Raw genomic sequence first — 144,179 nt, 5'->3', positions numbered from 1 at the left:
ACCTTGTCGCGATCTTCGACGACATTGAAAGCATTCACCGGAAGGACCTATACCCCGTGCGGTATCCTAAATAACTTGAAGGTTGAACTGGGGGGAAAACAGTAGAAATAGATGTTGAAGTCATCGATGGGAATCTTGACTACAACATCCTACTTGGAAGACCATGGATATATGCCATGGAAGCTGTAGTGTCGACTTATTTTAGGAAGATCGCATTCCCTTTTCAAGGAGGGATTACGATCGTCGACCAACAAGACTTCCTCCCTAATGGTTCACAAGTTACAGGAAGCATTCCCATGATCCATGGGAGCAACCATTCGCTTCAAGATATTGGAGTAGGCCTACTGAAAGACCCCACATTAATGGGAACTTTCGCACTTCCACCTCCAATCTATATAGGAGAAGTAGCGTTGGTAAGAGCCTGCAACATGATATCTTCCACGAAGATCTCAGAAGACGATATCAACATGGATCATGAAATGGTTTTGCCCCCAAGCCCTATAGAAATATTGTAGCAATCAATGTTTCGGGCATGGGAGGCGAACCCACATCAACGCTCATCAAGCGTTTGGGTAGATAGGTCTAGAGAATATGGTACCCCATTAGATCCTTGGTCGAGAATGCATGGAACCGACGAAGGAATCCTACAATCAATGTTGATTGAGGGGGCACCATGGAATGATTGCCACCATCGTTCCCTTCTTCCGGATTATGAAGAAGATACTCAACATGACCTTTACCACCCTTCAGTTTTTGAATTCCTATCAAACACTATAAATACGGTGGATTCTGAGCGAAACTTATCCAATATTGAAGAGACTATAGCCATAAATATCTCGACTAAAACAAATGTTGTAGAGAATATTTATGTTGGCAAAGGATGTTCTCCTTCAGAACTAGAAATATATAACGCTCTTTTTCGCGAGTTCAGAGATGTCTTTGCTTGGTCATATGATGAAATGCCAGGCATTGACTCGAGTATCGTTGAACACGAAATTAAGATGTATCCTGATGTCAAACCAGTAAGACAATGGCTTCGGCAGGTGCACCCCAAGAAAGCCGCTGCCATTAAAGTAGAAGTTGAAAAGCTTCTCCATGCTGGTTTTATCTACCCGGTTCCTCTAACCGATTGGGTATCGAATATTGTCCCTGTTATGAAGAAACAAGGGACAATTAGAGTGTGTGTCGATTATAGGGATGTAAACCAAGCTTGTCCGAAAGACAACTACCCTACACCCTTCATCGACCAGATAATTGATGAATGCACCGGATGTGAAATCTTTTCATTCATGGATGGATTTTCCGGGTATAATCAAATAAATATCCGCCCACAGGACCAGTCAAAGACTGCATTCATTTGTCCGTGGGGCACATTCGCTTATCGAAAATTACCCTTTGGTTTAAAGAACCCAGGGGCGACGTTTCAGAGGGCAATGAATTATGCCTTCCATGACATCAAGAACATCGTTCAACCATATCTCGAGGACCTTCCGGCTCATTCGCGAAAGCGGACTGATCATCCGCAGCATTTAAGAGCGATATTTCTACGTTGCTGACACTACAAGATAAGACTCAATCCACACAAATGTGTATTTTGCGTCGGTTCTGGTCGTTTACTTGGCTTTGTAGTCTCTAAGGATGGGATTCGTCTCAACCCTTGCAAGGTTCAGGCGATCATTAATTTGCCTCCACCTTCAAATTTGCTTCAGATTCAGAAACTCCAAGGGAAAGCAAACTTTTTGAGGAGGTTCATTCCCAATTACGCAGAACTTGCTAAAGGTTATACTCGTCTTTTGAAAAAGGATGTACCTTTTGTCTGGGATCAGGTGGCGCAAGCCTCTTTTGACGCTCTGAAAGATTCTCTAGTAAAAGCATCATTAATGTATGCCCCAGACTATCAAAGAGATTTTAACCTGTATCTGGCTGCAGCGGATACGACCATTGCAATGGTTTTAGTTCAAGAAGTCGATGGAATTGAACATCCTATATATTATTTAAGTAAAAACTTGAATGATACAGAAAGCAAATATTCTTACGTTGAAAATCTAGCACTCGCTGCTGTTCAAGCGATTCAAAGATTTCGACATTATGTCCTCTTTCGGAAAACTACCATTTGATCAGATTGCAACCCCATGAATTATATATTGTCGCGACAGTTGCTGGGGGGAAAATATTCAAAATGGATAGCGATCCTTCAAGAGTTTGATCTGGAATTTGTAAAATCCAAATCAAAGAAAGCTTTAGTTTTCGCAGAATTATTGTGCGATCTCCCATCGTCATCCAACGATGAAACATCCGAAGAATAAATTGTGGACGAGAATTTGTTTCTGATATCTGCAAGCAATGAGTGGTATGGAGATATAATAATTTATCTCCAAACCCAATAATTCAGGCCTAACACCTCTCACTCAGAACAGAAACGTATACGATACCAAGCAAAAGACTACATGATCGTCGGTGATACGCTTTACCGTCGTGGTATCGATACAGTTCTGAGAAGGTGCCTCACCCATGATGAGGCCGAAAAAGCCCTGAATGAGTGTCATTCAGGCGCGTGTGGGGGGCATCAATCTGGATATGCTACAGCACAGAAAATCTTACGAGTAGGATACTTCTGGCCAACCATGTTCAAAGATTGCATAACCGCAGTCAGAAGTTGCCATGCTTGTCAAATTTTTGATAGCAAAACCAGAAGACCACCCGCACCTTTACAGCCAATATTTGCTATTGGGCCTTTCGCCAAATGGGGCATCGATTTCATGACATGTAACCCCACCTCGACCGGGGGGCATGGGTATATTATAGTCGCCGTTGACTATTTTACCAAATGGGCCGAGGCGATGCCTACATTAGATAACACTGGTGAAACAACTGCCCTTTTCTTTTTCAATCATGTAGTCACCAGGTTCGACGTACCACAGGCTATAGTTACAGATCATGGATCGCATTTTCGCAATCACATGATGGTTGAATTAGCTGCCAAGCTAGGGCTATCTCACGACAGCTCTACCTCGTATTATCCACAAGCCAACGGACAAGTTGAAGCGATCAACAAGGTCCTGAAGCGTATGTTGCAAAGGATGATCGGAGTTCACAAAAGGAGGTGGCACCTAATCCTGTACTCAGTCTTGTGGGCTTACCGAACATCGGTAAGGAATGCGACCGGGTTCACACCTTTCCAACTAGTGTATGGCCTGGAAGCAGTCTTACCAATCAAGTGTGAAATCTCGTCTCTTAAACTCGCAATTGATCTCCTCCCCTGAACTTCGGAAGAAGAGGCCCATTTCTTGGAATTAATCCAATTGGATGAAACCCGTCGTGTTGCCGCTTTGGCTAACGAAGCCCATAAGAAACGAGTCAAGGCGCAGTTCGACAAAAATGTCAAACCCCGTGTCTTCTCAGAAGGTGACTTGGTCCTGCTTTATGACCAAGAATCCGATAAATTGGGAGCAGGTAAATTTAATTCTTTATGGATGGGCCCCTATATTGTTAAACGAGTGTTAGCAAAAGGAGCCTACGAGTTAATGGATTATGACGGAATTCCACTGGCGCAACCCCGTAATGGGTTGTACCTCAAGCGTTACTATGCTTAAATAGTAACCTGTATGCTTTTGTTGTATTTTGTTTTCGCTAAAGTGTTTGTTTTGGTCGAGTAATCCACCTTTTTACATTTATTGCAGATGTCAAACCTTCTGGAGACATGTGTTGGATATGCCGACGGAGCGAGTCGTAGTTCGCGGAACCTGTCCTCCGCAGCCTGGGCCATTTTTGATCCAAGCGGCGAGTTAGTAAGTTTCAGAGGTGTATGTATCGGGCAATCAACGAATAACATCGCTGAGTATAGCGCGTTGATAGAACTACTCTCTGATGCCATCACCCATGGTATACGCCGACTAATCATCAGGCTAGACTCACAACTCATAATACTACAACTCAATGGTATATATTCCGTCCGCAACCCAGCTATTTATCGCATGTTCCTAAGGGTTAAGATTTTGGAAAGACAATTTGATTTAATTCAATACCAACATATTTCCAGAAACTTAAACACATTAACCGACTCATTAGCAAACTATGTGTTAGATAGACATTTGCGACATTTATAAAAAGAGACACATCATCAATGTTGTACATATGGATCATATAACTCAACCAGAATAAACCCCGAAAATCAAAATATATATATATATATATATATATATATATATAAGCTGTTTATCGTTTATACATGATGTTCTGTAACCAAGACAAAAATCGGTCGCATGACCCAAAAACTCAAAATGCTAGGGGGCACCCTAGCCTAGTGATGCTCATGATAGCACGTCACGACCTGTGCAATCATGCGTAAGAGACGAGTCCATCGTCTAGGCACACCAGTAGTATGCCGCTACAACTGTAGAGGTAACTCGTCGATCCTCACATCCGGAATGCCAAGAGTAAGGCTCTCAACCTGCTCCTGCATAGCTGTAAGGGTCTCGGCCACATCAAGGTCACGAAGAATAACCCTCCCAGCAGTCTCCCCTGCTGGGGCAGCAACTGGCGCTCTCGGGCGAACTGCTGGACGAACAGGACCAACATCTGCATGCACACATGAGTTTGATTAAAGTCTTGATAGAATAAAGCACAAGGACATTATAAATAAAAACAGTAAACAGTGATATGGTCGAAGATTTTACCAATAGCGCCCCACTGTTCGCCATCCGGCAGTACCAAGTCCGGATCACCTCGGAAATCCATGCCAACATATGGATACTCGGAATAGACCATCTCCTGACGCTCGAACCACCTGAAGAAGGTATCAGTGAAAGAAATCTGAGATTGACTAGCATGCCTAGACATGTGATCAACCCATCTCTGCATGCGTGGCTCGGTAGGAGAAGGCAAGTCGAGTGCGATATACTAAGGTTGCATCAGTGGTATCTTCTCCAAGGCAAAGGCAGTCAAAATAGAACCAAATCCAAAGTTCTTCAGCTTCCCGTCCTTTACCTTGGTCAACTGACTTTTCATCTGAAGAAGTACTGCATCACACCAGTTGAATATTTTCGGTTGGAGGCACTCCAAGGTGTGCTGCACATAGGATCTGTTGGCAACATGAAGAGATGCACTACCGGCCATCCTACCAATAGTATACAGAATGGACCTGAGAGACCTGTCAGCAATCTCACGGATAACGACCTTGCCGTCTCTACTCGGCTGAGATCCTTCCCTGCAATACTGGCGGACATAATCTCTCACAGAGTCATTCCCTCGGGCCGAACCTGACAAAGAAATGGGGTCACCCCGCCTCGACAAGCCAGTCAAGAAGTAAATGTCTACCACGGTCAAGGGGATAGATTTTCCCCTAATCTGAAATACTTGGTTGATAGGATCCCAAGCATTAATCATATACTGCAGTAGGGAGATCTGTGCTCTCATACTAGAGATACGGAAGAACTTCAGCAGACCACAGTTCCGCAGCATGTTCACCGTGACAGGATCATGGAGGGAAATCATGTCCTCTTCTTCATGTTCTCGTTCTCGCCATGTAAGGGTCATTTTGCTCCAATAATCTCTGAAAAACAAACATGAGAGGAGTTAGATCCTGGATTTGATGAGAAACTGGCAAAATTTTCATCAAAAACTGTGCAGTGTTCCACCTGCGTTGAAGGTCAAACTGCCTTCATGCAGCTTGACATTCAGCGCAGGTTTCGAGTGAACCAGGTGCGCTGATGGCAGAGCGCCCTAACAAAACCCCAGGGGCTCAGGGAAACAGGAAAACATGCACAGAATGGAAAAAGGAAACCATGAAAAGAAAGAGCTAGGGTTTAGCTCCTACGTGGTCCAGACGGCGCCGAAAATCGTCTGCAGAATCTCCCGGAATCAGCTGATGAAAATCAAGGGGGAAGAGGCACCTCCAAAGCTCCAACAAACCAAGTTCAAATGAAATGGTAAAATGAGAGGTAAAAACACTTTTTAATTGCTTTTTACGTAATTCAAAGCGAAATATTAGGGTTTTAATCTCGTTTTTCAAGCAAATGTTATTCATTTCTAACTAGTTTGATGCAACAATTGAGGATACAGTACGATATTTGAAAAGGGCAAAGCTAGTTATGGTAAAAAATCAAAATTTGACCATATAAATCGAGCAGTTTTAGCACACAGTTCATGCTCGTTAAAAAATAAACGCAAGATCCGAGCAGTTTTATTGTATAGTTCATGCTCGTTAAAAAATAAACATAAGATCGAGCAAGTGTTTCCACCCGCGTTTAAGCTCGTTAAAAAATGAACTATTCCGGTAAATAACCGCAGTGAATGTAATATCATCAGCCATTAAAGCCTTGGTCGTGTTTGCACCGTCACCTCCACTTTTCCATTGGCCGATCGTTCACCCCCATATGTTTGTTTACCCATTTTGAGGAACAGCTGCGAAGAGTGATTTCACTAGCCATCCTTGTGACAGTGCCGTGATTGGAAAATTCCAACCTGTACCTGGAATCAGCTGCTAACCCGTTTTGTCACTCGTTCCTCAAAAGACGAGTCTTCTTTAAGCTCTTTTCATCTGACTCGTAAAATATGAAAAGATTGCCGATTCCTTAGCCTTCCAGCTCGTTAAAGGGACAGGAAGTGCTATCCCTCCTCTAGATTTTAATCTTTTTGGACCTGAGGGATTATTGCACAAAAAGATCGAGCGCTTGTTTTATTCGGCTCGTTAAAACTATCGAAAACTCATCCCTTCTGTATTGTTTTATACTTTTTCAGACTTAAGGGATTAGATGACGAAAAAGGACTTTTGGAGTTAACTTTATGTACCTTTTCAGACTCTCTAAAAATGAAAAGGATCGAGTTATCTTTGTCGTTAGACTCGTTAAAATCATTAAATAGCGACAAACTTGTCTTTAGACAAGAACGAGTTTCACTATCGCTAGGCTCGTTAAAACATAGTGATGGGCTTGCCCGAAGGGCAGGTTATAAAACAAGCATATGTTATCCTCCTCAAGCTTGACAAAAATAAAGAGGTACTGGTCAGCAATGACTGGGGAAAATTGGGAGAAACTCAAGAAAACTTTGATGGTAGCAAGTCGCTCTTGAACATGACACTTTTCCTTCGTACCACAATCGGGTTGGGTTGTTTCATTCACCGGTCACATCACCATGGTCTCGCCATACCATCCATATTTGGGGTAATGCTACCGATCCATCGAATCAGTGTCGCCATATGTTCAAGAGAAGTCGTTCAGAAAAGTCAACCGTGTCCTATCCACTGCCGTACATTATCCTTCATCCTTTCATGACCGCCACCCTGAATCATATGTCACAGATCGTTTTCACCTCCATCAAAATCATTAGCTCCGTTCCGTGTCATTGATGTGGGATTCATTAAGGCCCTCCTTTGACGGATCGCTTCTTGTTGACATCAGCTCATTATCCAAGAAGTTGATCTAGGAACAACCCCTTCAGTACTTTGAAGCTTTCATGCCTCAATGGCAAGTTTCTCACTTCCGGCGACAGGTATACATCAATGACCTTCGACCGAAAGATTTTGCGTGGTGTTCGACGCCAAGTCCCTTATTCACACCACGTGAATTGTACTGCAGTACCTTGAGGGTCATTATCATTATCGGTGATTCCTCTCGCGCTTGTTAATGGTTTACCTCATTGACCGGTAATCAAGCGATGTGTTTCCATGTTCGACTTCAGAACATTTCTCACATGGATCGACTTGTACTTAGAGTGAAGATCGAACGAGTTTGAAGACCCCGGATCTAGTTTCATCCATCCGGGCTGCGATATATATTCAGGAAAGATAAAGACATTGACATGTACATCATTGCAACAGATAATCATCCTACCCAAAGGATGATAATTTCATCAAAATTATCAGTCTACCATCAGACGATTGTCTGTTCTATGTACAGAAAAATGAATTTATAAAGCTGAGCATGGGAATGCCCGCCTCAGCTAGATCATGAAAGCAGTACGAAAAATAATGTATTGTATTGTATCTTATTACAGGTCTCCTCCCAGCATTGGATGAACTTCGGATCCTCCTGATAAAGCATTTCACTCGATAAATGGCCTCATACTTTAGGGGGCAACTGTTATAGACATTTTTGTGCCTCACAACATTCAGCCTGAAATGTCCATAATCTAAGGGATCCAAAGTCCCTAAACATGTTGTTCCTACCCCTAGAGGAACAAGGCTAACAAACCACAGCAATTCACAGAAGTTCTCCACCAGAAACTACTCAAAAACAGGTCAATTCAGGATCAATTCAGTGGCTCCACTAGCTGTCTGCGCTGAATGTCAAAGTCAACACTGGCTACCTGCACTACAACGCAGGTAGAAGCACTACCAGGGTGCGCTGAGCGAGAGTTGACAAATGGAAAGTTCATTCCAAGAGGTGTCAAGACCCAGGAAGCTTCCAGAATCTTCCTCAATGACACTTGCCTCAGTGAATTCGACTAGTGATGAGTAAGAGGTTCCCAATCTCCAAGTGGAAGCAAGAACCTCCAAGTGGAATCAAGAACTGACAGAGGGAGAGGACACTAGTCAAATCTCAAGCTGACTCATCCTCTCTCCAAACATCTATATATGGATCTCTCCTCCATGAGATCTGGAGGCTGGAATTTTGTTATTGCAAAGAATTGCTGTTGGTTTGAGATTGGAATCATTGGGTGCTTAATGCTTTGAAGGGGGTGAAGATAGGAATTCCATTTGCTGGGAAGGAGATGCTGGATTGGAGCCCACTGGGTTATATCTCTTCCTGAACCTTGTTATTCATCAATAAAGCTATCTTGGTTTCTCCTATATACTGATGTATCTTTGATGTATGATTGCATTAGTATGTTTAGTTTATTTCTAATCCTGAACTAGTTATGAATATGAATCTCTGTCTTTGTGTAGTGTTCTCTTCTTGTGATCTTGCAGAAACCTCTTGAAGCTGGGCGAGCGAGAAGGCAAGTAGCTGGGAACTCTCAAAGAGAAGGGAAACTGGATCGAGGGACAAACGGAAGACACCGGTTAGTCCATCCATCTCTCTTCATTCTTAATTCATAAAGGAAGAATACTAGAATAGTTGTCTCTGTTTGTTGCTAAGGCACTGTCACACCTTAGGTGGATAGGATCGTCCTGCATAGGTATTTTTCCCCACAACACTACTATGGGTACAGAGCCGCTTGGTAATGGGGAGTAATCAGGGGTGAAAAAGGACAGCTGGTCCACTGTAACTACCTTTCCATCCAATGGAAATAAGATGATGCAAAATACAGTAGATACAATGGCCATCATGGCATACATCCAACTGCGACCTAGTAAGAGATTATAGTTGAGCTTTTTATCTATGAATTCTATGTTCACCATTACTGTTTTCCCATACAAAGTGATGGGGTAGCTAGATAGGTAACCTTTTGGGATGAAAGTGTGGCTGTTGCAGTACTTTAGATTATATGTTATATACAGACATAACACCAGTGAAGCCGGTAGGATATGCAAGTCAAGTCGCAGCTCTTGGGGCTGTAGATCGGGGGACATCATCATCTTAGTAGGGTCCTGATGGTACTACCTCGCTTGTTGATTTGCATCGTAAGTTTGATGTACTCTTGACCAAGGATTCAGAGTACGAATGGCATGAATTAGAGGACTAATACATAGATGAGTGCACTGGTCTTCCCTTAGAGTGGCAAGGTATTGTGTGCCACGTGGCGATGGTCGGTCAGGTAGTACATGATCTACGTTTAGGTGGAGCAGAGCCTTTGGCAGGAGATCCACTGGACAGTGACTAGATGTAGGGACATGTGGGTCCCTTTGATTGTGATTTTTGTAAAATTCTATAGGCATGTCAGATGTATTTAGAGCTATGGCTCCAAACACTTTTATGATACATAATATGATTATGGATTTTATATGACGATGATGGTTCGTCATTTGTTTTTTTTATGGTTGTCTTCTGTGGTATACATGTGATAAATTCCAATTTAGAATGTTGTTTGCAATGGTATCTACATAATGATTTTGGGGTCTAAGAACATGACTGAAAGTAATGGTTTCAAATTCACATACCAATAGCTTCACTCATAGATATTTTCTAAATAGGACTTAGTTATGCACATGATACACACCATTCAATTGCATGACAAGTGGTAAGGAATTTAAACGAACATGAAGATGAAGGATGCGACGAGCGAGGGAATCGACTAAAAAACCTATAACTACATCATATTCGGCTTGATTATTGGTGGCAGATCCAATGCACACATCATTTGAAAGGACTAACGTATGCAAGGGGGTAAAAATGCCCCAGGCTGTCGAGGCTAGATTCTGGGAGAAGTGACTTGCACCATTTGCATGACCAATTATGGTGTGGATAATGGAACCATCTGAAAGGTGAAAAAGACAACTGATGAGATGATGCAATCTACCTAACTTTATGGTAGAAATAAAGACACACAAATCAAAGGGATGTGCAATGATAAAAATTTCTTGAGGTTGAGAGCATTGGGAGAATTAAGAAGGTAATGGCCCCTAAAATCCTTTGAAGAAATGCCCCCTTACTCAAGGGTAGGGGTAATTAGGGCTAAACATAGCTTCCATGGTGTCCTCATCAAGCTAGGAGATGGGCGGATGGGAGGAAGACTGACTACATGATGTGGAGGCATTACCTGGTGCATCAACCTGAGAAATCGAGTTCACATATGCATCATTTGGAATGGTAGACGACAGACTGGTAGATGGAGGATCTACTAATGTTGAGACCTCGGATTCTATTGAAGGAGGTTTGGTAGAGGGATCAAAATAGTGGGGCCATAGTCTCCCTGTTCTGGTTGACTTGTGGTACCAGAATCCACAGGTAGAGGAGTAGAGGCTCTACTACAAGTGGCCTCGTATTCGCGAATCGCCCCAAGGCAATCACAAAATTCATCAAGATGAGGGAAATAATGGGAATAGTGACCATGAAGATCACACAGGGCACAAGGGTGGTTTGTGCATAGCATTTTGAGTTTCTTAGGTGGAATCAGTAAGTTAACATGGACTTCTGGAATATTTGACTCAGGGAACGCTTCATGATCTAAAGCTTTAAGTTGAGGAAGTTTAGGACAATTGTTTGTGATGTGCCCAACAACTTGACACAAAGCGCATGGGGGTGTTGGCTTTGGGGATTATGGGCTGGAGGAGCTTGGGGAGCCTTTTCCTTCAAATATTTCCTTTTGGCTTTGCCCCCCGAGCCAGATGCCTTCGTAACATGAGTTGGTTCCTATTGAGGTTGTAATGGAACTGAAGCGGTGGCAAGGGTCATGGGGACAGGTTGAATCGAGGTCAAAGCGTGATATGATCTTGGATGACTAGGTGAAATATTTGCAAGGGGATCGATATACCATACTGGGATCCCCAGAGTCATGTTAGGAAGGACCAACAAAGCCATGACAGGTACAAAAAAATTCTCAGAGGGGGCAATAAGAAAGATATCTGGTCGACGGGATAATGTCCTGGTAGAATAGCTCCTGGATGGTTAAGACCTGGCAGAACAGTTCCTAGTGGGAACATAGGAGAGGCACCCATGAATGGAGGAGGTCCTGGGGGAGTGGGTCCAGAGGGTTCAGCTAGAAGAGAAACAGAAGGGTGCTAAGGAGTTGGTTGTTGAACATATGTATCGGACTGCTTAAGGGCAACCCATGATGCTTGTAACATGCAAACACTTATGGAAATAGGTTTAGAAATGGGAGGGGGAGGACCAGGGAAGGCACCCAATTATGAGTAATCCTTATCGACTCCGGGTGAGACACTGGTGCAAGGAGTTGAAGACTGGTTGTCAGAAATCAATGAGATAATGGACTTGGGAGAGGCCATAGATGTCGGCTCATAGTAAGTCAACTGATCAATGGTAACGATCTTCCCTTCATGAGGGAAGCACATCTTGCAAAAGACCGCAGACGTGACAGGTGACATGGCATATGTGTAATTACGACCTAAGAGAATATTGTAATCTAAAGGGGCATCAATGACTTTGATATCGACATGGACAATATTACCTGCAAGGGTCACTGGACAATTGTGGTACATGCCAAGGGGTTGGGAGGGGTGTCCATCCCAAGCACACAAAGTGATGGTGGGGGGGACAACTCAGGTGACTTAAGATATTTCCAAACAACAGTGTACATCACACATGTTGATGCACCTTCATCAATAATGCATCTGGAGATGATGGCATTACGGACTCTAACTGGTATCTGGAAAGCAACAGATGAAGGCAATGGGGGATGCTTTGACGTATCAACCGGAAAGACAATCAAACGATCGTCAAAAGGATCCACTACACCCAAGGTAGTTAGTAGAGATTTCTTTTTGGAAGGGCATGACTGGAGGACTTCCAGTGTCAACATGGCGACAGGTGATTGCGCTAAGTCATCTACTATACTGTATGTATGGCTAAATCTGTTAGAAGCCACATTACAGTGTAATGGTCCCTTTGGGATCTTGGGAATGGAATCAACTTTAGGTTGAGGGATTTATAAAGGACCATTTGGTGTCATAAGAGGCTCAACGGATATTTTGGTTTTGGATTCGTTAGCTGACAAAGTGGAGGGCTTGTCATATTGACGCGACCGAGTTTATAGGTTGATATTGGAGGGTTTAACCTCATCAGAGTTCATCATAAGGATTGGGTAGTCATTGGGACCAGAAAGTTGGGGGAGGTGGGCTACTTTACTTGGCTGGGGTTGAGCAGTAACAAATCCTTATTGAGGGAAAGGATTTGTGAGCATTGTCAGTTGAGGTGGCATAGGATTCTAAGGCGATTGCTAACCCCAAGACGATGCTTGAGTTTCCCACATTTGGCACATTTGGGGAAAAAGATGATACTCATGTGTATAATGCCCATTTACACCACAACATGCACAAGGCTTATTCATACAAATAACCTTGTTCTACTTGGTTTTTCCTCCCTATTGCTGGTTGTTGGTGTTAGGTTGGTTCCCTTGGGGTTCACTAGGATGGTTACCTTAGTTACCTTGGTTACCCTTGTTACCCTTCCCCTTATTCTTTGTCTTTGAATTTTGGGGATTGGTAGTACTCTGTTGTGCAAATACTTGACCCTAAGGAGGCCATGGCTAGTGGGGATGAGGATGCATGGGAGGCTACAGTGCTAATTCTTGAGGGGCTGGAGTGCTCGGCTATGCATAAGGAGGAGCAGCAGTTTGGTAGATGGGTTGGGGTCCAGGAAACATGTTGCTAGCAAGAGGGGCATAAGTGTTGGAGGAACTAGTGTCCCCCTGCAGGTGCCATAACTCTGCTGAGTATATGGGGAAGAGTGTGAAAGGGATCCAACGATACCATAGGTGGGGTGAGATGCCCCTGTGCATTGACACTTCCAAGACAAGGGAGGTTTGGAATGACGGTATAGACATAGCTAGATTTTTCATAAATCAGATCATATCTTAAAGTGGTCTGGAGTGCTTCTTCCTCAGTCTGAGGAAAATGGGATGCAACAACTTTCCCAATGGGGGATAAAAGGCTCTTAAGAAACCAATGTAGATAGACAAGGTCTTCAAAAGGTGGGGCATGACATGTGATCCTCCTTCGACACCACTCTTGAACATGGTTAGAAAGGAAAGTGACAGAGGACTGATGGAATGTGGTCAATAGCTCTGTACCAGTGTCGTACTGGAGAGGTAATTAGAAATATGAAAGGAATGCTTTAGAAAGCATTATGAAAACGGAATGAGATGCGGAGGGCTAGTCTACATACCATTTTGTAGCATCTCTAGTGAGTGTTCATTGGAAGAGCCGAAGATGAGTGGAGTCATCGGTTATGGAGTTGGAAAAACGCCACATGTGGAACAATCGAACATGGTTGGTAGGACCTTCTCTAGCAATACCCTCAAACTTTGGGATGTCTGAGCGAAGCTTAGTCATCATAGAGGGCCAAAGAGCATCATGGTGTATGGGGTCGTTTATTAACTGGTTAAGATCTGGTAGACTTAACCCAGCCATAGAGGGGAACATGGGGGCTACTAGAATGGTTCCTAAGACTGTTCTGCTTGATGTGACCATTGGTATAGAACCGGAGCCAACGCCAGGTTGGGTTCCTACACCAGATGTGGGTCTAGACATGGTGGCGGTATGTGGTGAAGGAGGCTCAGAATCAGATGAGGAATCAAAAGAACCAGGAGAAGAGTTGGTATAGGGACTTGGAGGGATATGAACTCAAACTCAAAGGGGAGGAGTAATATGCCCAAGCAGAAATTGGGGATGAAGGCCAAATAGCCTCCGCGACACACGCCTTCGTGGCGCAATGGTGATAGGACACATGGAACATAGAAATGGTGAAGGGAGATTAGCAATATATCTTTGTCTCGATGCAGGGAGATAAATTTATTATGTTAAGTCTTGGCTTGGCAGTGTAAACCAAGTGCCCTTCGTTTAAGGTGTGCTTGTGTGTGCAAGTGTATTAATTGATTAAGCCCAAATCATGTTTGTAAAAAAGAAAAAATCTTGCTGAAAATAAACTAAAATAAATAACAGAAAATGAACAACAGAAGAATTAACTAAACCTTCCCCAAACTGGGTTTGCAAAAACTGTACTGCTTGGTGGCTAAACCGATGGAAAATACACTAAAACGGTCAAGATATCTAAATGTCATTGTGACTGGGATCTAGTAACACTAAGCTACTGGAAAGTGATGTAGCAACAACAAAAAACAAGAAGGGAAGATCGCTGCAAAAAGTTAGGGAGATGGGTGAAACACTTAGGGCAATCGATGGGACCCTAAGGAAAATGACCAAACAAGTTTAAATGTGAAACTATGGATGGTAACAACCTATATTAATAGATCTGAAACAAAAGGGTATAGATAAGGAAAATGTGGTTGAAAGCGCTATAGAAACTCAGACTACTCACTCAGCTAAACTCATCCTAGAAAGGTGGAAGTGTACTAGAAGCCCTAAGGGAGGCTAAATTTGACTTCAACGAGTAAAACAGAGTGGATCAAGGCCTAAGCAGGATGATACATAGTTCATACACCCAACAGAAAACTCTCTACATGATCTAATATTCACTCTATGAGTATCATCAGTTAAAGATAAACTAAAGGTATTACATACACATGTGTTGGTGTGTGTGTTCTATGTTATTAAAACAATGGATCAGTCAGATTTCCAATACATAGAAAATGAATGGAAAGACAACAGAGAAATACAGTAAGCAACACAAAGACACAAACAGTTTTAATAATTAGTTCACCCCTATTCTCTAGGGCTACGTCTCTGGTCCAACTTCAGTGGTGGCCTTATTTTATTGTGTCTTTCATCAGAGAAATTACAATACAGGGACTCAATATGAGTTCTCCTGAAGCAGATTTTGCTTGGCAAGGTGGAACTTGGATTCCCCAAGCCACTTGGCGTACACAGACTCTTCTTCTTCCTACCAGCTCTGTGACCCTTGGTCTACAGTGGAGAGAGCCAAATTTGATGCTCAATCTAGACAGATTCCTCTATGGGAAGGCTTGAATCTTCAAGCTCTCTAGTGCTCGACACTGCCTATGGTTAGCTCGGCCCTCTGTCTCCTCTACGTGGCTTTACTGTTCTCTGTGTTTAGTCCTCCTCTCAGGGTTCACTATTCACTGTCTCTCCTGGTCACTTGGATTCTCCTCAATTCGGATTTCCGAATTTGAATAATTCCTCTATCTCTGTTCATGGCTTTAGCCATTCGATCCCTATGCCCGTTCAGTTCCTCTTCCACCTATGTCGATTCACCTTCTACACCTATGCTTGGAGTTCCTGCGTTCGGCGTCATCATGAACGCTCAAGGAGTGGCCACTTGTCCTCCTCTAATTAGTGCCAGCACGCTTCATCAGTTCATTTCTTCAGTTACACCGTGGATGCATTCTTCCTCCACCGTGGCGGTCAAACATATTCCAAATCCCTTTAGGACTTGGCTTAATTCCCTGTTGATTCCACCTCTTTCCATCAGGCACAATCTCAGCCGTCCGATCTGGGCCCTCTAGATCCGATGCCATATGCATGTCTCGCGCGGTTGACTTGCACAACCGATAGCACGCGATCAACGGCGGTTTTCTCTCACCTCTACCTGCCATGCGTCAATCGGTGTATGCAATCGCTCCGCTCCTGTCCAAAACCTCTTACCATTCAAGGGCGCCCCGATCAAAACCGCCAGTTTCCAGAGTGCAGGTCCCACCTTTGTGCTTTATTGTTTTTACCTTTTTTCGCCTGCGGTCCTCCGGTTCCCCCATGCGACCGAGTGCTCGGGCTTTCCCATTTTGGCCGTGTCCACTTAGTGATGCGCAAATCATGCATCAAAAACCTCTCCCTTCTTCCATTTCGGGGCTCCCAGGGGCTACTTTAGCCTCCTGCGCGGTCTCCATGGGCCTCAGTCAGCGCGCTTTGACCGAGGTCCTCATCGTTCCACGTTAGTTGCCATGGCCACTGGTTGTAGGGTGTTTTTGATACTGTTTTGGATTTCTTTTTGATATTTGTTTGACCTAATTCAGTCACGGTTCTTGACAATCTTCCTATAGATTCAATTCAGATCACTGCAAAACCTAGAAACAGATCTGAGAAAAACCCTAAAACCTAGAAATCACAGGTACTGACTTGTTTCTCTATAGGGATCACACCTTTTGGGCTGAAAGGTGCATTTTGAAGCCCAGATACCACTTTTTGGGCTAAAAGTTGTGATTTATGTTCTGTGGATCTCAGTCGGAAAATCTCAGAAAAAAGTGTTGCCTTTGTCGCGGCTGGTTCCTGTGACCTGCAAAAATGACCAAAACGCTTGAGAAGTAAGAAATTTATTAGATGTAGGGTAAAAAAAAATAGAAAACATTAAGAGAATTGAAAAAATAAGAAACCCTAAGTTGAAAACCAAAGGTCACCCAAGTTAAAGGATCTGAAGTATAAGACCCAGTGGAGTCACCAATTTTGTTGTAGTGTTTTCTTCTCAAAGATGTACGAAAAGAACCCACTTAAAATTGTGCATGACAAACAATCTCAACAATATAAATGGCTACTAAACATTGTATATCTACAGCAACTGATAGAAAGAAAACTTGCCAAAGTTCGGATCTATGCCACAATCATAGTTAAACAACAAAAACAAAGAGTAATAACTCCAATCATCCAATGGAAACTAGATATGTAAAGAATAATTTTATTATAACACCTGTGAAGAGAACAGATAAATGTTATGAGTCCCCCTCTATGGGATGGGTTCTTGGCTATCCTCAAATGTCTTTATCTTATATAGAGTCTCTCTCCTCTATAATGCATAAATCCAACAAAAACATGGTGTGCAACAATGAAAATAATCAAAGTTACAAGAGTGAGTACAACAATGAAAATAATCAAAAGTGAATAATGAATGGAAAACCCTTCTATTTATAACAAAATATTGAGTTATCGTCGAATAATGAGCAATAATAAAATATTATTGATCCCATTCTTGGAATAACCACCTAGAATATTTTATTATATTTGTTTAGGAGGGAAAAAGTATTTAAAGTTTTATTTAGAAATGATAAATAAATAAATGATTTATTTATCACTTGAAGGAAATAGTTAAGGAATAACAAACAAATAAGTATTTATTTAATTATTCCTAAGGGATTTAGTCAAATTGAACAAAGAATAATAATCAGTTAGTGATTAATTAATTATTCTTAGAGAAATATAAGATAAATAATGATTTATTTGTTTATTTTTCATGATTTGGTCAAATTTGACAAGGAATAATAATAAAACAATGGTTTAATTAATTATTCCTAGAAGAAAATCAATTAAATACTAATTTATTTAATTATTTTTCATGAGTTTAACTACAAATTTTTATTTTTTTTTCCTACGTAAAGCTATATCTATTATATTAACAAGGAGATAGTAAAATTACATCATGACCGTAGTCAAGCACTCTGCTGCTCCTGCCGGAGGCAGTTCTATCCAAAACAGGCATATTTGAAAAATGTCTATTTTTATTTCCCACACAGGGGAATAACCTCTGAAACATGAGACATTCAAAAACTCAAAAAATACCAGAGGGGAGTGATCACTGAAACACAAGACAATACCAGAAACCCATGACTGAGTCGCCTTACAACCTTGCCCAGTGGAGAGGGGCATTCTACAAAAAAGAGAAGCATGGATGGCCTTTCTATTCATCAATGGGCTCTTCAGTAATTCAACACCAGCCCATATCAAGTGGTTCCTCTAACTGAGTCGCATTCTGAGCATCAGGACCCAGATCTACCATCATTGCCTCCCGCGCGCTGCTCCTTTGTTCATTTGTTTCCTGCTGAGGAGTGTTCTCTGTAGCCAGCTGAAAAGATGAAGAGGGGTCCTGGATTGCCCTCAAAATTTCTACCCGAGTCCTTAAGTCAACAGCTAAACTTTCCTCCTGAAAAACCACTGTAAAATAGGCTGTGATCTTGGGCCTATTTAGAGCACTGTCAAAGGTGAATATGGCGGAGCCTGTGGCAAGAATCGGACCAGGTCGAGAGTCAGAGGCTCGAGACCTTCCTCTTCTACTGTGAGAAGAAAGCCCTCTCCTTGGAGGATGATTCAAGTCGCTGGAGGATGAATCCTGTCATGCGGAAAGAGTCAATTTTGCAGACAAAACCGACCTCCCTAGAAGCTAAGGCTTTCTAGTGACAAACAAAACAATCAAGCACTATCTGTCCCTAAATATGCATTTAAAATAAAAGCAACCAGGTGTTTAAAGCATACGTTTAGTCCAACGTTGTTTGTAGCAGCCAAGCCTCTCCGATCCAGATGAGCACCTTCTCCTTGAAGCCTGCATTCACTAACAAGCAAACGATTACATAGCACCTGAATAACTCATATAATAAAACATATTCATCATAAAGACCAAGGAGTTTATGAAACAAATTATATATAACAACTTGTTGAGAAAAATGAACTTAATTGTATTAATTGGAAACAAAAGAAACCATTACAACCAGTGCCTTGGTGTTGTGCAGGTCCCTCCCAGGGCCCAGCAAGAGTTCTCCTTTACTTTGATCAGCTCACCCACTTCCAAATGAAGCTAAGAAAGGATTGGAATCTCTCCTCTCAAGCTCTATAAGGGAGTCCTAATTTCAGCAGCATCTACCCTTAGGAATGTTCAGCTTTCAACCTCCTCTTCCTCTGGCCCAATGTCTGCATTTATAATGCTTTGGAGGAAGTTAATCAGGTCCACCATGAATGGGATAAGCCCCTCTTTCAAAGGGATAGCTCCCCTCTTCATGGGATAAGTTCCTCTTTCTTTGGGATGCATGAACCATCTGGAGGCGCTCAATCCACGTCAAACCATCTTCTAGAATGCTCTAGATTCGACCACAAGTAACTTTTTTGAAGTAAAACTTGCGCCTTTTGACCTTTATAGGAGTACGCACCCACCCCTTTACAGACAGAGCGTACAAGTACGCATGTATTATGAAATTGAGGTGCGTACACGCAGGTAAGGGTAAGAGAAATTGCGTAACCAGAGTTATATTGATTTTTAAGGACTTTCTCTCTTTTTTGGAGTTTGACATGAGGAGCAGAGGTATAAGGCTTGCCAAGGAGGACAGTATGACAGTTGATGAAGCCATACTAACTGCAAATAGTCATGGTGACAAATTTTAGTGTAACAGATTGCCCCCTAAAGTGTGAAGCCTGTAGTAGATTAGGGTTTCATATCATCTAGGAAGGGTGAAGCACTTTATCATTTCAAGGATTATCTTGTGGAGAGCCCAGTTGGAACCTGCAAATATTCAACACAAAATACATATATGAGATCATATCATCGCTGAGGTAGGAATTCCCATACTCAGATCAAAAACTTTAACTAACAAACTAACTACTGCTATGATATAGGAATGATTTCGCAGTACATCATAATCATAGACTCATGTAGACACAGTATGGACGCAGCCATCTGTTTATGATTAGTCTACTATATCATGAATACAAAACTCCTCGCAGCCTGGATGGTGGAAACTAGATCTAGGGTCTTCATTTCTACTTCCCGAAATAGTACGATTCTATCCATGCGAATAAATGAGTTGATGTCGAACATGGTAGAAACCACTTGATTACCAGTCAATGATGTAAACTGTTAACAAGTGTGAGAGAAACCACCAGTGATGTCAATGGCTCTCAAAGTACCCAGTACAATCCATGAGATGTGAATGAATGTGTTGATGTCGAACATGTCACGGAATCCTTCGATCGAAAGTCAAATGATGTAAACCGTCGTCAAAGGCGAGAAACCTGCCATTGAGGCATGCAGATTTCAAGGTACTGACGACTCCTAGATCATCTTTCTAGATAATGTGCTGATGTCGATAGAAAGCGATCCGTCGTAGGCAAGCCCACAACACGAAATCATAGTTCATGTTGAAGAAATGTAGCTGTAAGGACTGACTCAGGGATGGTCAAGATGGATGACAGGTATTTTGCAGATGAATGGTTTATTTGCAGTGACCTCTTGAACACACAACGACACAACAAATGGCTTGGTGACAATTGAACCAAAGTTAATACCCGGAAACCCGGCTGAAGACTTTCAATGTGGTTTGATCAACTATTAGGCAAAGGATTTACCAACCCAGGTGAATGAAAAGTGTCGTGTTCAAGAGTGGTGATAAGGTTTTTCTGAGACAAAGGATAACAAATAGGCTCATTTTTCTCTCTTTTCCCCCACCATTTCTGGCAAGTACCTCTTTATTTTTTTACAAGCTTGAGGAGGATAACATTTGCTTGATTATAAGCTCATCCTTCGGATGAGTCCAACTTAGTTTAGATTCGAACCCTAAGAAGGAGTGGTCCGTTCCTGTTTGTAATCGAACAGGTCCTCTACTGTGAAATTTTAACGAGTCCAGTATAGGAGAAACTCGGCGTTTTTCAATTTTAGAGAGTCTGAAAAAACTTAAGAAGACTCCAGGGTTGACCTTTTTCGTAAATTTGTGTCTCCCAAGCCCGAAAAATTATAAAATAATACTTGAGAGAACCGCTTGATCTTTACGACCAAGGAGTACTTTCATGATTAGTGTCTTTGACTTGAAAAGTAAAAAGCGATCAAGGACACGTCATTTTATTTCCAATATCGAATTTGAAACGACAAAAATCCGGTAATCTTTTCATGTTTTTACGGTCAGAAAAGGGCTATAAGAGGACCGTCTTTTAATTCCGTTTTAACGAGTGTAAAAGAAACGCTCGGCAATATTTTCATGTTTTAGGAGTCAGAAAAGGGCTTAAAGATGACTCTGATGTTTTTGTTTGTAAAAAATGACAATTTTCCCTGAAAATCCTTTATCCTGCACAAAAACCAACACATTACTCATACCTATTGAAGATAGATAAAAATACTTTGAAAAATACCTTTTCATGGTGAAAAATAAACAAATTTACCATTTATTTACCCAAAAAAACTATAAAAAGGGCTTTTACCAATTCATTTTTACCATTTTACTGTTGAGGAGAGAAAAAGGGCTTTTGGCAAGAAACTTCCCGTGGACATTGCGGAGAATCCGACCGTCGAAATCGAACGCCGTCTCTTTCAGGTATTCTACAACATCCTCCTCTTCAATTTCATCTGTTTAGAATTCATTTTTAGGCCCTAGATTTTATTTTTTGGAGGTTTTGGGGTTTCAAAAACCGCCTTTCGGGGTACGCAGGTGCCACACTAGGGACCCGCGTACCCCGACATTTTCTCAGTTGGGAAAATGTCGGGCGTACGCACCTTGCCTTAAGGGAACCTGCATACCCACGCTCTGTTCCTAAAGGCGGGGTGCATACTCCGCGCAAAGAGTTTTCAAACCCCAAATTCTCTAAATTGGACCAAATTTTTTTTATTTCATGGATTCTAATGGATGTTTTCTGGTGTGTAGATTGTTCACCATGCTTGATTGGTGCGAGAGAGAGAACGAAGATGTTGATTTGGCCGCCATTAGTCATCAACTGTCCATTGATGCTTTGAAGGCATGCAGCCTTTATAAATACTGGGCCATACCTGGCATGAGGGCCCAAGTGAGATTTCTAGAGTGGCTGGTAGAAAGATGGAACGTTCAAAACCAGTGTTTTTATATTGGAGGGCACCAGCTCGAGATGGAGCCCGCTGATATCTACTTTCTCACTAGTTTGCCCAAGAGAGGCAAACACTTGACTCTGTTAGGGACTAGGCCGGGTGGCCAGTCCATCGCTAGTCTCCGACTAGAGTGGTGTAACACTTAGACTTAGGAAAAGGGGATAGAGATCAAAACTATATCCCGTCCTGAACTTATGGTGATTGCTTTGCAGTTACCAGACTTTATGGGGCTGCCACTTTACACATTGCCACTGGATCCCAGATGCGGATGGTGATTGATTGCTATCGAGGTACCATTTTCAACTGGTGTGATGTTGTGTTGGCCAATGTAAAAGGCCAACTGACTAGAGCCAAAAACGGACAGCTAAAGACTTTTGGTTATGGGCCTTTAGTTGTGAGTTTTTTTCTTAGAGAGGGTTCCGATGCTGATCCCACAGCAGCTCACTGTTGAGGCTGGGCTTCCTCGAGAGCCCAAATTGATGCGATGGGTTGCGGTTATGGCCCGTCATCCTGATGAGGGAATGGAGGTTGTCTGATTTACTCCAGAGTACTTTCACTGGTTAGAGGACCAGGTCTTTTCTATACAGGATTTTCCTTATGCCGGAGTTGATTTTCGTGGAGATCCGAACATGATTCTTCCACCGGGAGAACAATGGGATGATACAGGTAACTTCATTTTCCACAAAGTTTTTAAACTGTCTATTTTTTTTGTTTGTTTTTATATCGTCTCAAAACTGATAGTAATAATTTTCAAAATGCAGATGTAGGCCCACGTCGTCCAGCAAATCTCCGACCTTTCGAGAGGAGACTACCAGTTGCAGCGGCACCGGCCCCACAGGACGAGGCCACAGAGACTTTAGCTGAGTTGGAACATGACCTAGAGCGTCTTACAGTAGATATACCGGAGACTACCATAGATGATATTCCTATCAGGCTTCAGCGCTATGTAGTCGGGGTCCCAGGACCTTTTAGGAGGTTCTTGTGTAGGGTGGCCCATGCAGTGGTGTCATATAGAGATCGTCACCAGTGATTGGATGGTCGTTTTGTAGACACATGTGACATTTTGGTTTTTTGTACTTATCATTTTTGCCAATCATAAGGTGTTTTTCAACCTATGATCGAAGACGATGTATTTTTTGACACACTCCTATCTATATATATCATTATTACCGGCTTATCTTGTTTAACATGTGTGATGAAATGTTTTTAAATTTACATGTATGATTATTGCAAATGTCTATTTAACATTCGAGAAGCGATTGCATCTGCTAATGTATTTAAAGACCTTGGAATATGTTGATATTCAATGTAATCAAATTCACACTCCAAGAGACGCACTCTCAAAAATAACCTTAATAACACTGGATTTCTAATGGCATATACTCTATTAAGCTGTAATACAATGAGTTCAGAATCTAGCCTCACTATCAAACTCCGAATCCCAAATGAAATAGATTCAGACAATAACTCAATCACTGCACTGTATTCGGCAATGTTGTTTGTTGTTGGACCGAGGCTCACCCCATGCATAGAAACTAACTCGTCAGAGGGCGAATAGATAACCCAAGCTGCGGAAGAGATATTCGGTGTACTACGACAAGCACCATCAGCGAAACCAATGTATGTTTGGAGAGGCATCGACATCTGCAATATCAAGAGTAAAACCAAGATAAGCCAGAATAGCGACGAAAACACACTCTCTAAGCTAAGCACACTGTCTAAACTAACAAACACACCAGCTAGAAAGAAAAACTAACCTAACTAAAAAATTCTCCATACCCATCATTTAAGCATAATACCTCTTCAAGTAAAGACCATTTATGGGTTTACCTAAAGAGTCCCCGTCAAAGTCTACCAACTCATAGGCCCCTTTTGCTAGCTTTCGCTTGACAATAAAGGGCCCATGCCACATAGGAACGAATTTTCCAACACCTAATTTATCATTAGCTTGATCATATAATAGCACTAGGTCTCCTTCCCAAAAATTTCGAGGGGTCACATTTCGATCATACTGAGCTTTCATACGTTTTGCGTGAGTCTCGATCGCCAATGCAGCATCACGTCGATTCTCATCTAATTGAGCTAAGTATAATAAACACTTTTCCTCTTCGGAAGTAGCTGGAAGTAACTCGATGGCCATTTGCAGTGACGGGATTTCGCATTCAATGGGTAGCACGACTTCCAAACCATAAACTAGTTGGAAAGGAGTGAACCCTGTTGATGTTTTCACTGAGGTTCGGTACGCCCAAAGCGCGGAAAATAACATGTTGTGCCAATTCGACCGATGAATACCAATGATTCGTCGGATCATGATAACTAAAACTTTGTTGATGGACTCAACCAGACCATTCGCTTGTGGATAATAAGGAGTTGAACTATCGTGACGCAAACCAAGCTGGCCTGTAAGTTCTGTCATCATAACGTTTCGAAAATGGTGCCCATGGTCAGTGATTATCGCTTGTGGGACACCAAACCTAGCAATTATGTGATTGAACATGAAAATTGCAGCTGTCTTGCCATCTGCCTCGAATGTAGGCATCGCCTCGGCCCACTTAGTAAAATAATCTACCGCAAGGATGATATACGCATGCCCCCCGGCCGAGTGAGGGTTACATGTAATAAAATCGATACCCCATTTGGCAAAAGGACCAACGACAATTATTGGGTGGAGAGGAGTAGGTGGAGCGCGCATCTTTCGATCAAACACTTGACAGTTGTGGCATTTTTGGACCGCAGTAATACAATCTTTAAACAAGGACAGCCAGAAGTAACCAGCGCACAATATCTTTTGGGCTGTGGCATACCCAGACATATGACTGCCACACGCTCCAGAGTGACAGTCATTTAAAACCCTTTCAGCTTCCTCATGTGTTAAGCAACGTTGAAAAACCAAGTCCGCCCCACGGCGATAAAGAGTATCTCCAATAATTTTGTACTGTTGGGACTGGAATCGAATTTTCCGACGTTCTGACTTTGAAACTTCGGGCCAAAAGGATTGGGTCTAGAGATAGACGATGATATCCCCATACCACGGATCTAAAGTGCTGATTAGAAACAAAGATTCGTCCGCAATGGGCTCCTCTGCCACAGTTTCCGTGTCAGCACGCGGGAAGTCACACATTAACTCTGCAAAAACTAAAGATTTCTTAGACTTAGATTTTTCAAACTCCAAGTCGAACTCTTGCAGGATAACAATCCATTTAGAGTACTTGCCCCCTAGCAATTGTTTAGTCAAAATGTAGATCATAGGGTTGCAATCCGAAATGACTGTAGTTTTACGGAGTAAAATGTAGTGACGAAAACGTTGGACAGCTTGAATGGCTGCCAATGCCAATTTCTCCACATGTGAATATTTTAGCTTAGTTGGGTTTAACGTCCGACTAAGGTAATATATCACATGTTCCGTTCTGAATTCATCTTCCTGAACTAAGACCATTCCAATGGTGGAATGAGCGGCGGCGAGGTACAAAAAGTAATCCTGGTTGTAGTTGGGAGGATGCAGCAACGGTGCATGGGTCAACGCGTGCTTGAGTGCATCAAAAGATTTCTGAGCTATCTCATCCCAAGAGAATTGAGCGTTCTGTTTCAACAACCGTGTAAAACCCTTTGTAACCTCGGCTTAGTTAGGAATGAATCGGCGTAAAAAATTTGCTTTCCCCTGCAAACTTTGGAGTTGGCGAAGACTCGAAGGAGGAGGCAATTTGATGATAGCTTCTACCTTCGAGGGATCGACGCGAATGCCGGCTTTCAAAACTACAAATCCCAGTAATCGACCCACTTCTATACAGAAGACACATTTGTGTGGGTTCAACCGAATACGATAATGTCTACACCTCATGAAGATTGCTCGTAAATGGACAAGGTGGTCAACTCGATGTAATGAATGAGCAGGCAAATCATCGAGATACGGTTGCACAATGTGTTTGATGTCATGAAACACATAAGACATCGCCCTTTGAAAATTTGCTCTGGCATTCTTTAGCCCAAAAGGCAATTTGCAATAAGCAAATGTCCCCCATGGACAAATGAAAGCCGTTTTTGGTTGATCGGCAGGTAGAATATTGATTTGATTGTAACCGGAAAAACCGTCCATAAAGGAAAATATTTCACTGCCGGCACAATCATCAATTATTTGATCGATATAAGGTGTTGGGTAGTTGTCCTTTGGACAAGCTCGATTAATGTCCCTATAATCGATGCATATTCTTATTGTTCCCTGTTTTTAATTAACCGGAACAATATTCGATACCCAATCCGTTAACGGGATAAGATAAATGAAACCTGCTTTCAACAGTTTTTCAACTTCTGCTTTAAATGCAGCCGCTTTTCGTGGGTGAATCTGACGCAAACGTTGCCGGACGGGTTTAGCGTCCGGGTAAGTCTTGATCTCATGGACAACAATTGTGGGATCAATTCCTGGCATTTCCTCATAAGACCAGGCAAACACGTCATGGAATTCTTGAAATAGGGCCTTGTATGTCTGAATTTCGTCATCTGTACATGAGGCACCTATATGAATGTTCTCAACAATTCCAATGTCAATGGGAATAGTTCGAGAGATGTTTCCCAAATTCAGCTCTGAATCAGGATGTTTCATTGGATTCTGAGCTTCTTTGACATATTCAGGTGTAAGGATTGATGAGAAATCATTTTCAAAACGATCATCCTCAGGTAAAAATGAAGATCTGTGATGGAGATCTTCCCATGGTAAATCGTCTACACACAGGACTTCACGAAGTTGCTCGCCAGATGAAACAACTTCGAGAAACATTATTAACTCCGAGGTTGATGTGAAAAGTGATTCCTCACGGACCACATTCATTTGGTCGATTTTGGTTGAACGCGGGTCGGTAAAAGACTGCACGGATTCATAGGCAATTTCATATGGACTCAAAGGCATAGCATCACCAAATGAGTCTATCTCAGATTCAGAAGGAACGATCCAAGGATCGTCATAAACAATGGTGTCTGATGTAATCATATGAATGGATGCAAACGAAGACAATGCGTTGATTGGAGGAAAAGGAAAAGTTCCCAGTAAACCGACATCTTTAACTAATCCTACTCCAACATCCTTATAAGGGATAGTCGTTTTACCGACATGCTGAATACTCTCTAAAGAGGCTGGGTCGGATGAAAAGTAAGCCAGCTGGTCTATTGTCACGATCTTTCCATTATGTGGAAATTTTATTACTCGAAAGACCGATGAAACGACCACTGTCATAGCGTAAGACCAACTTCGACCCAAGAGAAGGTTGTAGTCTAGAGGGGCATCAACCACCTCCACATCTAGACTAACGGTTTTTCCTTCAACCCCTATAGGCAAATCTTGTAGAATGCCAAAAGGATGAAACCCACGGTCATCAAAGGCCTTAAGAATTGTCGGGGATTGATTTAGTGAAGGAGAACCAAGCGATCTCCAACATTGGATCAACATAATACACGTGGAAGCTCCCTCATCAATTACAGTCCGATGAATAGGCCTGTTTTTGACTATCACTGGGATCTGGAAAGCCATTTGATGAGGCAAACGCGGTGTACTATTTTCTAGATCAAAGATTATTAGATTCGGGTCCTGAACATCAACAGCTCCTATAGCCGACAAAAGTAATTTACGCTGTGTTGGGCATGATTGCAGCACTTCCAAAGCCAACATTGCTGAGGGTGAAACAGCTAAGTCCTCAACAATGTTATAATTTTGGTCCGCTCTCGCATGTGGATTGAAAGCAGACCTTCGAAGTACACCCTTGGCGGGCGGTTTGATTACTAAGTCCAGGTTAGGCTTCTCGATCTGTAGTGGATTGGAACTGAGAGCTGAGGTTGATGGATTAGAATGAGAAGATTCTGCTTCTTTTCCATCAACAGGACTTTTACTACCATAATCTTGCGATCAAGTCGCAATCCTTACATGAGACATCATCAATATGGGTTCTTCATTGGCACTCGAGGAAGAACCTATCATTTTACTATCCTGCTTTGGAAATGGATCCTTCAAAACAGCAGGAGTTTGGGAACCTTTAACAATCTTCGCAAGCTCTGCTCGATGAGGGCAATCTCTTGTAAAATGATCCTCTTCACAAATAAGACAAGGATATCGAGGTTTTCGTTTTTCGTCATTGGTTTCCGACTTTTCAGTTTTCTCCTTTGGAGTTTTGTCTGCTTTATTCTTCTTCTTTCCTTTCTTCTTTCCACCAGATTTTGATTTAGCTGTAGATGACTCTACAACGTGAACATCGGCGGAAACCTGTGCAGAAGAATCTCCTGTCGGGGAATCAGGCAAGGTGATGATAGGAGAAGAATTCTTGGAGGATTTCTTCTTACTTTTAGTGTTCACCGTACCAATCATGCCATCAGCAGCATGAGATCTTGAAGGAGCAGCAACGATTTGATTTGACTTAGGAAGATCTGGGATCTTTTCGTGTAATGTACCTGACTGAGTATAAACTAAGTCAAGGTACTGCGCTTGAGCAATCACTTGCTCCTCAGTAACTACTCCGGCCTTAGCTACGTCTTCAGTAATCTTCGGTAACAATGATTTAACAAACCATTCAGCTAAGATCTGGTCCGGGATAAAAACTTTCACTAATCGCCTTCGACGTCTCCATTCATGAATATGATCGGAAATATAAGTGGACATTGATTGTTTTAATGAAGTTAGTAACTCCGTGCCATTATCATATCTGACCGGCAACTGAAAATGAGTTAAAAACGAGGTAGCTAACTAGCTAAAATTATAAAAAGAGGCCCATGGTAACTCAATGTACCACTTGGCTGCAAGACCAATGAGAGTGTGCTGGAAAAGACGTAAGCGGATCGAATCATCCGAGATGGAGTTAGAGGCACACCAGAGGTGGTAAGTCATCACATGATTCGACGGGTCCTCTCCAGACTTACCCTCGAACTTGGGAATGTCACTGGGCAACTTATTCGGCATTGGCGGCCAAAACGGAAGATAATTAATTGGATCGTTCGTTAGGCGCGACAAGTCTGGTAAGTCCAAAGTTGCGATAAACGGTAACTGCCGATTTGGATCCCTAAAACTCTAGGTCACAAGACCAGCCCCAAGAGGAGGATATCCAGGATAACTTGGAATAGGAATCGCGTTCGGGATATTGTATCCTCCCGGAAAACCAGGATTAACCGGATCGTACTGGGGTTGTTGTGATTGTTGATAAGTGTACCCAGGATACGATTGATACTGGTAAACTGGCTGTTGGACAGCAGGACCGTATTGCTACTATCCCTGGTACGGTTGATAAGTGAATTGTGGTTGACTTGTGACAACCGTACTTAAACCAGGTTGTCCTATAGGCATCTGAACCGTAGTTTGAATCGTGGATCCAGACGATGGTAAAGATGTCTGAGGAGTGGATACAGAGACAGTAGAAACCGGAGCTGTCGATACTCCAGAAGTAAGTGGGGTAGATTGAACAGATGTTGCGGTAGTTGCAGTAGTCATTTGAGATGGAGTACTAGGTGCAATAGGCCCAGACTGAGAAACTACCGAAGGTACAGAAGTTTGAATATTAGACTGGACTGGTTGCTGGGGTGAACCAGAAACTAAGGGTTGTCCAGTTTGAGATGACAACTGTACACTTGGCTGCAACACCTGTTGAGCTTGCGATGGATCCCACACTATGTTCATTCCGGGGTACTGACCCATAACAGGTTGAGGATATTGAGATCCATAACCAGATTGAGGGTAGGATTTATAACTGAAAGGTACACTTCCCGTACCTTGAACATAAGATTGACCTTGGGGTGGTTGGAAACCTTGACTCGAGTACTGACCTTGGGGTAGATACCCTTGAGGTATGTACTGATACTGGGGTTGACCTTGAGGTATAAATTGATACTGAGGTTGACCTTTGGGTACATATTGAGGCTGTGGTTGACCTTGAGGAATGTACTGCACCATGGGTACATACTGTCCTTGAGGTTGCCCCCCAGACACAATTTGTGTACCTTGAGGTTTCCCCCCAGGCGTTAATTGAGGCTGCCCCCCAGGCGGTAACTAACCACCTTGAGGTTGAGAATTGGGAATAGAACCTGACATCATAAGAATGTTTTCTACGCTCAACGGTTTATTACCATTGTTTCCAGTTAATAACCCATGTTCAATGGGTTGAGGAGATGCTCCCGCAAAAGTACCAGAAAGTGACTGATACCCAGAGGGAACAGAAGGACCGCCGTACAAAAAGGATTCAGGCGATTGAGTAAACATGGATGACTGACCAGACATATTTACAGGAGTATAAAGACCTCTAGGTGGATAAGGAGCACGAGGTGGAGAAAAACTTAACCCTGAGTTGTCCAGTTAATTAGTTAAAGAAAGATACCAAGTAGTACTTCTAGGTGGACTGTAAAAAATGGATTCATGCTCCCTTAGATCAATAACAGGTTGATTTTTAGGGATAGGGACACCTATTTCTTCTTCCGGAGCAAGTTCTTCAATAGCTATCAAACCAGAAGGAAGATTTTCGGTGATGACTCTTTCTACCTTAGGCGAATCAAGAGCACTAGAAGTTGGAGAGACCAACCCCAATGTTGGAGTAACAGGTTCAGATATCTCAGGTTCTTCGCCTATATCACTAGTAGATGAAAAACTACCAGCAAGTTCGGAAACCGAAATAGCTTCAGGATTATAACGTGTTTCTAGAGTTTGGTAATCAGGATGAACTACCAACGAAGACTCTCCTTCTTCAGGTGAACCTACTTTACTGCCACTAGGAGTTACGAGGACTTTCAAACCTTCGTAATGACTCGGGACGTCTTCAGGAGGTTGGCTCCGAAGTCTACGGGACTTCCTCAACAAATCGGCCACGGTTACAACCTCAGGAGACTGGCCCCGAAGTCTACAGGACTGTCTCGGTAATTCAGCCACAGTTAAAACTTTTAACTACTGCACACGCAAACAAAGTAAAATCTCAAAGCAAACCGCCTAAAGTCTCTAAAGAACCAAACAAATTCGAATCACACGCCTAAAGAATCTTGGGCATCAAACCACACACAAACAGTAACCTTCCAGACCGAAAACACTAGTTGGTGATGAAATCCAACATCGCAGAATTCAGTACAGAAGTGGTGGGTGGAACAGTTACCCCAACAGCCTGCTTAATGAAAAGATTGGACCAAGTTCCTCCATTTTAACCGTCTCGAGTGAAGTGAACCCCCCAGAAAATCCAAGTGAGTCTAGCCGACGTCTGCTCTAGGTACAGTGGGATCTTCTCTCCATCGTCACCTTGGGTAGAACCCTAAAGATAATAGTCACTAAGGTCACCAACAGCAACAAATATACCTGGGGGAACAGTCCACGATCCGATAGCACGCAAGGGCAGAGTAACAAGCTCAATCCCCTTGCCGGCTCCTTGACAATAATCCAAGGTTTACCGACAAGTGACCCCAGGCTCCTCGACAATGGTTAATCCGAGGTTTACCGTTTGTAGTACGTGCATATCTGGCGTCGTTCCCAATGAAGGAGGATTGATTCCCTCACTGGTTCAGACACGATCTCGTGCTTCTCCTTTAAGAGGAGCTTTCCCAGAGCATAAATGTAACAGTTGGATTTATCCTACCACAAGATGAGCTACTTGTTTGGTTTTGCTGTCTTGGAGAGTTAATTACTCTCCTACTCCAAGACACTAGCCTGATCTATGTTGGTGTTTCAGAGCCCTAGTAAATAAAAAGTTACTAAGTTAATTTTACTTTAAGCGTTAATTTTTATGGCTTTTCTTTAGGACAATAGGTAGTGGAGATGAAACTGATGGTGTGTAGACTTGACTCAAATCCACTAAAAATATGCACCTAAGATGATTTAAACTATTTTTCCTTTTCAATGAATTCCCTAGCTAAGAGAGTTGGAGAATGCAAAATTTATAAAGACAACTTTCTTGGCAATGAAAATCAAAGAAAAACTCTCTTTATCTTTTCCAAAGCACACAACACATGACCACTAATTATTTCACGAAAACTTCCTTTCTCTTTTCAAAGCCTTCAAATGCTATTAAAACAAACTTTTTCCCAAAAGAGATTTTGTATTTTTTTCCTATTGTAACAAAGCATGAAAAACTACTTAACAAAAATCAATTTTAAGATCTATGAAAATATAAGAGAAATTTACCTAAAAGCAAATCTAAGAGAAATTTACCTAAAAGAAAATCTAATGAGGTAAAATCCTACAAAATATAATTCCAGGATGTTTTACTCAGTTACAATTCAACCAAGGACTAATTCATGAAAAATCATAAATCAGCCAAAAACAAAAACAAAAAGCTCTTGTTCTTTTTCTTAAGGATGAAATTCACAGCTTAACCAACAAGCCTTCTCGAAATTCCGCAAAGAGACAACACAAAGGTAGGTTTCTCATAAAGGTGGATTTTACGAAAGGTCCGACTCCTAAGAAGACTGAAAAGACCAGGGATATCCAAGGTTTTTACAACTTCTAAAGCCAAAGTCACTACAAGACCAATACAAAAATCAAACCTAGGGCTAGAATTTCTATGAACTTCACTAAAACCCTTGATGCTAATGAAACAAGCTTAGATGAAAACTTTTGACAGGTAACCAATGGATCTGGGCAGCAAAAACAAACTATAAACAAAATTTAATAGGTAAAAAAGGAAAAAATTAAAATTTTCTAAACTTTTGACAAGGTACGCAGGCAGTCTGTTTGCACAGGTGCGGCCACGCTCTGTGTACAAAGCAGAAGTGTGTACAGGTACGCACTGTGCTTAACGCAGAGGGTGCGTACTGCTCTCAAAAACAAGAAAAATAAAAACTAACTCAACCCTAAGCTATTCCACCCAAATTCACAGTCAATCAGTCAAAAACCAGAAAGAAATCAGATTTTCTCAAATCAAAGTATCAATCAAAAGAGAAATCAATCAAATCCATGGATTCCACAGTGGAGTCGCCATTTTTTCATGCGGAAAGAGTCAATTTTGCGGACAAAACTGACTTCCCTAGAAGCTAAGGCTTTCTAGTGACAAACAAAACAATCAAGCACTATCTTTCCCTAAATATGCATTTAAAATAAAAGCAACCAGGTGTTTAAATCCTACCTTTAGTCCAACGCTGTTTGTAGCAGCCAAGCCTCTCCGATCTAGATGAGCTCCTTCTCCTTGAAGCCTTCATTCACTAACAAGAAAACGATTACATAGCACCTGAATAACTCATATAATAAAACATATTCATCATAAAGACCAAGGAGTTTATGAAACAAATTATATATAACAACTTGTTGAGAAAAATGAACTTAATTGTATTAATTGGAAACAAAAGAAACCATTACAACCAGTGCCTTGGTGTTGTGCAGGTCCCTCCCAGCGTCCAGCAAGAGTTCTCCTTTACTTTGATCAGCTCACCTACTTCCAAATGAAGCTAAGAAAGGATTGGAATCTCTCCTCTCAAGCTCTATAAGGGAGTCCTAATTTCAGCAGCATCTACCCTTAGGAATGTTCAGCTTTCAACCTCCTCTTCCTCTGGCCCAATGTCTGTATTTATAATGCTTTGGAGGAAGTTAATCAGGTCCACCATGAATGGGATAAGCCCCTCTTTCAAAGGGATAGCTCCCCTCTTCATGGGATAAGTTCCTCTTTCTTTGGGATGCATGAACCATCTGGAGGCACTCAATCCACGTCAAACCATCTTCTAGAATGCTCTAGATTCGACCACAAGTAACTTTTTTGAAGTAAAACTTGCGCCTTTTGACCTTTACAGGAGTACGCACCCACCCCTTTACAGACAGAGCGTACAAGTACGCAGGTATTATGAACTTGAGGTGCGTACACGCAGGTAAGGGTAAGAGAAACTGCGTAACCAGAGTTCTATTGATTTTTAAGGACTTTCTCTCTTTTTTGGAGTTTGACATGAGGAGCAGAGGTATAAGACTTGCCAAGGAGGACAGTATGACAGTTGATGAAGCCATACTGACTGCAAATAGTCATGGTGACAAATTTTAGTGTAACAAATCCGTTGGGGCTCTTCTCGACTACCCCCTGCGATTGCCCACTCTAGGTATCAATCGAGGCATCCTGTAGATGACAGTGGCCCGGATCCAGAAATTTTGCTGTCGGGCGATAGCTTGGAAGTGGCGATGCCTCCTAATTGAGCCTCCTCAGCCTAGATTGAGTGTATCCTCTGGGTTTGTCAAATCCCTTTGCGAGTGCAAAATCCAAAACCAAACACAGATATCAGTTTCCAAAAGATAAGCACGGGAGGGCCAATTTGCGATACCTGAGCAGTACTCAGGGAGGGGAGTGACCAGCCTTGCAGAGAAGGCCAATAATATCAGCACCGGGGTCCAATTCCTTCCCTTCTCTCTGAGTTTCTTTGCATGTGCTGGGGAGTGCTGACATAGCGGCAGAGCCACCGAACTATCCATCCTCCTCAACCCTTCTCCGATTTTAAGGTTACCAGCCATGTCTTGGGAGTCGCCTTCCATTACTGCTCCCTTGATGGTTTGAGCCCTCCACTGCATGCTGGTGCGTGCGAGACTTAATTCCCTCGCTGTGAGCCTGGCGTTCTATTTGATCCGGTGGTATAGCGTACCTTGAATGGCGATCATGCAGATGTTTCGTTCGCCGAGCGTTATTTTCCTTCCACGTATCCTGTACAGGTCAGGCAAGTGGCATTACACCCCGCCCATCCACTGTCCTATCATCTTAATTCTCCGTGCTAACACCCGCATCCGGGGGAGCAGCTTCCTTTTGGACCTGAAGTTTGCATTCTTGTGCATTATCATGGTTTTGGATTATGTCGAGCGTCCCTGTGATGAGAGTGTGCTTAGAATCCACCCCTAGGTTGGCTAAGAGGTCCGCAACCTTCTTTCCTTCCCGTTTTACATGAGTGAAGATGATAGCTCGATTATTGTGAAGCCATTGTTCTAAGGCCTCCAATCTAGCTTCAAGTCCCAAACTTTTGGCAATTTTCCTGGCGTGAGTCCCGTTGAGAATTTTCTTGGTCATGTTGATTAGGATGAGGGAGTTGCCTTCAACTTCTAGGGGTTGAAAGTTGTGGATTTTGGAAAGGAGAAGTCCTTGCCATAGTTCCTCCGGTTCTGCAGAGTTATTGGTGTCCCATCCTATGTTGCCATAGTATATGAGGAGGGGTGAGCCTACATGATTTCTAAGTATTCCCCCATATCCAACATTTCCAGGATTGCCTTTTGATGCTCCATCGAAATTGAGCTTGATAGTGCTTTTGTGGTGGAGTCCAGGTATCCTTTTTTCCTTTGTTGCTTTCTGAGTGGGCTTGAGGTGGGTTTCCTTGTTGGAGTGGAAAATTCCAATTTGCCCAAATGGCCTTCTCATTTGCCAGCATAGGAAAATCATTTGGTGTCCAAGTGCGAAGCGCTAATGTCTCCTTAAGGTTCAAGTAGAAGTTGCTCCAGATGATTTCTATGGGCATTGTTTGATCTTTGAATATATGCTTGTTCCTTTCCTTCCAGATCCACCAAGTGAGGAGCCCTGGTATTAATCTCCAGAGTTGATTGAGTACTTCACTTTTGTATGGACTTTGGTGCCATTGGCGAATTGAATCGATGATATCTTCTGATACCCTGCATTTTCTTTGGCATCGAAAGCTGGCTTTTTCCCACATTTGGTTAGCCAGGGTGCAGGAGTCCAGAAGGTGCTGAAGAGTTTCCTCCTGCGATTTACAATTAACACATATTGATGGCCCATGGTAATTTCTGCGCCTGAGTTTATCCCATGTCAATATTTTCCGATGCCCCACCAACCATAGGAAAAGTGATACTTTGGGCCAGTTACCAACTGACCAAATTCTCCCCCATATTGGATCTAAAGGCGATGTAGTCGAACTTATGATCTTGTGGGCTTCTGCAGTGGTGAAAGTTCCTTTTGGCTGGTAGCCCCAGCATATAATGTCTTTGTCCTCGGAGTATCTTACTTGGCGTTTTTGGAGCTCCCCTTTCAGTTCCTTAATGGTCCTTTGATCAGCTCTATTGATTATCAATTCGCTTTGCTGCCATTTCCTGTATCCTTGATCAGTTTCTTGAGTCCAATGGTGCCATATTTCTTCTTGATGCTGCTCATCCCCTGAGTGGCTTGGGAGTCGACTGAGGAGGTTGCTGAGTTTTGGCAACTGGTTCCAGGCATCCATCCAGAAACGTGGTGTCCTTCCATTTCGAACCTCCCAAAAACTATGTTGTTGAATCATTAGAAAGTGTTGTTTAGCTGCATTCTAAATGAGTGAGCCTTTTGCATTGGGCATTAACCTGATGAGCTCCTCCTGTGGCCTGTGATTGGCATATTTAGCTGTCCAGATGGCTGCCCATGGTTTGCTGGGGATGGTTGACCATTTCCACCAGATTTTAGCGCACATTATAGCATTGCTATGGCTGGGATCTCTCAGACCAATGCCTCCTTGCTCCTTAGGCTTGCATACGAAGATCCATTTAACCAAAACCCATTTGCGGTTTGTGCCCATTTCTCCCCAGAGAAAGTTGCGTTGTATATTCCTTATTCTTTTTATTACCCATTTAGGCACTGCAAGGATTGAAAAAAGGTAGAGCGGCATTGCCTGTAGAACAACCTTGATTAGTACTAGTCTGCTGGCTATATTCAGAGATCTATGAGTCCATGAATTGAGCCGGTGGTCAATTTTCTCAAGAAGCAAGCGCCAAGAGGAATGCTTGATAGCTGAGTCAATGAGAGGAGATCCAAGGTATTTGGAAGGGAGAGAGTCAATGGAGAATCCCAGAATACGAGTGATGGCCCTTTGAACAACAGGAGGGGTGTGAAAGAAAAAGATATGAGATTTGGAATTATTAATACTGGTTCTTGAGGCCTCGGAGAAATCATTCAGCAGGGATTTGAACATAGAAGCTTCTTGGACAGAGGGGTACCTGAACAACATGTTTTCATCGACAAACTGCTGATGGGTAATAGCAGGGGAGTTATGGATGGAAAGACCTTTGATTTGTTGGGCGAGGCGAGCCTGAGTTATGTGGCGACCTAATCCTTCAGCCATGAGAACAAAGAGGAAAGGCAACAGAGGATCACCTTGCTAGATACCTCTTGAGGGACTAAAGGGACGAGATGGAATGCCATTGACAAGGATGGAGAAGAAAGAAGAGGAAATGAGACTATGAATCCATCGAACCCATATAGGAGAGAAACCAAAAGCTAACAACATTTTTTGTATGTACATCCAATTTAACTTATCAAAAGCTTTTGACAAGTCCAACTTGAGTATCATACCTACTTGCTTGGTGTGCTTGAGAGAGTGTATAACTTCGTGCGAGAGGATGATGCTGTCCAGGATCTGTCGTCCTTCCACGTAGCCTGATTGTTCAGGTGAGATGAGCAGGGGCAGTAGCGGCTTTAATCTATTGGCTATGACCTTTGAAATCACCTTGTAGATTACATTGCATAGAGCAATTGGCCGGAACTTGTCTGGGGTGATACTGCCTTCTTCCTTTGGAATGAGCGCAATAAAAGTAGAATTGAGAGAGGGCAGAAGCCAGTGCATGGTGCGCGACTCCTCAACTACTTGCCAAACTTCATCAATGATTAATTCCCAGAAGGCATGGAAGAAGGTGGTTGTGAATCCATCTGGGCCGGGGGCTTTTCCTTCCTTGAGCTGATGCATTGCTATGTCTACTTCCTGTTATTGAATAGGGCGAAGAAGGAGCTTGTTGTAATCTTCAGTGATGATTTTTGGCACGTTTCTTGTAATTTTTTCAATGGCCAGCCTTCTGTCTTTTTGGGGCTCTTGGTGAACCTACCGAAAGTGCCTTATGAATTCTTGCTCAATCGCTTCATGCTCTTCTAATCTTCCCCCCCCCCCCCCCCCCCCCCTCCTACTTCTGTATGAAAGGGATAGAGTTGTGCATTCTCCATTGTATAGTTGTTCTGTGGAATAACTTGGTGTTTCATTCCCCCTCCTTCAGACATCTTATCCTTGATTTTTGCTTCCATAATATTTCCTCCTGCTTTCTCCTCTCCTCCAGTTGGTAATGAATGTGTTTCTCCTGTTCCAAAGTGTCTTCATTGTGTCCTTCTATGATTATTTTCTGTTGGAGCTATTCCATTTCCCTATTTAGATTCTATTGCGCTTGAAAAATGTTTCCAAAGGTTTCTTGATTCTAGAGCTTGATATGAGTTTTGAGATGCTTGAGTTTCTATTGAAACTAATACATTTTGAAACCTTCAGGCAAAAGAAAATTGTTCCAGGTATTTTTGATGAAGTCTTTGAATGCGGGATGAGTGAGCTAGAACGCCTCAAAGTTGAATGGTCTCTTATTGGCATTACCCGGTCTTTGACACTGAAGGGCGATAGGCCAGTGGTCAGAGCCTGCATAAGGGAGAATTGCAGCTGTTATGTCCCCCCCTAAGTGGACTCCATTATCAGTCAGAAGGAATCGGTCCAGCTTGGAGGCGATTTGATGCCTACCAATCCTTCGATTGCTGCATGTGTGCATACCATTACAAAACTGGAAATCGATAAGGGCGTTGCTTTGAATGAACTCCTTGAAGTGCTCATTTTCTTGCTCCATCCTTGTTCGACCTCCTTGCTATTCCTCTAATTTAGTTATCATGTTAAAGTCTCCTCCAATGATCCACAGGGGTGGACTCTGTGTAGACTCAGTGCTTCTATCATGTCCAATAAAGCCATTTTACTGCCCGCCTCCTGAGGGAAGTAGACATTTGTAAGATGTCCGTGAATGTTGGTACCTAGAATATGAAAGCTTGCTTGGATAATGTCGTGGGATGCGTGTATATCTGAGAGCGCTATCGCCTGCGGATTCCATGCTATAGCGAGCCTGCTAGAAGCCCCAGAGGCATCCACTGCCACTAATCTACTACCTATCCAAGCTCTGGAGAGTATGTTTCCCAGAGTATCACTGTTACACTTTGTTTCCTGAAGGAAACAAATTTGTGGCCTTTCTTGCTTTATCATGTTCTTAATCATTCTATTTTTTCCTAGGCTATTGAACCCCCTTACATTCCATGATGTGAGCTTCACCTTTCACTATTAATGGTGGGTTTGTAATACTTGGTCAGCTTCGCATATCTTACTGAGTCAACCAGGATTTTCCCTAATGCAATTGTTCATTGAAGGTCGGTTCTTCTCCCTCTCTTCTTGGAATCTTTTAGAGTGAGGCTCCTGTCCCAGTAGCTGCCCAGTTGGATGCCTAACTGATGCTGCTGGTACGCCCTGGCTGGGATGAGTTCCAGCGTGTTGAGTTGGTGCTCCTGTATCTTGTCAAACTCCTTTTTCATGCTACTTCGAGCTCCAGGATATTGAGTCCTCCTAGGTCGAAGCTTTCCGGCTCTTCGTCCATCACTTGTGGCTAATTCATATCTTCTGGGGCTGTGGCTGTACTCATAGTATGGATGGAGGGGGCATCCACCTCCATGTCCTTTTTCTTTCCACTCAAGAACTTTCTGATTTCTTTAGTAGGCCCAAGGTTCTTTTCTGGTTGACTGGGAGGGGAAGAGGATCTAGGGGGAGGAGGGATAATAGAGGGTGAGAGAGGCGTGAGCCTTGAGTTTGAATGCAGAGGGGGATCTTTAGAGGTGTTGGCCAAGATCTCGAAGCTATTGCTGGTTGAAGGGAGGGATGCTGCTTCTGGCTGGGGTTTCTTCCCATTCGAGGGTTTTCTATGCGATCTTTTTTGATTGGTAACCTTGGTGAACCCGTCTTGGTTTTGCATGTCAGAGGGATTGGGGGGTTGGGGTTTGGCATTCAGTGGGCAATCCTTGAAGAGATTTCCAAGCGCATAGCATTTGCGATAGTGAAAGGGGACATGTTCATAATCCAATGGTTGAGTCCATTCATAATCATCGTGAGAGAGACTTACTGAGTCCGGTAAGGCTTTATCCAAGTGCATGAAGACACAGATGCGAGCGTAGGATGTGTATTTGCGTAGTTTCGTTTCTTCAACTACTTTTATGTATTCCCCTAGCTCATTTCCTATATCTCTTAGCGATTCTTCATCCCAATATTCCTATGGCAGTGAGTACATCCTGATCCATACTGGTGCCCAGCTGAGATCCTCCTTGTCTGGGTTGAATCTTGCTGCCCATTCCCTTAGATAGAGGCCAGCTGAGTTGAAAAAATATGGCCCTTCGTCCATTACTCGGTTCCTGTCCTCGATGCAGAAAAAAATCACCGTAAAGAACCCTTTTGGTCCTAGCTGTAGTGTGACATGGCCCTTGGGTTTCCATTTGGTCGAGATCCATCCATGCAATGCTCTTTCTGTTGGCCAGAATCCGATAAATTTTCCAATGAGTGCATGGTCCCTCATATACTGGATTCTCCCATTGATTCTGTGACTGGGTAGTTCTATTCTAGGCCTTTCAGTTGCTATGGGTTTGCATGCGTTCGAGGTTGCCTTTGGTACTTCTGTGTGCATTGTATCTCTTTCTGGTATCTCATTGTTTCTTCCTGACTAGTTGAGGGGCGCGTTTGTTTTGTCTTGCTGAGGGGGTTCTCTATTAACCTCATCCTCATGTGCCAACCCTGAGTGCATCGATCCTGTTTGCGCCGATAGATCTCTTTCAACTTCTGGGGAGGGCTTTGACGCCCCCCCTGAGGTTTGCCCATTCCCTTCCTCACTGTACCAGAAGATTGTTGTAGATCTGCGCTAAACTACTGTTGCAGCGCTGCTATGACAGAGGACTCTGCGCCGTCACAGGGTTTGCTCAAACCCTAGTTGTAGAGCACCCGATTGAAGTTGCATATCAAATTTTCTATTTTGTCTTAAACTTCATCAATACATTCAACTATAAATTATTTAACCAAGGTGGTTTATTAAGTAATTTCTTACAATGAAAACAAGTTTACTATGGTAAAATTGGCTTTACATGGTGTACTTTGATCCATCTAGTAAATTAAGCTAAATAATCAATTTTTTGGTGATAACATATATAAAAATAGAAATGAGATAAAAATAAATACAAAAAATACAAAATGGAAATTGGTTTCATATTTGAAAAAACCTAAATTTATTATTTTATTTCATAATTCCCTCTTCGTATCATCCATTCCCATGGGGTAAAATCTTATTTATTTAATATAAAGTACTATTCTTTATTTTTCAATTTTATTTTTTCTTAAATTAAAATACAACTTTTAATTCCTATTTATAATTAAAATCTAAAAGACCAAAAATATTAAAGTGAATACAACTTTTAATTCGTATTATAATTAAAATTTAAAAGATTAAAAATATTAAAATGGTATATATTTGAGGGAAATTTAAAAGACTAAAGATATTAAAATGGTTTATACTTGAGGGGTATGTGTTTTCTCTTTAAATCGTTAATTGAAATTGGTAATTAGGTAAAATCTTATTTATTTAATATAAAGTGTTATTCTTTATTTTTTCTTAAAGTAAAATACAACTTTTAATTCATATGATATTTCATGATGATATCTTTCAAAACAAAGTGATTGTTTTTGAAGAGATTATATTAAATGGCCATGTTTCTGCACAAGCATAAATGGATCGAATCCGACTTGCATGTCACCCTTTAAAGAAAACAATAAGCAGGCGCAGAGGGTTATCTTTCACTCTAGAGGGATAGAGGAGGAAAAATCACCTAGCAACTGAGATTACAAATTAACAACACAAAACAAACACTCTTCTTAAAGGAATTTCTACAACTCAATCACTTCACCCATACCTATTAATTGTGTTTGTTAATTCCTAGATCATAATCAGCTACTTGGTTAAAGGAACAAATGAAAAAGATATATAATTCACTTCCATCATTAATCAATCCAAATTCATGTCTCCCTCTAAGTGAGCAAGGTTGAGTGGTATCATACTAAACATAACCATAATCAAATGGTAGACATTTAGGCCAACAAAGCTATCAATATTGAGAAAAAAGGGGGTTTTTATTTCAAGGACACAGATGCCAATCATCCAATCCCATAGCACAATAATCAAATGAGTGCCAACTCATCGTAGTACCAATTAGAGTCTTTGTAAATCACCCCAAGTTATGCACAACACTTATCCACCTCCCCTCACCATGATCATATGATTCGCTTCCATCATTAATTGAATCCAAATCCATGTCTCCCTCCTAGGAAGCAAGGTTGAGTGGTATCATGCTAAACATAACCATAATCAAATGGAAAACATTTAGGCCAACCAAGCTATCGATATCGAACAAAAAGGTGGTTTTTATTTCAAGGACACATGTCATTCATCCAATCACATAGCACAATAATCAAACAAGTATCTACTCATCGTAGTACCAATTCAAGTCCTTGTAAATCACCCCATGTTATGCTAAACACTTATCCACCTCCCCTCACCATGATGAATCATGGTGTATGTGACACAAGATTTAACTACCCACATCCTTTCCCACACTTCCATTGTGGGATATCTTTTGGAGTGCATATGGCTTATGATTTAGTTTTATTTTTGAAGGATTGTTTGGTTGGGCACTCTGCGTGGCTAATTGGCTTTGTCTCCAATCTACTCTAGTTTCCTTTGTTCTCTCAACTACTTCTGAAATAAATATGGATTTCAAGGACCTACAACCTACTTATAGCTCCTTTTGAAATCATGAAATAACCATAAATGATCCGTGATTTAGGATGGATGTGCTCTCATGCATGTTACCGCTCAATCTAGGAAGGGGCCCTAAGGGGAGTACCTAATGGACAACTACTAGATCAAATGATTGTTGGGTAGTTTAATTTATGTTTAAATTATGTCATTAATTGTAAACCAAGGTTCGTGTACTTATGAAATACATGTGCACAATATAAGGTAGGATGATCCAGAAATAGAAGTGGCCTTGAAAATTGCTAAAAAATAAAGTTATCAAATGGAAGTGAACATAAGACCAAATTGTAGTGCTCGTCACCCTGATTCCAACAGTGTCAATGACACTCAAATTTGAGTTTGTATGCTCAAGTTATAGCTGGTGAAATTTTTAGTCAAACTTGGCCAAGTGGCAGTTGCTAACAAGTCAACAATTTGGTGAAGGGGCGGCGCATGGAAAGCGATGGTTGGAAAGGGGAATTTGTCACCTCCTTAATTTTCCTAGTGACCCTTAAAAAAAACAATTTCTTTTTTAATAATTGGGCTATATACATAATTAAAAAATTTATATCAAAGGTCAGTTGGCCGGCGGTCAAACCCGACCAACCAGGCCCACCCCAACCAATCACAATTTACATATATATCTATATATATATATATATATATATATATATATATATATATTGGAACCATAACAGGTGAGACCGAGAAGATTTGAACCCACTCAGCCCAGTGGGGCCGGCCCGCCAAACGAGCGGTCTCAAAGTAAATGTTGTTATACATAAAACACGCCACCATTAATTCAAAAACAACGTCGTATATTTAACCGCCAAGCCAAACCATTAAGCCCGTGCTATATTGGGTCAGTTTGGGATTTGAACCCCTGACCCCACAGTAAGCACTTTCCATATTTCACCAACGAGCCAACAACCAATGTTGGTGATTCTACCTAACTTCAAATATTTAAACACTCGTTTTCCCATTCGACTGAGATCGGCAAAGGAGTGGACCAGTGGAACACTTAGCTACTATGAGGGTCGGAACCATGAGCGAGGGATCTAATAAGACACTGAAAAGATTCCCTTAGAGGGCCAAAGGTGCTAGTGTCAAAATTTTACAATTTTATAGTCATGTTTACACATTTTTGCACCAAGAATCCAACCGTGCAGTCCATTTCTCCTGCTAAGGTATCCATTTTCATGGCATCATCAAAATTGGAGGTATAAGGGTCATTTTTGTAAAATTGATTATAATTCATTTCTTTGTTGCCACTTAATGAAAAAAAGGCCTCCCCACTATGAGTAGGGCCCGAAGATGTAGCCCACATTGGGTGAACTCCATAATCAAACCATTTGTGTGCCTTTGATCTCATGTTTGCTTTATGATTTCCATTTCTTTTTCATGTGTTAATTTACTTGGTTAATATGCTCTTTTATATGAAATCTTATATGCATCCTAGAAGTTAAAAGATTTGGATCAAGTTTGGTATTAGAGCAGGTCTTCTTGATGTGAGTTGCATGAGTGAATGCTAACCAAGAACAAGCTCCAAAGAGGAGAAGGAAAACTTAAATCCTTTGATCCTAAAGTAGGGAGTGCACCATGAAGACGGAACATGGCAGATGAGGAATATCTAATGGAGAAAGAGCAAAATTATCCCAAGATCTTCTTCACCATGGTAGATAAGGTTGACAAGTTGTTTTCAGAGTATGAGAAGACAAACAAGCCTGAGAAGAAAGAGATATATGACCATGCATCGGTAAATCATGAAGGTGGAAGAGGAGACCCTCCTGAAGTTCCCTCTCCATCCTCTAGAGACAATTCTTTGTCTTCTTCTTCTCATCACTCTAACATGCATCATAGGAATACAATTTATACATTTAAGAAGCCATTTTTTAAGCTAGATGTAAAGTTTTATTTTCCCACATATAATGGAGAATGTAATGTAGAGAAACTAAACAATTGGATTAGACAGATCGAGTTTTATTGTCAGATTCAATAAATTGAGGAAGATGAGGCAAAGATCCAATTAACATCTCTTCGACTGAGTGGCACCACTCTCGTCTGGTGGGAGAGCAAGTTGCAGAAAGGCAAAAAAACTTGGTTAATCTCCTTTCTTCTTGGTCCAATTTTATTTCTACATTAAAATATCAGTTTTATCCATGGGTTATCGACAAAAGGATCTAATGGAATGGAGATTTTTAAGACACAAAAAGGGTCAAAATGTACAAAGCTTCACAAAAGAGTTTAGAAAACAAGCATTGAATTTGGACATTTCACTTGATTCACTAGAAACTGTAACAAAGTATATTGGTGCTTTACATAGTTACATAAGACATTATTTGTTATTATTTGAGCCTACTACTATTGATGTGGTTAGTGTGAAGGCTATTCACCTTGAAATCATAGGCAAGAATGATAAAGAAGAGAAACCAAAGAAATCATCTTTCAAACCTCATAATGGAAAGTTCAAAGGAAAAGGAAAGGGAAAGGACAAGAAGGTAGCTACAACCAAGAAGGAGGAAGGAGAAAAGCCATCTTGCACACATTGCAAGAAGGAAGGCCATGATGATGAACATTGTTGGAAGTTACATCCAGAGTTGAAATCAAAGAGATTTGGTGGGAAGAACAAGAAAAAGATAGTGGCAACCACATAGTAGGACCTTGGATCTGATTTTGGTGATCATACATTGATCATAGTAGTGGGCACACAAGGTACTCTTTTGCTTCATGCTAATGAAAATTTTGAATCACATGCAAGTACAAGTTCTTAAAATGAGTCTCTTGTTAATGAATGAAACAGAAATTAATTTTTCCACATTAGAGTCATAATGAAACATACTAAAGTGGAAACCTTGTTTGATCCAGACTCAAAAGAAAATTTGATTTTAGAATCCTTGGTTAAAATGTTAGGACTAGAGACCAAGCCTCATCCGAGACCCTACCCTCTTGGTTGGGTGTGTGATAAAGAAAAATTACATGTAACCAAGTAATGTAAAGCTAGATTTGTGATTGCATCCAAACTAGTAGATGAGGTTGATCTTGATGTTGTACCCTTGGATATCTGTGGTATTGTATTGAGGAGTTTGTATTTGTATGACAAGAAATTAATTTTCTTTCATCATGAAAATAAGTATCATCTCACAAAAGATGAGGTGGAATACATTGTTAGAGATCATCATGGAAAAATTAGTGTCAGTCTTGTAAGTGCAGTTTAGGTGAAGAGATTGATTAATTCCAGCCAAGGGTGTATGCTCATGGTTGTGAGAGAAAAAGATGTTGAGACATCTGAAGCTTTCCAAGGTTGTGATCCCACTCATAAAAAGGAATTGTATGAAATTGTTTCTAACTATGATGGCCTTTTTCAGGAACCAAGTGGGTTGCCTCCAAAATGAGAGATCCAACATGAGATTCACTTGTACCAGGATGCTCCTTTACCCAACATTGGTATGTATAAGTTTTCAGCCATTGATATGGAAGAGATAAAGAATCAGGTACAAGAATTGATGAACCAAGGGGTCATAAGGCCAAGTTCTTCTCCATGTAGCTCACCTATCATGTTGGTGCTGAAAAAGGATGACACATGGAGGATGTTCGTAGACTACAAGTCACTCAACAAAATAACAGTGAAGAATCATTATCCTCACCCTTGCATTGATGATTTGTTATATCAATTGAAAATGTTGTCTATTTCACAAAAATAGACTTGGGCAATGGTTATTATTAGGTCAGGATTGCAGAACAGGATGTATGGAAGGCTACATTCAAGACAAAACAAAGGTTTTTTGAATGGTTGGTGATGCCATTCAAACTATGCAATGCCCAAACCACATTCATGAGGGTGATGAATGATATTTTCAGGCCTTTTCTTGATGAATTTTTACTTGTGTATCTTGATGACATTATTTTTTACAGTGGGACATGGGATGATCACATGAGTCATGTTAAAAAAGTGCTTGATGTTTTTCAAAAATAAAACTTGTATGTTAAAGTGTGTAAGTGTGAATTTGGTAGGATCTCTTTGGTTTACTTGGGTCACATTATCGGTGGTGGAAAATTGAAAATAGATCCTTCTAACATTTATGCAATTGTAAAGTGGCTTAAACCCACAATTGTTATAGAGGTTTGTAGCTTTTTGGGTGTAGTGAAATGGAGAAGGTTCATTTCCAACTTCTCCATCGCTGCATCCCCCTTACATGCATTGAAGAGTGTGAAGAAAACCTTTCAGTGGGGAGGAAAGAAGCATAAGGCCTTTGATACACTGAAATAGAATATTAGTATTGCACCATTTTTGGCCTTACTTGACCTCTAGGAGATTTTCGAGATCGAGACCAATGCTAGTGGATACGCCATGGGAGCAACATTGATGCAGCAAAGGAAAGTTTTATGTTACCATTCATAGACATTCTACCAATATGTTTTGAACTATCCCACATGCGACAAGGAGTTGTATGCCTTGGTTCAGATCATGAAGAAGTGGAAGTACTATTTGATCGGCAAGGAGACCATCATTCACACAGATCACCAACCCTTGCATTTCCTCTAGTCGCAAACAAGCTTCAAAAAGCACGTCATTTCAGATGGATGGGATTCCTTTAGTAGTTTCACTTGGTAATAAAATATAGGAAGGGCACTAGCAACAAAGTGGAAGATATGCTTTCTCACCCTCCTATTTCTGCATCTATAGCTTTTCCAAATGCCTCTTTATCTTTTGAAAGTTATGTTGAATAGTATGTTGATGATGATGATTTTAAGGAGATTTATGCAAAGTTGACTCATGGATCGTAGGTGGACAATTACCATTTGTAGAGAAAGTTGTTGTACCACCTTGGCAAAATTTGTATCCCCACCAATGAATGAATACATGTAATTAGAGAGGCACACACCTCTCCTGTGTGAGGTCATTTTGGTGTAGGGAAAATTTTGTGTCATTTATAGAGGTTGTGTTATTTGCCTCACATGAAACATGTTGTGACTCAATATGTAAAGGGATGTGTGTTGTGTTCAGTTAGCAAGCCCACTGATAGAAAATTGGGGCTCTACACATGACTCCCTATTTCAAGTTGTTCATGGGAAAGTGTGGCAATGGATTTTGTAGGCATTTTTCTTTTGTCTAGGAGACGTCATGAATATTTGTATGTCATTGTGGATCAGTTTAGAAAAATGTGTGTATAAATGCCATGTAAAAAGAAGGTCACTGCAAAGTAGATTTCTCATCTCTTCTTCCAATTTATATGGGTCCACTTTGGGTTGCCCACATCCATTGTGTTTGATCAAAACTATCTCTTTCTTGGAGAGTTTTGGATGATTTTGTGGAGAATGATGGACACCAAGTTGAAGAGGAGCACAACATTTCATACGCAGACTAGTGGAAAAACAAAGGTTGTCAACTGAAAAATGATATACTTAATATGAGGCTATTGTGGCAAGCATCCAAAGTTGTTGGATGAGAAGCTTCCTTATGTACAACATGCATACAACCGAGCAGTGCATTCATCCACTCAGAGCTCACCGCTTGTGACATGCTTTGGCTATTTTCCAAAGGATCCCTTAGACATAGTCTTTGGGAGAGATGAAGATTCCAATGGACAAGATGATAGGGACAAAGTGCAGAATTTCATTCAACGAATTCAGTTGATTCGCCAAGAAGTGTAGAAGTAGTTGGAGAAAAGTCAAGATCAATACAAAGCACGACATAACAAGAACTGAGCCGATCACTAGTTCCAGATTGGAGACAAAGTGTGGCTCCACATCAGCAAACAAAATGAAATGGGAAGGAAAGAAGTTGCGACCAATCCAATATGGCTCATTCACCATATTAGAGAAGATTGGAGATAATGATTTTTGTCTCAATTTTCTAGCATACATGCAAATTTACTCAGTGGTGAACGTTGACAACTTGAATATTTATGAGCCTCTGTTGATCATAGACACCGAAGAGTTTGGACAGGTTCCTACAGTGGATGATTTCTCACCTGAATACTTGGACAAGGTACCGTAGGATATATTTCTTGATAGGAAAACTAGGATTTCACGATGGCGAGATGTGGAGTACATTCATATTGGCTTCAAAGGAATGTATCCAAGTAAGGCTCAATGGATGGAAAAAGAGAAAGTGAGGGAGAAATTCCCACACTTACCAATTAGATGATAAAGCTTTTGGGAGTCCAAAATCTCATTAGTGTGGAGGAATGATCTGGGTGGATCTATAAATAAAAGTGGCCTTGAAAACAACTCAAAAATAAACATCATCAGATGGAATTGAAACCATGACTAAATCGTAGTGCTTGTTATCATGATTCCAGCGGTGTGAATGAAACTCAAATTCGAGTTCGTATGCTCAAGTAATATCTAGTCAAAGTTATGGTCAAACTTGGCCAAGTGCCAGTCACTAACGATGCAACAATTTAGTGAAGGGGCAACGCATAGAAAACAACGATCAGAAAGGGAGAATTTGTCACCTCCTTAATTTTCCCAATGACCCTTAAAAGTTGGAATTTTTTTTTTGAATAGTTGGGCTATATATATATATATATATATATATATATATATATATATATATATATATATATATATATATATATATATATATATATATATATATATATATATATATATATATATATATATATATATATATATATATATATATATATATATATATATCCTTGGAACGATGGAACCATAAAACGTGAGAGTAGCAGGATTCAAACCCGCCGGACCCGGTGGCACCAACCCACCAAACGGGAGGTCTCGAATTAAATGTTGTTACACTTAAAATGGCCCACTGTTAAATAAAAAACACTGCTATATATTTAATTAGCAGGTCAAACCATTAAGCTCGTGCTATATTAGTTTAGGTGGGGATTTGAACCCCCAACTCCACAGTAATGACTTGCCAGATTTCACCAATGGGCCAATGACCAACGTTGATGATTCTGCCCAACTTCAAATATTTAAACACTCATTTTCCCATTTGACTAAGACTGGTGGAGGATAGGACCAGTGGAACCATGAGTGGTCAGGAGGGATGAAACCATGAGTGAGGGACCTGCTAAGATGCTGAAATGATTCCCTTAGAGGTCCAAAGAAATGATTCCCTTAAAGGTCCAAAGGTGCCAGTGTCATAATTTGACAAGTTTATCGTCATTTTTGCATGTTTTCGCTCCAGGAATCCAACTGTGCAGTCTGTTTCTCTAGCTGAGGTCTCCATTTTATTTCCATTGTCAAAATTGGAGGTATAAGGGTAATTTTTGTAAAATTGATTGTAATTCATTTCTTTGTTGCCACTTAATGAAAGAAGGCCTTTTTAATTTTAGTAGGGCCCACAGATGTAGCCCACATCGGGTGAACTCTATAATCAAATTGTTTGTGTTCCTTTAATCTCATGGTTGCTTTATGATCTCTGTTTATTTTCATGTGTTAAGTGACTTGGTTAATATGCTATTTTTATATGCATCCTTGAAGTTAAAAGATCTAGATCATAGAAGGTCGATTTTTTATTTTAAAAGATGAAATTGAAATAAATATGAATAAGGTTAGGTTAACTCAAGATATTCCAACACTGATATTCTTTCCATTAAAATTACTCTTTTCAATGTAAATCAAACTTCAAGGCAAAATCAAGTAAATATTCTAATTATCAAACTGAATTGAAGTTTAATCTATTACAACACTAACTCAGAGTTACTCTAATTAAACTGAATTGAATTTTAATCTATTACAACAAGAATAAAAAATTATTCTAATTGTACTAAATTGAAAAGTATATTATAACAACAAAATTGAATTTCTACTTCTGTTTACAAGGAATTGAAATATTCAAACTGCTTCTGCAAATTGAAGTTCTATTCTTCTTCACATAAGGAAGTAAATTGAAATCATACTTCTTCAACAAAATATCAAACTAAATTGTAACTTCAAAGGATTACTAGTGTGTGCAGTTATACTTTAGAATTTCTCTATCCATCATTCATGAAATCACTTAAAGTTCTGAATGAAAACACTGAATGAAATGAAATGTGAAAAGTAAATGTTTTTGTATTTTTATGAGCGCTCGACCTATTCAAAATGTTGATAATTAAACTAACAATCAATGGAAAAATACTAGTCAAAAGAATCAATGAATTGCAGTGAAGAAAGAACTATTCATCTAATGGATTGAAATGACCATAATCAAAAGCTAACCTAGTCTTATATCTCTCCAGGGGGCCCTCCTGTTAAGTGCAAGAACGTGATTGAATATCAAATCACTTAGCCGCACATTGGTCACCAAAGAATAAAGTATTTATTTAAATGCTTAAGTCTTTAACAACAAAGGGTTGTAAAATTAACTAGAACAAGTTGTTGAAGAAAGTGTAACTCGGTTCGGTATTCATAATGACATGATCTTTGTAAATAATACAATAAAATAAACAAAATTATTTTTGTATACCTTGTTGCATGGGTTTCATGAGCAAGAGGTTTACTTGTCAGTTGTAGAGCTGTAACAAGGGTCTCTTTCACCTCTAGTTATGCCACATTAATAAGTCAATCCGGGAACGCTTTGTTATTGCAAAGAGTAACTCAATCCGAGGCTATTCGTCAGAGTAATGCTTAGTAGTACAGTGTCTAGAAAATACAAGAGTAAACGGCTGCTAAACTTATGACTAAATTGCTCTAAAAAGAATAAAATCACACAACGCAGCTTATCAGTCAAGGGTACGGAAGCGATAACCCATCCCTCTAGAAACTGATGGAAAGGAAATTAGAGCATGGACCATAGGTCTGGGAGCTAGGCAGCGACTTGCTGAGGCTCACTACAGCCTTAGGCCTTCTCTCACACCAAGATAGTAAATGCAAGTAAATGGAACGGCAGAAAGTAAAATGGAACAGCAAACAGAAAATGGAACAGCAAATCTGAAATGGAACAGCAATAAAATAAACTAAATCTCGCGAGTTAGACTAAGCTTGCTCTATTGAATTAAACTCACATTCCGCAATCAAATATCAATCTTCTCTCTAAAGCAACTTCAACGAGTTATACTTTATGGAACAGTATTCACAAATGAATCATGGAACAACAATCATCAAACATATATACACAACACACTTATTATAGCAATCTGATGATTAAAGAGAATATAACTATGTTTCCAAATAGAATAATATTACTTCCGGATTCCAATAATTGAGATTTCAAATGAATCCAATACAACAATATTCAATATGAAGGCTCTGTAACAGAAACAATTGGCTTAGATTGTAAACATGCAATCAACTCTGAAAAGATTCACTCATACAATACAGAGTCACTACATAAATCTCTTGAAAGAAACCATTAATGAATTAATTGTAACAGAGCATGGAATAGCATATGAAAAACGTGTCAGATTACCAAACTGTAAAGATAAACAAACCACACAGAAACCAAATTATAATGATACAAAAGCAAGTGTCCTTCGGAGCCGGGTCCTTAGCTTCCAACAGTACACCGCCTTAGATTACTCCAGATGCAGAGATGAAATAAACACCAGGTCTTTTGTATTAATACATCAACAAATGTACAACAAAACAAGTCTTAGTGAGAGTCGATGATCAAAGTTGAATCTGGAATTCACAGTTACATATATGAACAAAAAGTCCTCTTGCTTAACACTGTTATCCCTTTTTATAAGAGTAACGACGGAGGTATCTAGGTGGCAAAAATAAGCAAAACAGCGATCCCTCAGGATCAAAGATCCTGAGGGATTCACCAGCCGTTAATCCTTTACTTTTCTTCCCCTGCTCCGCCGAATTGATAATCCTTCTTCCTTTCCAGGGTCGTCTTGCTTCGATCTTGTTCGCATCCGGTTCCCTCCTAAAGGGACAACAGTTATTGCTTCTTTGTCTTTTCCTTTCGAATGGCAGCCCTTCGTTTCCACCCTTTCCTGCATGGAAAAATAACAATTATCAGCGATTAAGCTTTCCATACTAATTCTCACACATTCTATTAAAATTCTTTATTTCTTTAAGCTTATTATGCATAAAGGGTTACAATTGTTACTGAAAAGTCACTAAATTGTTCGTCAAAAACATACCTTTCCAGTGCTCCACACACCCCCCTACTTACCCTGTTTCATGCCCTCATGAAAACATTATAGTTGACATGCAAGGCGGTAAGAGAATAGGCTGGAGAGGGAACCTCGTGTGGAGGCCTACAGCCGTGATGAGCAACTAGATCATCAAAGAACTGATTTGTTTGACCTTCAGGCATTTCATACAAGGCCTAATATCCGGGTGCAGGGTGCCAAATAATTGGACTACGAAATCGATACCCTAACCAGGATGGCCCTGCTTGCAAAATATGCTCGTCGTAAAGGTTCAATCGGCTGGCAGCTAGCTCAAAATTTTCATATCTGAATGGTTCCCTGAGCTGGATGTTTGGGTTCGAAGTCTGGTATCGAAATTTTGTAGCATCGATGGAAAGGTCTTTAATAGTCAGAAAATATTCTAGATTTTGTCGGATTAGGTCCTCGTGCATGGGTCCTAATGTCTCCATAACACCTGGGGTTCTCATAAGGTTCCTATGTGCTCTCAATAACAGTACTGGGTCTCTAGGCTCGGCTCTTACCCACAAGTATAGGCTATTTTCCTGTCTCTGAAAAGTGTTATAAGCCCTGAGCCATTTTAGCTGATTAACCCCGAAGGAAACGAAGGCTTGCAATTGGATGTCCCCAACAAAAGGGCCAGGATTTAAATCAGTTTCCTAGTCTAGCACGAGGTTATGCAAGTAAAATTCACATAATAACCTTTGAACCTTAACTCCATAATGCTTGCAACAATCTATGAAATCATTAACAGTATGATTTGGATAGGGGCACCTGCCCTGACAACTTTTATCTTTAATCGTAAATATCGTTCAAGCAAAAATAAAGCATAGTTTTTAGCAGGGGCCCTACAGGCCAGAACGTCATTATACAAAGAAAACACAATGTCCATCTGCCTAACAACAATATCTAATCGACGAGTTACCTTTGCAACCTTTTCTTGCTCCTTTTGCCAGCCTTCGAAGGCCTGGCTCTCGGATTGACTAATATCCCGAAGTTGCTGTTGCAACTCTTCATATTTCTCCCAGGGGACTGTTTGTTCCTTCAACTGTTCAGCTTCTTGCTGAGCTTGCTTCATCATCTTGTGCAAGGTTCTTGTTTTTGGATCCTTTTTCCATAGGGCCGTAGAGGCCGGGAGTTTTACCTGAACCTTTTTGTTATGCTGTTTGAAGTTCAGAACCCGGATCACCCCTGAGGGCGGTGCCTCTATTTGGATCTCCTTATTCTCCTTTTCTTTCTTAACACGAATGAAAGGTTGTTGTGGTTCCTCTGTTAATGGAACATCATCCTGTCCCTCTGCCCCAAATGGAACGACAGTCTGTTCTTCATTATCAACTGGAACAGCAGTTTGTTCCTCATTGTCAATTGGAACAGCAGTCTGTCCCTCAGTGACAATTGGAATAGCAGTTTGTTCCTCAACGTCATTTGGAACAGCAGTTTGTTCTTCTGTGATAATTAGAACAGCAGTTTGTTCCTTAGTGTCATTTGGAACAGCAGCAGGTCTTCCAATCGGGTTTCGACCAACAGTGCGACTGTAAGCCCTTCGTCTTCTTGTTCGACGGGATTTTGCTGCAGTGGTCCTCTTTCTTTTCCTTGTGGTCCTTTGTATCCTCAGACTGGCTTTCAAAATCTGAATTTGCTGTTGGAGCCGGGCTATAGTGTTCAGCAGCCTCTGCTGTTTAGTCCTTAATTTCTTGATTTCCCTTGCCTCAGCAGAGGGTTTGCGACTGGCCCTTAAATCTACTCCTACTCTATCTAGAGTTTCTTCTGGTGCCCTAGGAACAGATTGTTCCCGGTTAGTGTCCCTTATTTCTTCCTCATGAACGGGTGGGTTTTCTTCTCCTTCCTTTTCTGCATGTGAACCCTCAGGTATGTCTTCCTCTGGAGGTCCATCGGAAGGGCCTCCTGGGCTGGAGGGTTGGCCATATTCCCCCAAACTGGCCAGGATTGCGGCCAATTCTTCTTCACCCACAGGGTCCTGTAGCAGGCTGCTTTCTAGTTGTATTACTTCCTCCTCCTGATTGTCCTATTCAGTGACTGCCTTGGAGTGTTCAGCTTCTGTTTCCGTTTCGGAGTGCACTTCTCTCTCCTCACCTCCTCCTCCGGCTTGCTCAGCTTCGCCCCCAGATTGTCCAGCATTTTCTTCAGAAGGTATTCCTTCTGGTTTTGGAGGTTCGTCTATAATATCAATTGGTTGGCTGGTGCTTTCTCGAATCTTTTCTAGCCTCCCTCGTATTCGAGCTAGCCGGACTAATTTTCTTGGTTTCTCAGGTTGTTCAGGTGTACAAGCAACAGGTTTTTCTGCTATCACTTCTCTGCGTTTTTCTGGTCGCTCTGGTGTGCTTGAAGAATGCTTACGTTTCAGAGCAACATGTTTCCCTGCTGCCACTTCTCTGCATTTTTCTGATCGTTCAGGTGTGCTGGAGGAAGTTTTAGGTTTTGGGGATGGTGTAGCCAATCTCCCCTCAATCAGTGCAACGAGCTCCTCCCAGCTGCTCTGCTGTTGAGTGAGACTATGGCTCACTATCAATCGAATCAAACCATGGTGGCTAACAACTGCTTCTACATGCTGTGCCGTTTTCAGGCTTTGGGCCGCATCATGCAATAGTGAATTTAAAAGTGCAGACATATTTGCAGAACATTTCTCTTTCAAAACAGCTAAGAGTTTAAGATGGCGTGGTATTACCATGTCCTTCCTTCCTTCGCACGTAATGTAGCTCTGTACTATCCTTGCTAGTTCGGTCCAGGGTTCTCCTAACGTTGCTGGCAGAACTCCCTTCCCCTTTACTATCAAGCTTTGGCCTTCGTCCTGAAAAATATCCATAATCTTCTGCAGTCTTTCTTTCTTCAGCATCCATACAGGTCCGGTGGCTGGTAGGCCTGAGACTTCTGCAATTACATCGTCAGTGACCGCTATCCGCCTTTCTCTTACTATGGAGTAGTCCTCCTGCAGGTTTTGCAGAAATTCCAACGCCACTGTCTCGTTTGATTCTTGTAGGCGACTGAAATAATTCAGCCATCCAGCCTTTTCCAGGATCTCCCGTGCAGCAGCAGAGACTGTCAATTCCTGAGGTTCGCTTCGGACTACCTTTCCTCCCATGGTTCTACTAAGGATTTCCAATGGAACAGAAACTGCCTGTGCTGCAGAGAAGGTGATCGTCGCGAAAAAACAGAGTATGCAACAAAAATGGACTGAGGATGGCAACTTTGCGTAAAATAGAATTATCATACCGTTAAACCATGCCATACTTTCGTACACTATCTACCCCGAATGGTGTGCTGACACATAACTCATGGAGTAATGAGATTACCTTCCCCCCCGCGATGTGATAGGCTGCCCCAGCCGTCAAATAGAGGAGCAGCAACCATCGTGTAACCAGTCATAAAGGAACAACATATAGAATTACGCCATGTTTTAGATGGACAACAAAATACCGAAATCGAGGCAAAAAGGTGGATCGCGTTTTACATAAGAGCCTGCGTAATATGATGCGAGGCCGGGGGATGGGACGTCTGTCAATCGTACGAAATCCCCAGAGGTCATTGTCAGTTCCCTTGCCATGAATGCTAGTAATGAGTGTTCGTGCGATATGTTCATCGGGAAATAAAATATGAATTATTCATAGGATAGAAGAGACAAAGAGGTATTAATATCATCCCTGTTGGTGTAACTATTATGACTTCGATACCATTAACAGAGCTCTACTACCGACAGGTGTTCATAACCTTGGCAGAGTTGTTTATTTCACCCGTGGAACCATGATCCTGTATGTGTATAAAAAGTATTTTGTCAAAACGCAAGCCATTATGCTGGCTTGGTAACCAGATAGCCATAATGCCATTCACAAGGAAGGTGCGAATCGTGGGCAGGCCGGCTCGTGATGAGACCCCCTGTTCCAAGGTCTGTTTATTTAGTGTACCTTTTGGACCATATCCCTGGTGTGGTGGCCATGTTGGGAATGCCACTTCGCTTCCAACCTGATGATCATGGTAGGCTGGCTCTTGATGAGACCCCCTATCCTGCATTTGACAATTAATAATCCATATTCATCATCATTTTTTCTTTGCAAAGCACTTTTTCTTATTTATTTACACATAAGGGTGGTTCAGCACTCCTTAAGAGTGGGAATGGTGGAAGAAGTCTTATCATCCCAACAGGAAGATATAAATCCTCTGTTCTTATTCCTGTGTAATAATTAGAATTTTTTTTTTTTTAAGGAAATGGCCATGATAAAGATAACCAACCAGGACAATGGGAATAAGTCAATGACAATGGAGATGAGAAGTAAGTATGTCCCTCCTCTTGTCCTCTTATCAATACTAGGCTCTATAAAGATAGCGATTTTATGATCTGCTGACTTCGGCATGTTGTAATTGATGTTCATTGCATAAGTGTATAGCTGTATCTTAAAGACTGGAGAGATCATGGGCGAAAAGCATCCTCAATATGAATCATCACTGAGAGCAAAGATATGGCTATGGTATTCCTTTTGAAAGAGAAGAATCCATGCAAACAAATAGTTGGGATGCCGTTCTTTGAGAAGAAACAGCCTAAGATCATGAGTGCTGTCTGCAAAAAACTCTCAACTGCTGTTCCTTTTGAAAAGGAACAACAAAAACTCGCAAATGCTGTTCCTTTTGAAAAGGAACAACAAAAACTCACAACTGCTGTTCCTTTTGAAAAGGAACAGAAAAAACTCACAACTGCTGTTCCTTTTGAAAAGGAACAACAAAGACTCAGAAATGTTGTTCCTTTTGAAAAGGAACAACAAAAACCCATAAATGTTGTTCCTTTTGAAAAAGGAACAACAAAAACACGAAATGTTGTTCCTTTTGAAAAAGGAACAACAAAAACACGAAATGCCGTTCCTTTTGAAAAGGAACAGCAAAAACACGAAATGTTGTTCCTTTTGAAAAAGGAACAACAAAAACACGAAATGCTGTTCCTTTTGAAAAAGGAACAGCAAAAACATGAAAACAAGCAACTGCTGTTCCTTTTGGAAAAGGAACAACAATAACTCTCAACTGCTGTTCCTTTTGAAAAGGAACAACAAAACCCCAAAAATGTTGTTCCTTTTGAAAAGGAACAGCAAAAACTCACACCTGTTGTTCCTTTTGAAAAAGGAACAGCAAAAACATGAAAACAAGCAACTGCTGTTCCTTTTGGAAAAGGAACAACAAAAACCCAAAAACGCTGTTCCTTCTGAAAAAGGAACAGCAAAAACCCAAAAATGTTGTTCCTTTTGAAAAAGGAACAGCAAAAACACAGAAATGTTGTTCCTTTTGAGAAAGGAACAGCAAAAACACACTGACTGTAAAAAGCAATCTTAAGAAAGAAAGATCAAAGAAATATTAAGAAAACGTATATACAAGAACTTATGTACAGGTCAAAAAATGCGTTCCTTACTGAATTATAGGTGAGGAAGATTTTACTTCCTCTCCTAAAATTTCCATGTCAGTGTCTTGACGTAGCTGCTCACAGAAGGATTCCCGAGTGAGTGGCCTGCGATAGAGACGAACTCGGTGGCCATTTACCTTGAATGCATATCCAGAACCATCGATTGTGATGAGAGTAAGGGTCCCATTATCATGTACTTTCTGGATTTCGTATGGCCCCAACCAACGAGTCTGCAGTTTCCCCGGGAAATCCTGAAACCGAGAGTCATATAACAGAGCCCTGTCTCCTTCATGAAATACTTTTTTCTTGATAAGTGCATCATGCCATTTAGCTCGCTGCTGCTGAATAAGTGCTATGTTTTGTAATGCAGAGAACCTTATTTCATCCAATTCATTAATATGCTGTAGTCGATTGATTTGTGCCTCACTTAAATCTAGGCCAACTTCCTGTGTAGTTCGTAGCGTTTGGATTTCAAATTCTATGGGGAAAATAGGTTGCTTCCCAAACACTAATTGATAGGGTGAATAACCAGTGGTGCTTCTCCAGGTGGTTCTATAGGCCCAGAGTGCTTCAGGTAGGCGAGCGGCCCAATCACGCCTATGTGAAGCAATGGTTTTTGTTAAAATTGATTCTATCACCTTATTGCTACTTTCTACTTGCCCATTCGCCTGCGGGTGATATGGGGTAGTAATTTTGTGCTGGACGTGATAATTGTTAAGTGTTGCAGCTAATTTGTTTCCGACAAATTGTGGTCCTCCATCTGTGATTATTTCTCTTTGAAGGCCATATCGTACAAACAAATGGAACAGGAACTGTATTACCGAATCTTCTGTAGCTCTAGACAACGCTTCGGCCTCAACCCATTTGGTAACATATTCTGTGGCTACCAAAATATATGTTCTCTGATTGGATGATGGGTTGATGGGTCAAACGAAGTCAAGAGCCCATCGTTCAAATGGTTCAATGACTAATTGTGGCCTCAGAGGCATTTCGTCAGCTTGACCAGGTCGTCCTGCTCGCTGGCAGCTGTCACAGGCTTGAACAAATTTCTTTGAATCCTTAAAGATTGTAGGCCAGTAGTATCCCGTTTGCAATAATTTATGTGCTGTTCGTTTCTCGGCAAAGTGTCCCCCACATTGTCCGTTATGACAAGCTTTTAAGATGTCGAAAATTTCATCTTCTCGAATACACCTTCTAATTTGCATGTCTGCCCCTGTGTGGAACAAATAACCCCCGATCCACGAAAACCAAGTACTCTTCTGAACAATCTGCTTACGTTCATTAGGGGTTAAGTGTTTTGGTAGCTTACCTACTGCAAGGTAGTTGACAACATCAGCATACCAAGGTGTTTGAACAGCAACAGCAAACAGGTGCTCATTCGGAAATTGGTCTTCCACTGCTGCTGCTTCAATTGATTTTGGTATTCATGAGAGAAAATCAGCTACAAGGTTTTCCTTGCCGGGTCTATCTTTGATTGTAATATCGAACTCCTGCAATAAGATCAACCATCTTGTTATTCTAGCATTTGTAACAGGCTTATTCGCTAAATATTTGATAGCAGAATGATCTGTATATAAAACAACGGAATAGCATGTAATATAATGTCTAAACTTATTGACAGCATGTATTACAGCAAGGAATTCTTTTTCGGTGACAGTGTAATTTAATTCAGCAGGGGATAAATTTTTGCTGATATAATAAATAGCATATGGTTTTTTATCCTCCTCCTGCCCAAGGACTGCACCGATTGCTGTGTCTGAGGCATCAGATGAGATCTGGAATGGCAAATTCCAGTTTGGTCCTCGAAGGACTGGAGCTGTTGATACAAGCTTCTTTAATTCCTGGAAAGCGCGGTCGCATTTCTTTGTCCACATGAAATCAACATTACCAGTTAATGCATATAAAGGTGCAGCAATGTGTGAATAATGTTCTATAAATTGTCTGTAATACCCAGAAAATCCAAGAAAGCTGCGTACCTCTGTCTGAGTAGTGGGGGTGGGAATAAGCAAAAGAATTTGAATTTTGGCCGGATCTACCTGAATTCCAGCTGCTGAGACGAAATTTCCTAGAATGAGCCCTTCAGTCATCATCATATAACATTTTTCGTGGCTCAAACAAAGCCTGGTACCAATACAACGCTGTAGGACTTTTTCTAGAGTGTCCAAAGCTGGATCAAAATCATCTCCGTATGGTGTAAATTCATCCATGTATACTTCAAGCCCATCATTTATTAAATCTGCAAAGATGCTAAGAATGGCCCTTTGGAATGTGGCAGGAGCATTACATAGGCCAAAGGGTAGAACTCTATAGGCGAACGTTCCCCAGGGACAAGTAAAGGTAGTTTTGTCCTAGTCTTCAGGGGCAATCTGAATCTGATTGTATCCGCTGAAGCCATCCAGGAAAGAAAAGAATTTCTTTCCTGCTAACGTGTCCAATACTTGGTCTATAAATGGGAGGGGAAAATGGTCTTTTTGTGTGGCTTTGTTTAACTCTCTATAATCCACGCAAATCCTCCATTTCCCATTCTTCTTGGGTACAACCACAAGTGGAGAGACCCACTTACTATCAGAAATAGGATAGATAAAATTAACATCTAAAAGCTTCTGAAGTTCTTCTTTTACAATATCTTTTAGGTGAGGGTTGAGTCTTCTTTGCGGTTGACGGATAGGTCTTGCATCTTTTACTATATAAATATGGTGGGTGCACAATTGGGGGTCAATCCCTTTCATATCGGGGTAATCCCACGCAAATGCTTCTTGATGCTTCCGTAACAGGTGGATGAGTTTTATTTCTTGGTCCGGTGTAAGGTTGGCATTGATGTTTAATGTTTTTCCCGGTTCAATTTCCACTGCTTTACTATTGGCAACAGAAGTCACAGGTATCGTTTGGTCATGTGTATCTTTCAAGGGATCTTATTCTAGTTCGTTCTCGAATGCAACTTCTATCATAAAACACTGTGCATGAGGTCTAGATTCAGTTTGACTAACAAAGTTATTGATGGCATCATCTTCTGTTTGGTCTTTAAAGTCCAGAGCCCTCTGTATAGTCAATGGTGATCTGATATTGTCAGTAAGGTATGATACAGGGTGCTGGTTAGTTTTTATCATTGTAAGACTTGGCTGTGCTGGAGGGTATAGAACTAGATTTTTAATATCTGGTCCTCTGGTTATGGTCATATTCCCCTGCCGGCAACCAATGTAAGCATTGGCGGTAGCAAGCCAAGGTCTACCTAAAATTAGCGGGTGTCCATCCAGTCGGGTTTTTGGATTAATTACTAGGAAATCAGTTGGGTATTCCCAAGAATCTATAGAGACCATAACATCGTATAGAGTTCCTTCCGGTCGAACTACAGATCGGTCAGCCAATTCTAACAAAGTAGAAGTGGGTTCTACTGATGTAATACCGAGCTTTTGGCAAGTAGAAGTTGTCAAAATATTAATTGCAGCTCCTTAATCAACTAAAGCATTAGTCAGGGTCTGACCATAGATTTGGACAGTTACGATTGGATTTCCTGGATCTTCATATTTAATGGGTGCTCTTGATAACAGGTCAGATAAAGTACCGACTACTTGGACTCTTGGGTTAGTGGTTACATTCCTCCTTGGTTTTTTTATGCATAATTATTTTATAGTTTTTGCATATATAGGGATGTCTTGAATGGCTTGGAGGAAAGGAATTCGTATGTATAGGTTTTGTAGCTCTCCCAGAATGTCAAAGTCTAGATGTTGTACAGGTCGTGGTATGACTAATCGTTCTGGGAAGGGAGGAGAGGGTGTATTTGCTTGATGATGAGTCTGCTCCTTATTTGCACCCTCTTGTTGTAACGACTGTTCTATTGGTAACTGATCTTCAATGTGAACTGTTTTATCTCCCTCGGTTTCTATTATACGTCCAGATCTTAACTGAAGATCATTGCACTCCCTCAGTTCAGGTCTGATTTCTGCTGATTCTATAATTTGGAGGGATTGGACCGGTCTATTATTAGGATTAGGATTGGGTTGGGCTGGGAGTTGCGGTCTCAGATTAGACTGGGGATTTTGTTGCAAAGCTGGCAGAGTCGGTTGAGGGAGCGGAATAGTTCCTGTTGGCTGATATGTCGATCTTGGCCAATTTGTCTGCCAGGGTGAACTTTGTGAAGTAGGGGGGGTCCATTGCAGAGGGTATGAGCTATTCTGCCAATATGGTGGGGCGTAAGGAAAATTCGGCCAACCAAATTGGCTTGGCTGATTCATCCATGGATTTGGAGAAGGAAATGGTTGTGATGACCAGTTCGGAAATGGGGGTTGAGATTGGTTTTGCCACATACTATATTGCTGAGCGTTATACTGTGGAGGCTGAAAAGAAGAAGTTGGGTCTGAAAACATACCTGATTGCCTTGGTTGCCATTGGCGACGCTGGTTAACAAAGTATGCTGATTCTGGCTCTTCTTCTGCTTCCTTATATACTGCCTTCAACCCAGGAAGTGAGGGACAACTTTTAGTAAGGTGATCTTTTGTACAGATAGCACATGTTTGAACTGCATCCAACGAACATTCCTTGTGGCTATGTTTTATTCTACATCGGGGGCAGAAGATCGCCAAATTCTGTTCTGTCTCTATCTGCTTCTGTTTAGCCTGCACAATATCAAGTTGTGTAGTCAATGTCCCCAGGATATCAGTTTTAAAATTTTCTAATAAATTCCCAAGTTCTACACGTGTTACTCCTTCTGTTGGTATTTTGTTATCTCTAACAAACCGATCATATTCTGCTGGTTTTATCCTCGTGCTACCTCTCGAGCTCCTGATACATAAATCAATGATGTCAGCAAAATTTTCTTGATAAATATCCCCTTTTCCCATGATATTTAATGTTTCAATCCATTGTTCCTTCATGCCTCTAATCAATGCTGTTTTTAACACATTATCAGGCAGAGGTAGTGATGCATATGGAGATCTCTGCAAATTATACTGAAAACGTTCTACATATTCTTCTAGTGTTTCATTTGGTCTAGCTGTCATCTGAAATATTTCATCTTTCAGTTCTCTAGACCTACAATAATCTTGATATTTCTTTAGGAAAGATTCTTTCATCTGCTCCCAGTTATTTATAACCCCACCACCTAAACCCATAAACCATCTTAAAGCTGCTCCTTTCAAAGTGGAGGGGAACAACTTTAATTTCTGGGGGTCAGTGGTGTAATCATATCCCCTGCATAATACATCAAATTCAAATAAGAATGCATCAGGGTCCTCTGATGTAAGTCCATGAAATGTAGGAATGTGTTGAAGGGGAATTGCTTTCATAGGAGCATTTGCTGCGGAATCCACTATAGGATATTGTAATGTAGAAGTTTGAGTGTTTGGCTGATTCTGTGCCATGGGATCGAATATGTGCCAGTAACCTTCCGGGATTTCTAAGAGGGTATTCCTAGGCAGAGAAGGAACGGCCTTAACAGGGATTGTTTTAATAGTACTTCCTTTGTCTGGAATAACGAGAGTCCCTGTTGCTTGAGGAGATTGAATCCCTTCAACAATGATTTTTACAGTGCTTCCTTTATCTGGGCTTTTTAATGGATGAATTATCCTAGGAGGAGATCTTGGCTCCTCAACTTCTCCTGTTTCCCCTTCTCCTTCACAAAGATTGCTTAGATTCCCTTCCTGCAGTCGTTCTGGAATAGAATTTTCAATTTCTTGAAAGTCATGTTCATCAGTCTGACTATGCACCTCAGCGAAGGCTACAGATGGTGATCCTGCGGCCTGAAGGGAGCTGGTAGGTTGTTTAGAATTGGTTTCCCTAAACCCTACTGATGGCTGAGATTCAATTTTCTTATAGATTTCGTCTATGAAGGTTGTTCCGCCAAGGGTCACCGGCCCTTTGGTTTTTTCGGGTTTGAACGGAGGTTTGATAATTTTTTCTGGCTTTTTCTGCTTAGTCATGCACTCTATAAACTACCAAATTCTATTCAACCCACAATTCTGCCAGGAAAGCGGACGACGGAGCAGGGCTTTTACATGCTCCGTACGCAGGTTCTTACCTTCCATTTTTAAAATCCAACTCTCCCCCTAGCAGACTCATACACTACTCTGTAAAAGACAAATGGCTGTACTCTTTCCCTGGTAACGGCGCCAAAATGTAGAGCTGTAACAGGGGTCTCTTTCACCTCTAGTTATGCCACATTAATAAGTCAATCCGGGAACGCTTTGTTATTGCAAAGAGTAACTCAATCCGAGGCTATTCGTCAGAGTAATGCTTAGTAGTACAGTGTCTAGAAAATACAAGAGTAAACGGCTGCTAAACTTATGACTAAATTGCTCTAAAAAGAATAAAATCACACAACGCAGCTTATCAGTCAAGGGTACGGAAGCGATAACCCATCCCTCTAGAAACTGATGGAAAGGAAATTAGAGCATGGACCATAGGTCTGGGAGCTAGGCAGTGACTTGCTGAGGCTCACTACAGCCTTAGACCTTCTCTCACACCAAGACAGTAAATGCAAGTAAATGGAACGGCAGAAAGTAAAATGGAACAGCAAACAGAAAATGGAACAACAAATCTGAAATGGAACAACAATAAAATAAACTAAATCTCGCGAGTCAGACTAAGCTTGCTCTATTGAATTAAACTCACATTCTGCAATCAAATAGCAATCTTCTCTCTAAAGCAACTTCAACGAGTTATACTTTATGGAACAGTATTCACAAATGAATTATGGAACAACAATCATCAAACATATATACACAACACACTTATTATAGCAATCTGATGATTAAAGAGAATATGACTATGTTTCCAAATAGAATAATATTACTTCCGGATTCCAATAATTGAGATTTCAAATGAATCCAATACAGCAATATTCAATATGAAGGCTCTGTAACAGAAACAGTTGGCTTAGATTGTAAACATGCAATCAACTCTGAAAAGATTCACTCATACAATACAGAGTCACTACATAAATCTCTCGAAAGAAACCATTAATGAATTAATTGTAACAGAGCATGGAATAGCATATGAAAAACGTGTCAGATTACCAAACTGTAAAGATAAACAAACCACACAGAAACCAAATTATAATGATACAAAAGCAAGTGTCCTTCGGAGCTGGGCCCTTAGCTTCCAACGGTACACTGCCTTAGATTACTCCAGACGCAGAGATGAAATAAACACCAGGTTTTTTGTATTAATACATCAACAAAAGTACAACAAAACAAGTCTTAGTGAGAGGCGATGATCAAAGTTTAATCTGGAATTCACAGTTACATATATGAACCAAAAGTCCTCTTGCTTAACACTGCTGTCCCTTTTTATAAGAGTAACGGCGGAGGTATCTAGGTGGCAAAAATAAGCAAAACAGCGATCCCTCAAGATCAAAGATCCTGAGGGATTCACCAAGCAATTAATCCTTTACTTTTCTTCCCCTGCTCCGCCGAATTGATAATCCTTCTTCCTTTCCAGGGTCGTCTTGCTTCGATCTGTTCGATCTTGTTCGCATCCGGTTCCCTCCTAAAGGGACAACAGTTATTGCTTCTTTGTCTTTTCCTTTCGAATGGAAGCCCTTCGTTTCCACCCTTTCCTGCATGGAAAAATAACAATTATTAGCGATTAAGCTTTCCATACTAACTATCACACATTCTATTAAAATTCTTTATTTCTTTAAGCTCATTATGCAGAAAGGGTTACAATTGTTATTGAAAAGTCACTAAATTGTTCGTCAAAAACATACCTTTCCAGTGCTCCACATCAGTGGCTGCCATTGGGAGCCTTAGGATTTATTATTGAGTCAAAGATTCAATTTCATATATAAAGAGCTCTTCTTGAGCCCATGATAATTGTATAAAAGTATAAATGCCTAACTATCCTCCAAAAACAATCAAAATCCCTCTTAAATAAGTCGACCTCCAAATAATAGAAAAAAAGTCATGTTGGCTCACCTATGGAGACACACCCATTCAACATGACACATCAGCTCATTTATGGATTTCAAACTACTATAAACACCCTACTGATATTTTCACATAAGGACAGGTCCAGGATCTCAGATACCTCTGAAACTTCAGTGGTAATTATAGTGGGTAATTATTGTAACAACTCAGTTATCTCTGAGATTTTCAGAAGTCACCAAAGTTGTTCAGTATTTTGGATAGATCAACGTATTTGTATTTTTCATATGGGTACCCCAGAAGTAAAGTCTCGACATACTCACAATCATCATGATCATTGTTTCAACATACTAGATAGTCTCGACATATCTATAATGATAAGGATCTCTTTGTAGGAGAAGAACACTCTGTCTCAACATACTTCTAGATGCAATCATAATCTCGGTATATTTTTGATGAGGAGATCTCACAGTGACACACTTTGTCTTGGAATACCTCTAGATGTAGTCATGATCTCGGTATAGATCTAGTCATGATCCTAATGGAGATGTAGTTACAAGATGAAGATCTCAGTGAAGGTATAGCTATGGTGCAGTAGTAATGATCTCATTGTTATTATGAATATATTAGTGAAGGTGTAGTAATGATGACCTCAGTGAAGCAACAACGACGACGATGATCTCAGCAATGACAAAGAAAAGGATTTGTGCCTTGGTCTTGGAGTGGCCTTATAGGTCAAGGGTCATGGTCTTGGTATTTGTCAATTGGAATATCTATAAGAATAATTTTGTGTGGGTTTTCCTCTCAAAGAGTGAGAGGTTTTGGATCTAGAAGAAATCCAACATCTTGTGTTCTTGTCTTTTTTGTTTTGGTATCTATTTTATGAACTAAGAAGACACACTCTAATAATAAAAAGTGAAGATTGTTCTCAGAAGAAAAAGCTAAAATACCTTGCAAATGGTTATCAAGGCATAAGAATCTTATTAAACTTAAATTTCCCTAGATTATTCAACATGATATCAGAGCTAAGATGTTAAAGTCAAAGGAAGGGCAACAAAAAGAGACATTCAAGGATCAAGTTTCAAGAAGGGCATGAAAGAAATTTGAATATCATCAAAGAAAAGGGTCAAGATCTACATTAAATAATCAAACCTTGATTTTATCAAACCCTAGATCAAAGAAGCAGTCTACAACAACAAGAGCTTTTGTTTTAGTAGTGATCATCAAAAGGTCACCAAGACCCTCATAAGGTTGTCTACAAAGAAAGGTAGTGTGAAGGACCTCAAAAACGAATGTCATGTCATCTTGGAGAAATTTGAAACCCTAGAAGTAGCCTTGATCTACACTACAAAAGAAGGAAAAGCATATTGTAGGAAATAAGGCATCGTAATCTTCAAGGATATAAAAACAAGCAAGGATCATCTCCTTTCCTTGGAGGAAGATCATCTAAGGAAGCAGCAAATCATCCTCATCAAAAGGGGAAACCTTTTCTATTGACTAAAGGTTTTTCATCTGAAATAAGATCATCCAAGAGGAATCTCTAATACATCTTCTTCAACCATCATCAAAATGATCAAGTGGAAGAGTTCATCTTCACTTCTCAAGTAAGTATCTTTCATTTTATAATCAAGTTTGGTTAAATGACTTCATGTGTGCAAGGAGATCTATAAATTGGTTGGTTCATCGAAATTCCTTACATAAGAAAGGAGGATAGATATAGTCCCCGGAAGAGAGGTCATTGATGTCCATGGAAAAGTCTTTGAAGATCGAGAATTGTTTGAATGTATGTAAAAGGAACAAGGGACTCATAGGATTCTTATGAAATTAGTCAAAGGTCCTCTCATCCCTATGTAGCAAGAGAGGATATGTAAAATACATATATGAAATAATAGAAGATATATTCTCTAAAAATGCAGTAAAGAAGGTCATATCACTTAGACCCGATCTACACAAAATTGAAGGTATCAAAGAATGAAGGAATATCTTCATGAGATCTCAATTGGGAGGTCTGGTAGAAATTATAAGAAGATAATCCTCATTTTTCTAATTGATAAGCAAGGTAACAAATGACAACAAAGATACCTCATTCAACTTGTGGTCTTTATGCTAGATAGAAAAAGGCAAGTTCAGGGGAAAAGTGTTGAAGGTTAAAATACTCAAAAATTTGCAGAAAGGAAAGGGAAGTTTGGTCCTCAAAACAAGAAAAAACAATATATCTAAGATTCAATGCTATATAAATATTATGATCATGATAATAAGACTCATCGTGGCATCATGGACGTATTAGAAACAAGAGCTCGTGATATAACCGTGGGGAATCATGAAGGGTAGAATGATAAAAATCCATGGCAGTCAAACATGAAGGATATAGCTTTTGGGAACCTCATTGGACAATTAAGGAAAGGAAGATGTCATCTAGGACAAGGCTCATCATACATCAAGACAAACAGGAAACATATTCCAGATGGGGATATGCAAGATCCTCAAGATTCTATGATGAAACCCTCATCGGAGGGTTCACTAATTTAGAAAGGAAGTAAGCATTTCATAAAAAAATCTAACTTGTGGAATTCATGGATGATGTTATGATGACATAAAAGATGAAGTAGATCAAGGGGTTGAAGATCTTTTCAATGAAGGAAACCATTGAAAGAAACCTAGATGACCTAAAGGTAAAATGAGGTATGTATGCTCGTATTTAATATTATAAAATAATGTCATATAGTTACCAGAAACATGGATCACTACTTCTATCTTGAGAAGCATGATCAAGAGGAAAATGATCTCCTCCTCAGAATGGATGCAGGAAGGCATAAGTCACACTAGATGAAATCAAAATAATATGTCCTCTATGAAGTATGAGGTGGTTGACTATAATTAAGAAACTCTTATTGAAAGCTCCTAAGAATAGAATGTGTGAGAAAGGAAGAGATCGTGAGATATGCAACCATGATGAAGGCGATCAACATCCAAAAGACGAAGAAGATTTTCCTAGGAAATCTCCTAGAAAGATATGAATACTCTGATGGAAGTCTGAATAAGATAGAGGCCCTTGACAATTGATATCTTTCAGAGATGTGTCAACATGTATGTAGGATGTTGATACCTACAAGAAGATGTCATGATGAAGAGCCATCTCATAAGGTACTATTTGAATTAATGCCATTTTTTTATTTCTAGAATAATATCTAGATGAGTTCATGCAGGGCTACTAAAATAAGAGTTGTAATTGCAAGTACAACTAGCATTCTTGTGGTGCATGGAAATTCCTAAAAGAAACATGATGAGGAAGAAGTAGCCATATGTCGAAGGTTCCAGATATGTATCTAGAAGGCCACTTTCCATGAAGAAATGAATGAGACGAACCAAGAGGGAAAGTGATGGATGGCTATGCCCTACGAGGAATAAGCTTGACTGAATTTCATGACATTAAGGAAATAAATTAATCAAGCAGTTAAAGGACCCATGAAGAAGAAGCTACTAATGAAAAGAGAGTCCCTAATTAAGAGGGAGCTTTGATAAGTCCCTAATTGAGAGGGATCTTGGTCAAGTTCCTAGTTAGAGGGAACTTGGGTACATTCCTTTATAGGAATGGGAGTATCTTCCCTAGTTGAGAGTGAGAGATAGACACAACATTCTTGTCTTTAGTTGGGAAGAAAGAAGGGAGGATTGGGTAATCATCTGTCATCTGATGCTCTTTGAGGATGTGTAGGGCATCCAAGATAAGAGTAGGCAAGAGGACCAATATTCTTTAAGGGTTGGGAACCCAAGATAAGAATAGTCCTAGAATGTCATACTCAGTGAACACTCGGGTGGGTATGTACCTTGAGAGACAATGATGAAGGTGTCTATAGTCATTGTTCTTGGTGAAATTGTGCTCTGATTTGATAGATTTTTCAGTCAAGGCCTTGGCGTGGAAACAATGTTGGTTACTATGATGCTATATATATGGGTTACCAATCTGATTCTTCTTATAAGAAATTATTCAAGTTGAGAATGACCATGTACCATTATGAATACCTCCCTAGTTAATATGGAGTGTTATAGAAAGTGTAACTAGGTTCAGCCTTCATGATGACATGATATTTGTAAATAATGAAATAAAAGAAGTAAAATTATTTTTGTATACCTTGCTACATGGGTTTCATGATAAAGAGGTTTATTTGTTAGTGGCTCCCATTGAGAGCCTTAGGATTTATTATTGAGTCAAAGAGTCAATGTCATGTATGAAGAGCTCTTCTTTAGCCTATGTTAATTGCATACAAGTCTATAGAAATATCTAACAACCCTCCAAAGACAAGCACAATCCCTCTTGAAGAAGTCGGGCTCCAAACAATAGAAAAACAAGTCATGTTGGCTCACCTATGGAGACACACCCGTTCAACATGACACATCAGTTCATTTACGGAGGTGAAACTACTATAAATACCCTGCTAATATTTTTGCATAAGGACAGGTTCATGATCTCAGATACCTTTGAAGGTTCGGTGGTAATTATAGTGGGTAATTACTGTAACAACTCAGCTATCTCTGATATTTTTGGAAGTCACCAAAGGGGTTCAGTATTTCGAATAGATCATCCTCTCTATATTTTTCGGATGGGTACCCCTAACATAAAGCCTCGGCATCCTCACATTCATCATGAGCACTTTCTTGACATACTAGACAGTCTCGACATATCTATAATGATAAGGATATTAGTGCAGGAGGAGAACACTATGTCTCAACATAATTCTAGATGTATTCACGATCTCGGTATATTTGTGATGACAAGATCTCACAGTGACACACTCTGTCTTGGCATACCTCTAGATTCAGTCATGATCTCAATATCGATCTAGTCATGATCCTAATGGGAATGTAGTTACAAGATGAAGATCTCAGTGAAGGTATAGCTATGGTGCAACAATAATGATCTCATTGTTATGATGAATATCTTAGTGAAGGTACAGTAATGATGACCTTGGTGAAGTTGTATTGATGATGATGATCTCAACAATGACAAAGAATAGGATCATTGTCTTGGTGTTGGAGTGGCCTAATAGGTCAAGGGTCATGGTCTTGGTATTCGTCAATTGGAATCTCTATAAGAATAATTTTGTGCAGGTTTTCCTCTCAGAGAGTGAGAGGTTTGGCCCTAACAGAAAAAAAAAATATTGTGTTCTTGTCTCTTTTGTTTTGGTAGCTATTTGATGAAGTAAGTAGACACACTCTAATAATAACAAGTGAATATTGTGCTAAGAAGAAAAATTTAAAATACCTCACAAATAGTTATCATGGAAAGAAGCATCTTATTAAACTTATGTTTCCCTAGATTCTTAAACATAAGTGTGTCTATTGCTTCAGCTTAGGTGATTCTATAATCCTCCATTAAACAACTATCTTAAGAGTCATAAGTCGAAATGCAAGTTTCTATTTTGACAACTAAGAAATAATATTGAATTTGGAAGCTTTCTTCCCTCGATTTTCAACTGACAGAGAAAATCATGAGAGGATATTTATTTGACATGTTAGCTCCAATTTATTCTTGTCCAATTCCATTCTCACTTGATGTCACTATGAGCCGCCTTCAAATCCTGAACATCGTTGGAGCCTTCAAACTAGAGTTGAATTCTGGTTTGATCATCAAATCTCTTGAATTAGGGTACTTGTCAGATCGCTATGATAGGTGGATATCCATGTGTTGATCATTTTCCATCTACATGTGTCCTTTATTCCTTCTCCAACATTTTGGAACCTTTCTAATCATGGATGTAGCTACAAAATGAGTGCAATTCGGTAGCTATATGAATTTTTTGATTAAATTTCATAAAGAAATAGTATATTATAAAGCATGAATGATTGATACCTTTTATGATGTTTGAGCATAACTGAGGTGACCTTTCAATAGGAAATTAAGAAAACTATCATGAAAAGGATGAACATGAAAGCAAAAGGGGTTGTAAAAAAGAAGACAATTTTGGACTTCAACATTTTGTAGATTTATACTTGTAGATTCAACAGCTTATGTGATATACTAGAATTTAATACAAGAATATACTCTACTCATGAGCGAAACAAAAATTGATCAATGAAAACACTAAGCAAAAAAAGAAGAATTTCAATCTCACCTAACACAATATTTCTTTGGGGAAAGAAATTGCTCAAAACCTTGACTATCTATATTGCGTTAACCAGAAGATCTGAGAAGAAAATACAATGTTTTTTCAACCTGAACAATATCTGCACAAGTACAATCTATCTCTCTGCTTCACAAACTAGCTCAAGCCAATTATTTTGCCCGTGAAACCCCCACTTCCTTGCACAATTCCTAAGAGAATTAGCCCATATTTAATTGGGAAAACCCCTCACCATAACTGTGCAATCCATCATAGACCTTCTATCGATTGCATGCACCATATGTACAAATCGGAAAATTATACCACTGATAGTAAACTGTCCCTAAACTCTAATCTCAACTGGGTCTTCCTATGAACTGACATGCATGAGTTATTTATGAGTGAATCTTTAGTTAATTGGTGGAGCAGTAAAGTTGCACTTTTGCTTGTCCCCACTACTAGACCTCCTACTAGTTCCTCCAACTATTTGAACTAGTTTAATTGACTATAACTCAATTATACTAAGTTAATTAATTACAACTCAAAAAAACTCAATCTGGACCCCTAAAATTTAGGAATCACTCTACATGATTCTAGATAGACTTCCAACTAGAATTATTGAGCCAACCATATCAAATTAACTTAGTTAACTATTAATTGCACATCTAGTGATTTGAGAACCGTTAATTGCTCTCCCATCCCGGTTGACTTCTTTCATTCATTCCAAAGTCCGGCCTACGAAACCCTTAATTCCTCCCTGGATCCAATTTGAAACCATTCACCATTTAGCCTCTAAGATCTATAGTAACTCATCTATCTTGCCCTCTAGACACTGTTTTTAGAACTGAATCTAGTCTTGTTTGTCAGACATCTAACTCCATAGCCCAATGGTAGAAGCCAAACCTCTTTCCATCTAAGTAAAGTGATCCCACCAAAAAAATTTCAAAACAAAACCCAAGTGCAAGAAATAACTAGCCTAAAATCATCTTAAATAAAACAAAGTTAAATTATAAAGAGAGAGCCCTCTCTGAGCATCAGGAAGGCCAAGTCCTGATCTCCAAAAGTGGTTTGTGGTTACCTTTGGTTTTTGTTTCTTCATACTTCAAAAGAAATATCAGAGTGATAACACATAGTAGCGGCAGAAAGGTTGATGTTTCATGATCGGGGCCTACCACTACACTTGTGGGCTGAGGCATGCAACATAACGATTTATGTTCAGAACCACAATCCACATCAGATACTTGAGAGTAAAGCACCAGAGGAATATTATTCCAGTAAGAGGCCAGATGTTGGTCACTTCATGATTTTTTGGGTCATCAATTTATTTCTATGTGACCAAAGATGCATGAAAGAAGCTTGAGCCAACACTAGAGTTAGGGATCTTTCTAGGGTACACTAATACCCCCCACAACTATCAAGTGTACATGCAAACCAATCGGATGACAATGGCTTGTAGGGATGTCATGTTTGATGAGGAGAAGTCCATGCGAGTATCCCTTGAGAGGGAGCTTGAGCTACATGAAGAGGATGAACTTTTAATTCCTAAGGTTGAGGATCCTCAAATTGATGTGGAGAAACTGCATGCAAAGGTTTTGGGAGTGGAGAAATCCACTGAGGCAGAGTCTTCCAAAGATGGAAGAAAGCGCACTAGAGAACTTGACATATTTTTGGATGATGCACAGGAGAATGTGGGAGCACCCTTTTCTTAGCACAAACAAAGGAGGTCACTAGAGAGGTACACCGGATACATGGCACTTATGGGTGCATGTGTTGTGACAGAGGCATCTTCCTTTCAAGAAGCAGTGTAGCAACCAATTTAGGTTGATGCAATAGTGGAGGAGTATGAATCCATAGTTCGAAACAGTGTTTGGGATGTGGTCCCGAGACTGGAGGACAAGTCAGTTGTGAATTCCCATTTGCTTTACAAGGTAAAGAAAGCTACAAATGGTAGTGCTGGGAAGCATAAGGCCATGTTTGTGGCCCATGTCTTTTGATAGGTAAAGGGGATTGACTATGATGATAAATTTTCTCCTGTTGCAAGGTACTTTTCAATTAGATCTATTTTGGCACTATCATCAAATATGGGTTGGAAGATCCATCAGATGGATGTGAAGATTGCCTTCCTCAATGGAATGATTGAGGAAGAGGTGTACATAGAGCAGCACGAAGGCTTTGAAACCTTGGACTGTGAGTCGCATGTGTGCCGACTCAAGAGAGCATTGTATGGGCTGAAGCAAGCACCCTATGCTTGGTACACTAGGATAGATAACTACTTCACTGGGTTGGTGATGAGCCCCATCATTGGGTAACTATATGGACCTTAAGACACCTCCAAGCTTATTAAAATAAAATCTTCTCATAATTCCTTACATGTTTTAGTTATATTTTTCTTAATGAGATGAGTAAAAGTAAGATGTATGTCTAGTGATCTAATGTGCATTGATTGCAAGTTTTTGAGATAAAATCATGGAAATTTTGGCTAATTAAGAGCAGAAACTTGAATGAGACAAGGAGGAGAGATTATAGGAGATAGATCTGTTGGAAATAATACTGAGAGGGGGGGGTGAATCAGTATTATCAGATTAATCAAACTTTTTAAATGCTCAGAAAAATATACGCTACTTCAGTTAAGTGAACCAGCATGTACACGCTACTGTGACGAAGTAAAACAGCGTATAAGAAGAAAACTCACAATTTAGTTAGCTTATTCTTCAATTAAGTGCATCAGGACATTATTCACCACATTAACAGTAAACATGTGCAGTATAACAGAACAGATAAAAAGCCACACACATGAACACCAAGATATAAGGTGGAAACCCAATGTGGGTGAAAACCACCTGCTGCAAGTTGTCTCTATCTTTCTTTAATATGAAACTTCAGTTTACAATCTTTTGTACTGGTGCAGCCTTATACCAGTACGCAGGCTACAACCTGCAGAAGGCTACAACCTTCTCTCGTTCTCCAAACTTCCTTGGAAGGGAGCTCCAACCCCCTTTGCTCTTGTACTAGCCAAGATACTAGTACGTAGGTGCTGACCTACAATCTTCCTTCTTTCAGGTATCACTTTTCATACATTTTCAGACTTGGATATTCCTGAAGCACAACATTACAATCTGAAGACCACAATTCATTCAATTTCCACAACAGATCATTGAAGCATAAAACAACCAAACTTTGAATCACTGAACCACTGAACCCTGTCAATCACCAGTTACCAGAACACAGAGCAGACTACAGAACTCTGCAATAACAGTCAGACCCCACTGTAAACCCAAAATCAAGCTTCAAAAGATATACGCTACTTTAATGAGCAAAACCCGCGTATACACGCGCTTTTACCGAAGCCAACCTGCGTACAGATCTAAAAATAAACTTTCTCAATTTGCAGCTGTACCAACATTAGTTAGACCCAGAACGTAACATTGCGACAATATGCAGATCTAGAAATACGCATAATCAACCATATCATGATAGTGCATTTCAAACCATTAGATCCCGATCTATCCTTAGATCTAGTCTTCCATCAACCGATGTGATCTCTCCTTGGCTTAGATCAAGCAACTCAGAACCTGCATATCAGATCTCTTTCTCTCTTAGATATTCAAGCCTTGTCGAAAGATAATTTTGCCTAATGATCTTCTTCTCCTTATATAGTCTTAGGCCTAGCTCAATACCAAGAGCCAAAACCATAGTAACACAATACCATCAACTTCAAAACTAGGGATCGACACGCCCGTCGAGACACAATGGTCCGAAATCATAGGCACAACTTCCAAGGACTAACCACCATGGACCAAAGATACTTTTCCACATACACGCGCTTTTTCTGAATCCAACTTGCGTGTACACGCGACTTGGGCTTAACGAACATGCGTATATGAACTTCCTTGGCATGCTGTACTAAGATCTGTCTTCTGATTAAGTTGCCATCACCTGTACCAACCTCTGAGCACCTGTACCATCCTCTGAGTGAGTTGCCATCAAGGACAACACTTGAATCATAATGCCAACAATCTCCCCCTTTGGACTTGATGGCAACCACCACACCAAGTCACTCTCCCCCTTTGACATCAAGGGCAAAGGGCTGTGCTCCCCCTGAGGACATGCTGATACCTCTGCTTGGCTGTGCTGACTCGTGCTCCCCCTGACAGTAGGCCAGATCTGCAAAAGATGTTCTTCAACAAGAACCAAGACTTATACACCATAAGGGACCTTCCTATCACCAAAAGACTCAATACATACATCCATAACATATCAGAAACAACCAATTATATTACAGCATTCATCCCAGGCATAGTGGGGAAACCAACATAGGCCGTTACATGACCTTGACACCATAAAAGAGATATGACAAGAGAGATACATGACATAGAGACAACAGATCTAGACCAAGACTTAGGAAAGGCACCAGCAGCATCTGATAAACATCTTGTTAGATCAGCAACCAGAATTTCTTTCTGAGCTCCTTCTCCTGAAACCAAAACATCTGAATGCCAACAATGCTTTATGAGACTTTTAAGCTGCTCCCCCTGAACCTGTGCCTGTTGCACTCCCTGAAACTGTGCCTGAAGAATTCTGACATTCCCATTGCTGTTCAGAACTCCAGAGTTTTCCCTTGCTGTTCAGAACTTCATATACGCGATTTGTCCTGTATAAAACAGCGTATGTACGCGGATATACTTTCTGCAACAAGCGTCCAACATACACGCGACTTACCCATCATGAAACCGCGTGTATACGCGCATATCCCTTCCGTAACCTGCGTATACCAACTTTTCTGTAGAACAAACAAACTTCAACAACAGGATGAAGCATCAACTACTCCCAGCTTTTGTCTGAGATATTCAAAAGTTTCCCTGGGCAGTGGTTTTGTGAGAATATCAGCAACTTGCTCCTTAGAAGGAACATACTCCAACTTGACCTTCTGCTCAAGCACTTGTTCCCGAAGAAAATGGTACTTGATTGGTATGTGCTTGGTCTTTGAGTGCATGACTGGATTCTTTGAAATGCTGATTGCACTTGTATTATCACATAAGATAGAGACAGGTGGAGTGCAAGTGATTTGAAAGTCCTGCAAGGTCTGCATCATCCAAAGAAGTTGTGTGCAACAAGATGCTGCAGCCACATATTCTGCTTCAGCTGTAGATAAGGCAATCGAACTTTGTTTCTTGCTGAACCAAGATACTAATCTGGAACCCATGAAGAAAGCACCTCCACTTGTGCTTTTCCTATCATCCACACTTCCAGCCCAATCTGCATCTGTGTAAGCATGAAGAGTGAGATCTGTATTTCTAGGATACCATAAGCCATAGTTTTGGGTCCCTTGAAGATATTTGAAGATTCTTTTGACTGCCTGAAGATGAGTTTCCTTTGGGTTGGCTTGAAATCTTCCAACCATTCCTACTGCATGTGTAATATCTGGTCGAGTACCTGTCAAATAAAGCAAACTCCCAATCATGGATCTATAAGTGGGTTGGTGAACTGCTGCTGATTCATCATTTGCACTGAGGCTGCATCCTGTAACCATGGGTGTACATACTGGCTTTGACTCTTCCATGCCATACTTCTTCAAGATCTGCTTGAGGTATTTGGTTTGAGACAAGAAGATACCTCCTTCATTTTGTTGGATTTGCAATCCAAGAAAATATGTCAATTCTCCAAGAAGTGACATTTCGAATTCTTTCTGCATAACCAAGGCAAAGTTTTGACTCATGGTCTCTTCATTGCTGCCAAAAATAATATCATCTACATAAACAACAAGAATTAGCAATTTGTTATTTTCAACTTTTATATAGAGATTGCTATCTGCTGATCCTTTTGAAAAGCCTTGTTGGTGAAGATATTTGTCCAACCGATAGTACCAAGCCCTTGGAGCTTGTTTGAGCCCATAGAGTGCCTTTTTCAATCTGCATACAAGGTTTGGATCATTCCCAAGAATGAACCCATCTGGCTGCTCAATATATACTTCTTCTTCTAAGTCTCCATTCAGGAAGGCTGATTTCACGTCCATTTGAAATACCTTGAAGTTTTGAAAGCTTGAGAGAGCAAGGAACATTCGGATGGCCTCTAGTCTTGCCACAGGAGCAAAGGTCTCTTCAAAATCTATTCCTTCTTGCTGTGCATACCCTTTACAAACAAGTCTGGCCTTGTTTCTAATTACTTCTCCATTTTCATTTAACTTATTCTTGAAGACCCATTTTGTTCCTATTACATTCTTATCTTTTGGTCTAGGAACTAATTCCCAAGTGTTGTTCCTTTTGATTTGCTCAAGTTCTTCATCCATTGCTTTGACCCAACATTCATCTTTGCATGCTTCTTTCACATTTTGTGGTTCAATGGAGGAGAGTAGAGCCAAGTAGCTTGAAGCTTCTGCAAGTGTCCTTCTTGTTTGTACTCCTGCTTCTTTCTGCCCCACAATCTGAGTTTCTGGATGATTCTTTTGGACATATCTGGATGGAGTCTTCTCTTCTATTCTTGTCTGCTCCTCTGGTTCTTCTTGAGATTCTTCTTCTTCTTGAGGTTCTTCTTCTTCATCATTTCGCCTTTGAGAGTAACCTTCATCTTCTTCAATGTCTTCATGATGAACTTGCCTAGGAATATATCCCTTCTCATCAACCACTATATCAATACTGTCAACAATTCTGCCAAGTCTTTTATTGTAGCACTTGTATGCTTTGCTATGTGGAGAATAACCAAGAAGAATGCCCTCATCTGCTCTAGGTTCAAGTTTGCCAAGTTGCTCATCAGTATTCTTAATATAACATTTGCTCCCAAAGATTTTGAAGTGCTTCACGGAAGGAGTTTTACCACTCCAAAGCTCATGAGGTGTTTGAGTGCTGTTTACTCGGACATTTGTTTTGTTAAGAATAATAACAGCAGCATGTGCAGCTTCACCCCAGAAGGTTGCAGGAGTACCTGATTCATCGAGCATAGCACGAGCCATTTGTTGGATAGTTCTGTTCATTCTTTCCACAACCCCATTTTGCTGAGGAGTTCTAGCTGTAGAGAATTCTCTTCTTATCCCATGTTCATCGCAGAAATCGAAAAATTCATTTGATGTGAACTCCCCACCTCTGTCAGATCTGAGGCACTTAATTTTGTGTCCTGATTCATTTTCAGCCAATGCTTTGAAGGATTTGAATTTTTCGAATGCTTCATCTTTGTGCTTCATAAGCCCTAACCAAACAAACCTTGAGAAATCATCAATGAATAATATCAGATATTCTTCTCCTCGAGGTGTCCTTTTCCTAAATGGACCACATACATCTGTATGGACTAGCTCAAGAGGCAAGCTAGCTGATCCTTCCTTCTCTGGAAAGTTAGTTCTGGTTTGCTTTCCAAACTGACAAGATTTGCATATGGTGTTGTCTGGAATTTTGATATCTGGAAGATCGCGAACTGCCTGATATTTGCATGCTTTCCTTATTTGTGAGAAGCTTAGATGTCCCAACCTTCGATGCCATAACCAGTGCTCTTCATCCTTGCTAAGATAGCATTGTTGTTGTCCTTCTTCAAATATGTACAGATTATTTGGAGTTCTTTTGCCTTTGAGAACTGTTTTACCTGTATCAAGATCACGAACAAGACATCCATTCGATCTAAAAATAACCTCGGTTTTTTGATCACACATCTGGCTGACACTTAGAAGATTATGCTTCAATCCATCAACATACAAAACATTTCCAGCCTTGACCTTTTCTTTCAAAGGAGCAATACCTTTTCCTTTTATAGTTGCAGGAGTATCATTTCCAAAAGAAACTTTCTTTCCCTTTTCTAAAGTAGAATAAGATTCAAGTTTTTCTTTATCACCTGTCATATGTTTCGAACATCCACTGTCAATGTACCATAGATTTTCCTGTCCTTCTGCATAAAATGCTATCCCACATCTTTCTGTTTGAGGTTCCTTTATTCTCCATGTTTTGGTGCTTGTGGCTTGTTCCTTTTTCTCCTGAAACCTGCTCCTGCATTCAGAGTCTTTATGACCAAAATTATTGCAAATAGAACATTCAACTTCATTTTCAAGAACCGAAAAGTTGTTATAGGTCCTTTTTGTAATCCCTGTCATACTTCTTTGTTTTTGAGCTTCCCTAGTCATGATTGTTTTATATGCAACACATTGAGCTGCTTTGTGACCAAAGTTGTGGCAAGAAAAGCATTGTCCATTGAAGAAGCTTCTGCGGTTATTGAATCTACCAGCCAACTGATTGTAATTTCTATTTTCATCTATTCTTGAGCCAAACTGAGAAGATTTTACCTGTGGTTGGTTGTAGCTTTTGTTCATCCTTAAGGAGGATTGTCCCTGATAGTTTCTGTTTGTAATTCGTCCCTGCTTTACCTGATTATCTTCATTGTTCTTCTGCTCATTTCTTCTTGCTGCATCAAGATAACTTTTTGAGGTGGATGCTTGAGAGGTTTCTCCATTATAGCCCAAACCTGTCTTGTTTAGAGGAGACCGCTGCACACTGATAATCTCATCCAAAGTTTCAGATCCTTTGACAAATTTAAGATTAATAGCTTTTGTTTTCTCAATTTCTTTTCTGAGACCAACAATTTCACCTTCTAGTTTTTCAAGATGTTTTTCCTTTTCATCAATTTGAAATTGCAAAGTATCAATGATCACATTCTTTTCTTCTATGCCTCTCTTGAGTCTAGTGATTTCATTATAGAGATTATCCACATCTACAGCATCCTCATAATCATCATCTTCAAATGCCATTAACAGCTTATATTTATTACCTTGTTCATCTTCATCACTGTTTGATAAGCCATCACTATCTTCATGGGTGTAGTAGCTTTTCTTATTTGCACTTTGTTTCTTGTTCCATCTAGCAGGTTCTTTTCCTTTATCCTTATAAGGACATTTTGCAGCATAATGACCTACTCTTCCACAAGCAAAGCATTTGAAAGGTAGCTTACCTCTGAACCTTCCAGCACCCCTTTGAAGATTTCTGACAAAATTTGATTCTTCTTCCTCTTCTTCTGGAACATGGCTTGCTTCATAGTAATCTTCTTTTCTTGATGCCTTAAAAGCAGCTTCCCTTCTGTCTGATGGACCTCCCTTTCTCATTTCATAAGCAGTTAGAATTCCATGTAGCTGAGACATAGTGAGAACTTTGAGATTTTCCTTTTCTTCTATTGCAGATACTTTAGATTCAAACTTGGGGGATAATGATCTTAGAATCTTTTGAACTACTATAGTCTCTTTTATTTCTTCACCCAAATTTTTCATACAATTAACAATCTCATCTACCCGAAGAAAATAATTAGCCACACTTTCATCATTATACATCTTGAGGGTCTCATATTGAATCCTGAGAGTTTGAAGTTTAGCTTGCTTTACCTGTTCATCTCCTTCATAGCTAGTGATCATTTTGTCCCATATCTCTTTTGCTGATTTGAAGTGCATGACCTTCATGAATTCTGTTTGAGATATACTTCCTAATAGAGTACTGACTGCTTTTGCATTTGTTTCATATGCCTTTTTCTCAGCTGGATCTGTAGGAGTAGCTGAAGGAAAAGCATAGCCTGTTTCTACAATGTCCCAAACTTCTGTACCAAGAGATTGAAGATATGCAGTAACTCTTACCTTCCAATAATTGAAATTTGTTCCATCAAAAACCGGTGGCCTGATTGATGCTTCTTTCTCGTAGTTGCTCATGATGAATGATCTTCCTTCAAGCGATCAAGCTTCTCTGAAGGACCTGCTCTGATACCAATTGTTGGAAATAATACTGAGAGGGGGGGTGAATCAGTATTATCAGATTAATCAAACTTTTTAAATGCTCAGAAAAATATACGCTACTTCAGTTAAGTGAACCAGCGTGTACACGCTACTGTGACGAAGTAAAACAGCGTATAAGAAGAAAACTCACAATTTAGTTAGCTTATTCTTCAATTAAGTGCATCAGGACATTATTCACCACATTAACAGTAAACATGTGCAGTATAACAGAACAGATAAAAAGCCACACACATGAACACCAAGATATAAGGTGGAAACCCAATGTGGGTGAAAACCACCTGCTGCAAGTTGTCTCTATCTTTCTTTAATATGAAACTTCAGTTTACAATCTTTTGTACTGGTGCAGCCTTATACCAGTACGCAGGCTACAACCTGCAGAAGGCTACAACCTTCTCTCGTTCTCCAAACTTCCTTGGAAGGGAGCTCCAACCCCCTTTGCTCTTGTACTAGCCAAGATACTAGTACGTAGGTGCTGACCTACAATCTTCCTTCTTTCAGGTATCACTTTTCATACATTTTCAGACTTGGATATTCCTGAAGCACAACATTACAATCTGAAGACCACAATTCATTCAATTTCCACAACAGATCATTGAAGCATAAAACAACCAAACTTTGAATCACTGAACCACTGAACCCTGTCAATCACCAGTTACCAGAACACAGAGCAGACTACAGAACTCTGCAATAACAGTCAGACCCCACTGTAAACCCAAAATCAAGCTTCAAAAGATATACGCTACTTTAATGAGCAAAACCCGCGTATACACGCGCTTTTACCGAAGCCAACCTGCGTACAGATCTAAAAATAAACTTTCTCAATTTGCAGCTGTACCAGACATTAGTTAGACCCAGAACGTAACATTGCGACAATATGCAGATCTAGAAATACGCATAATCAACCATATCATGATAGTGCATTTCAAACCATTAGATCCCGATCTATCCTTAGATCTAGTCTTCCATCAACCGATGTGATCTCTCCTTGGCTTAGATCAAGCAACTCAGAACCTGCATATCAAATCTCTTTCTCTCTTAGATATTCAAGCCTTGTCGAAAGATAATTTTGCCTAATGATCTTCTTCTCCTTATATAGTCTTAGGCCTAGCTCAATACCAAGAGCCAAAACCATAGTAACACAATACCATCAACTTCAAAACTAGGGATCGACACGCCCGTCGAGACACAATGGTCCGAAATCATAGGCACAACTTCCAAGGACTAACCACCATGGACCAAAGATACTTTTCCACATACACGCGCTTTTTCTGAAACCAACTTGCGTGTGCACGCGACTTGGGCTTAACGAACATGCGTATATGAACTTCCTTGGCATGCTGTACTAAGATCTGTCTTCTGATTAAGTTGCCATCACCTGTACCAACCTCTGAGCACCTGTACCATCCTCTGAGTGAGTTGCCATCAAGGACAACACTTGAATCATAATGCCAACAAGATCCTCCTTATTAAATCCTCACTCAGCTGAATATTCCTCAATCAAATCACACTAGCTCGGAGTTGCAAGCAACCGAGAAATGGAGATCATGGAAAATCGAGCTAGTGATAGTTAAGAGCCAGTTCATCTTGAGTTTGCGAGCCAAGCCTCCCTAGTTTTAAGGAATTTGTTGGAGACTTCAGTTGTATAAATAAGGATGCCTAAAGCCTCATTAGGATTTGAATTTTTTATGTAAGAGCACTAAGCATTTTCAAGTTCAATATTTGTGGCAAAACATTGTTATGTAAATTTTCTGTTATGATAATGAGAATGAAAATTTCCTTGATCCAACCCTGAGATGACTCAGAGGGCTAATGCTCTTGGGTTAGGGCCCAATCCTAGAAGCAAAGGCTCCTCTTCTTATACTTTTATGTTTAAGTTATTTCATAGATTAAGTGTTGAATTGATTTTAGCATTATTTCATTACAAGTAGTGGTAAATTCAATTAGTTTGTTTCCATTTGTGCATAGCGTCAAAAATAGTTTAGAGAGGTAAATGAATACCAAAAATATTGATAGTAGGTGGATTTGGGTTCACTCCTCCCTTCAAGGACCATGGTTTGAGGAAAAACTCCTATTTGGCCCCAAAAAGATAGAATTTTGATTTCTTATGGAATTTAGGGTTTTCTGCCACCTAGGCCAGCATCTTTTCAGCTTTCAAGAATAGGCTTCAATTGTAATTTATGATATCTTCATATTTTTATTAGATCTCATGGTGTTTCACAATATTCTACAAGTATTTCCATGCATGAACTAGGCAACCAAATAATGAAATTATGTTCTCTTAAGTTGATTGGAAATATTCCTTGTTTGATATGATTCATGGATAAATTCCAGTAATGTATGTATTGCAAAAGTTTCAATAATATATGAAGATATCATGCCAACAACCCCAGCCTAACCTCATCCATCCATGATCACCAAAATCCACCATGTCCCTCAACCAATTAATCATTCCATAAGAATAACTTTCTAGGTTTTTTAAGCAAATCCAACCATCTTACAAACTCTGTTTTGAGCTCTGAAGAAGTCTTAGCCACTCCCTTGCCTTATTTATTCCATCATTCACCTTCCCTAAGCCCTATACCACCTTCAAAATATCCTATTTCTCTCGGTCGGATCCTGTAAGAATACAGGGGATCCTGTAGGAGCATTAGGACATCTTGTAGGAAGCATTAGGATATCGTGTAGGACGACCTGTAGTGGCCTGGTTTGAGGCCAATTTGTGAAAAAAACATCTAGGAAGATAGGAGAAGACCCCTACTTGCCTCCCAAGCCATCTAACCTTCCATCACCATCTCTAACTCACCTACCACATCACCAAGAAGATTTAGCATTCACATTTTCACAAAAAAGGGACAAAAATGAAAAAGAGTTATTGTGTTCATTCATATGCACAACAGTGGAATGTTTGGTTATTTCAGATTGCATGCCTAGGATAGCTAGGATTACACACATGTTAGCTTAGAATTCTTCCGAAGCAAGATCTCTTAGCAATTAGTTAGATGAGTGGTGTGTTTAAAGCATTCATTTCAGTCTTTCCTTACTATAGTAGACAATATTCCAATTCTCCCAATTAGTGCAAGATTCCCCTTTCTTCATTGGTAATCAAGCTTGTTTTGAATCAATAGAAGGTTGGTTTGAGAAACCATAGTGGTTTATCGCTAGCTCAGCAGTGACAAAGAGTGGACCCATCACATCCGCTTGTGTATACAACTCTATCACCTCCAAGTTTGTACGAACCCAAGGTTGATAATGTAAAGTTGTTAGCCCTAGGAGTTGCATCATTCTTGCTGCAATACTAGTGCTCATCAGTTGGGCTTCACAAAGAGTGAAGCAGATGTGAAAATGTATCACATAGTGGTGGAAGGTAATTTGTTGATCATTATACTTTATGTAGATAATCTCATACTAATAGGTGATGAGAAGCTCATTAAATCTTGCAAGGAGGACCTTTCAAGAGAGTTTGAGATGAAGGACATGGGGCTCATGAAATACTTTCTTGGCATGGAGGTATGACAAGAAGATGGGGAGTTTTTTGTTTCTCAAGGCAAGTATTCCAATGAGATACTCAAGAGATTCCGCATGGAGAGTAGTAAATCCATGGAGACTCCTATAGATGGTAACTAGAGGAAGGTGGATGCTACTTCAGGAGTAGTGGAAGCTACTGTTTACAGGTAGCTTATGGTTCACTCATGTATTTGGTGAACACACGACCATATATGTGTTATGTAGTTAACCAGCTTAGTCAAGCAATGGTTAGGCATACCAAGTTGTATTGGAAGGTGGAAAAGAATATATTGAGATTCCTCAGAGGCACTACTCAGTTTGGGTTGTGGTATAGATGGATAAAGGGAGTGAATCTTCAAGGCTTCACCGATGTAGATTGAGGAGGGAGTCCATCCGACAGGAAGAGCACATAAGGAGGGATCTTTAGTATTGGGTCAGTTGTAGTTTCTTGGTACAACATGAAACAAAGATCGGTTGCACTCAGTTTGGTAGAGGTAGAGTACATGGCCACAAGTCAAGCAACATGCGAGGCTATCTGGATGAGTAAGATCCTAGTTGGGTTGTTTGGTCAGCAGATGGATCCGACAATGATTTATTGTGATAATCGGAGTTGTATCAAACTCTTTGAAAATCCAGTTTTTCATGATCAGTCCAAGCATATAGATATTCAATATCATCATCTCAGAGATTGTGTATTGAGGCTAATCATGTTGTTAGATTACATTCCCATGGAGGAGAAAGATGCTGACATCTTGAGAAAGGCATGCCAAGATGTAAATTCGAGTTTCACAGAGACGGGATCGGGGTAGTGGATAATCCCTTTATTGTTGAGAGGGAGTGTTGAGAAATGGCAACAAAAAATTCTAGTTTAATTTTTCCTTGAATAAAACTGTGAATAAATTTAGCAATTTGAAAATTATAGCAATTTGGAAATAATTAATTAAGTTTAATTAACTTAATTAATGTAGGAAATTTGAATTGGAAATCTTTCAGAAGCCATGTATATGTTCTCCCTAACTTATAGGAGTTAAGGATAAGTTATGAATGAGTTGTAATTAGTTAAATTAGTCTATTGAGTTAAGTCCAGTTAAATTAGTTCCAATCAGTTTCAGGAACTAATAGTGAGTAAACAGTCAGTTGGGACACTAGTGACCTAATTAGTTCTACTTTAGTTAACTGAAGATTCCACCATCAGAAACTCATGCATGTTGATTATGAGAAATACCCAGTTTAAACTAAAGTGCAAGGAAAATGTACTATTTGTTTTAGATTTTTCTGAGTTGCACTGACAGTGCATGCAATCAGGAACTTGTCCGTGAGGGATTGTGCTATTTTTGGAGGCTGTATTTCCCTTTAAATACGAGCTATTCTCCATAGGAATTACATATTGGAATAGAGACTTTGAGAGCTTGTGAATTGGCTAAGCTTTGGCCTTGATCTTGCTTATGAGTTGGAGATTGAATTTGTTGAGTGCTGGGATTGTTCTAGAGAGAACAAGCATTTTAAATTCATCTTGATTTTCTTGATTAATACAAAATAGATAATGGGGTTTTGAGCTGTGGATTTCTCTAGATATTTATTGTGTTATGTGCCTTTGATTCTCTTCCTCTATTGATTATTGTTTACTTGATGTTTATGGGCTTCTTCTCTAAAGAGTAGAAGTAGATTCTTGTCTCTTCTTTTAGTATATTACATGAGCTTGTGAATCTACATGCTTTCCTACATACCTACCCTAAGCACCTCAAGGGAGCTTTTCACCAAGGGATCTTTTATTTTCCTTTATTTTCACTCTTGGGCTGCATCAAGGAGGTTTTCAACACAAAAGTTGGCCTCAGGTGCCTCATGGAGGTTTTCACCTAGGTCACTTATTGTTTTTTCTCTTTTTTCATTTTTTTTCAAAAATAAAGCAGTCTTCAATAATTCGGTGAGTTGGAATCTGAGACACTTCCACTCACATTCACTTCCTTACTGATAGTACTGACAAACTCTTCCTTTGACAAAGGTATTTTGTAAGCTTTCAATCTATACTCATTGACAAGCAAGGGGATACCTTCTTCATCAATGGTTCTTATCTAAACAGCCCCATTGTCATGGAACTTTTCTATCACATATGGTCCGAGCCATCTGGTTATAAATTTTCCTTTGAAATCCTTAAACCTGGATTCATATAGCAGAGCCCAATCACCCTCTTGAAAAACTTTGTCTTTGATATTTTTGTCATGCAAAACTTTTCTTTGTACTTAAGTCACCTCTGTGTGTAGGAGGGCCTGCATCCCAAATTTATCTAACCCATTGAGCTGGAGCAACCTCTCTTGATGTGCCTTGTAACATCCAAATCCAATTGTGTTTCCATTCTCAAAGTTTTGTACTCAAACTCAATGGAGAGTAAAACCTTCTTCCCGTAGACCAAATCATAAGGGGTGAAGTCAGTGGTTATCTTCCAAGTTGTATTATAGGCCCAAGTGGCCTCCAATAGTCTGTTAGCCCAATTTTCCTACGACTATTCACCAAATTTGTGAGAATTATTTCCAATGCTCTGTTGGTAACCTCTACTTGTCCATTGGCCTGAGGATGGTAAGAAGTTGACTTCATGTGCTTGATCTTATGATGTATCAATAGATTCTCAATCAGGTGTGAGGTGAATTGAGTTCCATGATCAGTGACTAGCTCTCTAGGGTACTAAAAATTATAAAACACATTCTATCTTAAGAACTCAGCCACTTTCTCTTACGTTGCTACCTTGACTTGGTTTTACCCCACTTTGTCAAGTAATCAGTGCACACAATTATTTTCTTTTTATGCCCTGATGGTGGATTAATGGGCCCAATAAAATCCATGCCCCACTTGTCAAATGGCTCAAGACTCAGTTGAGGTTGCAAAGGCATTTCATCCCTGGGAGTAGGTTTCCCCATTCTTTGGCACCGGTCACATTGACTAGTATATCTTCTTTCATCTTGGTGGAGAGTGGGCCGGTAGTAGCCATCTTGTAGTACCTTGAAGGTTGTCCTCTTGGCTACAAAGTGACCTCCACAAGGCCCATAATGACAAGATAGAAGGATGTAAAAAATTCCTCCTCCCTGACACATATTCTCATAAGCTGATATGGGCCTAACTTGAACAGATTGCCCCCAATCCAAGTGAATGGTGCACTTTTTTATAATTCTGCTCTTTTCCTTGGAGGACAAATTTGGAGGGAACTGTGTAGCCACTAAGTAGTTGGCTATGTCAGCAAACCATAGAGAGAGAAATGAAATAGTGAATAAATGCTCATTTGGAAGCTGATCATCAACCATTTCTTCCTCACCTGCAGGCAAGGCCAATCTAAACAAAAAATCTACAACTACATTTTCTATACCAAGCTTATAAATGATATTTAGATCAAACTTTTTTAGAAAAAGCAACCATATAATAATTTGGGCATTCACATCAGGCTTGTTCATCAAATATTTAATAGAAGCATGGTTAGTATGTGTTGGCTTGTGGGGGCTTGACCTAGGTTCAACGTTAGCTAGCCAAACAAATCCCTACACTACTGGTTGTTTCGGCATCAGCCCGTAGAGCGCAGATAGAAGTCTCACCTAAAGCAATATGGGGGATGTTGGAACCAAATTTCCGCATCCTTGAGATGGATGTGATGTTGGTTTACTCCAGTTATACCTGCTGATACACTTTCGTGTTGCTAAGGCAGCAAGCTGCGATATTTCCCAAACTACGTTAAGTATCTTACTTGTCCTATTAACAAATCTTAGTTAGCTTTGCGTAAACAGATGTTCTTACTTACGTTCAATTAACCAACACAATTACATATATTTGCGCATCATATAAGAATTATAAGTGAAATTCATACCCAACATAACCAGATGCATAAACAAGAAATAAAAACACAGAAATTGTAGAATACTTCTCTTTATTGATAATTCCAAACAATTACAGACTCGACCCACCCTGCACACTCAGCTGTGGACTTCTAGGCCTCTGCGCACTTAGTTGTAGAGGCTCTACCTATGTTATGACCCAAGACTTAGACTTCTACTACAGAGCTATCTCTCATACATCATATCTTTTTTTTTTCATTGATTCCTTTTTTTTAACTACTTAGAGCTTAGCTCTATTTATACAATCCCATGGTCTGTGGACCATGGGTAGGTCTTCTACAACTTACATTACATTTCCAAAATAAGGGCGGACAACCTTATGACTCTTTAACATCTACGTGCTCCGTGACCACAAATTGTGGTGTCTTTACACTTGGATTACAAAATTATGACCAAAATATGGGCTTCTAGCCCCAAAACTGGCCTTGGGGGATCCTGCACCCACCAGGCCCCCAACATAAACATCATGACTTGCCATCGAGTCACTCTATAGGTGCAGAGATATTAGCGCGAAGACCTCCTAGCTCCATTTGGATCACCAGAACTTCGTCAGTGCATTGAGCAACCACATGCTGGACTTCTTCCATGCACAGCTCAATGACTGCTGCTAAACTGCTACTGTGAATATTTTGCTGAGTTGCCTATAGTTGCGCGAGCTTTCCTTGAATGGAGTCTGTGATCGCATAAGCTTTGTCTATCCATGGTTATAGGCATGCTTTTAAGACTGCTTCTTTATGCCAAGCGACATCCACCTTTTCCTTGAGCGCCTTTGACTCCTACATCTGTGTGAGCCTCTATGTAAAGGCAACTATCTGCGCAGTCCCTTTGACCTCATCATATTTTTTTGTAGCTCAAATGCCTCTTTCTCCAGGTGCTCTACATTCAGGTCCTCCTGTAGGGTGGTGAGGACCTCGAATGACTATTCAAAAAGCTATATGCAGTCTACTACTACACTGTCGATCACCTTTATTGTTGTTGTAACAGTGGTGGTACGTTGCTCCCTGATTTCTGGTGGAGTTGAAGGTTGAGTGCGCAACTGAAATTATGTGATTTGGAGCTTGAACTCCAGCTGAATGCCGGCCATCTCTGCTCGAGCATTGTGCACCCTTGTGGCCAACTTGCGGACACGTGCCTCTACCGATTCTTCTACCTGAATGTCCAACTTCGGGACCATTTGGTAGGCTTCCTCCACTACTTGCATTATTTTCTTGTTCTGCTCCACTGCCTTGTTGTGTTGTAGGCCCAACCAGTCGATGTTGATGCACTGCTCGCTCATCACCTACAAAGAGCGACTTTCCTAGGCCTTGAGTTTCGTGGTGACTCTATCCTGCAAGAGGTAGAGCATCTCCCAAGGGAGCGTGGCCATATTCAGTCCTACCCCTTTCAGACTACTAATCATGGGCCTATTGGCCTCCTTTCTTGTAGTGAGTTCCCCATCTGGTAGTACTATCATGTTGGTCACCCTTGTGCACAACATCTCCTTGGAAGCTGAAGTACCAGTCATGAGGCTGGTAGACACTGTGCCAGCCTGTGGAGTTTGAACCTATAACTCCTTTAGTTTTGTCCAGAGAGCCCCCAATACCAATTTCTGCTACTCATCAAACTGTTGGAGGGCATCCATGGTGACATCCCTCACTGTCTCTTCGATATCATGCAAATCCCCCTTAGTGAGGGTGATTAGGTCGAAGGATGTCTTTGATGCCTTAGTGTTCTTTCGTGGCACGGTCCCAGATTCTTGAGTTGGGTGGATGTCATTTGCAGGTCCGCGCCACCTTGTTCTGTCTCAGTTTCTACCTCAGTCCTAGGCGAAGGTGACTTATGTCCTTCGTGCTCTTCTCCTCCTATCTATTTTTATTCTGCCAATTTCACAGCATCGCACGCTACCTGGGCCTTAGCCTCTGCTTCTTCCTTTCTGCGCTTCTTCGCCAGTTGTGCCATTTGGATCTTGGTTTCTTCCTTCTTACGCTGCGTGGTGGACTTGTCCATTTCCACCGCGGAGCCTGCTGGAGCGCGCCACTCCAGCGGCCAAGACTCAAGGACTGCGAAAATTACATCATCAATCACAAGATATGGTGTGTTATGCCATGTCTTCGTAGGGTCCTTCCACGCCCTGATAGAGACATGGTGGAAATCTGCTTTGAAGTCTGCAAAGCTCTGGAAAGTGGTGTATAATGTGGGTGACAACCACAACTTGCAATTGATCCCCATTCAGATATTCATCTCCATCAAGATCCAAAATATCTTGCTTTCTTTTATACAGTACACGTCCTTGGTCACCCACAGTAAAGTGTACTTCGCTGCCTCTGGAAGGTTCGGTGTGACCAAAGCGAATTGGCTATCTTCGGGTAGCTCCCATGCTACCAATACGATCAACAGTAGGAGTCACACGTAGTGAAATTTCTTTCCCTGATCCTGTGCCTCATGATAGTTTGCAAGGAACTTGCTGCATAGATAATTCGCCCAGTTAAACTAGACTACTTCAGCACATTGGGCTGCTAGTGCAATCACAGGCGCGGGCACCTCATTTGCGCGACACTTCCGCATTACTTTCCCTGCTAAAATTTGTGTTGCAACTTTGACTACAAAGTTGTTAATGTTGTAGATGGCATATCCTCATTTCTTCTTCTCCAACTTGAATTTATTCTTCATTTCTTCCACGAGGGTCAACTTGCCACCTTTTCCCTCTAATATATTGGTTGTATCCTCCCCTGAGTAAGGCAGCCATGTGATCCGATGAATCAAGTGATCTATGATGGGAATGGGCTCCTCCAACCACAAACATCCATCATGCACCAAGCAGAGCAGGTGCCTGATGATGGAGACAATCATTGGCGCACAGTGGTAATGCGACACCCAGAGAAAATTTAGTAACCTAGCTTTTGCTACACTCGTGAGCCATGTGCGCGGCTCCAATTCAATAGTACCAGTCGTCGCGTCAATCCATTGATGCATTGGCTACTTAGTTGCTAAATGCAGGAGTTTCTCATGATACGCGAGGTCCCAATCTTCAAACTTTAGTATAGGAACTCGCCCTAAGTGTGGCCCCTCAAAAACAATATCATCCGGGAGCAACGGAGTTTGCAGGGAGCTCTTGATCTTGTCTATGTCCTTCGACACCTTGGCTTTTCCCTTGCACGGAGGAACATATTCGGGTAACCAGGTAATAGGGTTTGCACCCTGGGTTTCAACTTCCATTTCCACGTCCTCCTCATCCACCAGGATATCTTCAGATTCCTTCTCATCAGCCTCCAAATTAATGGCCTTCCCCTTTTCTTGCAAGGTGAGCTTGGTCCTCTGTGGGTTTCATGGTGAGACGCACATCGAGATCATAGCCTGCTTATCCTTCTTAGGTCTTGGTGTTCTAGGTGATTTAGGGACCTAAACTATTGCTCTGGCACTCTCTAGGGCTTCTACTACTGCAATTTCCTGCATGACTTCCTCGGGCATCGACATCATTCTAGTCAGGAGGTCATGAATATCCTTTAAAAATGTCACAAACACTGAACTTTCTCTCGAAGCCTCAAAATTCATAAGGTCCATACACAACTGATAGCGCAACAATTGGATTTTCAAAATGACAAGTGTTTTTCGCTGGACAACCACTTGTAATTTATAGGGCCTTTTGAATTTAAATTCAACCATTCCCCCCACATTTAGCCCATTAATGCTAGATTGGTGACATATTTTCAAGAACCTAAGCCATAAAGTTTGCCTTAAATGTTTGTCGTCCACTCCATTTGGCCTCAAACTAACCATCAAATCATGAATAGTGACTTTAATAGTCACTTTCCAGTGGACCTGCGCACTAGTGCAGTTGTTTTCGTGCTATCGTTGACCCTATGACACTTCGCTACTTCGCGTGGTCTTGAAATCGTGTAGCTTCCCAACCCGAGCAGTGTAATTTATAGTCCTCCACCTCCTTTAAGCTTCCTAGAGTGCTAAGACTATGCTTTTGTCGATTAATCAGATGGTTGGGCCACCTGCGTATGGCTTCAATTGACTGCCATTCACCTTTCCTAGGAAGGGATCACCATTTAACTTAACCAGCTGGACCACGCCACCGTTGGTAATCTCCTTAATAACATAGGGCCCCAGTCAATGCATTTTGAATTTCCCTAGAAATTTATCAAAATTACTGTCATACAACAACCCCAAGTCATTCACCTTAAAAGTGCGCAGCTTAATATGTCGTTCATGCCACGCTTTTTTGCGTGGATTTTGGACCTGTTGGTGAAATCCAGCCAAAAATCTCTCTTCTTCAAGCTCATCCAACTAAGTGAGCCTCTCTTCTAGGGCTCTGTGATCCATCATACCTATGAGTGCTGGTATGCGCAAACTAGGCACGATGTATTCCATAGGCATTACTGCTTCAACTCTGTATACCACCCTAGAGGGTCTCTGTCCCATTAGATTTTTGCATGTTGTTTGATAAGCCCAAAATACTATAGGTATGCGTAGGTCCCAATCGTTTCACTGAGCATTGTAAACCTTGGTCAGTGCGACCTTCAGCACTTTGTTGAATGCCTCCACTGTCATGTTAGCCTGTGGGTGATAACATGTGCTTTATTGATGATACACCTAAAATTATTCCCTCAGTACGCTAATCATTTCGTTCAGAAAGTGCTTACCCCAATCACTCATCAAAATATTTGGACATCCAAAGTGCTTTAGTACATGCTCAAATCGAAACTTCACAGCAATCGCCCCCGTGAAATCCTTCACCAGCTGTGCTTCTGCCCAACGAGTCAAGTACGCAGTGATAATGTACCTCGCGCCTATCTTCCGTTGGGGCTAAATAGGTCCTACAAAATTTATTGCCCACTTTTCGAGGGGTTATAAAGTTATTTTTGGATTCAAAGGTAGTTCATCCCTCCATGATGGCCTGCCTTTTCACTGACATACATCACACACCTTGTAATATGCTTTTGAATCCCAATGAAGGGTTGGCCACCACAACCCTGCACATAGAATCTTCTGCGCGGTTTCTCTCCCTGCATAATGTCCTCCCGTGGCGCCCCCTGTTATAGACATTTTTGTGCCTTACAGCAACAAGCATGAATTGTCAATAATCCAAGGGATCCAAAGTTCCCTAAACATGATGTTCCTACCCCTAGAGGAACAAGGTCAGCAAACCAACAGCTCTCAGATCAGTTCTCCACCTGAAAACACTCAAAAACAAGCAATCCTGAAATCAAAGCAGGTGCTCCACTAGGTTTCTGCGCTGAAACTCAGCTGCTCCATTGTGTACCTGCGTTGCAAAGCAAGTGGAACAAAGGCCACCTGCGCTGAGCGAGATGGGACAAGTGGCACAATGAGTCAGAGGCTCTGTTTCTCCAAGTGGAAGCAAGGTTCTCCAAGTGGACTCAAGAACTGAAGATCAACTAAAGATTAACTGAAGAGAGAGAGGACACAAGGCAGCTACACATCAGTTGCAAGCTGACTCATCCTTTCTTAATTCGTCTATATATTGAGCTCTCTCCTATGAGCTCAGGAGGCTGGAATTTTGTGCAAAGTAATGATATGCTGTTGGTTTCATTATAGAGCTATTGGGTGATTGCTTGAGAGAGGTGAAGAGAAGAAATTCTTTCTGCTGGGAGGTGTTGCTGGATTGGGGCCTTCAATGGTTGTAACGCTCTCAGAACCTTTACTTCTTCATTAATAAAAGCTATTGAGGTTCTTCTATATGCTCTTGTTTCAATAATATATTGTGATAATTGTATATTTGGTTTACACTAATCCTTGAACCAGTTATGATTGCATGCCTCTTGTAGTTTCCTTCTTTGTTATTTTGCAGGACCTCATTGTAGCTGGGTCAGCAAAGAGCAAGGAGCTAGGAGCAAGCGGCCAAAGAAAAGAGTTTGGATTCGACATTAAGCGCAAGGCAACGGTTAGTGCATTTCTCCACTCTCTTTTGCTTTCATAAAGAAGTAAACCTTAAGTGGTTTGCTTTACAGTTGTTGCTGAGGTACTATCACCCTTAGAGTGGGATAGGGTCATCCGAGTCGGATACTTTTCCCTACAACAAACTGGCGACTCCACTGGGGATCGTATCCGTTTGATTGTGTTTGTAGTATTTTGCTATTCATTTCCTGAACAAAAGAGTACCAAATCGAAAAGCTTTTGACTATATCAAAAGCGAAGTAGAGGGCAGCTACTCTAGCTCATTTCTGAGCAAGTTCATGATTTGAAGAGTTGATCTACAAGGATCCTTGTAAGCTCTTAGTGATATCTTTTCACCTTCCTATCATCCCTTTGAGTGTGCTTGACTGATTGCTTCTGATTTGAGCAAAAACTATGCATTTTTGAGAAAATTGTGACCCGGAAACTGTGAAAACGCAACTTTCGTTTTCCAAAGCAGGTAGTACACAGGCTACCTGCTTTGCAACGCAGGTCCCGAAGGGGCTACCTGCGCCGAGAGCCAGACTGGCTGTGCAGCACCTGCGTTGGCCCAATTTTGCCTAGTGCTGTTGGGATTTCCTCCTTTTCTCTTGCCTGTTTTCACTATAGATTTGGCTGCCAGTTACCAGTCTTGCACCTGTTCTGAAACCAACATTACTTGCCATCATTCTGCCTCTGTTATATAACGAAATTGTACTTGTTCTTTTGTATTTCTTAATCATTTACAATTTCCCATAACGAAGAGTAAACTAGTCTTGCTTTTGGCCTCTTAGATCTGAACCTGTGTTAGGCATTTTGCTGGTCTAAAGAGTTAGCTTGTTTGCTGTCCATAGCTGATTAGTCATTTTACTTTCGTCATTATGGTTTGATTTCATGTATTTCCAGTGATTAAACAAGTGAATCTTAAGGTGTCTTTTGATTTTGGACAAACTTGTTTGTTTTCGCTTTAAATCGAAATCAAAGTTATATAACAACTTTCTTTTTGTAAAACATCAACATTAAGAAAGGGAAAAGAAAATACATGCATTGTGCATTTTGCATTTGAAAAAGTTTGCATGATGATTTAGGAGAAAGTGCATTAGTTTGTGTTGTATGAGCTGTGAGAAAAGAATTTGCCTTTCTTCTCCCTCAGTAGTTAAGATTTTCATCAGTCAAAAAGATTTGAAAAAGCTTGCTTCTCATCTTAGGCTGCATTTAGGAATTTGTCATATACATCTCGTGGTGAACCTTGAAAGGCAAACTTTAAAAAGATCAACTTAAAATATACTGAATGAACCTAACAACGCATTGTAACATAACGCAAACATCTAGAGGTCTAGGTAGAGACGTGTTCCGGCGTCGTTAAACATAGTGACTGTCGATCTCTACGAAGGTGGGTGATTCCTCCTGAGAGTCGGTGGCAATAATATGGACTTGTGCTCCCACGTACCGTCGCATATATATTGGGAGACCCCTATAGGCAATTATCCTTTATCCATAGGAAGCCATGTTGGCCGCCCTACTGATCGCGATGCAGTGAACACAGCATTCACGAAGATCGACCACCCGTACCGTAAAACGTATTCTGTGGTTTCGCGAAAGGTTTGGCACACCCTCTGCCTAGATCTCCATAGCAGTTTCTTTTGGCCCTTTTCAAACTCTATAACTGAAAAGGTCCAACCGAGCATTTGTCACTTCGGGCTCGTTAATACATCAAAGGAGACTAGAGTCATCTTTAGCTTTTTCTCGACTCTTAAAACATGAAAAAGCAAAGTTATGTTTAAAAGCGTCTAATAAAATTCATTCAAATCGGAAACACAAATTTTCCCCTTTATATTTTAGTTGATCGAGTAATCCGCAATCGTGGAAGAAAGTCAATTGAATATCCGTCGTTCTCGGAGGCTTGCGAGTCAACCGTCTTTGTCTCCAGAATCGAAAACAATCCGGGCAAAGCGAACTCGTCGAACCAGTTCAAAATCTCCTTTAAAAGTTAGAACAAGTGTTCCAACAACATCTGAGATTCTGGTCACTCCAAACATTTCCGGAAACCCTGCCTCCATAGAAGAAGTTCAACCGCCACAGAGGGACAGTAATACTGATCCTAGTCTGGGGGCAAATACTTGTATGACTGAACCAGTTCCATCTGTAACTGGTCCAGAGAGTTTTGTTCCTCAAACATCTGTCGCTTTTGATACAACCCCTTCTTCGGCACCGGAAATCTTTACGGACCTGACGTTATTCCTCTTCCACCTGGTCTGATTGCGATAGAGGAAATTATAGAGGAACCGCAAGTATCCACTCCAATTCAGTTTGGAGTAGGGGTCACTCTATTTCCTGCTACAACAAAAAATTGTCCATCACCAGTGGAAGTTCCTGTAGAATCACTAGGCGATCAATTGGATAGACTAAAAATGTCTGAACAACCGTCAACATCTAGGACTGTGTCAAATGACACGGCGACAGCAGAATTACCTGCTGCAAATCCAACAATGTTCGCTGGCATACCATCTGTCCCAACTAGCTCTCAATCGCTAGAAGGAGTCCACCAAGAGACTATCTCGACAGTATGGTCTGTTCCTGTTTGTTCCGGAGTAATGTCTGGTAACTCTCATGGTGAGACTCATCAAATTGACCCTTTTGGGAATCTAATTAGGCCATCCAGTCCTCCAGGACAATCAATTGCCTTGAGTTCTGGATTGCTACCGTATGGGGGGCAGTATGCCCTTTCATTACCCCCTCCGGGAGGGTACCCATACGGGAGTTCTCAACCTTATTCAAGTTATGGTGGAATTGCAACGAGTAGTTGGGTACCTATGCTATCCCAGCCACCAAGAGTTGTATATTCTATGCAACAGTGTGTACCTGTGACAAACATCCCAACTACACCGGCTATTGTGACCGTGTCGCAAGTTCAAACAATGCCTGTTGTATGTCAACCTCAGATTTCTCAAGTTCTCATGCAATAGCCCCTTGAACCTGCGACCCAACCACAATCGCCTACTGGTGGGGAAACACGAGTACAGTCGGGTACAACTACCCCACATCTTGGTCCAATGGTTAGTATAGTGCAACAACCCATGGTGTCGCAACCGTGGATAGTGCAATACCAACAGCCGCAATTCCAACAAGTGTACCAGGGTTCTGAACAGCAAATCTTTGCGAATACGGGACAACCATATATTCAAAATGGTCAAAATCAACCACTTTATAGTGGTCAAGTCCATCAACCGTATCAATCATACCAACATCAACTCCATTATGCTGGTATGCAAAGACCAACTGTTCAGGCGATTCCATCATATCCTGGTTACGCTTCACCTAACTTGAATCAACAGTTACCATTCGTGGCGACTTTAGAGTTGCCTGATTTACATCGGTTAACCAATGATCCAATTGCTTACGCCCCATGGTGGCCAGTGATTCCGCACAAACTTCCATCCGACATTCCTAAATTCAATGGAAATCCAGGTGAAGACCCGTCGAATCATGTGATGACATTTCATCTATGGTGTTCGTCGAACACTTTAAATGACGATTCGATAAGGCTTCACCTCTTTCAGAGGACATTGACAGGTCCAGCGAAAAAATGGTATATAGAATTGCCTAGAGCTTCGTTCGACAATTTTAGCTCCCTTGCCACGACATTCTTAACCCACTTTCAATTACCAATAAGGTATGAAACGGGAACAGAGATATTGACCAACTTCAAACAGACAACCGCAACTCATATATCAGATCATATACATGAGTGGCGACGTCGACGAAGAATGGTTAAAACATACGTTCCTGATCAGCTTTTAGCTGAGTGGTTTATAAAGTCGTTACTTCCGGCCATAACGGAAGATGTGGCAAAGGGAGGAGTCGTAACAGAAGAGCAGGTTATCGCTCGTGCACAATATTTGGACTTAGTATATACTCAGTCCGGCACGCTCTATGACAAAATGCCAGACGCCCCTAGACCAGAGTTTTCAATCCCTCCTCCTCCTAAATCAAATAGTGACTCTCATGCCGGTGATGGCGTGATTGGCACGACAAACACGAATCCGAAAAAGACCCATCAAAAGAAGGCCCGTAAGGATTCGAATCAAAATGCGCATGAAGAAGTTCTTGCTTCGGAAGTAAATGCCGTATTGACAGATAAGGGCAAAGAAACCAATCAACCAGGAAGCAAGAAGAAACAAAACCAAGGGAAGAAGAATAAACAAGGTGAGTCATCTCCTAAGAAAAATTCTTCAAACCCTCCTGGGAATAGGAAACGGTATCCATGTTAAATATGCGATAACAAAGATCACAACACTAAGGATTGCCCATTCAAAGCTGAGCTAAAGAGGTTCTTTAAAAGTCCTCATACCTCAACTGTGTCAAGTGATCAATTTCCTAACCCAGGTCAAAATCTGGTTGATAGTGGAAACGCTTCCCCATCTCAAGTGCTTATGTTGTCGGTTTCAAAACAGCAAAATGATGCTTTGATTTCGACAAGGAACAAAGATTACGGGAACCCACAGGTGTCGAACGATAAAGGTAAAGATCAACCTAGCAGTTCGACAACAACTTCGGCAGAAGTCGTACCCCCCATCACGCATGAATTAACAATAAAACCGCCAAAGGGAGTAGTGCACAATTCGACCTTTAATCCTCGTGCCAGAGTGGCACAGCATTATAACATAGTGGAAGATTTGGCGCAATCGCCATCTGCTATGTCGACTCTTGAGGTACTACAACATTGCCCATCCCAAAGGCAGGCATTGTTATCAGCAATTGGTGGGGTGGATCCTAAAGATTCCAATCTAGTGTCCTTTGATCACAAAGGTTATGATCCTCAGTTACCAGCTCAACTAGCTTTCCTCGTCCAAGTGAAAGCCCTCAACAAAACAGTTCATAGAACCATTATCGATGAGGGGGCATCGACATGTATTATGTCGATGAGTTGCTGGAAGAATTTAGGATCTCCAACCTTGTCGCGATCATCGACAACATTAAAAGCATTCGACGGAAGGATATATACCCCTTACGGTATCCTTAGTAACCTGAAAGTTGAACTAGGGGGCAAAACAGTAGAAATAGATGTTGAAGTCATTGATGGCAATCTTGACTATAACATCCTACTGGGAAGACCATGGATTTATGCCATGCAAGCTATTGTGTCGACTTATTTTAGGAAGATCGCATTCCCCTTTGAAGGAGGGATTACGGTCGTCGATCAACAAAACTTCCTCCCTAATGGTTCACAAGTTACAGGAAGCGTTCCCATAATCCATGGCAGCAACCGGTCGATTCAAGATATTGGAGTAGGTTTGTTGAAAGATCCCACTATGATGGGAACTTTCGCGCTACCACCTCCTATTTACATAGGAAATGTACCATTTGTAGCAACATGCAATATGGTATCCACCTTGAAAGTCACAGAAGGCAGAGTCGCTACGGATCATTCGATGGTTTTGCCACCAAGCCCCATTGAAATATTGTAGCAATCAATGTTTCAGGCCTGGGAGGCGAATCCCAATCAGCGCTCATCGAGCGTTTGGGTAGATAGATCTAGAGAAAATGGTACCCCATTAGATCCTTGGTCAAAAGTACATGGGACTGACGAAGGAATCTTACAATCAATGATGATTGAGGGGGCACCATGGAATGACCACCACCATCGTTCCCTTCTTCCAGAATACGAAGAAGATACTCAAAAGGATCTTTACCACCCTTCAGTCTTTGAATTCCTAACAAATACTGTAAACACGGTGGATTCCGAACGAAACTTATCCAATATTGAAGAGACTATAGCCATAAATATCTCGACCAAAACAGGTGTTGTAGAGAATATTCATGTTGGCAAAGGTTGTTCCCCTTCAGAACTGGAAATATATAACGCTCTTTTTCGCGAATTTAGAGATGTCTTTGCTTGGTCATATGATGAAATGCCAGGCATCGACTCGAGTATCGTTGAACATGAAATTAAAATGTATCCTGATGTCAAACCAGTAAGGCAACGGCTTCGACAGGTTCACCCTAAGAAAGCCACTGCCATTAAGGCAGAAGTTGAGAAACTTCTCCATGCTGGATTCATCTACCCGGTTCCGCTAACTGATTGGGTATCGAATATTGTACCTGTTATGAAAAAACAAGGAACAATACGAGTGTGCGTCGATTATAGGGACGTAAATCAAGCTTGTCCAAAGGACAACTACCCTACACCCTTCATCGACCAGATAATTGATGAATGCGCCGGATGTGAAATCTTTTCCTTTATGGATGGATTCTCAGGGTATAATCAAATTAATATCCGCCCGCAGGACCAGTCGAAGACTACATTTATATGTCCGTGGGGCACATTCGCTTATCGAAAATTACCCTTTGGTTTAAAGAACGCAGGGGCGACATTTCAGAGGGCTATGAATTATGCCTTCCATGACATCAAGAGCATTGTTCAACCATATCTCGACGATCTTCCGGCTCATTCGCGAAAGTGGACTGATCATCCGCAGCATCTAAGAGCGATATTTCTACGTTGCCGACACTACAAGATAAGACTCAATCCGCACAAATGTGTATTTTGCGTCGGTTCTGGTCGTTTACTTGGCTTTGTAGTCTCTAAAGATGGGATTCGTCTCGACCCCTGTAAGGTTCAGGCAATCATCAATTTGCCTCCACCTTCGAATTTGCTTCAGATTCAGAAACTCCAAGGGAAAGCAAACTTTCTGAGGAGGTTCATTCCGAATTACGCAGAACTTGCTAAAGGTTATACACGTCTTTTGAAAAAAGATGTACCCTTCGATTGGGACCAGGTTGCGCAAGCTTCCTTTGACGCTTTGAAAGAATCTCTAATAAAAGCATCATTAATGTACGCCCCAGATTACCTTAGGGATTTTAACCTGTATCTAGCTGCAGTAGATACAACCATTGCGATGGTTTTAGTTCAAGAAGTCGTTGGAATTGAACATCCTGTATATTATTTAAGTAAAAACTTAAATGATACAGAAAGTAAATATTCTTACGTTGAAAAGCTAGCACTTGCTGTTGTTCAAGCGGTACAGAGATTTCGACATTATATCCTCTTTAGGAAAACTACCATTCTGTCAGATTGCAACCCCATGAGTTATATACTATCGCGACAGTTGCTGGGGGGCAAGTATTCTAAATGGATAGCGATCCTTCAAGAGTTTGATCTGGAATTTGTGAAATCCAAGTCAAAGAAAGCTCTGGTATTCGCAGAATTATTATGCGATCTCACATCATCGTCCAACGACGAAACTTCCAAAGAGTCAATCATGGACGAGACTCTATTTCTAATATCTGCAAGCGATGAATGGTATGGGGATATAATCATCTATCTCCAAACCCAAAAGTTCCGGCCTGACACCTCACACTCCGAACAGAAACGTATACGATACCAAGCAAAAGACTACATGATCGTCGGTGATACTCTTTACCGTCGTGGTATCGATACCGTTCTGAGGAGGTGTCTCACCCATGAAGAAGCCGAAAAAGCCCTAAATGAGTGTCATTCAGGCGCGTGTGGGGGGCATCAATCAGGTTTCGCTACAGCCCAAAAGATATTAAGAGCAGGATATTTTTGGCCAACAATGTTCAAAGATTGCATAATCGCAGTCCGAAGTTGCCATTCCTACCAAATCTTTGATAGCAAAACCAGAAGACCGCCCGCACCCCTACAACCAATAGTTGCAGTTGGGCCTTTCGCCAAATGGGGCATCGATTTCATGCAATGTAACCCCACCTCGACCGCGGGGCATGGGTATATTATAGTCACAGTAGACTATTTTACCAAGTGGGCCGAGGCGATGCCTACATTGGACAATACTGGTGAAACAACTACCCTTTTCTTTTTCAATCATGTAGTCGCCAGGTTCGGCGTACCCCAGGCTATAGTTACATATCATGGATCGCATTTCCGCAATCACATGATGGTCGAATTAGCTGCCAAACTAGGGCTATCTCATGACAGCTCTACTCCGTATTATCCACAAGCCAACAGACAAGTTGAAGCAAACAACAAAGTCCTGAAGCGTATGTTGCAAAGGATGATCGGAGTTCATAAAAGAAGATGGCACCTAATCCTGTATGCAGCCTTGTGGGCCTACCGAACCTCGGTAAGAAATGCGACCGGATTCACACCTTTCCAATTGGTGTACGGTCTAGAAGCAGTCTTACCGATCCAGTGTGAAATTTCGTCGCTTAAACTCGCAATTGATCTCCTCCCCGGAACTTCGGAAGAAGAGGCTCGTTTCTTGGAATTAATCCAATTGGATGAAACCCGTCATGATGCCGCTTTGGCTAACGAAGCCCATAAGAAACGAGTCAAGGCTCAGTTCGACAAAAATGTCAAACCCCGTGTCTTCTCAGAAGGTGATTTGGTCTTACTTTATGACCAAGAATCCGATAAATTAGGAGCAGGTAAATTCAATTCCTTATGGATGGGCCCCTATATTGTTAAAAGAGTGTTAGCAAAAGGAGCCTACGAGTTAATAGATTACGACGGAATTCCACTGGCGCAGCCCCGGAACGGGCCGCACCTCAAGCGTTACTATGCTTAAATAGTAACCTGCATGCTTTTGTTGTATTTTGTTTTCGCCAAAGTTCTTGTTCTGGTTGAGTGATTCCCCTTTTTCATTCGTTGCAGATGTCAAACCTTATGGAGACATGTGTTGGATATGCCGACGGAGCGAGTCATAGTTCGCGGAACCTATCCTCCGCAGCATGGGCCATTTTTGATCCAAGCGGCGAGTTAGTAAGTTTCAGAGGTGTATGTATTGGGCAATCAACGAATAACATCGCTGAATATAGCGCGTTGATAGAGCTACTCTCTGATGCCATCACACGAGGCATACGCCGACTAATTGTCAGGCTAGACTCACAGCTCGTAGTACTACAACTCAATGGTATATATTCTGTTCGTAATCCAGCTATTTATCGCATGTTCCTAAGAGTAAAGATCTTGGAAAGACGATTTGATTCAATTCAATATCAACACATTTCAAGAAATCTAAACACATTAACTGACTCATTGGCAAACTATGTGTTAGATAGACATTTGCAACATTTATAAAAAGGACACATCATAAAAAGTGTACATATGAATCATCCAAATCAACCAGAATAAGACTCGAAAATCAAAATATATATATAAGCTGTTCATAAAGTTCATACATAATGTCCTGTAACCGAGACAAAAATTGGTCATATGACCTAAAAACTCAAAATGCTAGGGGGCACCCTAGCCTAGTGATGCTCCTGATAGTAAGCCACAGTCTGTGCTATCATGCGCAGAAGACGGGTCCATCGTCTAGGCACACCGATAGTATGCTGCTGCATCGGTAAAGGTAACTCGTCAATCTGTACATCCGGAAGACCACGGGTAAGGTTCTCAACCTGACCCTGCACAGCTGTAAGGGTCTCTGTGTCACTAAGATCACGGATAATAACTCTCCGAGCAGGCTCCTCTGCCGGAGCAGCAACGGGTGGTCTCAGACGAACTGCCGGACGAACAGGACCGACATCTGCAAGCGCACATGAGTTCAATTAAAGTCTTGAAAGAATAAAGCACAAGAACATTATGAATGAAAACAATGAACAGTAATATGGTTGAAGTTCTTACCAGTAGCATCCCACTGAGCACCGTCTGGCAGTACCATATTCGGATCACCCCGGAAATCCATACCAACATATGGGTACTCGGAAAAAGCCATCTCCTGGCGATCGAACCACCTAAAGAAAGCAGCATTGAAAGAAATCTGGGATTGACCTGCATGCCTGGACATGTGATCGACCCATCGCTGCATACGTGGCTCGGTAGGAGAAGGCACTCCGAGATCAATGTACTAAGGTTGCATCAGAGGGATCTTCTCCAAGGCGAAGGCAGTCAGAATTGAACCAAAACCAAAGTTCTTCAGCTTCCCGTCCTTCACCTTGTTCAATTGATTTTTCATCTGACTAAGCACTGCATCACTCTAGTTGAAGATTTTCGGTTGGAGACATTCCAAGGCGTGCTGCATATGAGACCTGTTGGCAACATGTAAAGATGCGCTACCGGCCATCCTACCAAGAGTATACAGAATGGACCTGAGAGGCCTGCTAGTAACATCACGGATAACCACCTTGCCGTCTCTGCTCGGCTGGGACCCCTCCCTGCAATACTGGTGAACATAATCTCTCACGGAATCATTCCCCCGAACTGTACCTGATAAAGAAATGGGGGCACCCCGCCTTGACAGGCTAGTCAAGAAGTAAATATCTGTCACAATCAATGGAATAGGTTTGTTCCTGATCTGGAATACTTGGTTAACAGGATCCCAAGCATCAAGCAAATACTGCAGTAGTGAAATCTGTGCTCTCATGCTAGAGATACGGAAAAACTTCAGTAAACCATAGTCTCGTAATGCGCCCACCGTAACAGGATCATGAAGGGCAATCATATCTTCTTCTTCATGTTCTCGTTCTCGCCATGTTAGGGCCATCTTGTTCAAGAATCCCTGCAAAACAAACAAGAGAATGAGTCAGCTCCTGAAATTGATGAAAAACTGGCGAAAATTTCATCAAAATCTGTAAAAAAGTGTTGCTTTTATGCCCCAAAGCAGGTGCCCAGTGTACTACCTGCGTTGGGGGACAAGCTGCCTTCAAGCAGCTTGGATCCCAACGCAGTTTTCGAATGAGGAACCTGCGTTGATTAGAGGGCGCCCTGGCAAAACCCCAGAGGCTCAATAGAACAGCAAAATAGGCATAAAACAGGAAAATGAAACCATGAAAATGAAGAGCTAAGGTTTAGCTCCTACCTGGTCCAAACGGCGCCGAAAATCGTCCACAGAATCTCCCGGAATCAGCTGATGAAAATCGAGGGGAAAGAGGCTCCTCCAAAGCTCCAACAAGCAAAATGCAAATGAAATGGTAAAATGAGAGGTAAAACCCTTTTTATTTGCTTTCTTACGTAATTCAAGGTAAATATTAATGTGTTAATCTCATTTTCAAGTAAATATTACCCATTTCTAACTAGTTTGTTGCAGCAAATTGAAAATGCAGTGCTATCAATGAAAAAGAGAAGCTAATTATGGTAAAAATCAAAAGTAAACCATATAATCGAGTAGTTTTAGCAATGTTCATGCTCGTTAAAAAATAAACGCAAGAATCGAGCAGTTTTTTGTATAGAGTTCATGCTCGTTAAAAAATAAACGCAAGAATCGAGCAGTTTTTTGTATAGAGTTCATGCTCGTTAAAAAATAAACATAAGTTGTGAGCAATCTTTCCCTAGCAGTTCAAGCTCACCCAGAAAAAATGAACCGGTAAATAACCTTGAGAAATGTAACCTTTGATAGCCATATTAAAAGCCCTTGGTCGTGTTTATATGCCATCACCTCCATCCGTTCATTTGGCCAATCGTTCATCTCCATATGTTTGTTTACCCATTTTGAGGAACAGCTGCGAAGAGTGATTTCACTTAGCCATCCTTGTGACACTGCCGTGATTGGAAAATTCCAACCTGTACCTGGAATCTGCTGCTATCCCTGTTTATCACTCGTTCCTCAAAAGACGAGTCTTCTTTGAGCTCTTTTCACTGACTCGTAAAATATGAAAAGTTTGCCGAGTTTTGCCCTTCCAGCTCGTAAAAGGACCGGAAGAGCTATCCCTCCTCTAGATTTTAATCTTTTTGGACCTGAGGGATTATTGCACAAAAAGATCGAGCGCTTGTTTTGTTCGGCTCATTAAAGAAATCGAAAATTCATCCCTTTTGTATTGTTTTATACTTTTTCGGACTTAAGGGATTAGATGACGAAAAAGGAATTTTGGAGTTAACTTTCCGTACCTTTTCAGACTCTCTAAAAATGAAAAGGACCGAGTTTTCCTTGTCGTTAGACTCGTTAAAATGATTAAATAGCGACAAACTTGTCTTTAGACGAGAACGAGTTTCCCTATCGCTAGGCTCGTTAAAACATAGCGATGGGCTTGCCCGAAAGGCAGGTTATAGAACAAGCATATGTTATCCTCCTCAAGCTTGACAAAAATAAAGAGGTACTGGTCAGCAATGACTGGGGAAAAATTGGGAGAACCTCACAGCATTAATGGTAGCAAGTCGCTCTTGAACATGACACTTTGTCCTCCGTATCACATCGGGTTGGGTTGTTTCATTCACCGGTCTCATAACCATGGTCTTTGCCACACCATCCACAATTGGGGTAATGCTACCAATCCATCACATCAGTGTCGTTATATGTTCAAGAGATGTGGTTCTGCAAAGAGTCAACCATGTCCCATCCACTGCCATACATTGTCCTTCATCCATTTCATGACCGCCACCCTGAATCATACATCACAGTTTGTTTTCACCTCATCACAATCATTAGCTCCGTTCCGTGTCACTGATGTGGGATTCATTAAGGCCCTCCTTTGACGGATCGCTCCTTGTCGACATCAGCTCATTATCCAAGGAGTTGATCTAGGAACACCCCCTTCAGTACTTTGAAGCTTGCATGCCTCAATGGCAAGTTTCTCACTTCCGGCGACAGGTATACATCAATGACCTTCGACCAGAAGATTTTGCATGGTGGTCGACGCCAAGTCCTTTATTCCCACCATGTGAATTGTACTGTCGTACCTTGAGGGTCATCATCCTTATCGGTGATTCCTCTTGCGCTTGTTAACGGTTTACATCATTGACCGGTAATCAAGCGATGTCTTTCCATGTTCGACTTCAAGAAATTCTCACATGGATCGACTTGTACATCGAGTGAAGATCAGAAGAGATTGAAGACCCCGGATCTAGTTTCATCCATCCGGGCTGCGATATATATTCAGGACATAAAGACATTTGATATGTACATCATTACAGCAGATGATCATCCTCCTCAAAGGATGATAATTTCAGCAGAGAATTATCAGTCTACAATCAGACGATCGTCTGTTCTATGTACCAAAATGTATTTATAAAGCTGAGCATGGGAATGCCCGCCTCAGCTAGATCATGAAAATGTATGAAAAATAATGTATTGTATTGTATCTTATTACAGGACACTTCTCAGCAGATTGAATGAACTTCGGATCCTCTCAATAAAGCATTTCACCCGATAAACGACCTCATACTTTAGGGGGCATCTGTTATAGACAATTTTGTGCCTTACAGCAACAAGCATGAATTGTCAATAATCCAAGGGATCCAAAGTTCCCTAAACATGATGTTCCTACCCCTGAAATCCTTCACCAGCTGTGCTTCTGCCCAACGAGTCAAGTACGCAGTGATAATGTACCTCGCGCCTATCTTCCGTTGGGGCTAAATAGGTCCTACAAAATTTATTGCCCACTTTTCGAGGGGTTATAAAGTTATTTTTGGATTCAAAGGTAGTTCATCCCTCCATGATGGCCTGCCTTTTCACTGACATACATCACACGCCTTGCAATATGCTTTTGAATCCCAATGAAGGGTTGGCCACCACAACCCTGCGCATAGAATCTTCTGCGCGGTTTCTCTCCCTGCATAATGTCCTCCCGTGGCGCCCCCTGTTATAGACAATTTTGTGCCTTACAGCAACAAGCATGAATTGTCAATAATCCAAGGGATCCAAAGTTCCCTAAACATGATGTTCCTACCCCTAGAGGAACAAGGTCAGCAAACCAACAACTCTCAGATCAGTTCTCCACCTGAAAACACTCAAAAACAAGCAATCCTGAAATCAAAGCAGGTGCTCCACTAGGTTTCTCCGCTGAAACTCAGCTGCTCCATTGTGTACCTGCGTTGCAAAGCAAGTGGAACAAAGGCCACCTACGCTGAGCGAGATGGGACAAGTGGCACAATGAGTCAGAGGCTCTGTTTCTCCAAGTGGAAGCAAGGTTCTCCAAGTGGACTCAAGAACTGAAGATCAACTAAAGATTAACTGAAGAGAGAGAGGACACAAGGCAGTTACACATCAGTTGCAAGCTGACTCATCCTTTCTCAATTCATCTATATATTGAGCTCTCTCCTATGAGCTCAGGAGGCTGGAATTTTGTGCAAAGTAATGATATGCTGTTGGTTTCATTATAGAGCTATTGGGTGATTGCTTGAGAGAGGTGAAGAGAAGAAATTCTTTCTGCTGGGAGGTGTTGCTGGATTGGGGCCTTCAATGGTTGTAACGCTCTCAGAACCTTTACTTCTTCATTAATAAAAGCTATTGAGGTTCTTCTATATGCTCTTGTTTCAATAATATATTGTGATAATTGTATATTTGGTTTACACTAATCCTTGAACCAGTTATGATTGCATGCCTCTTGTAGTTTCCTTCTTTGTTATTTTGCAGGACCTCATTGTAGCTGGGTCAGCAAAGAGCAAGGAGCTAGGAGCAAGCGGCCAAAGAAAAGAGTTTGGATTCGACATTAAGCGCAAGGCAACGGTTAGTGCATTTCTCCACTCTCTTTTGCTTTCATAAAGAAGTAAACCTTAAGTAGTTTGCTTTACAGTTGTTGCTGAGGTACTATCACCCTTAGAGTGGGATAGGGTCATCCGAGTCGGATACTTTTCCCTACAACACCCCCATGAGTGTCCGCAAGGATGCTACTTCTCTCGAACTATGGTACATATCTTCACAATATCTCATCAATCCCCATCTTGTATAGATTCCCAACAATGACAGAGAAATATTTCGCGCACACTACTTATTCCTTCTTTTGTTGGACAGAGTATCCTTCCGGTGTAGTTCTTGTTGTTAGGAAGTGTATTATATCCTCAAAATGTCCATTCCCGACGCACATAGAAAAGAGATGCTCGTCAAGTAATCCTTCCTCCAAATTAGTGGGTTCCTCCCCTGTCTCGATGTGGGATAGGTGATCTAGTCTCACATTCTGTTAGTCCTTAGAATCTCCTAGGCTGAAAAGGAAATTGACAAGGGTAACCTCAAACCACTTCAGCTCAGTAGCTAGACCTATTGAGCATAAGAGGGATCTATCTAAGTCTCTTATCAGTGATATGACGTTAAAGAAAAATAATTTTAGGCTAGATATGTGTATTTGTTTGTTTGTTTGTGAAAATTTGCTTTTTTAAAGATTTGCTTAACTTAGGGTTTGGAGCCACAAGTAGGTCTAGGCTGTGGGAATGCAGGAGAAAACATAAGAAGGAGCTATATGTCAGAAGCCATGGTGTAATTTGAGTATTTTTCAGTGTAGTATAGAGGATATAGTTTGGATGAAACTAATGAGCATAAATAAACATGCTTTCATTAGCTTAGGAAGACAAAACACATAACTATGAAAACCAGATAACAGAGCTTGAAAAACAAGAATTCTGAGCATTTTAATATAAGGAATTCATAGAAAGAAGAGATATAATGTAGATAAAGATGTTTATACCATGAGAAAACGAAAATAATGAAGTAAAAGCACCATGAACTCACTGGGCTAGAGTTCCTTGAAAATAGATGCAACCTATATCTATACTAGCTTAAAGATGGTTACAATGCAAGCCTCCTTCACAAAAAGTTAAACCCTCTTCTCCTGACGAGAAATGATACTTATAGACTCTCCCAGACCACTTTCACACCTTCAAGAATTGAATCCTTTTGTGGAGGAACTGACTCCAAGATTCTCTCAACCAACAGGTGAGAGTAAGAAGGTGCAACTGAAACACTTCATGAAGAGTTTGTTTAGGAGTTTGCTTCTTTTCTGAGGCCTAATAAACATAAAAAAAAACTATGATATATATTTATTCATGCCTACATTTCCTAGCCTCGTAACTAGTGCCATTACATAGAGAATCTTGACTTTGACCAAGTCAGACTAGAAACTAGAAATTTTACACAGTGAAATTTTCCAAATAAAAACACAGAAAGTGTAGAAGTGTAGCGCCAACTTTGAGCTGATTTTCAGGTACCTTCCAAGGGTCAAAATAAAAATATAATAGAATGGTCAACTAGCCCTTCAATTCAAGTTTCCAGAACAGTTTGAATTTCTGAATTTGGAGCTTGGGAAAATCTTTAAAAATCCATTCTCCCAAGGTCACTCCAGAAGCGCGACGCCTGTCAAAAAATGGTCCCGAATGGTAGTTTTTTGCCACTTTTTTGACTTTTTCTCCAAAACTAGGCCACCTCTACAAAGCCTGGGCAAATGGATTTTTGGACGATGGCAAGACCTTCCTAAAAATGTATACCTTTCCTCAAATGGAGGCCTTAGGAAAAAGCGCAGTGCCTTGGAGTAGCTGAATTTCTGAACTTAGACAAAAAATTCTCAAAAAACTCAAAATGCTTAGAATTTGCTCAAAATTGGAGGGAAGGTGTAAAAATAGATTCTTTTGGCCTCCTTGAGCTTTCTTTCAAGTTGTTCCACTTTGACATTAGCGATCATGTTTTGAGCTTGATAGTGATGCGCCATGTGTCTAAGCAATTGATTGTCTCCTTTTGCCTTCTCAAGGAGCTTCTCCAAGTGTTCATTCACCCTATTAAGCCAATACTCTTTATCTTGATGAACCTCTAGGCGATCCTATCTTCCAGGTCAGGATCCTCATTGAGTAGAATTTGTTCTTGTTCCTCTTGAAAAGCTTTCTTGAGGCATTTTGTTCTTGGTATTTTCCTTTTTCCTCTCACCTTTGGTGCTTAGGCTCACTTGATGTCATTATCTCCTTACCTTTGTCGACTTGCTGGATTAACTTAGCTTTTTCTTTTTCTAGTATAAACTCCTTTGCTTTGAGTTGACTATTTTCTTGTTCAAGGAATGATATAACATACTTTTCCCTTTCCAAATTGATCACCAGCTCCTTGATTTGGTAGTCCTTATCCCTGATGGTTTGTCTCATGTTGGTAGTTTGATCCTCAATTTATAGTCTAATCCTCAGTCTCTGTATGAATTAGTTCAAACTCATGGTCAATTGTGTCTTTATCCTTTGTTGTTGATTCCTGTTTTGTCGATGAAGAAGGCTTGGCCCCTTTCTCTTTGTGAGAAGAAAACACAAGCCTCTGCCCCTTCTTATACACTTTAGTCACCTCAGGTTTGGGTAGCTGAGTCTTCTCCACTGATTTGCTAGAGGACCCCACCTTTATTTGAATGAAAAATAAACTCTGAGGTATGAATGAAAATGAAGTGATTTGAAGGTGGATTTTGACAAAGTGATAGAGGATGTTTGAAAAAGGTGGATATTAACTTTGGAATCTGATGAAAATGAGTGAAGAAATAGTGGAAGAGTGATCTTCTTGCAAGTGGAAACAAGAGGCTTTATGATGAAATTTTCCAAAAACCCTCTAGGAATGAGCTAGGGTTTTTCTTTTTGAGTGTTTAAACTTTGTTTTGAGGTGGATGAACTGGTAAAAATGGCTCATTAAACATGTATGAAAGTGTAGGATATCATTTTACATGTTTTAGAAACTTAAAATAAAGATGGCCATTTTCACCCTATCATTTCCCATGCAAATTTCACCACAAACCCCAACTTGAAGAATCATTGACATGAGATGAATTTGGAAAAGCAAAAGAGGGATAATGATGGTGTACTTACTTGTCCCCTGGCGTAGAAGTCAATAAAATCAAACTTGCAAGTGAAAAATTGAGATTTGGTAGAGTTTTGAAGGATTTCTGGGCACTTTGTCCTGCACGGAGCGCAATGTTCCTACGTGCAGCGCCAAAGCACAGTGAAGTTCACATAAGCACAACATTGTCTTCCAAACCACTTTTGGAGGCCTTAAACTACTCCACATTGAGAGATTGATAACTCGTTGGAAATATATTGAATTCTGCTATAATATGAACACCTCTTGCATATAATTTGGACACTCCATGAGGGAGACAAATTGATTTTCCCAAGGTCGCTCCAAAAACATAGGGTTTCTCTGACAAAAGAGAATCTCCAACTTGCATAGCACTTTTGGATGCCTTACACTAATAAAAATCATGATCTGAAGGTACCATTGGAAATATTAGGATGTCTGCTACACAATAGAGTCATTAAGAATGGCCAACACCTACTCCAAACCCCTGAAAACCTATCTTGAAGTCAAGCTGTCCAGAATTGCATTAACTCTCCCATAGCAAGTGTATTTTTGCAATTTATTTCAAATCATAACACCTGTGCATAAACTAAAGGAGGTTTGTGTTCCTTGGACTATAATGGACAAACACCTCTTTCACTTTTGTAAAATTATTCTCCATTTTGTCATAAACATATTTTGAAGCAAACATGTCCCTATGAGAAATGATGAAGTGAGGTAGTGTACTACAACATTGTCTTATTTGAAATAAAACATTACCTTTACCTTTATTTTCATTTCCCTAAGCGGCTATCTCCCTTTACCCACTTAATCACATGATGGATATGCTTTTGGCAACATATGGTATCGTGATGACACATGGAGTGAAACCATAGACCATGACCTAAAATGAGGAATTTAACCATTTCATGACCTAACACACTTAAATGAAGATATGATACCTTGAAGAAGACAATTACCATGATGAGAGATGAAGACCATGAGTAAGTGAAGGGAGTAGCAGTGAACTAGACACAATAACTAGTGACCAAATTTTTATTTTAAGACCCACTTAAATGACAAAAAAGTGACTTCACACCCTAACAACACCTTGTAAGAGAATATTTGATCACTAGTGACAGGTTGAACTGACTGACACTAACACGTTCAATCATCTAGGCTTCACAACAACTTCCAAATCATATTCTTGGAACAATAAGAACCATTTGCAGATTCGCCCTCCCCCAACACAGGCTTATTGACTAGGTACATTAGCGCGGAGTACAGGTGCACCTTCTTAGGTTGTGGCTTTTCTCCATAGGCCTATGTCCATTTGGCTAGATGTGTGTGTGGATCATTTTTCCCATCGTACTTGTCTGTCAGTCACATATTAGGATTCTGAAATCATGCTTGCATCATCCTCCTACATTCGCGCCAATCATCAAAAAATCCCTTGTGTGTACCCCACCATCTTGTGGGCGTAGCGCGCATTGTCTAGTCCGAGGCCTAGAAGCGTTGCTCTTCTGGAACCTCCCTTTCAAATCCATCCAAGAAGGTATCTACCTCATTTAGACCGTCATAAGTAGACAAAGTTCTTACCTTTGATGACACACAGTGCAACAATTGGGTCATCATGTTGCAATTCAGCGTAGTTACTTCGTGTAACCGACTCTGCTAACGTTCTATTTCTTAGTCGAAGTCCAAAGTGCAGGAACTCTTGTGATCCCATGTAATCCATCCATCCATGGTGGGATTCACCTAGTCTTGGTCTCACACTGTTATCTTATAGATGCAGTCCAGATCATCATCACTCATAATCGCATATTGGTTCTGTATAGCGTGATCCTTTAGCAGGATCCAGGGGTATTATTACGCACAATGATTTCTTCTAAAAGATCATCTTTTTCTTCTTCAAATTGATTACCCCATTTATATCAGTAGCCCAGTGAATTCCTAGAAGCGCAGACTAGGGATTGCTTTCATCCATAATCTCTATTGCTTCAAATTCTGCTAGCGCGCTTGCTCCCTCAATATCGAGGGTCACTCCTTGCAGTCGCCCCATGGGTATGATTTTCCATTGATTCGCCATCCTTAGCTGAATTGGAGACCATTGCAGTGTAGGTCTCCCAATTCGCACCCATGTTTTCTTTGGTAGAACATTCACATCTGATCCCAAATCTAGAATAACTTGATCCAATTCATATTCTCCGATCTGCATGGTGAGTCTTATTTCACACCTCGTCCTTGTCTTATGCTTACTAATCTTTCGGACCACATGCGGTTCACATAACACGGTCCCAACACATCTATTAATGAGTTCTTGTAACCCTTTCACAGCCTTACTGTTGCATAGTAACTTCATACAGGTTTCCAGGAAAGTTCTGAGCATAGAGGGGTCCATCTCTGGCTCCAGTCTATCCTTGCTTCCTAAAGTGGAGGCCTCAGCGAAGCTCTTCTTAGATTCCATGAATGCTTCACGAGCATGCTCCAAATCAAACTCAACCTCCTTTTCCAGGGCTTTGAACCCATGTACTATCTTTTGGTTGTTTCCCCTTGTCATCTCCCATCGCGATTCCACTATGAAGCACTATATTTACATTCGGATCTTCCTCTCACGGCTCAGACCTCATCATCTATAGGTTTTGAGTCAGGCGAGGCAGTAGTTCCCCTTTTTCATGTATCCTAGCTATCAGCGTAGGATAATATTCTATTTGATGATCAAATAGCGTGCAATACTTGCACGATGGGTGCGTTGGATTAGTGCAATCGCGGGCATAGTGTCCTTGCCCTCAGAAATTGTAGCAAATCAACTATCCTTGACCTCCACCAGGTCCTCCTCCACCTCGGCCTCATCTATGCCCCTGAAATCTTGTATGCGCCATCCCTACATTCTAGTCAAGGAGCTGCATTTCAGCCCGAACCGTGTAGGTGGGAGTTCTATCCATCATCAACTCATACCTCATGTAATTACCATGTCCTACCGATCTGCAAAAGTTGTAGAACAACTGTTGTGGTGCTTCTACATACTTTTGTAACAAGTGGTAGTTATCCATGGCATGTTTTCCATCTACTTGACAGATAGTGCAACATAAAGTAGGTGCTGCGCTAGGTCCTACTTGAGCTTCTGACCTTATAGTCATCGGTCCTCCTCTTGTAAGGTAACTTGTAAAGACTGGGTAGCGGTCTTTTTCATGACCCTGACTCTTGCATTTCAAGCACCATACCTCCTCGCGTACCTCTAATCGAGCCGTCTAGTCCTGCTTCATACTTTTCATCTCAAGGCACATATTCTGCAGCTGCACGTGGATATGTTGAACTCCTAGATTAGGATATTGCATCGGAGTCTCGGTGTAGTCTCATGGAAATCTCCAAGGCCTCTGCCTAAGTTGTTATCTCCTACTATGATAGCGTGCTCCTTAAGTGGGATAGTAGGGAAGCCACAAACCACTCGTGATGTTGTCCATCTGTAAAATTCATATTGGCTTCACGGATTTCACACTTCAATCTTTGATCGAATTCTCATGGCGTCTTGCCTGGTCGCATTGCGATCTCTTTGAATCCCAGAATCAAATGTGACTCAGACTTAGGTCTGCTAAATTCCCTATTTATTGCTGCTTGGATATCTGTTGCTCTAGCATTCGAGTTATCATTAGATTACTTAATGTACCAATTTAGTGAGTGATCTTGCAGAGCACTAACCAGCGTCACCTTATTTATATGATCATCTGTAACACATTGAGCTTCCCATACAACCCTCAAAAAGAACCAAAATTGGTCCAACTCCTCATTTCCCAAGCTTTTGAACAAAGGCAACTTCACAGTATTCACCATACTGAATCACGGGGGAGGTGGAGGTCGTATGGGTGAAGTTGGAGACGATGGTGGTGAAGACGGAGGTGGTGTGGGCAGAGGTGGTATTCACAGGAATCCTTGTCTTATCAACTGAATAACACTTCGTAGGGAGACCTTCACTATCCCTTCTTTGTCCCCTCGTGGAGGTGAAATCAAGGGGCTATACTCTGGACCCTTATTTCCTTCATTTCTGTAACTTTTTCCACTTCGCATAGTCCCAAATATCATGGTAGCTGCATAACCCATTTTTGCACAACAACATTTTAGTCAGGGTACTCATAGATTTAACATACTTACCTCATCATCCTTTGAAAAAGCGTTGCTTTGTCTTTCTATAGCTGACCGAGGTGTTGACCGTGAAATAAGTAACAAATCCTCCTATGAGGCGATTGAGCCAATGATCAATATCGCAGGCGATCTTATCCTCTGATGCTTCCAGCCTTTGCACTAGCTCCGGGGTCCACAGAATAGGACCATCAAGTTTCCACCTTCCTCAGCTATCTGCTAGCTTCACGGTCCACTTGTATAGCTTAGTAAGAAAGGAGGCAAAAAATATTTCGTGGATCTATGTATACAAGTATTGGTCCAACCACTATTCTTTTGACAATCACGAGCTTTTTTTTCTTATTCTGCGAACTCATGAATCCTTCTATCCAACCACCCTTGGATTTCTTTCTTAGTTGGATTCCATTGATACGACATCGCACATCTCTTATGCAGATTATGGTCCTGGCAACAGAACCATTTCTTGGCTTGTGGGGGCCTGGCCCAGGTTCAGCGTTAGTTAGCCAAACAAATCCCTACACTATTGGCCCTTTTGGCATCAACGCGCAAAGCGCAGACTGAAGTCTCACCCGAAGAAGTATGGGGGGATGTTGGAACCAAGTTTCCACACCCTTGAGATGGATATGATGTCAGTTTATTCCAGCTATACCCACCTTCATGCAGTTTTCTTAGCCCTCTGTTCCACCCTTTAGTACCTTCGCGAAAGGGTACAATTGGCTATCGTGCAGTCCTAACTGGGGGTTGATATACTTTCACGTTGCTAAGGCAGTGAGCTGCGATATTTCCCAAACTATGCTAGGTATATTACTTTTCTTATTAACAGATCTTAGTTAGCTTCACGTAAATAGATGTTCTTACTTGTGTTCACTTAACCAACACAATTACATATATTCACTCATCATATAAGCATTATAAGTGAAATTCATATCCAACATAACCAAATGCATAAACAGGAAATAAAGAGGTAGAAATTGTAGAATACTTCTCCTTATTGATAATTCCAAACAATTACAAACTCGACCTGCCCTGCGCACTCAGCTACGAACTTCTAGGCCTCTATGCACTCAGCTGTAGAGCCTCTACCTACGCTCCAACCCAAGACTTAGACTTCTACTTCAGAGCTATCTCTCATACATCATATCTTCTTTTCTTCATTGATTCCTATTTTTTAACTACTTAGAGCTTAGCTCTATTTATACAATCCCATGGTCCAAGGACCATAAGAATATTTCCTACAGCTGATATTACATTTCCAAAATAAGGGCGGACAACCCTATGACTCTTCAACATCTACGCGCCCCACGACCACAAATTGCGAAGTATTTACACTTGGATTACAAAATTATGACCAAAATATTGGCTTTTAGCCCCAAAACTTCCCTTGGGGGATCCCGCGCCCAACATCATGTACAAAGGTCTAGTAACCAGTGATGTAATGTATAAATTTATTCAAGGAATGGACATCAACTAGTAGCTCTTTTTCAATCACAGTATAGTTCAATTCAACCTTGGATAGATTTTTGTTGATGAAGTAAATGGAATAAGGTAACTTGTCATATATCTGGCCTATAGATGCTCCTATAGCTTTGTCAGAGGCATCAACATGAATGTGGAAAGGTAGAGCCCAATTTGGGCCTCGAAGTATAGGTGCAGTAGTCATCTTGTCCTTTAGGGTTTTTAGGGCCTCTTGGAAGCTTTCTGACCATTAAAATTCAGAGTCCTTGGCCAATAGTCCAAATAGAGGTGAGGCTACTTTGCTTAAGTCCTTTATGAATATCATAAAGTATCCATCTAAGCCCAAGAAAATTCTGACATCCCTCTGCTTCTGAGGAGTAGGGACCCTCTTTATGATAGCAATTTTATTTGGGTCCACTTTCAGTCCTTCCTGGGATATTGAGTGACCTAGAAACATCCCTTGAGTCATAAAGAATTTACACTTCTCAAGACTAAGGGATAAGTTCATTTCAGTTCATTTGTTTAATACTTTTCCTAAGTTAGAGAGAACCTCTAGGAAATCACACCCATAGGGAGTAAAATCATCCACATAAATTTCCACAGATTCATGGACTAGCTCTGCAAAGATGCTCAGGACTGCCCTCTGAAAAATAGCAGGGGCATTGCATAACCCAAAAGGAAGGATCCTATAAGAAAAGGTACCCTAAGGAAAGGTGAAGGTGGTTTTATCTTGGTCATCTAGTATGATCTTGATTTGATTTTAACCACTGAATCCATCCAGGAAAGAGAAGAAATTATTTCCTGCCGGACCATCTAATACTTGGTCAATCAAAGGTAGAGGGAAATGGTCCTTTTTATGGCTTTATTTAGCTCTATGTAGTCCACAAAGATCCCCCACTTCCCATTTTTATTTGGAACCAGAACCAGAGGAGACACCAACTCACTATCTGAGATAGGTTAAATGAACCCTGCATCAAACAACTTCTGCAGTTCTTCTTTGACTATATCCATGAGGGTTTGGTTCATTCTCCTCTGAGGTTGGCGCACTGTCTTTCAACTTTCCTAGATGTAAATTTGGTGAGTACACACCAAAGGGTTCATTCCCTTCATTTCCTTATAACTCCAGGCAAATGAATCCATATGCTTTCTTAACATGTCACATAACTCCTCTTCCTGATGTGCATAGAGAGAGGGGTTGATTTTCAATGTTCTTTTTGGACCAAATTATATCATCTTGACATGAGTAGGACTTGAGTCAACTAGGCACAAATCAGTTTAGGGGTTATCTTCAAATTTCTTTACGAACTCCTCAAGAGACATGGTGTTGGGGGGTTGATTCTAGAGGATTTTCTCAATCTAGTCGTCTTCATCAGGTTGCCCCACTCCTATAGTAGCATCGAGGGTACAGATTGGGGAAGAGTAGACTTCATCTTCCTCCTCCTCTTCTAACCATAAAGATAATTCATGCAGTAGAGATGTTTGAGCAGGAGGTTACAAGACCAATTGTTTGGACAAATGCCCATTTTTAATGGTCATATTCCCATCCATGCGACTTATGTAAGCATCAGTTGTGGCTAACAATGGCCTTCCAAGGATGAGAGGATAACCGTTGAACTTGGTATTAGGTTCGAGAACTAAGAAGTCAACAGGGTATTCCTAGTAATAAATGGAGACCATCACATCCTCAACAACTCCCTCAGGAGCTACTGTGGACCTGTCTGCAAGATGCAAGACTGTTGTGGTCTTCCTTAATGATCCTTCGAGATCTAGTTTAAGCATAGTCTCCTTAGTCATCACATTGATGGTAGCCTCAAGATCGATCAAAGTATGGGGGACAATTATACCATTGATGTGCACATCTACCATAGGACTTCCAAGATCTAGATACTTCGGGAAAATCACATTCCCCAACATTAATTCGTATAAGTGTCCAATGACATTAATGGTAGGGGTGTCTTTCTTTCACCTCCCAGGATGTTTCAAGCATTTCTCCTTGATTAACTTGTTCTAGATGGGAACATCCTTGATAGCTTGGAGGAGCAGGATTTTAACACATTGTTGGGCGCGAGATCCCCCAAGGCAACTTTTGGGGCTTAAAGCCCAAGTTTTGACTAAATTTGCTGTAAAGACTCCACATTTTGTGGCCGTAGAGAGAAAACTTGTAAATGAGTCATATGGTTGTCCGCCCTCAATTTTGTAATGTAATGTTGGCTTTAGAGATCTACCCATGGTCCGCGAACCATGGAATTGTATAAATAGAGCGAGGCTCTAAGTTGTAAATCACTGATTGATGGATCAGAGATGAATAATTGAGTCTTAGTTGAAGTGTAGAGTTAAGTCTTTGGGTTGTAGAGTAGGAGAAGGCTCTGCAGCTGAGTGTGTAGAGGCCTAGTAGTCCATAGCTGAGTGCACGGATCCTTGCAGCTAAGTGCGTAGGGTGAGTCAAGTTTGTAACCATTGGAGAAGTAATAAAGAGAAGTTTCTTATCATTTTTGTGTATCTTTTTCATGTTTTGAACATTGAATGTGTTGGGCATAATTTGCAATTCTACTATTTATGTGATGTGCGAACTTATATTCTTGTGTGATTAAGTGAGTATAAGATAAAGTATCTGTTTACACGAAGTTAACTAAAAATTGTAAGAACATAAGTAAGATCTACGGTGTAACTTAGGGAAAGAGCGCAGATCATTGCCTTAGCAGCACAAAATCACCTCAGCCCCTGATTAGGGCTGCGCAAAGGTGATTGTAATAGATCGGGAAGGCCTCGCAGGTCGGGACAGTGTGTAAAGTGACCCACATGAAGCTATTCACAGTTGGAATAAAACGACCCCTCAGACATCTCAAGGGTGCGGAAACTTGGTTCCAGCATCCCCCCATACTACTTCGAGTGAGACCTCAGCCCATACTCCATGGGCTATTTCTGAAAGGGCCAGTGGTATAGGGATTTGTTTGGCTAATTAAATTTGAACTTGGGTAAGGCCCCATCAAGCCAACAAATGGTTCTATTGTCCGGGCCGGAATATACATAGAAATGTCTGATGTTGCATCATTTGAATCCAACTAAAAAGGAAATTGAAGGATGGTTGGACAGGAGAATTCACGAGTCCGCGGAGTAAGAAAACAAGAATCCGTGATTGAGAAAAGAAGAGTGGTTAGACTGCTACCTGTACACAGAGATCCACGAAATTTTCTTTTCGTCTTTCCCTATTGAGATGTACGAGTGGATTTTGAAGCTAGAAGATAGCCAAGGAAGGCGGAAGCTTGATAGTCCTATTGTGTGGACCCCAGAATTGGTGAGCACATTGGAAGCATTGGAGGATAAGATCACGCATGTTGTTGATCACTGGCTTGATTGATTATAGGAGGATTCATTACCAAGTTCACAGTAGATACTTTAGTCAACTATGTTAGAAAATTATATATTACAGAGCATTGGAACACATAAAATATTGCAGAAATATAAATATAAAACGCATAAAACAAGAGAGACACAAATATATGTGGTTCACCAAGTTTGGGCTATGTCCACAGAGAAACAACCAGTCCTTCTTTTTTTATATTATCCGGCAAACTGAAGAGATACAACCTACAATAGATCCGCTGTAACTCCCTCTTCACTCTCAAGCTCCTCTCTTTTCCTCACTCCCTCTTCGCTCTCAATATCCTCTCTCTTCCTCACTCAGAATACAGATATGCATAGACGTAATACAATTCCCTCATATATAGTGAGGGGTTTCCTTCTAGGGCAAAAAAACCTAAATTAAACATAATGAACGGCCCAGATTGACTAGAAATTACTATACTTTTACAAGGCAATTTTACATCTATTTTTAGCTTCAGGGGCGCTGCCCCCAAACCCCCGCTAGGGGACCGCTAGCCCCTGGAACTCAATGGGGGGGACAAGTCCCAGCCGTACCCCCTCGCATGGAGGGGTGTACAGTCTTCCTGGGGTATACATCTGGCTGAAACCTTTGAATACAGAAGATAATTAGGATCCACACCCAACAATCTCCCACTTGTAGACTAATTATAGCAACTCCACCGCTACTTCATTTGCTAGACAATGCCTCCACTTTGGACCTGGTTGTTTCTCATCTTCTTCATCTACTTGAAGACCAATTGAAATTGAGAAAATTCTTAGTTTCTCCTTGGTTACAAATTTTGTTGACATATTTGCAGGATTCTGGCTAGTGTGTACCTTTTCCAGCTTCAACTGTCCATCTTCCAATGCTAACCGTATGAAATGGTACTTGAGTTGTATATGTTTAGTCTTGGAATGAAATGCAGAGTTCTTTGCAAGATGTATGGCACTCTGGATATCACTGTATAACCTACCCAACTCCTGCTTCTTAGCCAATTCATCCAGAAACCTTTGTAACCAAATCATTTCTTTACTAGCCTCTGTAGTAGCAACATACTCTGCTTTTGTTGTTGAAAGTGCAACAACACTTTGGATTTTTGAAACCCAACTGACAGTTGTTCCACCTACAGTAAATACATATCCTATAGTGCTCCTTCTGTTATCTCTATCACCTGCCATATCTGCATCAACATATCCCTGTAGAGCAATGTTTGAACCACCAAAGCATAATGCTTGATTTGTGGTACCTCTCAAATACCTGAGAATCCACTTCACTGCCATCCAATGTTCTTTTCCTGGATTGTTCATATACCTACTTACAACTCCCACTACATGTGCAATATTAGGCCTTGTGCAGACCATTGCATACATTAAGCTTCCAACTCATATGGAACTTTAGACATATGATCCATTTCTTCCTGAGTCTTGGGACACGCCTCCTTACTTAATTTTAAATGGCCAGCCAAAGGTATACTAACTGGTTTTTCATTATGCATATTAAACCTTTTCAACACCTTTTCTATGTACTCACTTTGAGGCAATGCTAATTTGTGATTCTTCTTGTCTCTAGTTATTCTAATACCAAGGATTTTTTTTGCAGCACCCAAATCCTTCATTGCAAATGAGTTTGCCAATTTCCTTTGGAGCACATTTATTTCCTACATGTTATAACCTGCAACAAGCATGTCATATACATACAATAACAATATAATATAGCTACCATCATTTTGCCTTTTGAGATAAACACAATGATCAGAGTGACACCTAGTATAACCTTGTTCAGACATAAACCTGTCAAATTTTAGATGCCACTACCTTGGAGCCTGTTTCAAACCATACAAGCTCTTCTTTAGCCTTCACATTAGTTTCTCCTTCCCTTTTACCTCATATCCTTATTTCTGCTACATATATATATGTTCCTCCAAATCCCCATGGAGAAAGGTTGTCTTTACATCTAACTGCTCAAGATGTAAATCTTCAGCTGCTGCTAGACTTAGAATAGTTCTGATTGAAGCCATTTTCACAACAGGAGAAAATATCTCATCAAAGTCTATACCCTTTTTCTGTGCAAACCCTTTCACCACAAGTCTAGCTTTATACCTTTTTCTACCTCCATCTTCTTCCTTCAAGTTGTAAACCCATTTATTCCGCAATGTTGTTTTACCTGCAGGCAACCTGACTAAGTCCCAAATTTGGTTATGTGCTAAGGAGTCCATCTCTTCTTTCATGGCTTGCTCCCACTTCTTCCTAGTTTCTACCTACACTACTTCTTCATAAAATTCTGGTTCACCAGAATTAGTCAACAATACATAATATAATGAAGGAGAGTATCATTCAGGGGTCTACTTATCCTAGTAGATCTTCTAACACAACTTTTAGGTGTTTGAGGTGCTTTTTGTTGTTGTGGTTGTTGTTCTAGCTGTTGATCATTATGATTTTCAGGCACCATCACTTTTCCTGTGATATTGTCAAGCACTTTGTATTCTCTGTTTTCTTTTTCCCGTTTCTTTTCCTGCAACTAATTCTTATACAAGACCTTTTCATTGAATATTACATCTCTGCTCCTAATGATTTTTTTATTTTCATAATCATATAAGCGATAACCAAAATCATTAACACCATATCCAATAAAGGTACATTTCTTTGATTTTGCCTCAAGCTTTGTTCTATTTTCTTTATTAATGTGGACAAAGGCTTCACAACCAAAAGTCTTTAAAAATGAGTAGTTTACCTTTTTACCTGTCCATACCTCCTCTGGAATACCACCATCCAAGGAACTTGAAGGCCCTTTGTTTATTAGATAAACAATAGTGTCTACAGCATCTGCCCAAAATTAAAAAGGCAATCCTGCATGCAATCTCATGCATCTTGCACATTCCATGATTGTCATGTTCATCCTTTCTGACACGCCATTTTCTTGTGGTGTTCTTGGAACTGTCTTCTCTCTGCAAATTCCATTCTCTGAATAGTACCTATCAAACTCTTTGTTGCAATATTCACCTCCATTATCTGATCTGAGACACTTCAACCTTTTCCCTGTCTCATTTTCAACCAAAGCTTTCCATTTCTTGAAAGTATCAAATATATCAGATTTATTTCAAATACAATAAATACAGGTTTTTATGGTTGCATCATCAATAAAAGTAACATAATAATGAGATCCACAAAGAGATGATACCTAAGTAGGTCCCCATACATTTGTATGCACAAGCTCTAATTTTTCGCTCTTCTTTTCTTTCCCAACTCCAAGGAATCTGACTCTCTTCTATTTTCCATAAACACAATTTTCACATAATTTTAAATCAACATGCTTCAAACCTGGCAACAAATTTCTTGAGTGAAGAATCTGCATCCCCTTCTCACTCATGTGCCCAAGCCTATGATGCCACAATGTCATATCTTCTCTTGTAGAGGTTAAAGTATTAACAGAATTAGAAATACCATTGCATAAATACAATGTACCAACCTTTCCTCCTTTCAATATTACCAAGGATCCTTTAGTGACCTTCCAGGTTTTATCTATGAAAGTACTTATGCAACCTTCACCTCCCAACTACCCTGTTGAAATCAGATTTTTCTTCAAATCTAGAACATGCCTTACCTCCTTCAATAGCGACTGATTTCCATTCTATTGTTTTATGAAAACTGTACCCATTCCAACAATTTTACAGGGTTTATCATCACCCAATTGAACCCATCCAAAATCTCCTTGAAAATAATCATGAAAATGTTTCTTATCAGGTGTGGCATGGAATGAGACCCCTGAATCTACCACCCAAGCATCAATAATATTTTCTAAAGAAAGAATCAAAGCATCTTACAACACATCACCTGTTACATTCGCTTCATGATTAGTTTCTTGCTCCACGTCTCCTTCTTTTCCCTTTCGAGACTTGCAATCTTTCTTCAGGTGTCCTTTCTTCGCATATTTCCAGCACACTATCCCCGATCTAGACTTAGATATGCCTTTTCTTGACTTACTGTGATATCCTGGGCTCTTTCCTCTTTCCATTTTTCTTCCCCTAGTCTTTGCAGTCAAAGCATTGCCTGATGTCTCACCGAAGCTTTTCCGTCGCATTTCCTCACTAAGGATTGCACCGACAACATCATCAAACTTTAAAGTACTAGATCAAAAGACAGAGTTACTAATGGCCATAACTAAGCCATTCCAACTTTCTAGCAAAGAGCATAGAAATAACATAGCCCTAACTTCATCATCAAAATTTACCCCTACAGAACTTAACTGACTTATAACTGTATTAAAATCATTTAAATGGTCTGCAACAGATCTACCTTCTGACATCTTCATATTAAATAAATGCTTCATAAGAAATAATTTATTTGAGGGAGAGGGTTTTTCATATAGTTTGGCCAATGCTGACATTAAACCCTCTGTTGTCATTCCTTTGAAATATTAAACCCTACCGACACCGCTAGGCACAAATGTATTGTTCCAAGTGCCTTTCTATTGAGAATATCCCATTATGTGTCTTTCATACTCGTTGGCTTCTTTGTCTTTCCGCTCAATGGTAGGTACAGATCTCTCTGATACAGATAATCTTCCATTTGCATCTTTCACAGCTGGTAGTTTTGGCCGTTGAATTTTTCGACCCTAAACCTACCATCTTCTGCCATTTCTCCCACTCGAACCAAGAACCCTTCTCTCCTGTGACTTTATCAGCCAAATAGACCTTCGGCTCTAATACAAGTTGTTAGAAAATTATATATTACAGAGCAATGGAACACATAAAATATCGCAGAAATATAAACACAGAAAACGCATAAAACAATAGAGACATAGATATACGTGGTTCACCCAGTTTGGGCTAGGTCCACGGAGAAACAACCAGTCCTTGTTTTATTATATTATCCATCAAACGGAAGAGATACAACCTACAAAAGATCCACTGTAACTCCCTCTTCGCTCTCAATCTCCTCTCTCTTCCTCACTCAGAATATAGATATACATAGATGCAATACAATTCCCTCATATATAATGATGGGTTGCCTTCTGGGAAAAAAATACTAAATTAAACATAACTTCTACCATCAGATCATCCGCCTAATGAATGGCCCAGATTGACTAGAAATTACTAGACTTTTACAAGGAAATTTTACATCTATTTTTAACTTCGGGGGCGCTGCCCCCAAACCCCCGTTGGGGGACTAATTGCTGGCCCCCAGACCCCATAGATGGGGGGGATTAGCCCCCCTTAGACCCCCTACGGGGGGGACAAGTCCCCCCCCGCACCCCCGCGTGTGGAGGGGCGTACAGCCTTCCTGGGGTATACATCTAGCTAAAACCTTTGAATACAGAAGATAATCAGGCTCCACACCCAACAAGCTATAGCGAGGCAGAGCAACACTTTCTAAAAGGACCACGAGGTAAGTATGTAAAGCCCCTTTAATACTTGCATTAAAATGTTATTGTGTATAAAGAAGATTATGTAGTTAGATTGATGTTCGGGGCTACACAATGTGGAAAAAGAAGTAAGGGACCTGAGAGTAGCCCCTTGATTTCACCTCCGCGAGGGGACAAGGAAGAGATCACCAAGGTCTCTCCACAAAGTGTGATCCATTTGATAAGGCAGAGAATTCCACACATACCACCCCCACCCATGTCGCCACTAGCTTCACCACCATCACCTATGTCTTCAACCGTACCATCTCTGCCACCACCGCAATTCAATATGGAAAGCATGATAAAGTTGCTTGTGTTCAAGGGAGTGGGAAATGAAGATCCGAACTAGTTTTGGTTCGTTTTAAAAGCCATATCAGAAGAGCAGGGAGTTACAAATGATAATATCAAGAAATAAACATTGGTCAGTGCTCTGCAGGATCGTGTGCTGACCTGGTACATTAAGCACTCAAGTGATAATTTGAATGCGGGAATCACTTCTATCCAAACTACGGTAACTAAGGAATTTAGCAGGCCGAAGTCAGAAGCACAGTCGATCATTGGGTTCAAGAAAATCACAATGCTACCAGGTGAGACTCCTTTGGAGCTAGATGAGAGGCTGAAGTGTACGATTCGCAAGGCTAATATGACTTTGACGGATGGACAGTACCATGAATGGTTTGTAGCATTGCTAACGCCTCATTTGAGGAACACGCTATCGCAATAGAGGTTAATGACTCAGGCAGAGGCTTTAGAGATCGCGATGAGGCTGCATGAGACCCAAATACAGGATCCTAACTTGGGAGTTCAATAGATCCATGCGTAGTTGAAAAACTTATGCCTTGAAATGTAGTGTCTAAAATAGGACAGGATAGCTCGACCAGAAGTGTGCGGAGAGGTGTGGTGTGTAAAATGCAAAGGTCAGGGTCATGAGAAGGACCACTACCTGGTGTTCATGAATTACCTTGCAGGAGGAGGACCAATGCCATTAAGACCAGAAGTGTTAGTAGGACCGAGTTCGCTGCCTACTTTGTGGTACACAATTTTCCAAATAGGAGCGAAGCATGCTACAGAAAACTGCCATTTGTTGTAGAAGTACACACAAAATTTGCAACAGTTGTTATGAAATTTTTGTAGATTGGTGGGGCACGATGAGTGCACTTGTAGAAGCTATGAGCTAATGTTGGATAGAACTCCCACCTGTAGGGTTCAAGCCAAAACACGGCCCTTAGACTAGATTGTAGGGATGGCACGAACCAGATTTCAGGGGCACGGATGAGGCCGAGGTGGAGGAGGACCTGGGAGTGGTCGCGGACAACTGATATGCTACAATTGTGAAGGGCCAGGACATTATGCCCACAATTGTATGAATCCAACGTGGCCATCATGTCTATACTATACCTTGTCTGATCATGAGACGGAAGATTGTCCTACAATGATAATTAGGATATGCAACAAGGGAGAGCTATCCCCTCCCCCGACTCAGAACCTGCAGATGATGAGGCCTGACCCATGTGAGGAAGATCCAAATGTGAACATTATGCTCTGAAGTAGAATTACGATGGGAGATGATAAAGGTAAACAACCAAAAGATAGTACTTGGGTTCATAAAGCTCTGGCAAAAGAAGCAGAGTTTTATTTGGAGCGCGCTCGAGAAACCTTTATGGAAGCTAAGAAGAGCTTCGCTAATGCCTCCATTTCAGGAAAAAAAGATATACTAGAGATGGAAATGGACCCATCTATGCTCACGATGTTCCTGGAAACATGCATGAAGCTACTGCATGACAGTAAGGCTGTAAAGGGATTACAGGAGCTCATTAATAGATGTGTTGGGACGACGCAAGGAGAACAGTGCATAGTCTGGAATATTGGAAAACATAAGACAAGAATAGGAAGAGAAATGAGGTTAACCATGTAGATTGGAGAATATGAGATGGACAAAGTAATTTTAGACTTAGGACCAGATGCGAATGTTTAGTCCAAGTAGATGGGAGCACATGGGGAGGCCTATGCTGCAGTGGTCTCCTATTCAGTTGAGAATGGTGAACCAACAGAAGATAATACTCCTTGGGCGATTGTAGGGTATCAAAGTGGATATTGAGGGAGTGAGCGTGCTAGTAGACTTTGAGGTCATAGAAATTATGGATGATAGCAATCCCTACCCTAGAATATTAGGAATTGGTTGGGCCACTAACATGAACGGGGTGATCAATATGAAGAAGCACAAGATGATTTTTGAGAAGTCTCTGTGCATAGTTATACCCTTGGACCCTGCAGAAGGATCATGCTAGATAGAGTTGGTGCACGACTATGAAAGTGACAATGATTTGGACTGTATCTACAAGATAACCACACAAGAGAAAGACCAGGTAAATCCCACCACGGATGGAAGAATTTCATGGGAGCGCGAAAGCTCCCGTACTTCAGGTTTGGGTGACGAGATAGAGTGATGGCAGAATTGATTACACGAGGTAACCATGCTGAACTATAATATGATGACAAGATCTCTGCACTGTGTATCGACAGAAGTGAGGGATCTGCCTATTTATGATGGATTAGGTGAGGTAGACTCCTTCTTAGACATATTTGAAAGGGAGGTATCGAAAAAGCAACGTTTCCAGGCCTTCAATTGGGTACTGTGTGCTATGCCCGTGAGGTGCTGTGGTATGCGCAAAGGAAACTTTGAATACTGGCGTGCATGTAGGAAGATGATGTGCACGTAGTTTGGAAAGCCTATAGTGCAATTGGCAAATAATTACAATGGACAGGGTGGTCCATGCACACATCTGTGCTGGTGGATACAGGCATATGGTAAAAAACCTACGTGGATGCACATCAAATTCGCCTTGAAGGATACGGTCAATAAGCATGTGTTGGGGGGCCGAATGCGTGAACGATTCCTCAATTTGGAATGACAAAGTGTGGAGAGAATGAACACATAGAAGGTTATCCATGCAAAAGCATTTAATGAAGTGTGTGAAGCACTGAACAAGGTATGTAATACGCAGTGAAGTGATTGGCACCTTCACATACTAGCAGTCCTATGGGCTTACAAGGCGATGTGCAAGAAACTGATGATATATATGCCTTCTAGGCTGGTTCATGAAGTGAACGCTAAAATGCCGATGAAGTATATCATGCCTAGTTCGTACATAGAAGCACCTTCAGATATGATGGATTGTGAAGCCTTGAAAGAAGGGTTCGTGTAGTTGGAAGAAGAAGAACACTTAGGACCTGATGAAGAGATCCAGTAGGGTAATCTTAGGCTCCAATAATGTTAGGAAACCAGCTCACAAAAAAATAGAAAAGATAAATCAAGCCTTAGAATTCAGCTTCTTCGAGGGGGAAATGTCCTTTACATTACACAAATGAACAATTATTGATGATACAAATGACTAAACCTCCCTTCTATATATAGGATACTAAGGGGTCACAATATAATCAAGCCAACATAACAGTAATAACACAAGGGCACAAAAATAACAATAGTGGGTTTCTAGGGGGCATACTAATAACAATATGGGGACAATAGGGGCACAATAATAACAATAAAGGATACAATGACAATAGTAATGGGGGAATCACTAGTATTATAGGGGTCTAACATGCCCCTCTCTCTCTGAAAAGAGTTGTCCTCAATGATTGAGTAGTTATGGATGCTTCTGTATAAAATTCTCATGCTCCCATGTGGAATCTTCAACGAATAAGTTCTTCCACTTGATGAGATACTCTGAAATTGATCAATTTCCTAGCTGTCGAGTTCTTATTTATGTGGCTGCTTTCGATTCCAATATGATTTTTCCTTCCTTGTCAAGTTCTAGCAATATTGTTTGAATTGGGAGCTTGTCACCTATAACCTTCTTTAAACATGAAACATGGAAAAATGGGTGCACTCGAGAAGTTGCAGGAAGCTCCAATTTTTATGCCATAGTACCAATCTTTTGCAACACCTTGTACAGACCATAATACTTTGGTGATAATTTATTATCCTTCTTAGCTTGCTTAAGGGACATTTGTTTATATGGTTGTAGACATAGGAATACCCGGTCACCTACATCAAAATTTCTTTCACTGCGATGTTGATCTACCTGTTGTTTCATTCTATTCTGCTTCAATGTGAGGTTATCCTTTAAGAGTTAGAGAACTTGTTGTTGATGCTCAATGTGATGTTCCACTACTTGAACCTTAGAATTTTCTCTTAAATATGATGTGATGGATGGTGGATGATATCCATAAAGTGCCATAAATGGGGTCATTTTTGTTGCAGTATGGAAGGAAGTGTTATACCACCATTCAGCTAGAGGCAACCATTTCACCCATTGTGTTTGTTTATCAGATACAAAGCAACGAAGATATCCTTCCAAACATTTGTTTACTATCTTAGTTTTCCCATCAAATTGAGGATGATAAGATGAGCTATGATCTAACTGAGTGCCGATGCAAGAAAATAATTTTGTCCAAAAATTTCTAGTGAAAATGGTATCTCTGTCGCTTACAATAATCTTTGAGTTTCCATGTAGCTTTTGAATTGTTTCCATAAATGCAGTAGAAACTGTATTGGCTTTAAATGGATGTGATAATGCATAGAAGTGTGCATACTTGGTAATTCTGTCAACTACCACCACGATGACACTCTTTCCATCAGACTTGGGTAAACTTGTGATAAAATCCATTGAAACCTCCTCCCAACATTGGCTTGGAATGGATAAAGGTTGTAATAGACCTGGGGTCTAAATTGTTTCAAATTTATTTTATTGGCAAACCAAACATTCCACCATAAACTTTTGAATATCTGATTTAAGGCCATCCCAAAAAAATTCCTTCTTAACCCTGTGGTAAGTTGTTAAAAATCCTGAGTGCCCTCCTAAGGGAGAAGTGTGCAATTCCATAAGAATATTTTGTTTGAGTTCGGAATTCTTACATAGGTATAAGTGATATTTGTACCATAGCGAATCATTTTTCAAGCTAAATGTATCATATGTACTGGGATCTTGTTGTAACTTTCGAATGAGTGTCCACACTTCTTCATCATTCTTCCATTCCTTCCTTGCTTCATCTATCCAATCTGGTTAGATAATAGAAATGGCGCACAACAATGCTTCCACATCCTCATCCTTTCTTGAGAGTGCATCTACCACAACATTTTGCTTCCCTTTTTTGTAGATGATTTCAAAGTCATATCCCAACGTCTTTGTGACCCATTTTTGTTGCTCTTCAAAGGATAGTCTTTGTTCTAAAAAGTATTTAAGACTATCATGATCTATTTTTACCTTGAAGTGTCTTCCAATTAGATAGGGTCACCATTTCTTAAGTGCATGTAGTATTGCCAACATTTCCTTCTCATAAATAGCTTTGTGTAAATAATTTTCCTTGATTGGACAACTTTCAAAAGCAATGGGTCTTTCATCTTGCATTAAAACAACAACAATTCTATTTCCTGAAGCATCACATTCCACAATAAATGTTTTTGTGAAGTCTGGCGTAGCTAAGACCGGTGCTTGGCACATTACCTCTTTAAGATTTTCGAACACCTTTGTTGCTTCTGGAGTCCATGAAAATGCATCTTTCTTCAATAATGTTGTTAGAGATGCTGCTATTCTCCCATAATTCTTAACAAACTTGCAATAATACCCTGTCAACGCAAGAAATCCTCACAAATTCTTTATATGTGGGGATTTTCCATTCCTTAATGGCTTTAATTTTGCTAGGGTCTACCTTAACACCTTCATGAGATACAATATGACCCAGATATTCCACCTCTTGTACTTCAAAGAAAAATTTGGAGCTTTTTGCATATAATTGTTTCTTCTCCAATAGTTTGAGAACCTTGTCAACATGTTCAACATGATCCTTCCAAGACTTGCTATAGATTAGTATATCATCAATTTTTTTTTTATAGATCTAATCCAAAAGTATAAGATAATGCAAATATACCTAGAAATAATAAGATATAAGTAGATAGAAATGCTTCACTTTATTGATATCAAACCCTTAAGGTAGGGAAACACCATACATTCACTCCTTAAGAAAGGAGAACACTCCACAAGCCATATGCTTGTTCATACAATAATCCCTGACATCTATCAATGGGGAGTCTCTAGCCTCTATATAGGCCTCATACATACAATACCATGGTTCATTACCATGGTTCCCTCAATACCATCTATCTAATACCATGGGCTCATTACATTATTGCTAACTACTTGTGGTCCCTTACATGATACGAGTTAACCACCTTATTTATTACTATGGCCCATCCCGTTATTACATTATTCCCTTGGATACCTCCCTTTGTACCCCATATTATCCCCCCTAGATATACTACATTCCACCCCCCTTAACATGTTTCATCCTCGAAACATGGGAAGAACATAAATAATAAGATCTACTCAAAAGAGTAGTCCACTAGTACCATGCCCGTGCATCTAGCCATCCAAGAGATAGGTCGATCCAGCTGGTGCCTCGCTCACTTGAGATGGAAGTTGACCCTGGCAGATCTTCTGTGTTGATGTGTAGTAGGTGGATCGTCGCTCCTCTCGATCTGTCATGCGGGGGTTGTTGTCCTTGTGGCTGATTTGTTGCCATCTTGTTGGTTCTTTTCTTGCGGGGTGATGTGGGTGGTGATACGTCGAAGTTTTCACCCACGTTGTTTTTTCATTAATTCACCACCTAATGGAGCCTGATTGGTAGCTGGTACAGGTTGTGGCGTATTTTGTTGTTGCTTATCTTTCAATATTACTTCAACCATTGATTCCTCATCTGATGTATCTATACCTGTAACATTTTCTGCTTCAGCCTCCTTGGACTCTACCTATACTTGGTTTGATGTTTGTGTTTGGTTGTTGACCATCAAGGGCTCATCATCTGATGTGTCAATCGTTGGAACATCTCCTGCTTCAGCCTCCATGGAATCTACCTATTTATTGATCCAAATATCCTGTAATGTAATTTTCTTCTTTTTATACTAGAGCTTCAGGAATTCCTTCAGCACATTAATATTGATAGTACCCACGGATTCCATCCAAGGATATCCCAAAACCACATCCATGTTATCTAAATGTGAAGTATAAAAATCACCATGCAACACATACTTATCCATAGAAATCTTCAAATCCTTATAAACTTGAACATCCTCATCATCAACCTGTGTGTTTTCAATGTGTTTTGCTGGAACTTGCAATTTTTTTGCCAAATTAACATTGATAAAATTATGCTGACAACTAGGATTTATAGACACAACGATCTTCTCCTTCTGAATGAATCCATGAACCTGCAATAATGATATACCAGTAGAAAATAACCCCTTACATGTCTCATTCTTTTGTTTTCTAGCATGAGACCATTTTTCTAAAAGAACTCTTTCAAATTCTTCATCTAACAGTTGGGTCCCCTGCTTGCTGTCAAATGAGCGCAACCATTTGGATGCCTCATCTTGGAAATTGAGCGGTACCATAGCCCTCCAAAATTTCCCATATCTGAACTTTTGTCTCTGTATGAATTCTTCAATAGTAGGGCTATCATTTTTCCCTATAAAATATAGCATCTCCATGAAGAGGGTTTGGGAAAAGCTCACTTACTTGGCGAAAATTTTAAATGACCACAATTCCGTCAATATTGCTCAGAATCCCTATTATGACCTATTTTCGGAAATGAAACAACCATTTTGCATCTTCCCATGTGGTAGAAAATCCCAATCTAGGCACTGGAATTTCAGATCCGTGCTGCAATTGTCTCGCCATCATAAAAAAATTCTGAAAAAAACGCTAATTTTAAATCAGCGATATCTCCCTCATCCGGACCCCGATTCGATTGATTTTTTTTTTTGAAATTGGGTAGTTTTTCACAAAAAATCCAGTTCTGCAATTAGATTATGTAGATTTTTCACCATAACGTACATATTTGCACCGCAAACTTTCTGCCCCGAAAAAATGTCTGCAACACCACTGATTTTTTAGATCAGCAATATCTCCCTCATCCGGACTCTGATTCGGTCGATTTTTCTTTTTGAAATTGGGTATTTTTTCACGAACCATTCAGATATGAAATTATATTTTGTAGATTTTGCACCAAACTTACAAATCTGATCTACAGACTCGCCGCCCAAAAATTTCCTGCAAAAAAAATAAAATAAAAAATCTTTGCTTTGCCCAAGAAAGTGCTCTGATACCACTTGTTATAAATCTGATTCAAAAATATAAGGTAATGAAAATATACCTAGAAATAATAAGATAGAAATAGATAGAAATGCTTCACTTTATTGATATCAAACCCTCAAGGTAGGGAAACACCATACATTCACTCCTTAAGGAAGGAGAACACTCCACAAGCCATATGCCTGTTCATACAATAATCCTTGACATCTCTCAATGGGGAGTCTCTAGCCTCTATATAAGCCTCATACATACAATACCATGGGTCATTACCATGGTTCCCTCAATACCATCTATCTAATACCATGGTCTCATTACATTATTGCTAACTACTTATGGTCCCTTACATGATACAGGTTAACCGCCTTATTTATTACTATGACCCATCCCATTATTACATTATTCCCTTGGATACCTCCCTTTGTACCCCATATTATCCCCCATAGGTATACTACAAACACTAACACAAATTTTCTAAGGAAGGGTTTGAAAATGGAATTCATCAAACCTTGAAATGTAGAAGGTGCTTTGGTAAGGCCAAAAGGCATGACCAAAAATTCATAATGACCCTCATGAGTTCTAAATTTTGTTTTCGAAATGTCTTCAGTCTTTATTCTGATTTGATGATATCCTGAACAAAGATCCAACTTGGTGAAGTAAATTGATCCATGCAATTCATCCGATAATTCATCAATAACAAGAATAGGAAATTTATCTTTAATAGTGAGCTTGTTGAGCTCCCTATAATCCAGACATATGTGCCATGACCCATCCTTCTTGTGCACCAATACTACTGGAGTAGAGAAAGAACTTTGACTAGGTTGAATTATACCAACCTCTAGCATTTCTGCAACCATATGTTCAATTTCAATCTTTTGGGCATAGGGATATTTGTACAACCTGATGTTTGGAGGAACACTTCCTGGAATCAAATGAATAGCATGATCATGATCAAGAATAGCTGGGAGACCTTTGGAAGTCTCAAATACCTTGGAATGATTGTCCAAAATTTTTTGGAGATTTGGAGAAATAGATTATTTTGATGTGGGAACCTCTAGCGAACATAATTGTGCAATTACACCATGTTGTTCCTTATTTAGAAGCTTTGTCATACCATTAGAGCTGATTATCTTTCCCGATTCCCTTGCAATACCCCTTAATTCAACTTTCTTTTCTTCTAAAGATAATTTCATGAAAATTTCTTGAAATTTAAAAGCTATTGTACCCAAGGATTGTAGCGATTCGACTCCTAGTACAACATTAGCACCACCCATTGGAATGGAAAGCATTGGGCTATTAAATACACATTCTCCCATGGATAACATGATATTATGGCACTTTCCAGAGCAATTTATGGTTCCTCCACTTGCAACCATCACTTGACACTCTGGTGTTGGATATAGGAAGCAATTCAATTCCTTTGCTATCTTACAATGAATAAAATTATGGGTATTTCCCGAATCAATCAACACTATTACCTTTTTCTTCTGGATATGTCCTTCTATCTTGATAGTTTGAGGAGTGGTAATTCCAGCCAATGCATTACAAGATATGGTCAGATTCATTTCCTCTTTATCTAGGGTTTGTTCCTGAAGTATATCCTCTTCTTTTGACATTTCTTGTTCATTTTCTTCCTCCTCTTCACAATCTATGTAGAATAATTTCTTCTCAGCACACTTATGACCTTTACTATATTTGCTATCACAACTGTAACAAAGCCCTTTTTCTCTTTTTTATTCCAATTGTTGTGGTGTCAACCTTGTAGGTTGTGGAAGGCTAGGGGCAACAACACTTCCATATTTATAATTGTGAGTGGTAGGCTTCCTGGTTGCCATAATTTTGCTTTCCATTTTTTTTTCTAACCTGAATGCCTTCTGCACTGAATCAGGTTCTCAAAGGTGAACCTCATGTTGGATATTATCCTTTAAAGTCCCTATGTCATGCGGAAAGAGTCGATAGTGCGGACACAACCGACCTCCCTAGAAGCAAAAGCTTTCTAGTGACAAACAAGACAAATAAACACTACCTTTCTCTAAACATGCATTGAGAATACAAGTAATCAGGGGATCTTAACATACCTTTAGTCCAACGCTTTGTAGTAGTCCAGCCTCATCGATCCGGATGAGCTCCTCCTTCTCTTCGAAACCTGCATTCACTAACAAGCCAAAAGATTAAATAGCACCTGATAAACTCATAAAACAATACATATCCATCATACAGACCAAGGAGTATATGAAACAAATCATGAATAACAATCTGTTGAGAAAAATGAGTTCATTTGTATTAAGAGGAAACAAAAGGAACCATTACAACCTGAGCCTTGGTGTTGTGCAAGTCCCTCCTAGGGTCTAGCAAGAGTTTTCCTTTACTTTGATCAGCTCACCCACTCTCAAATAAGGCTAGGAAAGGATGGGAATCTCTCCTCTCAAGCTTTACAAGGGAGTCCTAATTCCAGCAGCATCTACCCTTAGGAATGTTCAGCTTTTAACCTCTCCTCCCTCTAGCCCAATGCCTGTATTTATAGTGCTCTAGAGGAAGTTATTCAGGTCCACCATCAATGGGATAAGCCCCTCTTTGGATGGGATAGCTCCCCTCTTGATGGGATAAGTTCCTCTTTGGTAGGGATACATGAACCATCTGGAGGCGCTTCATACACGTCAAACAAGCTTCTAGAATGCTCTAGAAATGACCACAAGTAACTTTTTTGGAGTGAAACTTGCACCTTTTGACCTTTACAGGAGTATGTACCCATTGCTTTACAGACAGAGCGTACAAGTACGCAGGTATTGTGAACTTGGGGTGCGTACACGCAAGTAAGGCTAAGAGAAACTGCGTACCTAGAGATATATAGATTTTTAATGACTTTCTCTCTTTCTTGGAGTTTGACATGGAGAGCAGAGGTATGAGGCTTGCCAAGGAGGATAGTATGACAGTTGATGGAGCCATACTAACTGCAAATAGTCATGGTGACAAATTTTAGTGTAACAGATTTCCCCCTAAAGTGCGAACCCTGTAGTAGATAAGGGTTTCATATCATCTAGGAAGGGTGAAGTACTTTATCATTTCAAGGATTATCTTGTGGAGAGCCCAGTCGGAACCTGCAAGTATTCAACACAAAATACATATATAAGATCATATCATCACTGAGGTAGGCATTCCCATACTCAGATTGAAAACTTTAACTAACAAACTATCTACTGCTCTGATACAGGAATGATTATGAGTACATCATAATCATAGACTTTTGTAGACACAGTATGGATGCAACCATCTGTTTATAGTTAGTCTACTATATAATGAATACAAAACTCCTTGCAGCCTGGATGGTGGAAACTAGATCCAGGGTCTTGATTTCTACTTCCCGATAGGTACGATTCTATCCATGTGAATAAATGAGTTGATGTCGAACATGGTAGAAACCACTTGATTACCAGTCAATGATGTAAACTGTTAACAAGTGTGAGAGAGACCACCAGTGATGTCAATGGTTCTCAAAGTACCCAGTACAATCCATGAGATGTGAATGAATGAGTTGATGTCGAACATTTCACGGAATCCTTCGATCGAAAGTCGATGATGTAAACTGTCGTCAAAGGTGAGAAACCTGCCATTGATGCATGCAGACTTCAAGGTACTGACGATTCCTAGGTCCTCTTTCTAGATAATGTGCTGATGTCGATAGAAAGCGACCCGTTGCAGGAAAGCCCACAACACGAAATCATAGATCAAGTTGAAGAAATGTAGCTGTAAGGACTGACTCAGGGACGGTCAAAATGGATGACGGGTATTTTTCAGATGAATGTTTATTGCAGAGACCTCTTGAACACATAACGACATGACAGATGGCTTGGTGACATTTGACCCAAAGTTAATACCCGACTGAAAACTTTCAATGTGGTTTGATCAACTGTTAGGCAAAGGATTTCCCAACCCAGGTGAATGAAAAGTGTCGTGTTCAAGAGTGGTAATAAGGCTTCTTCTGAGACAAAGGATAACAAATAGACTCATTTTTCTCTCTTTTCCCCCACCATTTCTGGCAAGTACCTCTTTATTTTTAACAAGCTTGAGGAGGATAACATATGCTTGATTATAAGCTCATCCTTCGGATGAGTCCAACTTAGTTTTGATTCGAACCCTAAGAAGGAGTGGTCCATTCCTGTTTGTAATCGAACAGGTCCTTTACTGTGAAATTTTAACGAGTCCAGTATAGGATAAATTCGGCGTTTTTCATTTTTAGAGAGTCTGAAAAAACGTACGAAGACTCCAGGTTGAACTTTTTCGTAAAGTTGTGTCTCCCAAGCCCGAAAAAGTATAAAATAATACTTGAGAGAACCGCTTCATCTTGCGACCAAGGAGTACTTTCATGATTAGTACCTCTGACCTGAAAAGTAAAAAGCGATGAAGGACACGTCGTTTTATTTCCAGTATTGAGTTTGAAACGACAAAAACCCGGCAATCTTTTCCTGTTTTTACGGTCAGAAAAGAGCTATAAGGGGACCGTCTTTTAATTCCATTTTAACGAGTGTAAAAGAAATGCTCGACAATATTTTCATGTTTTAGGAGTCAGAAAAGGGCTTAAAAGATGACTCTGATGTTTTGGTTCGTGAAAAATGATAATTTTCCCTGAAAGTCCTTTTGTCTTGCACAAAAACGTCACATTACTCATACCTGTTTAAGATAAGCAAAAATGCATTGAAAAATATCCTTCTATGGTAACAAATAAACAAACTTAGCATTCATTTATCCAAAAAACCTATAAAAAGACCTTTTACCATGTCATTTTTACCATTTTACTGTTGAGGGAGATAAAAGGGCTTTTGGCAAGAAACTTCCCGTGGACTTTGCGGAGAATCCAACCGTCGGAATCGAGCGCCGTCTCTTTCAGGTATTTCACAACATCCTCTTCTTTGTTTTCATCCGTTTAGAATTTCATTTTAAGCCCTAGTTTGATTTTTTGGGGGCTTTGGGGTTTCAAGATCCACTTTTCGGGGTACGCAGGTGCCCCATGGGCGACCTGCATACCCCGACATTTTCGTTAATGGGAAAATGGCAGGAGTACGCAGCCTACCCTCAGAACAGCTGTGTACCCACGCTCTATTTTCTGAAAGCGGGGTGCGTACTCCGCGCAAAGTAAATTTAAAACCCCAAATCTCAAAACTAAACCATTAATTTTTTATTTGATGAACTCTAATGAATGTTTTCTGGTGTGTAGATTGCCCACCATGCTTGATTGGTGTGAAAGAGAACACGAAGATGTCGATTTGGCCGTAATAGATCATCAACCTTCCATTGATGCTTTGAAGGCATGCAGTCTCTACAAATACTGGGCCATACCTGGCATGAGGGCCCAGGTGCGATTCTTAGAATGGCTGGTTGAAAGGTGGAACGTTCAGGATCAATGTTTTTACATCGGAGGGAACCAGCTCGAGATAGAGCCCTTAGACATATATTTTCTCACTGGTTTGCCTAACAGGGGCGAGCAACTGACTCTGTCCGGGACTAGGCCGGGTGGCCAATCCCTTGCTAGCCTCCGGCTAGAGTGGTGCAATAATCAGCACCAGGAGAAAGGGATAGAAATCAAATACATATCCCTGCCTGAACTTATGGTAATTGCCTTTACAGTTACCAGACTCTGCGGCGCAGCCGCCTTGCATATTGCCACCGGGTCCCAAATGCGAATGGCGATTGATTGCTACCGAGGCACCATTTTCAACTGGTGTGATGCTGTGTTGGCCAATATGAAGGGCCAACTGACTAGGGCAAAGAATGGGCAGTTAAAGACCTTTGGGTATGGGCCTCTAGTTGTGAGCTTTGCCCTAGAGAGGGTTCTGATGCTGATCCCACAACATCTCACTGTTGCAGTTGGGCCTCCTCGGGAGCCAAAGTTGATGCGATGGGTTGCGGTGATGGCTCGGCATCCTGATGCCGGAGCGGGAGTTGTCCGATTTCCTGCGGGTTACTTTCACTGGTTGGAGGACCAGGTCTTTGTGATCCAGGATTTTCCTTATGCCGGAGTGGATTTTCGCGGTGATCCGGACATGGTTCTTCCATAGGGAGAACAATGGGACGATAGAGGTAGTTCATTTTTCACAAGTTTTTAAATTATTTACTTTTTTTTTGTTTTTTATATCGTCTCAAAACTGACAGTGACAATTTTCAAAATGCAGATGTAGGTCCACAGCGTCCGGCCAATCTCCGGCCATTCGAGAGAAGAGTACCAGTTGCACCAGCACCAGCCCCACAGGATGCGGCCGCAGAGACCTTAGCTGAGTTTGAACAGGACCTAGAGCGTCTCACGGTGGACATACCAGAGACGACTATAGACGATATTCCTATCCGACTTCAGCGCTATGTGGTTGCAGTCCCAGGACCTTTCAGGAGGTTCCTGTGTAGGGTAGCGCGGGCAGTGGTGTCATATAGAGAGCACCACCAGTGATTGTCTAGTCACTTTTTGTAGACACATGTGACATTTTGGTTTTTTGTACTTATCATTTTTGCCGATCATAAGGTGTTTTTCAACCTATGATCGAAGACGATGTATATTTTTTGACACACTCCTATCTATATATATCATTATTACCAGCTTATCTTGTTAAACATGTATGATGAAATGTTTTTAAATTTACATGTATGATTATCGCAAATGTCTGTCTAACATTCGAGAAGCAATTGCATTTGCTAATGTATTTAATGACCTTGGAATATGTTGATATTCAATGTAATCAAATTCACGTTCCAAGAGGCGCACTCTCAAAAATAACCTTAATAACACTGGATTTCTAATGGCATATACTCTATTAAGCTGTAATACAACGAGTTCAGAATCTAACCTCACTATCAAACTCCGAATCCCAAATGAAATATATTCAGATAATAACTCAATCACTGCACTGTATTCTGCAATGTTGTTTGTTGTTTGACCGAGGCTCACCCCATGCATAGAAACTAACTCGTCAGAGGGCGAATAGATAACCCAAGCTGTGGAAGAGATATTCCGTGTACTACGACAAGCACCATCAGCGAATCCAATGTACGTTTGGAGAGGCGTCGACATCTGCAATATGAAGAGTAAAACCAAGATAAGCCAGAATAACGACTAAAAACACACTCTCTAAGCTAAGCACACTATCTATACTAACAAACACACCAGCTAGAAAGAAAAACTAACCTAACTAAATCTCCATACCCATCATTTAAGCATAATACCTCTTTAGGTAAAGTCCAATTCTGGGCTTACCCAAAGAGTCCCCATCAAAATCTACCAGCTCATAAGCCCCTTTTGCTAGCTTTCGCTTGACAATGTAGGGCCCATGCCACATAGGAACGAATTTTCCAGCACCTAATTTATCGTTAGCTTGATCATATAATAGCACTAGGTCTCCTTCCGAAAAATTACGAGGGGTCACGTTGCGATCATACTGGGCTTTCATCCTTTTTGCGTGAGTCTCGATTGCCAATGCATTGTCACGTCGAGTCTCATCTAATTTAGCTAAGTATAATAGATGCTTCTCCTCTTCGGAAGTAGCTGGAAGTAATTCGACAGCCATTTGAAGTGACGGGATTTCGCATTCAATGGGCAACACTGCTTCCAAATCATAAACTAGTTGGAAAGGAGTGAACCCTGTTGATGTTTTTACTGAGGTTCGGTATGCCCAAAGCGCGGAAAATAACATGTTGTGCCAATTCGACCGATGAATACCAATGATTTGTCGGATCATGATAACTAAAAATTTGTTGATAGACTCAACCAGGCCATTGGCTTGTGGATAATAAGGAGTTCAACTATCGTGACGTAAACCAAGCTGGCCTATAAGTTTTGTCATCATAATGTTTCGAAAATGGTGCCCATGGTCAGTGATTATCGCTTGTGGGAAACCAAACCTAGCAATAATATGATTGAATACGAAAATCACAGCTGTCTTGCCGTCTGCCTCGAATGTAGGCATCGCCTCGGCCCACTTAGTAAAATAATCAACCGCAAGGATGATATACGCATGCCCCCCGGCCGAGTGAGGGTTACATGTAATAAAATCGATACCCCATTTAGCAAAAGGACCAACGGAAATTATAGGGTGGAGAGGAGCAGGTGGTGCGCGCATCTTGCGATCAAACACTTGACAGTGGTGGCATTTTCGGACCGCAATGATACAATATTTAAACGTGGACGGCCAGAAGTAGCCAGCACGCAACACCTTCTGGGCTGTGGCATACCCAGACATATGACCGCCACACGCTCCAGAATGACAGTCATTCATAACCCTTTCTGCCTCTTCATGAGTTAAGCAACGACGAAAAACCAAATCTGCCCCACGACGATAAAGAGTATCTCCAATAATTTTGTACTGTTGGCACTGGAATCGAATTTTCCGACGTTCCGACTTTGAAGCTTCGGGCCGAAAGGATTGGGTTTGGAGATAGACGATTATATCCCCATACCACGGATCTAAAGTGCTGATGAGAAACATAGATTCGTCCGCAATGGGTTCCTCTGCCACAGTTTTCATGTCAGCACGCGGGAAGTCACACATCAACTCTGCAAAAAATAAAGATTTCTTAGACTTAGATTTTTCAAACTCCAAGTCGAACTCTTGCAAGATAACAATCCATTTAGAGTACTTTCCCCCTAGCAATTGTTTAGTCAAAATGTAGATCATAGGGTTGCAATCCGAAATGACTGTAGTTTTAGGAGAAGAATGTAATGACAGAAACATTGGACAGCTTGAACAGCGGCCAAGGCCAATTTCTCCACATGTAAATATTTGAGCTCAGTGGGATTTAACGTCCTACTAAGATAATATATCACATGTTCCGTTTCGAATTCATCTTCCTGTACTAAGACCATTCCAATGGTGGAATGAGCGGCAGCGAGGTACAAAAAGTAATCCTAGTTGTAGTTGGGAGGATGCAGCAACGGTGCATGGGTCAACGTGTGCTTTAGCGCATCAAAAGATTTCTGAGCTATCTCATCCCAAGAGAATTGAGTATTTTGTTTCAACAACCGGGTAAAACCCTTGGTAATCTCAGCGTAGTTAGGAATGAATCGGCGTAAAAAATTTTCTTTCCCTTGCAAACTTTGGAGTTGGCGCAGACTCGAAGGAGGAGGCAATTTGATGATAGCTTCGACCTTCGAGGGATCGACGCGAATGCCGGCTTTTGAAACTACAAATCCCAACAATCGTCCCATTTCTATGCAGAAGACACATTTGTGTGGGTTCAACCATATACGATAATGCCTACACCTCATAAAAATTGCT

This window comes from Pinus tabuliformis, chromosome 9 (assembly GCF_031772625.1).
Source record: "Pinus tabuliformis cultivar Carrire ecotype Pingquan chromosome 9, CPIR1, whole genome shotgun sequence".
Classification (NCBI taxonomy): Eukaryota; Viridiplantae; Streptophyta; class Pinopsida; order Pinales; family Pinaceae; genus Pinus; species Pinus tabuliformis.
Note: the sequence above shows the minus strand (reverse complement) of the source record.